This window comes from Wyeomyia smithii, chromosome 2 (assembly GCF_029784165.1).
Source record: "Wyeomyia smithii strain HCP4-BCI-WySm-NY-G18 chromosome 2, ASM2978416v1, whole genome shotgun sequence".
Classification (NCBI taxonomy): domain Eukaryota; kingdom Metazoa; phylum Arthropoda; class Insecta; order Diptera; family Culicidae; genus Wyeomyia; species Wyeomyia smithii.
Genome location: NC_073695.1, coordinates 123736595 through 123848563, shown reverse-complemented (window position 1 = coordinate 123848563; position 111969 = coordinate 123736595). Strand labels below are relative to the sequence as shown.

Sequence of the window (111969 nt, the reverse complement as noted above, 5' to 3'; positions counted from 1 at the left end):
AAATTAACTAAACTTCCGGTTTCTGGGAAACAGCCGAAAGTGACAAAATAAGGAACACGAAAAGTGCATGGGAGCGAAAAAATAACACCATCGCCTTTTTCCCATATAACTGTGTCCCAGTCTAATGGACATATGAAATGGAAACGAGACAAAATGACGATGGCGTTAATGACCAAAACAAATAAAATTTAAGCTATCCCTATTACAGTCATCCCAGTATTATGGGCCAACCAGTATTATGGGCCAATACACCTTGTATTGGTTTCTAACGTATGTCAAAAGCTTGTAATAGTCAAATTTTAGTTTGGTGAACGTTGTTCACGTTCACTAAGCTTAAATTTGACCATTAAAAGTTATTGAAATATGTTGAAAACCAACACAAAGTGAAGACTGGCCAATAATATTGGTTGGCCCATAATACAAAGATGACTGTAACAACACTGAAAATATTTCATTTCAAGCTGCAAAGTGTAGTCCGGAAAAAGTGTAACTACACCGCAAAAACCAATTCGGCATAAAAGTCGTCGATGTTAGTGCATAAGCATGATTGACCGCCCGCGGTTGCTACTCCGTTATTGCCAGATCAGCTGTAATTACACAGAGAACCAACAGATGATGCTTGGGACCAACATGCATCCTCAATGTGTAAAAAAGTAGGAGGGTGGTATTCAAGACACGACCGCATGACGTTGATTACCGTATTCTTAAAAAAAAAATATTCCATTGAAGCAAATAGTAGAGGGAATTGCAACGCTTGTTTTACAAAACTTCTGTAACAAAATTTCGAGGCTCCAAAAGGTACCAGTTTCCGATTATTCTCGTCCAGAATTCCAGCCATTTTAGTATTTTGCAGTAGCCATTTATTACTAACAGCCACCAGCATTGTCTTTCCTCCTTTCAGCTGCTAACACCTAGCGCTGTCGTGAAATTAACATTAACATAAACATGCATTTTTGCAAGGTTTTTTTCCGCTAGCAACAGCAATTGTAAAACATAAAATTCAACTAACCGCTTCTATTATAAAACTGCGAGGCACCAAAAGGTGCCAGTTGCCGATTTCTTGTTTACTAGTTTCCGTCCAGAATTCCAGCCATTTTAGTATTTTGCAGTAGCCACCAGCATCACGGGTCAAACCGGCACGAGATGACCGGTACTATTTTGTTTTTCCTCCTTTTAGCTGCTAACACCGAGCGTCCGTATGTACCCGGTACGGTTTAATAATGAAACTGATGGGGTGAAATGTTCGAACGATACGTTTTATACCAAGGCTTCGTCAGATAATTAGAAAGAGGGAGGGGCTACATAGGTGATGGAATGGTAGAGACAAATGTTTCTTGACAGCTGCGCCGGCCGCTGTCATAATATTAACACCAACATTGTTGTTTTCTGGTTAATCTACTAAAAGCCACCAGCATAGCGGGTGAAACCGGCACGAGATGACCGGTACTATTTTGTCTTTCCTCCTTTCAGCTGCTAACACCTAGCGCTGTCGTGAAATTAACATCAACATAAACATGCATTTTTGCAAGGTTTTTTTTCCGCTAGCAACAGCAACTGTAAAATATAAAATTCAACTAACCGCTTCTATTATAAAACTGCGAGGCACCAAAAGGTGCCAGTTCCGATTTCTTGTTTACTGGTTTCCGTCCAGAATTCCAGCCATTTTAGTATTTTGCAGTAGCCACCAGCATCACGGGTCAAACCGGCACGAGATGACCGGTACTATTTTGTTTTTCCTCCTTTTAGCTGCTAACACCGAGCGTCCGTATGTATCCGGTACGGTTTAATAATGAAACTGATGGGTGAAATGTTCGAACGATACGTTTTATACCAAGGCTTCGTCAGATAATTTGAAAGAGGGAGGGGCTACATAGGTGATGGAATGGTAGAGACAAATGTTTCTTGAAAGCTGCGCCGGCCGCTGTCATAATATTAACACCAACACAAACCTGCATTTTTGCAAGGTTTTTTCCGCTAGCAGCAGCATTTGGTAAAACAGAAAAAATTCAATTTGCCGCTTCTGTAACAAAATTTCGAGGCACCAAAAGGTGCCAGTTGCCGATTACATTGTTGTTTTCTGGTTAATCTACTAAAAGCCACCAGCATAACGGGTGAAACCGGCACGAGATGACCGGTACTATTTTGTCTTTCCTCCTTTCAGCTGCTAACACCTAGCGCTGTCGTGAAATTAACATCAACATAAACATGCATTTTTGCAAGGTTTTTTTTTCCGCTAGCAACAGCAATTGTAAAACATAAAATTCAACTAACCGCTTCTATTATAAAACTGAGAGGCACCAAAAGGTGCCAGTTGCCGATTTCTTGTTTACTGGTTTCCGTCCAGAATTCCAGCCATTTTAGTATTTTGCAGTAGCCACCAGCATCACGGGTCAAACCGGCACGAGATGACCGGTACTATTTTGTTTTTCCTCCTTTTAGCTGCTAACACCGAGCGTCCGTATGTACCCGGTACGGTTTAATAATGAAACTGATGGGGTGAAATGTTCGAACGATACGTTTTATACCAAGGCTTCGTCAGATAAATAGAAAGAGGGAGGGGCTACATAGATGATGGAATGGTAGAGACAAATGTTTCTTGAAAGCTGCGCCGGCCGCTGTCATAATATTAACACCAACACAAACATCCATTTTTGCAAGGTTTTTTCCGCTAGCAGCAGCATTTGGTAAAACAGAAAATTCAATTTGCCGCTTCTGTAACAAAATTTCGAGGCACCAAAAGGTGCCAGTTGCCGATTACATTGTTGTTTTCTGGTTAATCTACTGAAAGCCGCCAGCATAACGGGTAAAACCGGCACGAGATGACCGGTACTATTTTGTCTTTCCTCCTTTCAGCTGCTAACACCTAGCGCTGTCGTGAAATTAACATCAACATAAACATGCATTTTTGCAAGGTTTTTTTTCCGCTAGCAACAGCAATTGTAAAACATAAAATTCAACTAACCGCTTCTATTATAAAACTGCGAGGCACCAAAAGGTGCCAGTTGCCGATTTCTTGTTTACTGGTTTCCGTCCAGAATTCCAGCCATTTTAGTATTTTGCAGTAGCCACCAGCATCACGGGTCAAACCGGCACGAGATGACCGGTACTATTTTGTTTTTCCTCCTTTTAGCTGCTAACACCGAGCGTCCGTATGTACCCGGTACGGTTTAATAATGAAACTGATGGGGTGAAATTTTCGAACGATACGTTTTATACCAAGGCTTCGTCAGATAAATAGAAAGAGGGAGGGGCTACATAGATGATGGAATGGTAGAGACAAATGTTTCTTGAAAGCTGCGCTGGCCGCTGTCATAATATTAACACCAACACAAACATGCATTTTTGCAAGGTTTTTTCCGCTAGAAGCAGCATTTGGTAAAACAGAAAATTCAATTAGCCGCTTCTGTACCAAAATTTCGAGGCACCAAAAGGTGCCAGTTGCCGATTATAGTTTCCTGGTTAGTCCGTCCAGAATTCCAGCCATTTAAGTGTTTTGCAGTAGCCATTGACTACTAAAGCCACCAGCATTACGGGTGAAACCGGCACGAGATGACCGGGACTATTTTGTATTTCCTCCTTTCAGCTGCTATCACCTAGCGTCCGCATGTCACTGGTGCGGTTTTGGAATCAGAATGATGGGGCGCCGGCCGCTGTCGTAAAATTAACACCAACAAAAAGATGCATATTTGCAAGGTTTTTTCCGCTAGCAGCAGCATAAACATCGGAAACAGAAAGTGACAACAACAATAACAACAAAGTCAGATCGATTGTATCCGTTAGTGTCGACTGTGCTTGGGAAGAGAGGTAGTGATTGGCTGCGCGGTATGATTAAGACAATCGATATTAATTACCAATTTTTCAATAGTGTATCTCAAACAATAGTTTGTTTTTGTTACATAAATTTAACCGTAAAAGAATTTCTGATAGATTGATGCCAAAACCTCGAAAACCTGATTATAGATGACTGCAAAATAAGCGCTCAAAACCTGACCACTTTTCTCTGGTTTTCCCTGGTTGAATTACTAGATTTTCAAATTCAGGGGCCTAACTTCGATATAGACGTTAGTCAACGTCAAAACTGGTGAACTTAATCTTTGTATTAGGCAATACCAGCGCCGGCCACATCCGAATGCAGGTCAAAAAAAGGGATTAGTATGGGAAAATGTTGACGTGATACTCGCTTATTGGAAGCCGAGAACACCTCTGCACTTCCACGAGAAATCACTGGGATGTTGGAGAAAGGGCAAGGTACACAGCAGGGTCCATTTTGGTAAACGTTGCGCTGGTTTCGAGTGTCGGGTTCTTTAGAATAAGTATCGCGCAAACGGTTTGGTTATGCCTATGCCAGTGAAACAAACGCCGACTAGCACAGCGCAACGCTACTCTCTCCGCTCTCCAGGTAGTGCCGTTCTCTTCGATCACACCACCATGGCCTCCATTTTCGTACGTTAATAATGAATTGCTAGTTAGCGTGACGCACGAAGTAGGCACTCACACTCACGCAACTTAACTGGCCATACAATTTTCAATTTGATTTCGTGGATAAATTATAACTCTTACACAAGGAACACTGTGTTTTTCACAAAACCTTCACTTTTCTCACTTAGACAAATCATCACAGATCACAACTTTACACTTTTTAACAAGTTTGGCCCCTCAATTCACTTTTTTTCCCTTGTAGAAGACTGAACCACTGCGACCATTGTTTGATCTATTGTGGTATCAATCAATTCACTTATAAATCAATGTCTTTAACGGATAGCTTTCGGGGCACGTATTATCAGTTAGCCGTGTTCAGCTAATCCCAAAAACATCTAAGTGTTTATCTAGTAAAAGACTTAGTCAAAAAAACCCTCCTACCTCAGAAAAATCCGGAATGACCGTCAAAGAGGACAATTTCAAATATTGATTTTAGAGCGTCTCGACTTTTTTCTAAAGCCCTTCTTGCTGGTTTACCTTACGCGGATTTTTGAATTATCGTGTTTTTTACGCGGATTTTTGAATTAACGCGGTTTTTTACGCGGATTTTTGAATTAACGCGGTTTTTTTACGCGGTGTTTTTTACGAGGTATGTATCCCCCGTATAAAAAAACCTGACTGTACAACATGTGAAATTCGACGCAGTGTTTGTGAATTGAATTTTTAGTACAACTCGCCGAGAACGATCAATTTGTAGGGTAAGCAACGGCTTAAGCAGAGGCGCCGATTTTAATCAGTCGAAGAAAACGGGCCTCAAACTTCCGCATTTTGATCAATAAGGACGGTTTCAATGACGAGAACGAAAACTCTGACTAACTAGTTGTCCTACGAACATATAAAATATCGTCCAACATGAAAAAATCTTTTAAAAACATCTTTTGAAAAACATCAATCAAAATTGCAGCCATTTAGGCACCACTACTGAAAAAAACAGATGAAGGACAGATGCAATCTGTCTAAAATAGGTTCGGGGTGAATGAAATAGTGTCCCTCGATTTGAAACTTTGATTACTGTTAAAGTTTGTTAAACCAGTCTTACAATTTGAAAACAAGTGCTGACAGAGAGATAGGTAGTAAACAAATAGATACGCTTATGTTTGTTTTTCACCGTACACATTTCGAGTATATCGTCTGAATACACAGGAGGCTTTATAAGCTGCTTAAAATAGGTTCCTTATCCTACATCATCAAGTTGCAATGATGTTGAGGCCATATATGCTGTTCAAAGCAATTGATTTGAGGCAGTCTTTCGGCTATGTTTCTTTCCGTAACTTTTGATTAAGAAAATGATCACATTATTATATATTGCTTGTGAGTTTGAGAGACAACTCGTTCGTATGAAACTAGTGTTGTTCAAATCAGTCATTTGATCTTTGAAATAATAAAACACTATTTATTTTTATAAAGATTAAGGTGAAATTCCCATTGCAATATTTCGCAAAGAACACTGAAGAATGCACTATGAAGCGTTGCAGAAGATTGCTTGACAACTTAGGGTATGCTCCATTGTTTTTGATTTTACTTCTGAGACTTCAAGCGTTTCTCACTTCGCGTTCTGACTTCTGCTAGAGGCATATTTGCCTTCTGCTTTGGAGCATATTGGCCTTTGGTCCAGTGTTATGAAAATGACTGCAAGACAATGACAGCAAATTTTCAACTGATCCGGCTCTCATTGTATTGCACAGCTCTCTCTGCTCCCCACACGTTCGGTAAACAGTCCGACAGCAATTGACGACAGCACACATGCAACTCCATACGGGCTGTTATTTTTCATCTCCTTATGTCTGTTGGTATTTCCAAGCTGTCGTAAATGACAGCCTATAATCTTCCGTCATCCTTCAACACGAATCCGAGCGGGATGTCAGGTGATTATCATTCACGACAGTAAGGCCGATGGAAGAATGAAAGAGAGATGGTGCGGAGCACGTTTTTTCTTACGTGGGGAACAATATCAACAATGAAAACGGTTTGCTTTGTATTCAATATGCCACATGCCTGTGAAAAAAAAGAAACGAAAAAATGCAAGTCGATGACAGCCGCAGCCGATCAGCAGGCTGTCAACAGGAACAGGACATCCTCAAAATGAGCAAACTAGGCTGTCATGTCCGAACGAACAAAGTACATGCGCAAGAATGAGCTGTAATACGCAACACAAGACAGGTTCTTTGCCTTGTGTAAGCTGTAGCTGTATGTGAGCTCTCATGAACAGCTCATGCATGAGGCTGTTAGGGTGAAGAGAGAGAAAAGTCGTCAGTATAGTGTCGCTCTCCAGTCATTTTCCTAAGCTTGCTTTGGTCTGGTTGTTTGGAGCATAGTGATCTTTATTCTGGTGCGTCTTTACCACGAGCTTGTTTGGCAGCAATGGAAATTTTGATCAAAAATAGCATTGAAATCGAGTATTTTAGAATATGCTTCGCCATAAACATACATTATGTAGATCCTACAATCATCGTACACGTTCAATGTCGCTTAAAAATGATTGGAAGCGATGTAAATGCTTAAGAGCCAGTACGCGAGAGGCGAAATCACCTATCTGAGGGACGTTGTATCGATGTTCTCCGATTGAGCTGAAAATTTCAGCGTTTGTTTGTCTCTTCAAGGTAGGAAGTTTTACAAAATATAATTTTTTTTCATTGAGGCTAAGTGGGTTAAAACAAACCTTAAACATGTTATGTCCAAAAACGGTCAAATGCTAAAAAGTTCTAGACTGTTGCCAGACTTGATGGATTTTTCTAAAAAATTGTGTTATTATTCTACAATTAGAGTACTTCAAAACGCATGGTAACAGTATACGGCAAAGAGGTAATATGACGAAAAAAATGTATTTTTCTTTTCGAAATTGTCAATTTTCAGGGTCATCGTACTCTTCTCAACATCGCTAGAAAAAATACCTGAATATAACGTTTTGTAGAGCTCAAGGTTAGACTTGATTTGAATCTGATGCCGAAAATTTAGATTATTACTCTAGTTCAATAAGTATCTAAGGGCAAGATGACAAAAGTGACAAATAAATTTACATGATGAAAAAAATTGTTTTCCTGGAAAATACTTGGCGATTTTCGGGGTGTTGTTTTCTCTACAGAAAAAGGTCCAGGACCCAAATGTAGCATTTTATAAAACAACTGAAGAGCTTTTATTTGATATAGAATCCAGATGCATAATTTGGAAACTGACTAAAAAGACTTAAGTTTTTCTTCACTTTTTCACTAAGTTTCAAGAAAAGCATCGCACAACACAGTAAAAAAATTACATTTGTTTAAATGCACATAAATTGAGCATTGGAAACCATGTTATATTCCGTTTTATTCACATGCATGGTAAATGAACATAGTTAATTTGTATGCATATTTATATTCAAAACTTTAAGGTTATATCACTTAACGTACAAATTTACATGGTTCAAAACGATGCTGTGCATGATTAACGGTGTGAAATTGTATATGTTTTTCACTTTATGTGCTAGAAACCGTTATGTGTTTTCATTTGTACCTAGTTGTAAGTTTCATTTTTCGGTACTGTGAAGGTAAAAGAAATCATCGTTGATTTTTGAACCACTTTATTTCAGAAAGTGTCACTCTGAGCGCCACAAAAAAAAACATATACATGTGTAGGTAATATTTAAATTAAAAGTTCTATAATTTTGAAAACCATGAGGCAACTAGAACTCTTATTTTACACTAAGATTGTGTAAATCAGTTTTGTCATTTCTGAGAAATGGTAGTGAAATCGCGGAGCGTTACACATATTGAAAATACTCAATTCGTCGTACTAAGTTGTCGTACTAAGTCTCATTCAAACTTATTATTTGTAAAAATAGATTTACATGAACGCTTCGATCTAATAAAGGACTCTTTGGGTTCTAAAATATTGATTTTGTAATTGAAGTATAAAATATGAAAATTGACGTAATGTTAGTGCTTAAGAAATAGCGAAATAAAAGAAATCGCTCTTAATTCCGGACAATTTAATCGCGAGCGATACCGGGAACGTTCAAATAGTACGATACCACATTTAAATCATGTTGAGGCCACCTATATTGATCAAAGCAGGAATAGTTTTAAATAGTCTTTGAATTTCTTTTCTTTCTAAAACTTTTGATCCACTTATCAACTTGTTATGAAGTTTGTTATTTGTTAGTTTGAGAGATGACTCGTTCATATGACACTAGTTATGTTCAAATACGTCGTGTAATACTTGAGATAATAAGTTAAGTTAAGGATAAGTTTTCCAAGAAGGGCGGCCATAAATATTGTTTTCCTATGTCTTGAGTTCAAAACATCAATCTAAGTGTATTTTTCGATGCTGAATTCAAAAATCACATCTATTTTGATGTATTTTCCATAGGTGCGTGGTCAAAGGTCATCTGACAGTACTGTTATATTTACCAACTTTGTCTTTACTATTTTTCCTTAACTATGCAATATCTCAAAACTTCCATTGTTTATTTCATGAGCCTTTACATATAAGAGAAATGTGTTTCTCGATGTGTATTTAAAAATTTAGGAAATGTTTTATTCACAACATTCAATTTATATGGCACAATACATATTAAGGAAATTACAATGAACAAAATAATATAATTCACAAAATGTCATAAAATGTAATCAGGTCAAAATCTTTCCGCGTTCATTTTAGGCTGACCACAAAAAAGAACTATTCTCTCCTGTATAGTGTTTTCATAGTTCGATAATAAAAGATCTGCTCTGCCTAATTCAACTATGTGGCATATCTTTTTATGTAGCTGCTCTTTGTCTTTTAGATAATTTCCAGTGAACTTATAACCGGATGCAAATGTAACGTATTCGAGCTTTCTATTGATCTAGCTTCGAGTTATAATAATCCCATAGCGATGAGTGTATAAATTCTAAAACATTTTCTAATGAATCCTACCAGACTTCGCAGCTCAAATTTTAAAGAAAGGCATTTTGGAAAATGTATATCTAAGCAAGAAACTTAGAAATATGTTGACGTAAAACGATGTTCGTCGAAAAAAGGTTGCGAAATATTATCGCAAAAGAAAACACTCAAAAACAAATATAAAACGAAGAAGACACCCTAAAAATGACCAATTTGAATTCACTTCTCACAAACCAGTCGGCAGTTCTCGGCAGCCAAATTGTGTTTTGGACATATAAACGATACCTAATGAACATTTTGATGACCTGCACTTACGTAAATCCGCTTAAGAACATTGTTGAATTGACTCATGAAAATACATTGGTGATATCTATTTATATTAAAATGTACCTATTTTACTGTTGGCTCAGTCGTTAACAACACAATAAAACATTCTTCAAACCATTAGAAACGTGACGTAATTGAGGGGGTGGGATCAAGGAAATTGTAACAGTTTGTGACAACACGGCCCAAACAGCTCTAGTTGAGCTGGTGGCCGACCAAATGTAAACAAATAAGAATAAGTTTGTGACAAGGGGGAGAGGGGAAGTTATTTTTTTCCAAATTTTGCGTGACCTCATTAATTGATGGTCCTTTAGTAACTCTGAGCAATTGATGAGTAGTGGAATGCCCATGGCGTAATCCAAACTGTTCATCTGCAAATATAAAATTTTCATTGATGTGTGGCATCATCTCGTAAGAATAATTCTCTCAAACAGTTTACTTATCGAAAAAAGCAAACTGCTTGGTCGATAGCTTGAAACCTCAGCCGGATTTTTATCCGGCTTTAGAATTGGAGCAATTTTTGCATCTTCCATAATATCCATAAAATTCCATAAAATATGCATTTTTGAAACAACAATTGAAAATTTTTACTAAACATTCTACTGTGTTCTCAGGAAGATGTTTGACTAACATGTTAAAGATTCCATCGTCACCAGGTGCTTTCATATATTTGAAATTAAACTTACTATGAGTTGTGATATATTTTATTCTTGTATCAATTATTAAAACCAAAATGAACATATGGCAGTAACATACACGGTTCGAATGAATCTATGTAGAAAGACATTAATATTGACAGCTCTCCGCTTCAATTATAAAAATAGTTTACTTCCGAATAAATGCTACTATTCTAAACCAAGTATTTGAAGGAGAATCTTATAGATGCGATATTACAGTTGTTTACACTAAATTTAAGGAGCTTTCCGGCATAGTTGTTATTATTGTGATGGTTGCATAAGTCAATTGTTGTAATCAGTATATGAATACACTGTTCTCCGCCAACGATTGTCTGCGCTGCTGATGGATGAAATTCGACCCTGCAAATATTTGTAGGCTTTTGGCAGGTTTCGACCATCAAAACTATTTCCCGCACTTCAAACAAGCTTAGCTTTTTATCGTTGTTGAATAGATATGTGAAAGGTTTATATATTGATTGCTTGCACAAGTAATGTACGTAGTTGTGTATGACTATGAATATCTGTAACGAGTCACTTTACGACGGTGTTGTGGTGTTCCTGGTGAGCTTAACAGTATATAAAGTAATACACGGTGTTGATGTGCCCGTTGTTTTCAAAAAATATAGATAATACATAAAATGAAACATAATATGAGCACACCAAAAATAAAACAAGTTTACACTACACACCCCTAAAATCTACAAATCATGGAAAATCAGACAAACAAAAAAATTGATTTTACTGGCTTTGACATTAATTGAATTGGATTGAAGATTTCAAACGGTTTTGTGCCTTGCATTTTAATTTGGACCGGTTGATTTAAATTTTGCATCTGAAAGGTATTGTTAGTACTTTCAGCCAAATCTCATATTGTGAATATTATGTTTTTGAACATTGGATCATGTATTTTTGGATAACCTTTGAACCTGAATATTTTGAATTTTTATAGTTTTTTTTTCAAATTGGTCAAAATATTTCTGAAATAATAGAGATTTGTATTTTCACATTGTTTTACCGTTTTGAAGTAACCTTTGAACAGTCTTAAACTTTGAACACTACACATATAAACAGTAAATCATTAAAAATAGTAGTAGGTCATTAGAGTTAGTAAATTAGTATGATAACATCGCTTCGTTCATTGGACTGTCCTTCAGTCAGTGGTGTTTATCTTTTGACTGTAGGATCATTTACAGAAAATCAGTAGCCGTTGAAAAAAGTAACAGTCAGTATGTAGACGTTCTCAACTTCTCTTTTTACCTACTCCTTAAGATGCACGTAGGACAAACTTTTTCTAATTATTAGTATTTGCCATGCAGATGCATATCGTCATAAAAAGAAATATGATTATACAACTACAAATATGTAGGGTAGCGAACGGCTTCCGCAGTGTTTTTTTTTTCGGCAGGTTTTTTCCATAAGATTGCTGCAGCAAACCTGCCGAAGTAAACCACTGCCGAAGCCGTTCGCTACCCTATGTTATTATTTTAGAACGCAACTAAATTTACTAGTGAATGATCGGGAGGAAAACCACAAAATTTTTATTCGCATTGTTTTACACATTATCATTACACATTATCGTCGGTTGCTTGAAATCTGAAGAAAAACAATCAGTAGGGTGTACCCATCCCCGATACGACGACGAGGTTGACATAGAACTACTTAAGGCTGGACGTTGTATTACTTTCATGTGATAAATTCGACGCAAACTGCACTTTTAAACCATTCGTAGAACAATTAACCCTATTACCGAATGAGTTAAGTTTTGGCCACATGTTCTCGGGAATTTCAAACCACTATTCACTTGCTGCTAACGGGGGAACAGGTCAAGCATACCGTGTAAGGAAACAAAGACAACAGTTGGTTGAAAATTAAAGGTAATTGAACGCCACAAGGGAACTTTTTCAATAAATTAGGATGCGATTTAATCAATTACCTATTTCATTGAAAATAAAAAAATCAAGGAAAGCGCTTTCCTTCTCAAATAGCTAAATTATTCGCTGAAGGGTACGTTCACCGATGTGATCATTTTTTTTTTTCAATAATAACGACCAGAGAATCACCGTAATATATCTTTTTTTTCCTCAGAAAATGTAGTTTCGCCTAAATGTGTTGCTAGCACATACGTAAATGCTCTAATCTTATCTGAAATGTGAAATGTTGATGGATACGATTACTCATTAACAGTTTACTACGAGTATGCATCCAATGTTTACCCTGTGAGTGGGATTTCACCTGAATGGATAATTCTTACTTGAGGCAGGAAAAAGCATACGTCATGTTACAGAAGCTGTTGTTCCTATACACAGAAGATGATCATGCTAGTTTCTACATTGACACGATAAAATGGGGACTTTTAAACAACTATCTTTTTGGGCATAAAATTCTTAATTGCCAGAGAAATAAACAACATATGTATGTTAATCAAAGATTTCGATAATTCGCGTGATTTTATGTTCACGCGACCGATAGCAAACAAAAATTGTAGAAAACATGTAAATGAACCACTAAAATCCAAAAGATATAAACACTCAAAGGTATTGATGAGTAATGCATACATGGTTTTCATTAATATTGTGTATGTGCACTCTTTGGTTTATTACTTTATGTATTATGTCATTTAAAAACATTCAACTATAATCTAGGTTGTCCTGTGTTAAAAACTAGCACGATTGAAACAAGCACGTTTATCGAAGCTATGCCTAAAGTGTACTGATCAAGTAATACCAAATGGAAGAATGAGGAAGAGAGCAGCAGCAGTGTTGTATATGTTATCAACTGGCCTTGTATTGAATTATTATAACATACCTAGCTGTAGTCATTGCTGGAGAATTACTTGGGGTTATACAAGATACCAAATGATTTGCGTTGAGGTTGCTTTACAGATATCTTGTAGACAGTGTAGACAATGGCTGTGAAGAAGTTACCTGCAAAAAAATCCCACAGGCGTAAGGACGCCTTCAACATTTATTTTGTTAGTGTTGTAAACAACAAACAATTTACTAACGTTTATTTTTTTTTCTTTGAAGGCACACTACGCAGAGTGAAACATAAACTACACCCGCCAATGCCTGCCAGGAAGGGGCTATTAGCGCCCCAAAATACTTTTCTGGATACAATAGCAACACGCTTTGACGGAACACGTGAGTAGATAACTTTAATGCATACCTTGACAGTGCGATATACACTATCAACTCGAGAGTAGTTGACATGAAATATCATATTTGTTCTCGTAATCGATTGAATTTTGATGTTAATTTTATCATGCTTGTCAGATGTTCCATTTCGCGGTTCACAACTGTTTATAATGTATCATTGCTTAAGGTGAAACAATGTTGCAGCCAAAAATGGGTGACTTTGATCCACCACTTCGAGTTTTCAGATGCACAAGACTCGGAAATAGATATGCGTTCCCTGTGAAAACGCTTTTTTATGTTTGCTTCACCACAGTAAACATAAAATAGCGTTTCTACAATGTACGCATTGACTATTACCGAGTCCTGTCCCTTTGAAAATCCGAAGTAGTGGCTCGAAGATGGCCATTTGTGGCTTCAACACCGTTTCGCCTTAAGTTCACTATTTGTCTGCTTCGAAGGGATATCTTCTTGCACATAAACAATGATAATCGCAAATTTCGGTTCGATGAGCGCGACAAAGCTAAATAAGTTAACTTCCATGCATAATGTGGTAATTAAATTTTTTATAGTGGCCTTAACCCTTAGGGCCATTCGCCATTTGAGGACAGAAGGTGTGACTTAGACTTAGAACAAATTTACCTTATCCAGACGGAAACCCACAATCTCCGATGTTTTCGGCATGGTGGTATGGCAAATTAAACTACTGCAAAGGTAATTTCTTTTAAGAATAATATCGTGTCTCCCTCTGCTATTGTGTCCTCGATCAACCCCACACAACAGCCCCCCCCCCACCCTCGTGGGAGTTATTTTTGTAACTGAGAGATTGTCTCTCGCACACACGGAAAATTATCTTTGATCGACTGATTTTGATTGGCTAAAACATCATGCCGGAAAAATCTCAAATTGCAGGTTCGAGTCTTGTTGGAATTAGGAAATTTTTTACTACTCCTCGTTCATTTTTTGCATCCTCGTAAAATTCATACATTTCCTACTTTACTAAACCTAAACCTGTAGTCTTTAGACAAAAAATGAAATTCGTTCGTAAACTAAGCCTTCATGCATAAGCCCGAAATCTGAGAAAAATACCAGAGTAGTCACACAAAAAAACAGCATAGGAATAGATGAACGTAATTTCATCGGAAGCTAACAAACGAAACTTGAAAAATGTTATTGGGCTCCAAAATACAAAGTGAGCTTGAAAATGATGTTGGGCGGGCATTTATTAGTAACAGCGATGCAAAGCTGAATTAAAAAATAATTCAAAGGTTGTGCCTGAGACACAATCGCATAACTTAGATGCTAAATTGAACTTTGATAATAACTCATTCTCATTAGTTTAAACAAGTTGTTTTTATTGTTAATAAAGAATTGTACAAATAGTAATCAAGATAGATTGTCTAGATTTTATTCCTTCAAGATAGGTAGCTCTGTAGGGGAGTGTTTAGGTTCGAACAAACAGTTTTTTGATTTTTGTTTAATATAACAAAAACAATCCACCGGTGTACAACTAGTACAACTCGTTTTTCGGGAGAATGTCAAAACAAACTCATGAATTTTGGAGGCAAATAATCACATATATTGGTGTACACACACATGAATTCTTCTCCCATTCATGTTAACTCTACAAAGCTTTTATGCAGGACATCCTATCTTCATTTTATGAGTAAAAAAACATTACTTTTGTACTAGAACATCTGAAATTAGAACGCTATGAAATTATTCATTTTTTTCTGTGTGGACTCATCACTGCGACCAGAGATTAGATCTATCATAATATTGCCCAGGTGTTTTCTGTATTCTGCACTCCATATTATTGGCAGTACCACTATTGAAGTAAGTGATACGCTTTTCATTCATATCCGTGCTTGTGTGTAAGTCTTAGCTTTCCGTTTCAAGCCCACTGCTCTACTATACCGAGCCTCTGTCCATCCTGATTATATCGCCTAGTTCCAATTCCCTGGAGAGAACTCTCATACGTTATAATAGGGACTTATTTTTGTTAGAAGTAGAGTCAACAGGGGTACTGTAGAGTTCAGCTTAAAGAAAGGGTATGTGGTGGAGAGCCTGAGAACAAACCCATGCTAAAGTCCTTTGAAAGTAAATGGCCTGATTCTACTAAGATTCGAACCCGTGACCACTCGCTTACCAAAGCAGACTCTGTAACCTTGCGGCTACGGAGCTCCCCTAAATTAATCATGGAAATAACAATCAATTGGCCTCGTAGTATTGAAAGCTTTTACTCCAAATAAATGTGGATAAATGCAATTCAAGAAAGTTAGTCAAAGTCAATTACTCTTGTCAACGCTTAGGGCCGGATTTGGGTGTAAGGGGCCCCTTTTTTCTACCAACATATAGGTAAGAATATTACGAATTGTGAAATGTCTTCAAGCTTCGCAAAAAATATCGTACAATGTCTTCCCACCCGAGATGCCAGTGAAACCGCCCAGGAGGCTTTAATGATTACCGGTGAACTGGAAGATGACGAGCAAAAAAACTTATGCAGATAAGCCTCCATGACTAGCACTTAGGGGCCCCTCGAGTCAAAGGGGCCAGAGGTATTTGCCCCCATTGCGCCCCGTAAATCCGGGCCTGTCTTGCATATCTAAGAAATTTGGCTTTAAAGTTTATGGCGGTTTCGTCTTTTTTTGCATGCAGCAAAAAAGTTTTTCCAATTTTAATTTTGACTGCTTTGAGGGTTTAGTTAACACTCATGTTAGGTACATTTTCTCGAGAAAACGAAACTTTAAAGCCTTTAGTCAATTGAAATTCGAGCAATCGATTTCTATTGCCACCCTAATGTGCATACATGAATCCACTTCTATATACTGGCACAACAAGCAAAAATTAGTTATCAAATAAAAAGAACAATTAAGCAAAGATCATCAACTTGGCTAAGCCTTCCGAAAGCAATTGAAAAAACCCAAGTTGTTGAGAATTTGAGACATTGTAAGCCCTTACAGAACAAATTAAATTTTTACGAGTTTAAATGTACGTTTTAGGATTCATGTTTTTTTTTTAAATTCTTAAGTGCAATTTTGCGTTTTAGACTGACACCATTAGGATTTAAGAAAATAGACAGTCTTTACTTGTGTCAAAGCTGGTAAGACGAAAACTAATAATGTTCTGTGAGGGCTTACGAATATTTTAGATTTTGTAATTTTATTACTTCTTTCGCGATGTCTTGCTCAAAAATTGTAGAATTCCCTGAAGAAGGTGCAATATACATCGAAACGTCGGATGAAGGAGCAATACTAGTAGTTTTATTGCCAGAAAGACTGCGAGGCCGAAAAAACACCCACGGATTTGAGATGTTGTTAAAAAAAGTTGTTAGAATGATTTTAAACAAACAGTGTTTGCTTACACAAACATAGCTCTGAGCATATATAGTTTTTCTTACTAAAAAATCTGTTTTTTTACTAAAAAATCTGAAAAACGCGGAATAGCAACATGCTTTATGTATACACATTATATTTTTATTTGCAGACTCTAATTTCGTTCTTGGCAATGCACAGGTTAGTGGATATCCAATTGTATACTGTTCTGATGGGTTTGTGGAGCTTTCTGGATTTTCGCGAGCGCAAATTATGCAAAAAGGTAATTTTGACGCGTTTTTTATTGTTGCATGAAGAATAGTAATATTATTTAGTGATGAAATAATATTTTTGCATAATGTAGTAATAATCTTATTTTAATGCATTTTCAGGCTGTGCTTGTCGGTTTCTCTATGGCCCGGAGACGAAGGAAGAACATAAAAACCAAATTGAAAGCAGTCTCGATGGAAAAAATGAGCTGAAGTTGGAAGTGATATTCTATAAAAAGAATGGTAAGTTTATTTATATACATTATGCACGATGCACCCATAATATCCGACCCAAAAGCCAGTCACTAGAAGATTGGCGGTGTGCTTCATAATATTATCCACTTATCCTAGTAGCAATCCTTATTCATCGTCACGGTGCGCGATTCTTGCTAGCACGGGACACTGACTGCGGATGGGGGTATAAACATAAATAAAGCTTTTTATTTCCAGCAGTTTTGTATGAGTGTAAATGGTAAAAAAAATAATATTTCCTGAGAGAAAAGTTATTTCATACGCGTTTAAATTTGTGCATCAAGCAATATTTCTACACTCAGACTTTATACATTTTAGAGGTGACAATACATTTATTTTGAATCTAAACGGCATAGAAGTATTCATTACACAGCAAGTTTCGAATTAAACGGCAATGGATAATGGCTGTTTTGTCACTTTATAAATGAATAGCTGTTCTACGTCCGTGTCATTATGAACTAAACATCTAACTTTATATGAACATGACAATCACCTAGTGTGTCGTTAAGTAAAAATCTTTATTACACGTGTGATAAATGATTATATATGGTTTACCTATATGTTTCTTATTGAATGACCGGAGAAATTAAAAAATCATTTGTAAATCACATCGTACTCGCTGGTTTTAATGGCATATTGAAAGTTCTCAGATGATAGCTGCGGATTGATGTTATTGTACGGTCAGATTTTTTTTTTCACGCGGGGTAAACATACCTCTTAAAAAACCCGAATTGATCCACCTAGCGGTGAGACCCAGCCTTCCTCATTCGAACTTATTGTTTGTAAAAATAAATTTACACCAACTTAAAAAAATACACCTTGATCATTACTGCTGGATGAATGATTGATTTTAAACAACAAATTTTTGGTAGCCAACAGCACAACTACTAAGGCGGGGGCTTAGCTTAGGTTCGACGCCTAGGTTCGTATCCCAACGCCGACATAGGTATCGATGGTTGTGAGGTGGCGTGATCCACTCACAACCGACCAAACTGGTCTAGATTCAATCCTAGCCGATACCGGGAGATTTTCTGATGCGAAAAATCTCTAGGATCACGCCTTCCATCGCATGAGGAAGTAAAGCTGTTGGCGCCGGTCTGTTAATCAACGGGTCGTTAGTTAGGCTCCTGGGCGGAGTCACCTCCCGGGCGTCGGTGATTGAAACAACAGCAGTGGCGGAACTAGACCGACGGAAAACAAGCGAGAGTAAAAAAAGTTCAACTATACCGAACATTTAAAATATAACATTCACACACATATGAACATATATCAACACATATACATGCAAATAACAATAAATTCTTTCAAATATATGATGCGATTTTGTTTTTGATCGTGGTATAATCGATTTGTACTCATATACTGCTTATAAATATTTAGATTGTTTATTTCAACTTTAGTCAGTCGATTTCAAATAATATATAATTAAATTGGTCCAAATACATTAATTTGAATGATCTTAGCAATGAAAATAAAATACGCAGTTGATATTACTGATTGTTTCTAAGGGGCATCCAATAAATGGCCAAATACCATTCAATATGGATTCTTGAAACCTGGATTATACCCAGTGGCCAGAATCCGACCTCAAACCCCATTTTTAATCCAGATGAACACTTCTGGTTGTTTGATAGTCATAATCTGGGTATTCTGATGGCGAAGATGGCGACAGTTTCCGATCAACATCCTAAAGTGACAAATTTCATACAATACGATATGGGAAAGCGGTATGATACCCTTACCTTACCAAACAGTCCCAAGCCGTGGTGTGGCCTTTGCTGTACGTAAGAGTCGTCTCCATTCCACTCGGTCCATGGCTGCAGTTCGCCAGCTCTGCAGTCTGCGTAGGGTCCGCAGGTCGTCTTCCACCTGATCGATCCACCTTGCCCGCTGTGCACCTCTCCGTCTCGTCCCTGACGGATTGGTTTCAAGAACCATCTTTACCGGGCTGTCGTCTGACATCCTAACAACATGCCCAGCTCACCGCAACCTGCCTATCTTAGCGGTGTGGACGATAGATGGCTCCCCAAGCAGCTTCTGCAGTTCGTGGTTCATTCGCATTCTCCACACTCCGTTTTCCATCTGCAGTCCACCGAAGATGGTACGCAACACCTTCCGCTCGAAGACCGCAAGGGCGCGTTGGTCCTCCACAAGCATAGTCCATGTCTCATGCCCGTAGAGGACTACCGGTCTGATCAGCGTCTTGTAGATGGTTAACTTGGTGCGGCGACGAATTCTACTCGATCGGAGCGTCCTCCGGAGACCAAAGTATGCACGATTTCCTGCCATAATGCGCCGTTGAATTTCTCTGCTAGTATCGTTGTCGGCAGTTACCAGTGAGCCCAGATACACGAACTCATCAACCACCTCGATTTCATCACCACCAATTTGAACTCGAGGTGGGAGGTTAGCACTGTCCTCTCGTGAACCCCTTCCTTTCATGTACTTCGTCTTCGATGCATTGATGACCAGTCCAATCCGTTTGGCTTCAGCCTTTAGTCCGATGTACGTATCCGCCATCTTCACAAAGGTCCGAGCCACAATGTCAATATCGTCGGCGAAACCAAACAGTTGAACCGACTTTTGGAATATCGTGCCACTCGTGTTAATCCCCGCTCTTCTAATGACACCTTCCAGGGCAATGTTAAACAGTAGCCACGAGAGATCATCACCTTGCCTTAGACCTCTTCGGGTTTCGAAGGGGCTCGAGAGTGCCCCCGAAACTCGAACTACACACATCACTCGATCCATCGTCGCTTTGACCAACCGCGTCAGTTTGTCCGGAAATCCGTAGTCGTGCATAATTTGCCATAGCTTGTCCCGATCGATTGTGTCGTACGCCGATTTAAAATCGATGAACAAATGATGTGTGGGCACGTTATATTCGCGGCATTTCTGCATAACCTGCCAAACCGCGAATATCTGATCCGTGGTGGCGCGGGCACCCATATATCCCGCCTGGCAGTGTCCCACGAACTGCTTCGCAAATGGTGATAGTCGACGGCAAAGTATTTGGGAGAGTACCTTGCAGGCGGCGTTCAACAGAGTGATTGCCCGGTAATTGCAGCACTCCAGTTTGTCACCCTTTTTGTAGATGGGACACACAATACCCTCCATCCACTCCTCCGCTACTCGTTCTTCCTCCCAAACCTTGACAATGACCCAGTGCACGTCTCTAGCCAGTGTTTCTCCACCGTATTTCAATAGCTCGCTGGGAAGTTGGTCCATTCCAGCAGCTTTATTGTTTTTCAGCCGACCAATCTCCTCCTCCACCTCCAGAAGATCGGGGGCTGGAATTTTGATGTCTTCTGCTCGTGCACCAAGATTAATTGCCATACCGTTCTCGCGCTCTACTGCATCGCCGTTTAGATGCTCGTCGAAGTGCTGCCTCCACCTTTCGATCACCTCACACTCGTCTGTTAGGAGGTTGCCGTCCAAGCTCCTGCACATATCGGCTTGCGGCACAAAGCCTTTGCGGGAGCTGTTCAGCTTCTCGTAGAACTTCCGAGTGTCGTTAGCTTGGTACAGCTCTTCCATCGCTACGCGATCTCGGTCCTCTTGCTGGCGCTTTTTCCTTCGGAGGACTGAGTTTTGGCTGTTCCGTGCCTGTCGGTATCGTTCCACGTTCGCTCTCTTACGGTGTTGCAGCATTCTCGCCAGTGCTGCATTCTTCTCCTCGACTAACCGTTTGCATTCGCCGTCAAACCAGTCATTTCTATGAATCGGGGCCCTTGTACCTAGTAGCGCTACAGCAGTGCTACCTATGGCGGATTGGATGCTTCTCCAGCCATCTTCAAAGGTAGCTGCGCCAAGCTGCTCTTCCGTAGGTAGCACTGCCTCCAGCTGCTGCGGGTATTCCTGTGCAGCCTCGGCGTCCCGCAGTTGCTCAATATTTGGTCGCGGCGTTCGACTTCGGCGGCTGTTATACACCGTCGATAGTTCTGAGCGCATGCACACAGCTACTAGAAAGTGGTCCGAATCTATATTCGCACTGCGGTAGGTGCGAACGTTGTTGATGTCTGAGAAAAGCCTGCCGTCGATTAAAACGTGGTCGATTTGGTTCTCTGCCTGTTGTTCGGGTGATCTCCAGGTGGATTTGTGGATACCTTTGCGGGGGAAGAAGGTACTTCGGACTACCATACCACGGGAGGCCGCAAAGTTTACGCACCGATGGCCGTTATCATTAGACACGGCATGCAGGCTATCTGGTCCGATTACCGGTCTGTACATTGCCTCCCGTCCTACCTTAGCATTCAAGTCCCCAATAACGATCTTCACGTCCCGTCGCGAGCAACTATCATAGACCTGCTTCAGCTGCGCGTAGAACGCTTCCTTCTCGTCGTCGGGTCTTCCTTCATGTGGGCAGTGCACGTTAATGATGCTGTAGTTGAATAACCGGCCCTTTATCCTCAACTTGCACATCCTTGCGTTGATCGGCTGCCACCCTATCACGCGTTGGCGCATCTTACCCAGTACTATGAAGCCGGTTCCCAGTTCGCTGGTGCTACCACAACTCTTGTAGAAAGTAGCCGCCCGGTGCCCGCTTTTCCATACCTTCTGTCCTGTCCAACAAAGTTCCTGCAGCGCTATGACTTCGAAGTTGCGTGGATGTAGCTCGTCATAAATTATCCTGTCGCATCCTGGAAAGCAGAGCGATTTGCAGTTCCATGTCCCAAGTTTCCAATCGTAGTCCTTATTTCGTTGCCTAGGTCCATGCCGATTGTTCCGATCCGTATTATCTCTTACGTTGTTTGTAACATGTTGTTTTCTGGGGCGGCTCGTTGGGCCTTCCCCAACCCCCTGTCTCGCCGGGGGACCATCGTGTCAGCTCTGTTTAGAGTCCCACGCTGCCACCAGGACGTTGATCAGCCGCTTCTAACATGGAGATCAGACGCTGTTTTGAGCCGCACCATCTTGGTGAACAGACGCTGGGGTCGGCGAAGCATTTCCTCCACCGCCGGAATATGGTTAACGCGCCAATGATCGCGTCGCACCTCCTCACTTAGCTATTGTCGGATGACAACATTTCCCAGGCAACACCAACCAGTTGTATCCATGTTTCAACCGGCAGTCTAGTGTAATCATATGACTCGTGGAGGTGTGAGATAGGAACTTGTGAGGGCCGAAGCTATGTTTGACGCTCCTTCCAGGTTGTCAACTCACCATTTGATGCCCGCGGTATGATACCCTGAGGCCAGAAATCATCTTCAGACGCCATTTTAAATTTCTAGACAGTAGCTTCTGGTTTCTGGAAACCAGTCTAAAAGGGACAAACATTACCCCATGTGAGTTTTTCAGTACATACCCGGAATGATGCTCAGAGGCCAGGAATCAACTATGTACATACTTCATTTTGAAATCCGAATTTGCGACTTCCGGTTTCTGGAAAACAACCTTCAATTGCTACATGATTTTGTCAACCAGTGTTATAATAAAATAAAATGGGTACCAATAAAGCAACTAAACCTTCAATTTAAACCTAGATTATTGAAATCAGTCCAGCCATCTTTGGCAAAACGAGTGGATTTCAAAAGTTTTCTGAACACGTTTCTTTTCATAACCTTTAAACTACATGTTAAATCATTATAAAATTCGTCAGTTAGGGGTTTTGAAGACAGTCCGTTCATTTGATACCTGTTTTGTTCAAAGCGGTTGTGTAGTTTCTGAGATAATGGAGTTTCATAACTTTTACGTTTTGATACATAACAGACAAAGTTACAGTCCGATTATAACAAAATTCAATAGGATCTTATCAGGCAACTAGACCTTTCTATTGCAACTTATTTCGTGAAAATCGGTTCATCCATCTCCGAAGAAAGTTCACCGTTCATCGTTCACTCGCCGTTCAAGCAGTCTCAGAAACGTATTTCTTTTCATAGCCTGATTTCACATTATTATACATAACGGACAAAGTTAAAGTCCAATGACAATAAAATTCAAACAGGCCTTATGGAGCAACAATACCTTCCATATGACACTAATTTTGTGAAAATCGGTCCAGTCATCTCTGAGAAAAGTGAGTGAGTTTAAACAGTCTTTGAAACACCCCCCTGACGATAATATGACAAACCTGACGATAAAAGAACAGATACTCTATACACTGGGGTCTTTTTCCACGCAATTGATTGTACCGCGTTTAAAAGATTAGATCACATTTACTTATGATAAACTTTTTTTGATGCCGCGTACAAATAATCTTTCAAATCACGTAAACACAATCCGTTTTATTGTTACCAAAACGCGTTTTGAAAAACGCTCGCAAATAACCCACGTAAAAAAAGATCCCAGTGTATACACTGCCGTTCTACGCATATTTGTCCCATGTTCCAAATCATGCAAACGAGAAAAACGATGTTAAAGTTTTACAATGCTTTTACGCATTGCGCCAATGTGACAAATGCAGTCATAGGTTTTTAAGCAGTTTTACCTTGCAATAGACTGTTTTCAATAAATCTAGTTGAATGTTCTGCGGTTTAACACTCTTTTCCATAAAAATACCCACTGGGACAATAATGCCGAGAAATTCGTCTTCCGAAAGGTAATTTCTAGGCATATCAGTCTCATCTCGTGCATTCGATGTTTCCCAATACAAAGTTCGTTTTGGGGATACAAGCCTGTTTAATTTTTCACGAAAATGATCACGCTAATCGTGTTGTCTTTATAAGCAGTTGATGATAGTCGAGATGAAAGTTTAGTTAATTGAATAAGTATCAGATGACTTACAATTACAAAGGGGAATTGTTTTTTCAGATTGCCCATATTTGAACGTTGTTAGGCTTTCACCATTTTGGCTACACACAAAAGACAGTTCTTATAACTTTCAATTAGTATGAATCTCATGCGTTTATCTTCTCATGCTCGAAAAGGAAAGGCATTCAGTTTACAAACCAGCACACAAGGTTTAGGTAATCCGAACAAAGATATGAACGTACCGCATTTAAATAATCAAGCAAAGTGATTTTCGGTACCGAATTTCTGACACCCGCAATGCAGCCAAACGTTTTCTTGCTCTGTAGCACTTCCCAAGTTGTAAATATGGGATTAGTGGGATCGATTAAAATGGAAAAAATCTAGTGGGACAAATATGTGTAAAAAAACATCGATGAGACAAACAGATTTGGTATGGTTTTCAAGACTTTCGGAACAAACTAACATTGTTAGTTTAAAAATTTTTCAAAAATATACATAAAATAGACTCATTAGTGATAAAAAGCGAAAATCGACCAAAAATTAACATGGGACAACTATGCGTAGAACGGCAGTACAGTACACTATAAAAAATCGACATGGTACTGCGAAGTGGATTCCGCCTACATTACGTGGAGCACGCTTGCGGTTTAGTCAAAGCACAAAATCAAGAGTTTTACATTGCGGTTTGCTATGTCATGCATACCGGTATTAATCTCTTAACACTCAGATTATAATGCCAAAACAAGTCAAACTATCATGGATTCCATTGAAAATCGATTGTCATTCAGGTGTAAAGAGCATTTGGTATAAGGGTGAGAGATATTTTCAGGGTATACACAGCAATTCCATGTAAAAAAGTCCTACCCGTATTTTTTTTTGCTCCAAACGACAAATTTTTAAACTCGTGTTTTCTTGATTGGCCCTTAGGGTGACACTTTCTGTCACCATTCCACTGATTTTGAATCTTTTCGCGGGGGCGTACATGTATCAGCAGGTGGAATCTTTGAAAAATTGTTTTTCAAGATCGTTTACCTTTATGAAAATGTTATCTATGTACGAGTTGTAAAAACAGACGATCCGTGCTTTATCAAGATGGTAAAAAAATAGTTTGAAATTTGTTAGAAGAACAAATTCGAAAGTTGTTAGAAGAACAAATTCGTAGTTGTAAAAAAGGCGCATGTGGGAAATAAATGTTTCAAAAACAGCTACACTCAGCTATCTGTTGACTTGGAGCATTTCTGATTTCAATTACTTTAGTAATTGCTATTTGCAGTCAAAATGTATAGTTTACTAAAAAAATACGAATTTCAAAAATTCTTCTCAGTAATTAAAAAAAAGTGTCTACTATCTTGTGGAAAGTTTTAAAAGTTAATGACATCAATTTCAAGAGGATATTTCAGACTTTTGCATTGTTCGGATAATTTTGGACCAGCAAAGTATGCCTGTTATTAATTGGGCGCAGTTTTAATATCCATAAAGTTGCAGTAGATTCTATCTATGCTACTAAGCAAGGTTATTATTTTAATCGGGAACAGGTATTTTCAACTTCATGAACTAAACACCATGCCGGATACATTGGAGATTGCGGGTTCGGGTCCCGTCTGGATAGGGAACCTGTATATTAGAGAAATGACAAGACACTCACCGTTAAGGCAACTGTCAACATCAAAACGGGCGATCTGTATAATTTTGCATTGCCGTTATCCGTTTTGATGTTGACAGTTGCCTTAACGGTGAGTGTCTCGGCGTCTCTCTGGTGTATAGGCTGACTACGTCTGGACGAGGGAAATTTTTTCTAAGTCTATATCACATCCTCCGCTCGTGTTTATTATTAGCATCCTCGAAAAAATCACATACATTGCCTACTTTATAAATTTATATTTTCAACTGTTTCACTGCCTAACTATACAACACTGTGAGACATAATTGAACTAATTACTCTTTTCATCGTGAATACTTTTGCAGGTACGCCGTTTTGGTGTTTGCTGGATATCGTACCTATCAAAAATGAGAAACGAGAGGTTGTGTTATTTCTTGCCTCCCATAAGGACGTTACTACTGCGAAAATGTCCGAAATGTCGATGTCGGACGAGTGCGATAGTGGTAAGTGGATATATGTAGATTTTATGTATTTTTTGTGACATTCAATTGCTTGCCTTTGCAATATGATTGCTTTGATAGATAGTCATTGAGTAGTTTTCCACAATATTAAAACACTCTTTTCGTTCTTAAGTTTCAACTGCTAGATTTGCATCACCGGATGCGTAAATTTGACAAAACTTGTTTTTAAATTAGTCATCCCATCTTCCATTAGAATTCGCATAGAAATCTTACCAAAATTTTCCGCTCCGGATGTCACCCAGTCACGCTACGCCACTGTTAACGCATATATAAAATAAGTTGAATCGCTTCTATATTCAACTCAACACCTTTATTTATCTCATTTGGTCTTGTTTGTCCAATTTACCGTCGATTTTTTCTATTGTTTCGAAATAAAAGCTTTTTTTAATCAAGGGGGGAGGGAGGTATGTTTTGTAATGAATTAATTATTTACTAATATTTATTAAGAATTTATATTGTGTGTTCTGCTACAAAAAGCGACAAAGCAACACTATTACATACATTTTAAATTTTTTATTGTATTAATTGATTATTATTTGCTATCGCAGGTAAGTGAATTAGAATAAAACTGCTAACTTGCTGCCTATAAAGTGAGCTAATCGTTATAATTGAAGATTGCAACGATTTTTGTTGGAACTTATTGATCATTCGGTTTGACAAATTTTCTAATATTCCCAGATTACTAAGCCTACGTAGTTTATTCGTGCTAAGCCAGGGAGGACGCTTCAATATCATTTTCAAAAGTTTATTCTGAATCCTTTGAAGCATTTTTTGCTGGTTGTACAACAACTTGTCCCGATGGGGACTGAATATAGCTTCGCTGGTCTAAATATTTGATTGTTAGTCTAGAACTTCTGTTGACAAGAGGATATAAGTATTTTATATATTTGTTGCACTTTGTTTGGATATTTTCAATGTACTTCTCCTGGAAAGATTCTTATCATAAATTAGCCTGAAGCATTCAACTTGATCAGACCAATTCCAGATTGCACAGTTCATCTTAACAACGTGATTACTAAAGGGGTTGAGAAACAAAACTATTGGTTTATGAGGAAAAATAATTAATTGTGTTTTTGATGCTTTAGGAGAAATCTTCCATTCCTGCAAGTACGATGAAAATATATCATAGACATTTTTTTTGCAGCCGACTGCATTAGACACAAAGGCTTTTTCCTTTTACGGAAATGCTTGTATGGTCACATAACAGAGATTTCTCACATACTGGTGGTAAATGATGAAGATCATAAGTAAAAATATTATGTAAGATTGGGCCCAAGATAATTCCTTGTGGTACACCAGCTATAACAAGCAATCTATCAGATTTACCATTTAAGTAGTTAACCTGATGAGTGCGGTCAGTTAAATAATTTTGTATCATTTTGTGATATCAATAGGAGAACAGAAATGAGCAGCTCTCTAGTGGAAATGCCGCTCCCTGCCGCTGTAGTTCTCGAGCAAGCAAATCAGCCCGTGCCGGATCATTGAGAGATCGGACGTTCCAAGTACCCAATTATTTCCAATCGTTTACCTTAATCTTTTCTGTGTTCGTAGCCCAGGTCTTTGCCGATTGATCCGTTCCGTATTTCTAAATTCGTTAGTGATTTAAGATTGGGCGATCTTCAGGGAAATATAGATCTTCAGGATTGATTCAGCTTAGAGGTCCCATGATTGATCCATCTAAAAAATCTGAGCTGGAGGATCGATTTCTATTGAATCGATTTTTTGAAGCACTTTTTTTGTCGCTGTGAAATTTACCGAACCAAGCACCTTTTTTTATAAAATAAGCTTTGGTATCAACACCAGTGTACGTGAGAAAGAATAATCTATTATTCATGAATAATCCAAATCACTCTATGGCCGAGAATAATCTTGCATGGAATAATGGAATATGACCTCGGTCTTAATATTCATTGGTTTGTAATCCAGATCAAGAGGTAATGATTAACAGAAGTAGTTGGGGGAATTAGTATTACGGCGCGAGAGGTGAAATTCGTCACTGTTGTATTAGAGAATACGAGTGAAACTGGTGACAGCTGAGTCGAACAGTCCAAAATCCAACCGACTCACCATCTGCAATATCAAAATTGGTCAGGCGACTCGTTACTCGCCTCGTTTTCTGTAAAAAGCCCCTATATATTTTTTTGGAACTTGGTTCGACTGTTGCATTATAGGCAGGAATGGAATGGACTATATGGAGGCATGATGATGTCGTAACCGCATGCAACCATTCAAAAGCCGATAAGATAACATTAGCCGGAAACGACACACGATACCTGACCTGACCAGAAACGGTACACGATAGCTTGAGCTTGAGCTTGAACGACCCAGGACTATGCTATCGCTGTCAAATCTTTTATATTTGCTGCGTACCTAACATCTCAACGGTCTGCGGTTCCCTTAACAGATACGAAAAACGTCCAGTAAAAATTCCATTTAACTTGAAATGGTTGCCGGAAGCACTCTTCACTCTCACATTAGAAAGGGATAGTATGATGTCATCCCCTTGGAACGACCGCAAAAGACCAGAAACAGTACACGATACCTTACTTACGATAATTACTAAAATTCGCATCTAGATAAAGTTCTGCACGCTGAAATATAAATAAGATTTTCAAAAGATCGAAAAAATCGAATCGAAAATTAAGCAATCTTTTCGATTGCTTAAAACTTAAAAATCGATTAAAAAAAACGAGAACTGAGGCGGAAAAGATCGATTTTTTGTAGATCGATTCAAGATCGACCAATCCTAGTCGCGATACCTACATCCTGCTGATGGGGCTGCCATCTTAGGTGTAGCTGGCGGGATTCAGCATTCCATAATTCCGCCGCCCGCTTCGGGTCAGACGCTGTTGTACGCCGCCCCTATGGGGATACAGCAGCGTACGACCCCCTTCCCAGTCAGCATACGACCATAGTTTCCACCGGGGGTTGGTTACTAGGGTGGGACAAAAAATAAATGTTAGCTCCCATGCACTTTTCGTGTTTCTTATGGGTCCCATAACAACTGTGTAACTTTTCAGATCGATCGGTGAAACGCCCGATTTTTAAAGTTTTCATACGGTTTTATATGGGAAAATCCACTTTTTCAATATTTATTCTCTAGAGATGTCCTGTTGGCTGTTAAAAATATATCAATACATGATATTTGTAGGAAATTTTCCTGGGAAAAACTCTTCTGAACACCGTAAGGCGCTACGATGCTTGTAGAAACAGCTATTCACCCCAAACTAATTGAATGTCTGACGGACAGCTCACCTTTGAAATTTTCCAGCGACACTGCTACAGCATGCTGCTATTGCAAACTTGCTTAAGTATGAGAAATAACTTCGCGTGGAATTAATTTTCAAAGTGAGTTTTTGCTCATAGTATCTTCGGGGAAGCCTCCAAGTTAAATTTAAGCGATATCATTTCTTATCACATGGTTGAATTTGCAACAGCAGCATGCTGCAGCAGTATTGCTAGTAAAATTGAATGGTGAGCCGTTAGTCAGAAATTCAATCAGTTGAAGGTGAATATCTTTTTTCACAAGCCAGGTAGCGCCTTGCGGTCTTCAGAAGAGTTTTTCCCAGGAAAATTTCCTATAAATATCATGTATTGATATATTTTTAGGAGCCAACTGGACATCTCTATAGAAAAAGTTTTGAAAAAGTGGTTTTTCCCATATAAAATCGTATGCAAGCTTTAAAAATCGGATGCAAATCGGGCGTTTCACCGATCGATCTGAAAAGTTGCACAGTTGTTATAGGACCCTTAAGGAACACGAAAAGTGCATGGGAGCGAAAAAATAACACCATCGCTTTTTTCCCATATAACCGTGTCCCAGTCTATTGGTTACCTGATCTCCGCTAAGGTTACTCGTATTCCGGTCGGCACTACGTGGAGGTTGGGATACGAGTTGCTGGATAGAGGTGAATGGCCACATTAGGGTCTCAATTTACACGTGTCCAGCCATTTGCCAACCGGTATCGCTTTCTAATTATCTTTATTTTCCTATCAATCGTAGTGCTATTTTTTTCTCTGTACTCCGCACCACATATTATTGGCAGCACCTGCCACTGTCGAATTAAGTGATACGCTTATCAGAGTTTTACCCTTCCGTTTCAAGCTTATTACTCTACTATACCGAGCCCCTTTCATGCAACCAATTACAATACCTGGAGAGAGACTTCAGCTAACGTTCCTCTTTGGTCAAGTTACAGTTTATGTCAAGAGGAAGGAGTTTCATCGAAACCTCGTTCTCCCTGCCAATCCGTGTCACAATCACAATTCCCTAAAGAAGCTGTTAATGCTAAACCTCTAGTCAGTTTTATTATAGGTAGGAACTATATTTTGTCAAGAGGAAGGAGTCTTATCGAAACCTCGGTTTTCCAGCCAATATAGCGCCATAGTTACAACAGGGGTACTGTAGAATTCAACTTGAAGGAAGAGTATGTGATGGGGAGCCAAATGATTCTACTAAAATTCGAACCCACGATCACCTGCTTTTCAAAGCGGATTCTGTAACCTTGCGGCTACGGAGTTTCCCTGTAGTGCAATTTAACTATCCCATTCAATTTCTTAGTTTTTTTTATTTGAATATCTTGACTATAAACAGTTGTCTTAAATTTTTGACGAAATTCGAATCACCAACCTTATCAAAATCACATAAAATATGCAACAAAGAAAAAAGATATGTTTTAAAACTATTGTTTCAAATTCAATTCACTCTCAGAAATTTTCTAAGTCCCAAAACTTCTTTTTTTTTCAAAGAAGTATCTCGGAGTATATCGGAGTTGCATGCATTTTTAAGATATTTGGCAGTAAAGAAATGATTGAGTTTTTTCATGAATCTAAAAAGGCAAACTATGACCACTGAATGAAGCCCGACGGAGCTCAAATTTTTTTTGAGATGACAAAACTTCTCAGCACTGTACTGCCGTGAAACGCATATCAGTCCCTGAGAAATCATTGAACGGAGAAAACAATAATAGAAAAACTGAAATGTTTAATTCGATAAAATAAGATCCACTTCCAATATTTTTATGTTTCTTCTAAAATTAATGGATTTTGATGTTTTTAATACTTCTGTTTCATAAAAAGTCAAATCATGACAATTACAATGGAACAAATTATAGTGGGACTGATATGCGATTATTTTGTACTACAGTATGTCCAGTCTTTATGACCATTGTGACTGAATCAGTTTTATGTTGTACACAGTTATCAAAGTTGTCCGTTTTCCTTTGAGTGAATCATTTTGAAAGTATGAGAATATTGCTTTATTTAACATTTACAAAGAAAAATAAAATGTTGTGTAAAAAAGCATTCAAACTTTGAATACAAACGTTATCGTTTATAATATCCATTATAGGACTGGTATGCGATTGCTTTTCAGATGGTACAAACAGACTTGACATTTTTTGAAAATTTCACATTTTATTTATTTTGAAAAGCATTGACGATTCTAACCGCTGATGGTCATAACTCAAATTCGACGAAAATTCAGATGGGACTGATATACGTTTCACGGCAGTATAGCCTTTTGAAATTTGACGATCAAATTTTTCCCATACATTCCATTGGTACCCTGCTGAGTAGTATATTTATCGTAGCACTTATCACATTTTGTAGTTATTATAGTGATTGACTTTAGATCCACTTCGCTCCTTTAAGTAGATAGTTGAAGAGAAAAGGGTATTCCATGAGCCTAATGTTGTTAAAACTATATCAACTTCAACTTGCTACCTGTTTTTTCCATCAAAAAAGGCATCTGCGTCACAGCTTTTTTAAATCGGGTTAAATACTATGAAAAAAAAAATTGGTTTCATTACTAGTGACTCCGTTGCTTTGCAAAAGCATCCATAAATTCGACACATGTTTCTTCTGCATCTCGATGTGTTTTTTAATCAAATCATTCTTTCCTACATTCTTGTACCAACGGTAATTTTAGCTGCTTTATTGGGAGCTCGATTTCGATCCGCTGAAACCTCTTTGCTTGCAGACGATGGGGCAGAGGATGAGAGTTTGGAAATTCCACCGGGAGTAAACATGGGCCGCAGGCGTTCGCGCGCGGTGCTGTATCAACTTTCGGGTCATTACAAACCGGAAAAAATGAAGACTAAAATCAAACTTAATAGTGTAAGTATAAAGATGCATATAACTGTATTTGTTGGAATTGATGATTAGTGTAGGAGAATGTCGTCAATTTTGCATATATTTTCAGATTTTGTCTCTAAAAACAAACGAAACAAAAAAATATCAATTTAAAAGTGAATATATTTTAAGGTATGCTTTTTGAGTAAAATGAGTTTCTGATCTGGAGAACAGTTCAAAGTTGGTGACATTTTCTTTAATAAAAATTTAGTTCCATTGTGTAGTTTTTGACATGAAATCTTTGTATTATTTCATATTTAAATTTTTCTTCTTTTTTATTAGAATATATTACATTCTAGCGAAGCCCCGCTACCTGAGTATAAAACGCAAGCCTTGAAAAAATCACGCTTTATTCTATCGCACTACGGGATGTTTAAGGGATGTTGGGACTGGATGATTTTAGTGGCCACTTTTTACGTAGCCGTCGCCGTACCTTACAACGCTGCTTTCGTTAAAACTGATCGTCTTACTATGGCATCTGACGTAATTGTTGAAGCTTTATTTATTGTTGGTGAGTATTTCGCAGGAAGAGAAAGGAAAACAGTGATTTCTTCTGTAGATTTAATTCCTATTAAAGCCTGTGTTCGATAAATGTATCGAGAAATCGAATGTGTGATCATACTGAAAAACTGTGTTAACAGGGTATTTATTCCGGTTATAACTATAATTGTGCAGAATTTAACAGAATTTGAATAGCCCCATACATTTGCCAAATGATAGGCCTATTCCCATGGGTCTTCTACGCAAGGCGGAAAATCAAAAGGCGGAATCACGAAGGACAGAATCACGAAAAGCAGGATTACGCAAGGCAGAATATTTCATAAGGCACAATAACGAATGGCAGAATCACAACGAGCACGAATAGCAGAATCACAAAATGGCAGATTCGATTTTGGTTATGTTGTCTACTAATATTGTGTCATCTATTTTCTTCAACAACACACACTCTATTGTCCAAGTGTATGCTGTCCTTACTCGCTACCGCCGTTCGGACTTAACAAAGGAAAAGAAAACCTCTTTGAATAATCCCAGAAAACCAGTAGATCAGTCGTTTGTATGCGAGACAACGCTTTGTGCCGCCTTGGTTCCTTGCCCTCGATTATGCGTCTTCGCCGCATGAATTGTGTCATGTTAATTATACCCAACAAGCCGTTGAGACTAGTGTAAGTTATACCTTACAGCGAAAAATTACTTGCCGCGATGCCGAGAGAGTCTTGAGGACCTAAGCTAAACCAGTTTGCACGTTTCGGATCTAATAATTAGGCTTGATTTGCACCTCCCATCAAAACTGGTCATTGCTAGCGACCAGTTATTAAGTCTGGTGGTCAAATAATAATAAATAATAAATGTAGAGTAGCAGCTTTGATACCGTGATCAGGATTCGCACCAATTTGCCATCACGCACTTGGCTGTCGTGAGTCAGGTTTTGCTTCCAGTGTTTCTGCCTTTCGTGCCCTGCGAAATTCTGCCTTTCATGTTGAAATATTCTGCCTTGTGTGTACGGTAAAAGAGTTCTGCATTTATGATCCTGCCGTTCATGGTTCTGCCTTTCATGGTTCTGCCTTTCGTGTTTCTGTCTTCTGTGGCGAACCCATTCCCATAGCGCAGACTTAAAAACAAGGATGTAAGTACATGGTAATTGTTTACCCAAAATAATTCATCGTGTCATTTGTAGTCTTATGCCAAGCCTACGTTTGTGCACTCAAGCAGCCAAAATCTTGCTCGACCATCGGCAAATCAATGGATTTTGCAATTTTTTTGTTTTCCATTTCACTAATTGTAGCCTTTGAGTTCACGCATTTTCTATATCAATTGAAAATAATGCGTTTTCTGAGCAAACCGCAATTTTGAAAAAAATGTTTATCGTTGTCCTTCAATTTTTTAATGAAGAATAAAAAGCTGTTCGAAATGTCTTAAATGATAGTTCACCCATGTACCGTAGGGTGGCAAATAGATGTATGGGAAAAATGACATCATCAAATTTAAAGAACTGACCATGTACATTTTGTTTATTTGCCCAAAATAACCTACACCTGTGTTAAACTTCAGCTTAATCAGACATGATTCAGGGGTGCCTCAAAGTGTTTAAAACTTTTGAGTTTTGAGCGACGAAAATGGATATCCCTAATAAAAAAAGTAGAAAGGTGGTATTCAAGACAATTGTTTGACAATAAATCGATAAAACTCATGCTAGGTTAGCTTCAGCCCAGCATATAACCTCACGCATTTAAAAAAATACGTTTATTTCAATTACTCAAAATAGCGAGAGCTCAATTACATGTTTTTCGGTAGTTGTTATCAAGATTTTGGTGAGTGACAGGAAAATATATTTACTTCTTTAATTGTGATTTAATGCATTTCTATTTGTTTTGTTATTTTTCCCGATAGTAACAAGTTTGTTTCTTTCTCTGTGTGCGAGAAATAAAATCAAAACCGCGCACCGAGAAACAAAAACGAAAATTTAATGAATGCTTATTAAGAAAACTTTCAACTCTTTTTACCAATAATTTATGATACTCAAAAAACCTGTTTTGATCTAAATGAAATTTATAGTAAATAAGTGTTGATCATTCACCGGCAGTAATTTTTCCTCGATGAATAAAGACTGGATGAAAAAGTTGAAATCGCTGCTAAAAAATCAAATTTACAACTGGGTTCGAGAAGGCGTTTTAATATTTTAAATGATGATAAAAATCTTTGATAAACACCCGCTATAGTTATCCGCACACATGCTATAGCTTTCTATACACACTTTAAAACTATCCATACACACGCAGAAGTTTTCCATGCACACGCTATTCCTATCCATACATCCGCTACAATCATCCATACACATGCATAAGCTATCCAAACATGTGCTATAACTACCCATACATACACACACGCTATAACTATCCGTACACACGCTAAAGATATACACGCAATAGCTATAGTATGCTACACATGCTATATCTTACACACGCTATAGCTAGCCATACACACGCAACAGCTATAGCTATCGATACACATCTCGGGCAGGAGAGCATAACAAAATCATAACTCATCAATAACATATTTTAACATATGAGGACTTATCGTGTTATTCGAACATTTCAAACATGCATATGAAAAAATCATAAAATTTTGATATCATATCCAGCTATGCCTTTAATGAGATATTTGAGTTGATTTTACAATATCTCAATAAATGTAAGTTTTTAAGTGAAAGTTGTTCGTTATTGATTATTTGTTCAGTTATGCATTCAGTATTCAATAAGTTGAAAATATCTGAATCGGTCATTTTCGTGATTTTTCATGCGAATTTTTGGTTTGTTATTGAAAAATCAAGCTTTTTTGTTCATATAGTCTTGGAGGAACAAAATTGTGGTATTATTTTTGGTTATTTTACCTACTATGTAAACCATATTAAGATCAAAATGAGGTGTATTTCCAATATCTGGTTGTGATATTATAATGATATTTTCTCCTGCTCGGGATGGGTTAGCTATATGGCGATAGCTTTCCTAGTGGCGGTGCTGCCTCGTGCAGTTTCTGGTTGTATTCACCCAACGATATCTGAATTGGATTACCGCTGGTGGGGTCCAACTCAAATCGAAGGGGAGTCGAACTGAATGAAGAAATGCAGCTGCCCATTACCTCCACCGCTGCTGCCTTTTTCCACCGCTGGTACCTGCTGCAGCTCACTTTCGCCACTAGAATCCGCCACCGCTGCTACTGCTAACCGCTGCCAATTATTCAAGACCGTTCTAGTGGCCTTCTTCTTGTTAACTTATGCTGGTATGAGCTGACGCAGGTTCTTATATAGTCCAAAGCAAAAAGCCATCAGCCAGCAAAGGAGAAGCGAGCGAGTGGTTGATTGAACGTGCACGACTTTCAACGCAACTTTTAACTAGTTTAGTATTGAAAACATATTTTAATTACTATATAACAATCATGCGCAATATTTCGCCTATTAATCCAGCCATTGGTGTTCAAAATCTGTTCAGTGGTAGGAATGAAAGAAGCACTTAAAAACGGTGTTGAAACACCTGTTGCAGCTACCGAAAGCAAGCTCGTTATTGGTTGAAGGATGCGAGACTGAACTAAAAATAGTGATTCTCAACTCAACATTTTACTGGTTTACTATGGGAAATATATGCCAATTATTAAATCACAAGTTTGGTGCAACCTTCGTCATTCGATCAAGACATTGGTGATCAAATTCGTTCAGAGGTAATCACATAATATGCTCTAGAAAAGTGTACATTTTCATAATCCTTTGCACAGTAACACGCAACACCGTAATGTTATACTTTTGCTTGTCTGCTATCTGCCTCCATCCGCCACATACAGAATAACTGTATATTTTTCCAAACGCAACTGATAAAAAAAGAATTCGATTGTCTTCCAAAACACAAAACTGTACGTGTTAAGGCCTAAGCAGAATGGATACGTTACGGCTGCGTTTGCGGCAATTTGACAGTTAGCCCATACATTTTCTGTCAAATTAATGTCAACGCAACGCAAACGTATCCATTGTATTTGGGCCTTCAGGTATGATGCTGCTTGTGCGAGAGCTCTATCGGACCGGCTCACGATGCGTTGAATGTATGGGACAGCCATTCTAGTTTCTTTTTTCAATTGTTGTAACACGAAAAATGTTTAGTACTGATGAGAGCTACTATTTGCATAATTGGCGAATGTCAAATACGTAATCGCAAAAATGTCTCAAACGCCATTTTTTGTACATAGGCATAAAATGATAATTTTCCAAGAATATTATCAATTAAGAGATAAAAGGCATGAAAAGCATATTCAAATAATTTATGGGCGATTAAAAAGTGACCTACACGCCATCACAATTAGTTTTTATTATTATTTTTATTTAATACCCTTTTAGTTATGATTTTATACGGTTTACTGTTGCAAAACATTTAGACATCATTAATCCAGGAATTTTTTAAGTGTTTTACACATAAATTACGTGTTATACATAAAAATAAGAGACATATGTACGATAAACTGCTCACTCTTGGTTCCAGAGGTATCATTCGAAAACGCGGATTCCAGTTGAAAGAGCAAATTTGAGCAATGGGAATCGATTCCAAAGTTTGAAGAATATTCTAAATAAGGTGAAAACAGTGAAATTCAGAGAGGTACTTTGGAGTACTTGTTTTGACGATTGATTTTAAATCCAAAGTGTCTTTTTTCTTCAAGCATAAAGGAACATAACCAAGAAGCCTTTAACTTCCAAATGCGCTACGTTGTGTCTCAATAGTAACATGTAAAATGTAGTAGTTACATGCCTCTATCGTATCGTTTAATTTGAAAACTATGAGAATTTTTCAAAAATAACGTATCTTTTGAATAGTTGAAACCACTTCACAGTAGATGCGTTTCATAATCGTTTGGGTGAACTTACGAGGTTAATAATATCATTACAGTACGTCTCAAACATGTATAAAACATATCAGCATATAGAATTGGTTCAATAAGAAATCCACTTTCTTGATTTTGGTCTATGGAACGTTGCACTGTGCGGCTCCGTCGGCTGCCAACATGAAATGAAATAATATTTTGTGAATTCGCATTACGAACCAGAGACAGGAAGAAACTTGAAATAAAGGCGGAGTTTTACAACATAGCTCTAAAAAAATATCAGGAACAGAAAGCGACCTCGAGTAAAACAACAACAACAACAAATCGTTTACAAAGTCAGATCGGTTGTAACCGTTAGTGTCGACTGTGCTCGTAAAGAGAGGTGGTGATTGGTTGCTCGGTATGATTTAGACAATCGAAGTTATTTATCAATTTTTCAAAAGTGTATCTCAAAAAATAGGTTTATTTTGTTACATAAATTTAACCGTAGAAGAATTTCTGATCGGTTGATGCCGAAACCTCGAAATTCTGAAAAGAAAATGACTAATATATAAGCGCTCAAAACCTGACTACTACTCAGGTTTTTATTCTTCATTTAAACATTTTTTAAAAATCACATTCTGCTCAGAAAATTACACTCTTTCAGCTGATATGTTAAAATCAGAAAACCGAGTGAAACTTTAGGACCCAATTATCATTATAGGCACTGAGGGCACGAAGAAGTAGCTCGGGAGATAGACAAATCTTTATAAACGATTCACATTTGAATTTTTTCAAACTAACATTTGGATGTTACGATATTTCGCATACACAGTATTTACGGAAATCCTTTTTATGAAATGTGTCCTAAAATAAAAATAGTAACCTTAATATTTCGTGCATCACATATTGCTGACCAATTCAATGTAATAAAGGAAACGTTTTTAATAGACCTTTTATTGATCTGAAGCTAAAGCTTTGTACAAGCAAGCATACTAGAGATGTCAATTTGTTTTGATATTAGTTTTATTTAACCTCGACTCATTTTTTAAAAGGGCTTATTTAAAAAGGTATCAATGACTACAAATATTTTTAGAGCCAGAACAATTTGCTTGAGTAGTGTGACATCTCCGGCAAAGTTGTACAGGGTGACAACGTTAAAGTGATACACTTCATTTATGTCATAAAACTCAAACCAGTTTTTATCTCTCTTCGGAATCGATTTCAATAACATCTATAAGTAGTAAAATTACAATGTACAAAGCCCGCAAATGCTTTTCGAAGTCATTACTATCTACACTTTTTACAACTTTCTACAACTTTTCCTGAGCGGGGGCCTAGTGTGGTTGGTAACGTCTCCGCCAACCACGCTCGACGCCTGGGTTCGAATCCCACCGCGGATATAGTTGTCGATGGTTGTGAGGTGGCGTGATCCACTCACAACCAACCCAACTGGTCTAGATTCAATCCTAGCCGGCACCGGGAGATTTTCTGAGGCGAAAAATCTCTGGGATCACGCCTTAGTTAGGGTCCTGGGTGAAGTCGCCTCCCTGGGGGTCGGTGATTATTGGCACAACAACAGTGGCGGAACTATACCGACGGAAAATAAGCGATAATAAAAAAAAAATACAACTTTTCTTAATACAACTTTACTTGGTTCAACTTTGTTTGATAAATCAAACAAACCGTTTTGGCTCAGATAAAAATATTACTGTTTTTGAAAATTGTAACTTTTTTCCTCCTTCTTCACGATCAAACAACCAAAAATGTTTAGCTTACCTTGTGCAGTTAAAAAAGATTAAAATAAATGAATTTTCGAGATAATTCATTTTTAATTTGTTTGATATATATTTTCCCGCACTTTTTTTTCACGGTGTAGATTTTTTCGTAGAGACAAAATTATAATCTAAAACTTCGCCGAAGATGTCAAACCGATCAAACAAACCGTTCTGGTTATAAAATTACTTGTGAATGACAACTGAAAATATATAATATAATTGTCATTCTAGTACAATTCCTATCCTGTGATACTCGTAGAGATGTAGTGGAACCCGCAGTCTCTGAACAGAACGAGCATCACAATCCTGTTATTGATGAGTTGTAAAAGTATTGTGAACCAGGGAAAATTGCACAATGAGAATGTAATGCTAGTTCCAAGCACCATTCATCTGGTTCATTTTGCAATTTTGCTGGTTCGACCAATCACGGAGTGCAACTTCGGGCAGTCTACCTAAGCAAAGTTAAGCTGCCTATCATTACCACCCACCGTGATGTGGCGAACGAGCAGATATGAACAACCACTGGACTCCTTTACTTGTTAGGAATCTTGAAGCTTGCCGGTACTTTTGTTCACGGCTATCTGTTCGTAGAGTTGTCGAAGTACCTTTGCTGCTCCTCGTTGATCAGAACAAATCTCATTAAAATCAGAAAGTATATAATGTCTCTAGTTCACGATTTACTAGTAAATAGCAAACCTTATCAGCATATATATTTCTCAATCCAATTAGTTGTTTAATCCCATCTCATTTCTCCGTTCTAGATATTTTAGTAAATTTTCGCACGACGTATGTATCGCGCAAGGGAGAGGTTGTATCAGATTCTAAAAGTATATCTGTTAACTATCTAAAAGGTTGGTTCGTGGTTGATCTGCTGGCGGCCCTGCCGTTTGATCATCTATACGCGAGTAATGTTATTAGTGGAGAGGTAAGTACATTATAAAATGAGTCTCCTTGTAGCGTCTGTATTAAATTATTTTATTATGCAAATCTTTCCGTACGTCCATTCAAAGCATAAGAATGTAACACCATCTATTCTAAGCAAATCGTTTGCTACAAAAACCCTTGTTTGGAAATGCAACCGCTACCCTGCACATAATTAGAATCCGTAACACTCGGGACGGTGATACTAATTACGGTTTTTTTTTCTTTCCCGTTCTGTTTCCCTTTGAAAATATGTTTATTAAATTCATGTATAGGAATCTCACATTCATTTAGTAAAATTAACACGATTGCTAAGGCTGGCACGATTGCTTCAAAAGATGGACAGATATTCGCAATACACGGCTATGATTTTAACGCTGCTGATGCTATGCTTCTCTTTAGTTGCACACTGGCTAGCTTGCATTTGGTATGTGATAGCAGAAAAAGAAAGACTCGTTAATGACGTTGACTGGGATATTGGTAAGTGAATCATTGCCTGTAGTAAAGGGGAGCCGGCTTGTCAGGCCGAGATTAATTTCTCTCACCATTAAATTAACTGTTTCCATTAGTTTATCCGATCATTGACACCCTCAAAATAAATTATTCAATGCCTGTCTACCTCTAGCTCTTTGCGATTGACGGATTTTACACCACAGTCCGTCTATGGCACTGATAGCAATTTTTGAGAATTCAATGAAACTTTGTGGTTATGTAGACCTTATTGAAACTAAGCACTTTGCACTCATTTTTGAAAATTAATTCCGGAAGACATTTGTAAAGGGCTGAAGTTTTTTTAATTACCTAGGGGTTTCATGGAAATTATTTGCTGTTTTTCAAATTAAATTGTAGATCCTGCACTTGGAAAAATATCTTTTAAGCCATAAAACGATTTTCCTATAAACGGAAATTTCATATCTCCTGAGTTTTTTTTTCAGAAAAAAATAACACCTTAAGACAAAAGAAAGGAAATGCAAAAAATTTCCTGTATCCTAATAATAGGGGACGGGACACGAGGCATATGGACGCTAGGCATATGGATGTTAGGCATAGTATGCTAGGCATACAGACGCGAGGCATAATGGGTGCGAGGCATAATGGATACGAGGCATACTGCCAAAAGGCATAACGGACGCGAGGCCGAATGGACGCGAGGCCGAATGTACGCGAGGCCGAATGGACGCGAGGCCGAATGGACCCAAGGCCGAATGGACGCAAGGCCGAATGGACGCAAGGCCGAATGGACGCAAGGCCGAATGGACGCGAGGCCGAATGCGATGTTGTACGATCGCATGAGATCCAATAATGTAGTTCAGGTGTTATTATATTCCTACAGAGTTTAAGTTGGGTAGATAACTTACTTGAGAAATCATGCGGCGAAGACGCATAATCGAGGGCAAGGAAACGAGGCGGCACTAAGCCGCCGTGGTTTCCGCAGTCCGAGCCGGCCGCCGACCCGCCGTCGGAAGCGGCGGCCTCTCGCATCCAAACGACTGATCTACTGGTTTGCTAGGTCTACTCAAACAGAGTTTTCTTCCCTTAATTAAGTCCGAACGAGCGGTAGCGAGTAAGGACAGCATTCGCTCGAACAGCGAGTCGGCCGAAGGCCGCGAGTGTATTGCTTTCTAAATGACACTTCGAAGCGAAATACATGTTATCGAATGCTGTGTAGATGATGACGACAATAACATATTCCACATCACTTCCCCTTGGCCTTGTGTCCTTTCGGCCTTGTATCCATTCGGCCTCGCGTCCATTCGGCCTCGCGTCCATTCGGCCTCGCGTCCATTCGGCCTCGCGTCCATTCGGCCTCGCGTCCATTCGGCCTCGCGTCCATTCGGCCTCGCGTCTATTCGGCCTCGCGTCCATATGCCTCGTGTCCGTATGCCTGCCGTCCATTATGCCTAGCGTACTATGCCTCGCGTCCGTATGCCTCGCGTCTATATGCCTAACGGGGTGTCATCCTAATAATAAACTTAATATCCCAAAACACACTTAGAGATAATCTTGTTTTTTTTTTTTCTACGAAAACTACACAATGCGAGCTGAACATTGAAGGTTAACTGAAGGTTAATTTATAAAAAATATATTATTTTAAATATTTTTGTACAGTGTAATTTTTTTTGAAGGACGAAACTAACTTTGATGATAACACTATACCATTTTGCCTCTGAAATCATTTTTAAAGTTGTAGATAATAATTTTGTGCACAAAAAAAACAAAAAAACACATAACTTGTTCTGGTGAATTTCAACTTTTTTATGTCTCCAAGTTCAGTTAACTGTCAATGTTTAGCTAAAAACTTTCAAAAGTGGATTTATTTTCAGTTAAAAGATTTTTAATAATATGTCCTATTCCTGAATGTTGTTTTGTCTCACGGCGTGTTTTTTCTGGAAGCACAAAATTACTGCCTACAACTTTGCTGCAAACATCATTCCAATCACTAAAAAGAACATTCTGGCTTCAAAATTGTTTGCTTTCTTAGAAAATTTTCACTCTTTTTTCTCATTTCTCCATGATGTTCAACTAACTTTTTGTAGTTTTCATGCAAAAAAGAGATTTTTATAAAACAAGCTCCTTGTGATAATTACTTTTAGTTTTTCTTTCTTTTTCTTTCATCCATAACATTGCTGAAGATCCTCTTTGTTGCCGATGAAGATGGAATCGGTTAACCGAAACATGTTCCGGTCATATAATGGTGATGATCAAAGCAGTGTGCTTGGAACTGCCATGCCCCTAATTACTTGGGTGGTCATACTGAGTGTCTATGTCGTCATAGGCCACATGCGGACTTGTCTTGATTATGTTATGGATACTCCCGTATTATTGAACCAAAATCTCTAATAGCTTGAAATCCGGAAACAAGTCCATAGGTGGTCATATCTAGTGTTCGATTTTAGCAGCAATAAATAGGGCAGCAATATAAGGGTCTTTATATGCATAGTAGAATATTACAACTAGTTACGTGCCACATTGTGGAATTTTACTTTTGATAAGTCATGATTTGATTTTTTTTTTTCTTAATTTAGCTACACGTAGTGTGTGCCAATAGAGTACAGGAGCTGAAATATGGATAAAGTTTGATGCGTTATTTTATGCTATTGTCATTGGATGTTATTGAAATTTGTTATGCATATTAGACAAAAAAGCGATGGTGTAATATTTTCACTCCCATGCACTTTTCGTGTTCCTTATGGGTCCTATAACATTTGTGTAACTTTTCAGATCTATCGGTGAAACGCCCGATTTACGCCCGATTTTTAAAGCTTTCATACGCATTTATATGGGAAAATCCACTTTTTCAAAACTTTTTCTATAGAGATGTCCAGTTGGCTCCTAAAAATATATCAATACATGATATTTATAGGAAATTTTCCTGGGAAAAACTCTTCTGAAGACCGCAAGGCATTACCTGGCTTGTGAAAAAAGATATTCACCTTCAACTGATTGAATATCTGACGAACGGCTCACCATTGAATTTTACTAGCAATACTGCTGCAGCATGCTGCTGTTGCAAATTCAACCATGTGATGAGAAATGATATCGCTTAAATTTATATTGGAGGCTTCCCCGAAGATACTATGAGCAAAAATCACACTTTGAAAATTAATTCCACGCGAAATTATTTCTCATACTTAAGCAAGTTTGCAATAGCAGCATGCTGTAGCAGTGTTGCTGGAAAAATTCAATGATGAGCCGTCCGTCAGACATTCAATCAGTTTGGGGTGAATAGCTGTTTCTACAAGCATCGTAGCGCCTTTCGGTCTTCAGAAGAGTTTTTTCCAAAAAAAAAATTCCTACAAATATCATGTATTGATATTTTTTTAAGAGCCAACTTGACATCTCTAGAGAATAAGTATTGAAAAAGGTACACGAAAAGTGCATGGGAGCTAACATTAATTTTTTGTCCCACCCTAATGCATATATGCACATAAAAAAAGAAAAAAGAGATGCCAAAAGTTTCCACTTTCATCCTTGTCCCTCCATCAAACGTTGTTTGACTCGAAAATTACCGCAATGTTAATTTTTTTTTTCATTTTGAAACGGACCAAAACCTAAAAAAATGGTTTTAGTGCTCAAATCGATATTGATGTGGTCATAGAAAAAAGTTATTCCAAACTTGAGACAAGTTTGTTGCTATCGCGCACATTTGGTTTCAAAATTGTCCATGCACGTTTTTGCCTTTCTCCCAGAAAGGTATAGCAATCACTTGCAAAACCGAAAGTATAAAAGTACTCCAAAGGGTCTTACTTACCTTACCAATCAGACGAGAGCCGTGGTGGCTCGTGCTGTATCAAGAATTTGTCGCCATGTTGCTCGGTTTTGGGCTGTGTTTCGCCAGTTCCCCAGGCGTCTCATTACCCGCAAGTCTCCTTCGACCTGATCGAGCCATCGTGCACGCTGCGCCTTTCTATTTCTGGTGTCGGTAGGGTTGCTGAGGAGAAGTGATTTCACAGGGTTGTCGTTCGGCATCCTTACGACGTGACCGGCCCACCGCAACCTATTGACTTTCGCCAGGTTTCTCCAAGCAGCGCGTGCAGTTCGTCGTTCATGCGCCGTCGCCATACTCCGTCGTCCGTCTGTACTCCACCGTAGATAGTCCGCAGCACCTTCCGTTCGAAAACTCCAAGAGCGTCCTCCGCGAGAAGCGTTGTTGTCTCGATCCCGTAGAGGACTACCGGTCTTATCAGGGTTTTGTACAGCGTCAACTTCGTGCGTCATCGCACTCGACTCGATCGAAGTGTCTTCCGAAGCGAAAAGTAGGCACGATTCCCTGCCTGGATGCGTCTCTGGATCTCATTGCTGGTGTTACTATCGGCGGTCACCAGTGGCTCCAAATACACGAACTCATCGACCACCTCAAGCTCATCACCGTCTACAGAGACTTGAGTTGGGAGGCTGATGTTGTTCACCTTGTCTCAACCCTCTGCGCGATTCAAGGGGACTCGAGAGTATCCCCGAAACACGCACGTAGCACATCACTTGCGCCATGGTGGCTCTGATCAATCGAGTCAGTTTATCCGGAAATCCGTTGTCGTGCATGATATGCCATAGCTGTTCTCGATCGACTGTATCATAGGCCGCCGTTAAGTCAATGAAGATGTGATGTGTGGGCACGTTGTACTCGCGACATTTCTGTATGATCTGTCGGATTGAGAAGATCTGGTCCGTGGTGGCACGGGCTCCCGTGAAACCCACTTGGTACTGACCCACGAACCTCCTGGTTAAAGGTGATAGATGACGAAACAGGATCTGAGAGAGTATTTTGTAGGCGGCATTGATAAGCGAGATACCACGGTAGTTTCGGCACTCCAGCTTGTCGCCCTTCTTGTAGATGGGATAGACGACTCCCTCCATCCGCTCGTCTGGCAGTTTTTCCTCCTCCCAAATCCTGGAAATGACCCAGTGCAGCGCTCAAGCCAGCGCCCCTCTTCCATGTTTCAAGAGCTCGCTCGGCAGTCCGTCTTTGCCTGCGGCTTTATTGTTTTTCAGCTTCCCGATCTCACAAAGAACTTCGTGAATATCGGGGGCTGGTACTTGGTCATCCGCTGCTGGTGCTCCTAGGTCAGTTCCTGCTCCGCTTCTGTTTACTGTTTCGCCATTCAGGTGTCCATCGAAGTACTCCTTCCACCTGTCGACCACCTCGCTGGCATCCGTGAGAAGGTTCCCATCCGCGTCGTTGCACATGTCGGCTTGCGGCACATAGCCTCTGCGGGACTGGTTTACCTTATCATAGAATTCCCGCGTTTCACTGGCACGGTACAGCTGCTCTAGCTCCTCATGTTCACGATCCTCTTGCTGGCGCTTCTTTCGTCTGAGAATCGTGGTCATATCGTTCCGTGCCCGTTTGTAATTGGCCTTGTTCTCTCTCGTTGACCTGCCCAGGTATATCGCCCAGGTCCGGTTCTTCTCATTCACCGCTGCCTCGCACTCCCCGTCATACCAGTCGTTTCTGCTACTCGGTGCTTCCACTCCTAGTGTTGCTGTTGCGGTCTTCCCGATAGCTGTGCGAATGCTGCACCAGCCGTCTTCGAGAGGCAATGCGCCAGGCCCTCCGCTGTGGGTAGCACCGCTTCAAGCTGTTGCGCGTATTCCTCCGCAGCCTGGGAGTTCCGGAGCTGCTTAATGTTGAGCCGCGAGGTTCGGCGGTGTTGCGCGTGGTATACGGTCGACAGTTTTGAGCGCAATGATACCGCAACTAGGTAGTGGTCCGAGCCAATATCCGCACCGCGATAGGTACGTACGTTTGTAATGTCTGAGAAGAAGCGGCCGTTGATGAGAACATGGTCAATTTGATTTGCTGTACGTTGATCAGGTGTTCTCCAGGTGATTTTGTGGATGTCCTTACGGGGAAAGAAGGTACTTCGGACTACCAGTCCTCGGGAAGCTGCGAAGTTTACGCATCGCTGGCCGTTGTCGTTCGTCACGGTGTGCAGGCTGTGCGGGCCGATCACCGGGTTGTACATTTCTTCCCTACCGATCTGCGCGTTCATGTCCCCGATGACGATCTTGATGTCTCTACGCGAGCAGCTATCGTAGAGTTTCTCTAGCAATGCGTAGAACTCTTCTTTCTCTACATCGGGTCTTCTTTCGTGAGGGCAGTACTCATTGAGGATAGTGTAGTTGTAGAACCGGCCTTTTATTCTCAACAAACACATCCTGTCGCTGATCGCTTGCCACTTGATCACACGACTCTGCATCCTGCCCAGCACTATGAAGCCGGTACCCAGCTCATTGGTTGTGCCGCCGCTCTGGTAGTACTGTGCCCTGCGGCCACAAATCCTCCGTACCTTCTCTTCTTTCCGGCAAAGCTCCTGGAGCGCAACGACGTCGAAGGGGTTCTAGCTGATCCAGTAGAATCCGGTCGCCAACCGGGGCTTTCAACGATCTACAGTTCCATGTACCGAGCTTCCAATCGTCGTCCTTATTTCGTCGCTTAGGTCGTTGCCAATTGTTCCGGTCCGTATTCAATTCTTGATTGTTCGTAGTATTTTAATGTTTCGGCATTCTGCCTTACTAGGGCTGCGGATGCCTAGTCTCGCGACGGGGCTGCCGTCTTGGTTGTAGCTGGCGAGACGCCGCATTTCATAATTCCGCTCCGGATTAGACGCTGTTTGAGCTGCCCCTAACATGAGGAACAGACGCTCGGACAAGCTGCCCTCCTAGGAGAGCAGCTCCCACTTCCCTGTCAGCATACGACCAAGTTCCCACCAGTTCACCGATCTTCCCTTGGTTGCTCGTATCCCAGTCGGAACCACGTGGAGGTAGGGATAGGAGTTGCTGGGCATTATGCTTTGGACTAGAGATGGTCGGGTTTGATGATTTTCAAACCCATACCCGACCCGAACCCGAATTTTTTTTTCGGTCGAAACCCGAGCCCGACCCGAACCCGAAATTTTTTTATTTGTTCAAACCCGAACCCTTCCCGAACCCGAAAATTTTATTTCTATGAAACCCGAACCCGAAATTGTGGAACCCGAACCCGACCCGAACCCGAGATTTAATAAATTTTATAGTCGGGTCTCGGGTTTTCATACCCAAACCCGATCTTAACCCGAAATTTTCAAACCCGAACCCGACCCGAGCCCGAAAGCCCAAACTCCAAAGGGTCGAATAGCATATATCTCTCGACTCAGCTCGACGAGCTGAGCATTTTCTGTATGTGTGTGTGTGTGTATGTGGAGTTTTTATTCTCACTCACTTTTCTCTTGGCTGAGCCGATTTTCATGAAATTAATTGCAAATGAAAGGTCTTGTTGTCCCATAAAACCCTATTCAATTTTATTGTAATCGGATTTTTAGTTTAAAGGTTGTGAATAAAAAAACATCATTATCTCTAAACCACACAACCGATTTTAACAATATTGGTTTCAAATGAACGGGCTATCGAAAAAACCCTTAACTTTTGAATTTTATAAAGATTAAACTTGTGGTTCAAATGTTATGAAAAGAAACGTGTGAAGACTGCTTATTCTCACTCATGTTTTTTCAGAGATGGCTGAACCGATTTTCATAAAATTAGTGTCAAATGGAAGGTCTAGTTACCGCATAAGACCATATTGATTTGTTTTGCAATCGTACTATTACTTTACCTGTTATGTTTAAAATTGTGAAATCCAGCTATGAAAAGGAACATATTTCGAAGACTACTTGAACTCACTCACTTTTCTTAGAGGTGGCTGACCCGATTTCCAAAATTAGTGTAAATTGATAAGTCTAGTTGCCTCATAACACCCTGTTGAATTTCACTGTAATCGAACTATAACTTCGTCTGTAATGTACCGAAATGTGAAAATCACGAAACTTCATTATCTCAGAAACTACACAACCGATCTGATCAATATTATTATCAGATGAGCAGGCTAGTTAAGAGTTAACTGATGAACTATGATTGAACACGTGGTTTCAAAGTTTGGCTGCTCTATACGTTCCGATTTCATTTGATTTTAATCGAACTTAAGCAACCGTTATGTATAAAATTGTTAATAAAACAACGAAAGTCTATTATCTCAAAGATTACATGACTTATTTGAACATAACTAGTGTCATACGAACGAGTCATCACTCAAACTTACAAATAACAAACTTCATAACAATTTGATACGTGGCTCAAAAGTTATGGAAAGAAAAGAAATTCAAAGACTATTGAAAACTATACTTGCTTTGGTCGATATATGCGGCCTCAACATAATTCAAATGTGGTATCGTACTATTTGAACGTTACAAATTCATTGATTCCTTGCGATGTGTTTAAAGTCTGCAAATGCACGACGAATCGACCATAGAACATGATCAAATAACAAATCGTTTGAAATGATTGGTTTTATCGAAAAGACAACATCCTCGACTTTTGGCTTCTGTACATCGCCTTAATTCTGAATACATTCATATTGGGTGGTATTCGGTCATTTTCAGCAGATTTTCTGGCATCAATCTGACACCGGAAATACCCATATTGGGAGGTATTTAGTTATTTTGATTGTTTCCAGATACTAAAAGTGGTCGTCTTTAAATTCAAAATGGTGTCCAGGGTCAATGTTTGGTTTCTATGCATCATCTCGATTACGAAAATATCCATAATGAGTATTATTCGGTCATTTTTGACTGTTTCCTAGAAGCTGCTATTTAGCAATTCAAAATGGTGCCTGAGGTCAATTGTTAGCTCATTGCATCATTCTGGTTCCAGAGATATTCATATTGCATGGTATTTGATTATTTCAGACTGTTTTTCACAAACCGGAAGTCGTCGTCTTGGATTTCAAAATGGTATTTAAGATAATTTCTGGCCTCTGAACGTCATTCTGGTTGAAGAAACATCCATATTGGGTGTTATTTGATAATTTTCGGCTGTTTCTCAGGAACCGAAAGCCGCCAAAATGGGGTCTGTGGTCGATTTCAGCTGCTGTGTATCATTATAGATCCGGAGATACTCATGTTAGACGGAAATCGGCCATTTTTGGCTGTTTTCCAGAAACCAGAAGTTACCATCCTACAATTCATAATGGTGTCTGAGATCAATTTTTAGCTTCTCGCAACATTCTGGTTGCGGAGATACTCATATTGGGTGGTATTTGGCCGTTTGCCGCTGTTTTTCCGAAACAGGAAGTCGCCATTTTGGATTTAATAATGGCATTTGGAGACAATTTCTGAGTTTTGAACGTCATACTGGTTTAAGAAACACTTATATTGGGTGGTATTTGGTTATTTTCAACTGTTTTTCAGAAACCGGAAGTCGCCATCTTGGAATTCAAAATGGTATCTGTGGTCAATTTGAGCTCCTGTGTATCATTCTAGATCCGGATATTATTATATTGAATGGAAATCGACCATTTTTGTTTTCCAGAAACCAGAAGTTGCCATCTTACAATCCAAAATGTTGCCTGAGTTCGATTATGGAACTACCACTAAAACATTCACCTGCCAAATATGGTTCCATTTAGTTGATTAGTTCGCAAGATGTGCAGAAATTTGTACAGAAACATGTCGTTTCCAGAAGTGGGAAGGGCGTCGAACCATTATGGACATATTTGTTAGGTACCTCTACAAACATTCACATAATAAATTTGGTTGTATTTTACTGATTGGTTCTAGAGCTGTGCGAAAGTTGTGTTTCATTTGTATGGGACCTCTCCCTTATAGAAAAGGGAGGGGTGTCAAACTATTATGCACATATTTGTTACCTCTAAAAACATTCTCCTGCCAAATTTGGTTCCATTTAGTTGATTAGGATATGGATCAGACAGAACGGACTGCATTTTTATATGTATATCACAACATCTTTTTTTAGAACCTAAAGAGTGAATATACATTTATTGGATTGAAGCGTTCATGTAAATCTATTTTTACAAATAATAAGTTTGAATGAGAAAGGCTGGGTCTGACCACTAGGTAGATTAATTTAGGTTTTCGATTTAGGCTTACTCAAACCCGAGCACTTTCTGTATTCACTTCGTCCGATTAAAGTCCGGTCTAAGATTTCGGCTGAAAGGAATTTTGATTTATATTCGTTTATTTATTTACTGGTCTTCGATAGTATCGTACAGACAGTCCTTAAAATTCGCTTATTCTAGATTTAAAAGTAGTCCTATTCACATCTAAGTCATAATAATCAGATACAACATTAAATACACGACAACACGTATCAATTGGATTGTTCTGGCCAAACAAAGTGCGATGCATAGGAAGTCTGAAGAAATCCGTTTTTAAAGTACCTATTTAAGATTTTTTTTGGTAAAATTCAACTTCATTATTCAAGGTAGTTGTCTTGAAGAACGATTTCTGTTGTATGATTTATCTTTGGCTACGAAATAGCCTTCTAATTCAGAAATCACGGCGTGTAGGGTAAAAAAAAACTTTATTTGAAAAAAAAAGGGCATCGCCAAATTCTTCACCATTTGAAAATACAGTCAGGTTTTTTTACGCGGTTTTTTATACGCGGTTTTTTTACGAGGTTTTTTACGCGGATTTTTGAATTTACGCGGTTTTTTTACGCGGATTTTTGAATTAACGCGGTTTTTCTTACGCGGATTTTTGAATAAACGCGGTTTTTTTACGCGATACCGCGCTAATTCAAAAAAAAATTCACGAATTTCCGAATTAACGTGGGTTGGAACCAGAAACGTTTAAGTGTTTATCTACTAAAAGACTTAGTCCAAAAAATATTCTCCGCCCACCGAAAGATCCGGAATGACCGTCAAAGAGGACAATTTTAAATACTGGTTCTAAAGCGTCTCGGGTTTTTTCTAAAGCCCTTCTTGCTGGACTAATCTACGCGGATTTAAAAAAAACGTGGTTTTTTTACGCGGATTTTCGAATTAACGCGGTTTTTTTACGCGGATTTTCGAATTAACGCGGTTTTTTTCACGCGGTTTTTTTAACGAGGTACGTATCCCCCGCATAAAAATAACCTGACTGTATAGCTTTTTACCTTTCATTTGGGACCCTCCGGGAAATCATCCATCGCGGGCTCTCGAACAACATTTTTTTCTTTGAAAACTATTCTGACAGCAGAGCGTCGAGAATAGTACGGTGCTACAAATGAAAAAAAAAATGCGTGAACTTTTGAAGTGACGTAGTGAAGGTTGTATGTTTAGTCGAGTGTAACTTTCACTCGTACTAGAAATTTTCCAAACACCAAATTTAGGAAATTATGAAGTTATGGTCAAAATGCTAACTTTTTTACCTCAGGGCATAAAAATTATTTTTAGTTCAGTTATTTTTCAACCAATTTTGAATGTTTCAGTCGCTTCGAAACGGGGAAAGATAGAGTTTCCAAAATATATACAGGTGTTTCATACTTTTCCACGCAAGATTTCAACTTAACTTGAAATTTGTCAGTAGTTTCTGTAAGAAAAGTGCTACAAGTACACTAGCAGTTTGAAACTATATACCATTGCGATATAAAATAGAAGCTGTTTTATGTAAATCGGCTGATAATCCGCTGAGTTATATGTTTTTAAAGGAAATCAGAATTTTTGACTTTCATCGAGCAATAATATTTGGGCTGTTTTTTTCATGGTGCTACAAATGGAAGAAAATGCAAAAATTTCTGATGCCACCCAGTGAAGATTGTAACACATTATAGAGCATTTAATGTATATAAAAATGTGTGGAAATTTGTGAACAAAGGTAACCAAATTCAGGAAAATAAACAATATATTTATTTTAAAACTACTCATTACATGTAGGTGAAATTTATAGATATATCTATATATTTTGAAAGCCCTATTTTTCGCCTCTCCAAAACGGTTAAAATATAAAGAATTGATGGAAAAATTATAGAGTTGAAAAAAAAAAACAGGTGAACCACGGTCCAAAAGCGGGGTTTTGACAATAGCTTCAATTTCAAATTTTGGAAAAGTTACACTCGACTAAACATACAACCTTAACTACGTCACTTCAAATGTCCTTGCATTTTTATTTTATTTGTAGCACCGTACTATCCCCCCGGTAGTTAGACGGTCTGCTGTCAGAATACTATTTTAAGAAAAAAAAGTTGTTCGAAAGCCCACGATGGATGATTTTCCGGAGGGTCCCAAATGAAAGGTAAAAAGCTATAGAGTTCTCCAGGCGCGTTTGTATTAGTGCGATGTATTCGATTTTTCTTTGTTAGCTGTAAGAATTTTTTGTCACCTGTGAGAACTGTCATCTAAAAAAGAGAATAAAAAACTACCGAGTTTGATTCACACTCTCACAAATTTCAATATACAGTGTAAAGCGGGCCGTGTCGTAGTGTTCGTGTGTTTTCGCTTGGAGAACTCTATATTTTCAAATGGTGAAGATTTTGGCGATGCCCATTTTATTTTCAAATAAAGTTCTTCTCCATACACGACGTGAAATTATTTCATCATCAATGCTGGAAGAGTATTAACTTGATGAATATACCTATTATACGTATAAGTGTAATGATGGTAATGATAGTTCCTGTATGTACAGAATTTAGTAAAACGCTTACAAATCGTTGATTCTTTTGCAGTGTCTGGAGATAATTTGTCATGCCTATTATGTATTCTTGTATCACCATCTCGTGAACAGTACTGGGCAATTCAGCCGAACTATAATAACGTGTAAAGTGTGTTTTATTGAATGAGCCTCTTGGCAATCTCGGAAATGATAAAAATTATCGAAATTTCCAATTAATGCTTAAACATTATTATTTCCTATGGCTCCATGCTAAAATATTGGTTTGTTGTTTAAAACTTTTTACAAAACTAGTACTATTGAAATAGCTTAGTTAATGAAATATTTCATAGACCGTAAATAATCAACAAGTAATTGAAATTTCAGTAGTTCTTTGTGCCACTATAAACCATTTTTTGCCTTTGTGCATTTTATTTCATTCAAGGCTGGATTCATACTTTGGCGGAGCGATTAAAGATTCCAGTGACGAACGTAACACAGGGTGAAGCGTATATTACTGCCTTGTACTTCACATTCACCAGTCTGACATCGGTTGGTTTCGGCAACGTGTCACCCACAACTATCACCGAGAAAATATTTAGCATCGTTATGATGCTAATTGGTGGTGAGTATTACTACATTGCAGGTTACAACGAATTCAGAGGATCTGAAGCGTTTTAAGCATTAGAACCATAAACTCAATAATTAACTTTTGACGAGGGAAAACGTTTTTATTTTCGAATTACTGGGATACACTCTGTAAAAGTCCCCGCTCATACTTCTACATCGATTTGGCCACATTTATCTTTATACGATATTTTTTTAAACATACAATGTAACCAGTTGGCAAACAAATGACGGACTTGTTGTTAATTTTGAGAATAGTAAACCCCCCAAAATAAATTCGATAACGTAACAAACCAAAAAGCAACTCAACAATCCGATATGCTGTTCAGTTTCAGGAGCTTGAGCCCGATGTTTCTAATCTCCAAATTATCTATGTCAGTTTTCGCTCGCGTCGTTGTAATATGAGTAGCCGATTCTTTTTTTAACTCTGCTTGTTTTACAATTTATCAAATTTATTGGACAATCTTTTGAAAAATTTACATGGCAAATTTTCTGGCCGTTCCATCAATCCAATTGCCATTGATTAGTTTTCTTCCATGTTTTATTTAAGTTTCAACAGAATATAATTCATATAGAATAAACAAAACTGTAGTCCCACGTCAGGAATATGGACGTTAGTTAGAATAAGTGCAACATTGACGACGTTTCCACAACAGATTACCGAAATAGGAAATAGATGATGGATTTTCTCTTCTTCGTTTCTTTTTAGCTCTAATGCATGCTGTGGTATTTGGAAACGTGACAGCTATTATACAAAGGATGTATTCACGACGTTCCCTTTACCAGAGCAAGTGGCGTGATTTAAAAGATTTCATCGCGTTGCATCAGGTGAGTGTGCCATTTTCGCGCATATTACAGATGTTGTTTGTGAACCTAGGGATAAGGGAGGCGTACTGCAGTATCAAGCAACGAGAAGAAATTTTTATGTGTTCCACTTGGTTCCTTTTCATATGCATCGCATCCTTACATTTCGTAGATGCCGAAAGAGTTGAAACAGCGTATGCAGGACTATTTTCAAACGATGTGGTCACTGAATCATGGAATCGATATATACGAGGTAAACATACATGTATATTAGATGTAGAAAATATGATTTGTAATAATGGTTTTTCTTGTGGTGCACTAGATTTTGAAGGAATTTCCAGAGGAGTTAAGAGGTGATATCTCGATGCATCTACACCGAGAGATTTTGCAACTACCGATATTCGAATCGGCGTCGCAAGTATGTAAATATAAAGTTCTCGTTTTGTCGTGAAGTAATAGATAGATGTTTCCGTAAAATGTAGCCATCTTATACCTACTGGCATTGTAAAATTGTTAATTTGTCGCCGAAACGAAGTTTTGGCCCTATTTAGATATTTTTTTTTGTGTGGAATTCGAACAGTGGAGGTCTGGAAATAACTTTTTGATGATAGAAGATATTCGCTGAATTTTCTAATGTCGATTTCTTTTGTTTTTTTTTTGCGGTGACATCAAAATGCAACGCGAAATGTCAAAGCGAAAACGGAAATGACAAACTCATATTTGAGCAGTTGTCCAAAAAATTTGGAAACACGTTAACAGACGCTAAAGCTCTAAGTTGTATTAGGATCAAATTATACGCGAAATAGTTTTGGCATCTCTGACTCTGGCACTAGAGCATATGAATGTTAGTGCTGTTAAGTAATAAAACTCCAAACAATATAAAGAAAAACATGTACCAAGATTAATATTTTTTATTGTCATCAGGCCCGGATTTGAGGGGGGGGGGAGCAAAGGGGGCAAATGCCGCGGGCCTCCCGATTCAAGGGGCCCCCCTAATCCTGGGGCGACCTTTTTTTTTTGTTCGTCACCTTCCAGAACGTTACCTCTAAATATTTTAAGAAAAGAGGGCCTCACTGACAAATTTGCCCCGGGCCTCCCAGCGTCTAAATCCGGCCCTGATTGTCATTTTTTATTTGGCTGTAAGTTGACACAGATGTTCTTATGGGCTACAGGCGATATTTTGTGCGATTAGTAGTTCTTTTTTGAATCACGACTGATATTTGAAAATGTGTTGTGGTATAATGGTATTGAAGATTTCAAATACTTTTAGAACCAGAACGTTTTGTTTGATCGGTGTGACATCTTTTTCATTTTTTTATTCGCCAAGTTCCAAGTATAAATGGTTAGTTAACATTGTGTTGTTTTCGTAGAAAAAAATCAGATTTTTGAAAAGTGTTAGATATTTGTTTGTTTGTTTGTTCATTGTCCAGTAGCGTAAGATAATACATCTTCTTAAAAATGTACTACCTTCGTTTACACCACGAGTATGAACTAATTATGGAAACTTAAAACTTGTTATTATCTCACTCTTAACTTATTCGACATATCTTAATTTAACTTATTCAAATATTTATTATAATATTTGAGCAAAATCATTTCAAATCGCCTGGAAATACGCGAAAAATTTAATCGACCATTTTTGATTTGAATGAAACTTTGCACACGTATTTGGCTTAGCAAACTGAGCATTTTTCACAGGTGGAGAGATTTTTTACACCCATGAGCTACATTATAAAAGGGCGTATGCCTTTTGGCATAGGTTTTATTCGAAGCATTGTAGCTCAGAAACCGTTGGTTGTATAGAAAAACTGTCTGAGAATGAGTTGTAGGGAATTAAAAATGCACCATAAAAAATATACACTGTACAAAAAAAAAATTGTCTTGTCTTTTCTTGAGAACCGTTCGCCCAATCATTTTGTTGTGAAGGAATGAATTGTATATTTTTGATCAAGCATTCCAATGAACATATGGTTTTTGCTGGAGAACCACGGACAAATTAAGAAAAACGGGTATTTTCCTAAATATTAATAATTTTTCGAGCTTAAATTAAAAATAACTCGAAAACCGATGCCTTTAGAATGTTAACTACCACGAGCTTTTTGGTTCAAAATGACTCTCTGCATCTTTTGAAATCATCAGAATACAAATATTTTGAAAAATGTTTAAATTAGAATTTTTATAAAAAAATTAATCTACCATAAAAAATTAATTTTCATTTCTCCATCCTGGACTTTCTTTTAAAAGTTGCGTATTACCGTCAAGTTTCTTTAATAGAAAAATAAAAAAAAAATCAACTCTTTTTTTTGCCTTTCTCCTAGAAAGGTATAGCAATCACTTGCAAAACCGAAAGTATAAAAGTGCTCCAAAGGGCCGAATGGCATATATCACTCGACTCAGCTCGACGAGCTGAGCATTTTCTGTATGTGTGTGTGTGTGTGTGTGTGTGTGTGTATGTATGTGCAGATTTTTATTCTCACTCACTTTTCTCAGAGATGGCTGGACCGATTTTCATGAAATTAATTGCAAATGAAAGGTATTGTTGCCCCATAAGACCCTATTGAATTTTATTGTAATCGGATTTTTAGTTTGAAGGTTATGTTTAAAAATGTGAAAATCACGAAACATCAATATCTCAGAAACTACACAACCGATTTGAACAAAATTGGTCTCTAAGGAACGGGCTACCTAGAAAACCCTTAAGTTTTGAATTTCATGAAGATTGAACTTGTGGTTCAAAAGTTATGAAAAGAAACGTGTTCTGAAGACTGTTTAATCTCACCCATGTTTCTCAGAGATGGCTGTACCGATTTTCATAAAATCAGTGTCAAATGGAAGGTCCAGTTGCCCCATGAGACCCTATTGATTTGTTTTGCAATCGGACTATTACTTTGCCTGTTATGTTTAAAAATGTGAAATCCAGCTATGCATAGGAACATATTCCGAAGACTACTTGGACTCACTCACTTTTCTCAGAGATGGCCGACCCGATTTCCACAAAATTAGTATCAAATGAATGGTCTAGCTGCCTCATAAGACCCTGTTGAATTTTACTGTAATCGAACTGTAACTTCATCTGTAATGTGATTATTATTATCAGATGAGCAGGCTAGGTAAGGGTTAACTGATGAATTATGATTGAACACATGGTTTCAAAGTTCGGCTGCCCTACACGTTCCCATTTCATTTGATTATAATCGAACTTAAGCAACCGTTATGTATTAAATTGTTAATAAAATAACGAAAGTCTATTATCTCAAGTATTACACGATTTTTTTGAACATAACTAGTGTCATACGAACGAGTCATCTCTCAAACTTACAAATAACAAACTTCATAACAATTTGATATGTGGCTCAAAAGTTATGGAAAGAAGAGAAATTCAAAGACTATTTAAAACTATACCTGCTTTGATCTATATATGTGGCCTCAACATAATTTAAATGTGGTGTCGTACTATTTGAACGTTCCAAGTTCATTGATTCCTTGCGATTTGTTTGAAGTCTGCAAATGCACGACGGATCGGCCATAGGATATGATCAAAGTCAAATAACAAATCGTTTGAAATGATTGGTTTTATCGAAATGACAACATCCTCGTCTTTTGGCTTCTGTACATCGCCTTGATTCTGAATATATTCATATTGGGTGGTATTCTGTCATTATCAGCAGACTTTCTGGCATCAACCTTACACCGGAAATACCCTTATTGGGAGGTATTTTTGGTTGTTTTCCAGAAACTAAAAGTGGTCGTCTTCAAATTCAAAATAGTGTCCAGGGTCAATGTTTGGTTTCTATGCATCATCACGTTTACGGAAATATCCATATTGAGTATTATTCGGTCATTTCCGACTGTTGCCTATAAGTTGCCATTTAGCAATTCAAAATGGTGCCTGAGGTCAATTGTTAGCTCCTTGCATCATTCTGGTTCCAGAGATACTCATATTGGATAGTATTTGTTTATTTTAGGCTGTTTTTCACAAACCGGATTTTGAACGGCATACTGGTTAAAGAAAAACTCATATTGGGTGGTATTTGGTCATTTTCTGCTGTTTTCAGAAACCGGAAGTTGCCATCTTAAAATCCAAAATGTTGTCTGAGGTCGATTATGGAACATATTTGTTACCACTAAAAACATTCACCTGCCAATATGGTTCCATTTAGTTGATTAGTTTGCGAGATGTGCAGAAATTTGTGCAGAAACATGTACTTCCAGAAGAGGGAGGGGCGCCAAACCATTATGGACATATTTGTTACCTCTAAAAACATTCGTCAGACATTCAATCAGTTTGGGGTGAATAGCTGTTTCCACAAGCATCGTAGCGCCTTACGGTCTTCAGAAGAGTTTTTCCCAGGAAAATTTCCTACAAATATCATGTATCGATTTATTTTTAGGACCCAACTGGGAATTTATAGAGAATAAGTATTGAAAAAGTGAATTTTCCCATATAAAATCGTATGGAAACTTTAAAAATCGGGCGCAAATCGGGCGTTTCACCGATTGATCTGAAAAGTTACACAGTTGTTATGAGACCCATAAGGAACACGAAAAGTGCATGGGAGCTAACATTTATTTTTTGTCCCACCCTAATGAACATATTTGTTACCACTAAAAACATTTACCTGCCAAGTTTTGTTCCATTTGGTTGATTAGTTCTCGAGATGTGCACAAATTTGTGTTTCATCCAACTATTATGGACATATTAGTTACCCCTCAAAACATCCACATGCCAAATTCGGTTTCATTTGCTTGGTTTGTTCTTGAGTTGTGCAGAAATTTATGTTTCATTTGTATGGGACCCCTCCCTTCCAGAAGAGGGAGGGGTCTCAAACTATCATAGGAACCTTTATCGGGACCAGAAACCCCTACATACAAATTTTCACGTCGATCGGTTCGGTAGTTTTCAGGCCTATATGGATCAGACAGACAGACAGACTTGACTGCATTTTTATATGTAAAGATTACAACATCAATATTTTAGAACCTAAAGAGTGAATATACATTCATTGGATTGAAGCGTTCATGTAAATCTATTTTTACAAATAAAAAATTGAATGAGAAAGGCTGGGTCTGACCGCTAAGTGGATTAATTTAGGTTTTTAAATTGAAATTTAATGTTTATTTTTAATTTTTTCGGTCAAAAAAAACTTTTAGAATGTAACTCATGGGTGTAAAAAATCTCTCCATCTGTGGAAAATGCTCAGTTTGCTAAGCCAAATACGTGTGCAAAGTTTCATTCAAATCAAAAATGGTCGATATTCGACCATAGGTCATTTGGCGCGATCTTGCTCATTTGTGAGTTTTTTTTATTGTTTTTTTTTTCTATCTTACGGTGTAAAGTAAGGTCGTTTTTTACGCGGGTTGCTTTTCTCCATTACTCAAAATTTCCATATTGTCTAGTGGTCAGAATATCCGGCTCTCTCCCTTACTCAAAAACGGTACAAGATATCAACCTCATTTCAATCGTGCATTTCCTTTCAGGCCAAGAGTAATCATATATCCGTTTTCAAAAAATTCACAATATTTGGCGTAAATACTAAAAATTAAACTCAAAAAAGTCTTTTTTTATGCGGTCCCATACAAGTTTGGAAAGCATCCCTCGCGTAAAAAAGACCTTAGTATATATTTTTTCCAAAAGGTCGAAATTAATGTCAGCAACTTTGCCGAAGACATTTTTCACACCGATCAAACCAAGCATTCTGGCTCTTATTTGTAACCTGCAGTGCCATCGGAATATATATAGTTTGCTTGTCTTTCAGTAACGCGCACGACAAACGAAAGTTACTCAAATTGCCTTTTTCCCAAGAAAACTCTGAAGCTGAGGTACACTAAAGTTTGTTATTTTTTTGTGGGTAGCAACGCAAACACTGCTGTTCTGACCTTTGCTTTTAATCCTCCACTCACCTCCTCTCGCCTGGTATGCAGAAAGTGCAAGGAAATTAAAGCTAACTGCGTCTTAACTAATGTTCGGCACACGTGTTAAATTAGCACATGGCTATAGGTTCTGATGCATCAGTGCATCGACAAAAACCGCCAAAAACGTAATAAAGAGTAGAAAGCAGTTTTAAGATATAAGAAAGACATAGTATCAAAGATATCAAGCATGTAAATGAAATCTAAAGTTACCCAAACCACTGTCAGTTGATTATGAACGTTACTTTATAGTTACATGTCCAATAAGTTCTGTAATGTCATGGCATTGCCATCAAAATTCGGTTGTCAAGTTATGGAATAAGGTAGTACCTGTTTTAATTCATTGAGGATAGACTATGAAAAAGTCAAGAACATGATGGGGATTATGATCCTTTTGCTCGAGAAAATAAGCAGTTTGGATTTTTTTAAGTGTGTAGTGTAAGTGTATTTATAAAAATTGATGAAAACCGGGTGTAACTCGGCAAAGCTATTTTATGCAAAACACCATATCGAGTTTCAAGTTAAGCTTATGGCGCGTGACAAGCCGCACTTGAGAACTATCCAACTTTCTTTCTCAAAGCTCTAACAAAATTTACAAAAAAAGTTTTAAATAAAGACAGAGCAATATGATTTTTTTTCATATTTTTAAAAATAGGAAAGACATCTAACCTACACAAGGCATACTGCACATATTGTACCCCAAATTTATTTTTTAAGTATACTACGACGTTCAAGATGTACGGAGAAGGGATAATTTATTTGTGATACGTGAAAATTTTAGCTGTTACAAAAAAATAAGTGTATAAGATAAACCCATTCCCGACGGGTGACATTCCAACTTTGATTCAAGTTCAATAATTATACTAGAAAATTTTCTCGATGAAATTATTCAGTAAGGTTAGAGAACAGATTGATCTTCAATATGCAATAGAGTTTGTGTTAATTGTGTATATAGTTGATGAGTAATAAGAGTTTGAAGTACATTTTTTGAGGTAAAAACTGATATCTCTCCGCCGGGATCAGGTTAAGCTATTGGTCATTATTTTTAAACATCATGTACTATTTTGATTTAAGATATTTTTGAACATCGACATGAAATTTTCAAAGTTTTAAAAATTAAACATAGGTTTATCTACTATCCTGCAAATGCGCTACAGTAAGCCAACTTTTTTTCATTTCTTATCAAATAATATTTGTTTGTTTATGTAGAAGGAGATGAAAACAAAGAAGTAGACAAAGGTGGTGGTGATGGGATGAGGATTGTTATGTTGTTACGCAACACTAGAAAAGGTTTCTGTGATGGAACGCAGATGACAGATGTTTCATGCGCGTCATTTATCATGTGTGAAGTTATATCGGGGTGTTAGAGAGGGATTTGAACTACCCATCAATGACAGTACTTCGTTATTCCAAGCTTTGCTATTGTTAATAACAAATTGCAGAGACAAACTTTTGCATGTGTCAATATATTTTTTTGAGTAATCCAGTATTTTTTCGTGAGCAATGGTTTTTGTAAATTGTTTTTTTCAATCACATTCATTTTTAGTTATTTGTAAGTTTAGTTTGAATATAACATATGTGACATCAAACAATTGAGAAAATCAACTATTATTCAAGTTATGAAATTAAAAAAAATTTTTTTGAAAACAGTTTTTCGAAAATAATCAAAGAATAGAGAAAAAGTCTTTAGATATTGGAGAAAACAGCTGTGCAGATTCGTTTTCGAGTAAGCAATCAATCCACGCGTTTTCATGATCTACTGAACAAAGGATTTATCGCAATTTAGATAATTAATTAAGTGTTAAACCAGTGCTGGCCATCTGCATCGAATTGTCGATAGTATCATAGTTCAGTGATGGCATGAACTCGTGCAAAGTTGAACTGAGTAACACTTTTCCAGATTAGAATCCAACTTGAGTCTGCTTCCTCTCGATGGTTTGAGTTTTTTTGCACCGCACACTCTGATCGATTGAGTTTAAATGCGTGCATTGCATGCAGTGCACGATGTATCCAATGGTGCAGGCGATGATGTGACGTGATGAGTTTTGTTTTTAGATCGAATTTATGCTTTCATAGGTCAATGCAACAAATTGTTGCAGCAGACGCGACGCGAATTTCATCGCAATTCGATTTTTATGCAATTGTTGTTGTGCAGAATTCAAACTCAAATCTAACTCAAGTGTAATGCACTGTTAGTAGGGTTTACGGGCAAACCGAAAATAAAAGTGCAAGCAAGTTTTAAAACTCACTTGGATACGAGTGCAAAGTCACACTGCCTACTCTGTCATAGTTACATCTTGAACTTCATTTCGATATTTCAAAAAAATAATTCAACATGTTAGATTAAATACCAACTTTCAATAGTCCAAAATGAATTTGAAAGTGGCTAGCCACTACGGGCCAACTAGTTTTTATATAGAAGAGCAAAACCTTGGTGCTACATTCTGATTCGATTTCCTGTTCATTGTATGCAGACTTCGCAGCCAACTGTTTAGTGTACAGGGTAATTGCGAGGCTAGCGCTGCAATCCTACTGACAATTACTGTCAAATCATTATATCAAGAAAACTAGCATCTGGATCGATCCCATACAAATTACACGCGTCAAATCAAACAGTGCACTCCATATATTAAAGTTGGGAGCTTGTTATGAAAGTAATGGTAATTGCATCGATGCAAAGACATTGTGTGCGTATGTGGTGATCCTATCTGTGTCTGTTCCACCTAGCAATACTCAGAGGGAGAGATATGCGAAAAGAGTGTTGTGAGCCAAAGAATGCTCCAAAGTTGCTTCATCACAGTGATTTTTAACTGGTGGTTCACAAACCCTTTGTATGGTCTACAGAATAATTATAGAAGTATATAAAATTAAACATAAACATAAGATTTAACACCTTCACGGTTTTTGTGATGTACTCTATTATTCCCCAGGACTTCCACCATCATTTATACGAGCAGAATAAAAAAGTTAGTAAACATTGCGCTTTGAGAAGAGATCTGGCACCTCTGATATGTGAAACGCAGTTGCCAAATCAGCGGATTTTTTCATCGCTTATCTCTCCCTCTGAGAATCTCTAGTTCCACCTTTACTCAAAAGACTGCGCTGCCAGAACTGTCGCTGAATTCCAGGCAGAGTCCCCAGTCTTCTTGATATGATGATTTTGCTCACAGTGCCTCTCGAGCCGAGACTCGAACCTACAAAGTCAGGCTTTTTAGACCAGCATCGTAACTCGAGAGTAGCTGGAAAATCTGCCATTTTCACATAAACCTTTTTCAAAAATTAGTCGTGGTTCAAAAAAAACCTAAAGCACAAAAAGACACCTTAAGCCCATAGAAACTGAGCAAAGTTCAGCTAAATCAAAAATGACGATTTAGAAAATATTAAAATTGGGGCATTTTTTATGAAATTGCTCAATTATTCTCATTTTTTTCGGTTATAATTACATCTAGCATGAGTCTGACTTAGAGAATGTGTTATATAGAGATACGCAAAGAGAAAAGCACTAAATATGGTAACCCTTCACTGATATCTCTTGGAGTCTCGGTTTAACGGTTCACTTGAGTTTTTAGCCTCACTCTCTGCGCATCTGTTTAGAACATGGTCTGTAGTCTGTCTATGTATTACAACTAGTTGACATGTTTGTTTCAAACCAGATTATGTTTCCCACAGGGCTGCTTGAAGCTTCTATCACTGCATATCAAGGCTAATTTTTGTGCTCCGGGTGAATATTTAATTCACAAAGGTGATGCATTAAGCTATATATACTATATTTGTAATGGATCCATGGAGGTGATGCAGAACAATATGGTTGTCGCCATTTTAGGTAACAAAATGGATTTTTCGATAAATTCGTGTTCTTGGAAATTAAACTTAACTTCTTAATTAATTTAGGAAAAGGTGATTTAGTTGGTTGTGATATAAGTGTCCACTTACTGCATAGCAGTCAGGGGAATTCCGGCAATCCAGGCTCACAAGACGCTATTGTGAAAAGCAGTGGAGATGTTAAGGTTAGTTTCTTTGTGACGCTCAACTAGTGAGCAAATAGTTTGAACTCTCTTATTTTTTTATTGTTGAATAGGCTCTTACATATTGTGATTTGAAAAGTATCCATATGAATGGACTGGTAGACGTTTTGCGGCTTTATCCGGAGTACCAACAAGAGTTTGCTAACGACATTCAGCATGATCTTACTTATAACCTGCGTGAGGGATATGAAGCGGAAGAGGAAACGGATAATAATACCCCATGCCTTGCGTTGCCGTCCATTAGCGAAGACGATGAAAATCAATCGGACGTGGAATCGAACACGACATCTCCGTTAAATACATCGCTGAGCAAATCACCCGCACATAACACAACAGCTAGTCCGCGACACGCGAAACTTGTGCACAGGTAATCATACAAGATAGTCAAATTTTTGTTTAGCAAGCAGATTCTGTTAGAATTTTTGGAAAATCTAAATCTTAGACCTATACGCTTATCGTTTGCGTTAAAAAATGGACTTTTTCGGAAGGTGATGAAAAAACTAAGACAGATAATTGAGTTTGATAAGTTTCCCATCAATGGGAATTATTTGCAAAAATAAATATACGCCCTTGCGAGCGGCCTTCCGGGAGTTAACCGGAACATTCACCATGGCGGTCGAAAACATGCGCGTAGGCATGTTTTCAAGCTCTTTCTTTGTTTTATTCATTAATTCCCCCTAAGTTTTCGCGACAAAATTGTTGGAGCAGATTCTACGCTTCAGTTTGCCCAAAAATTCTCGATGGGACGCAGCTGGGGGATATTGGGCGGGTTCCCCAACTTTGGTACCACATCGTTATTCAACCGTTCCATTTCTTCCAACGATCGCTTCAAGTAGTGGGCCGACACCAGATCTGGCCAGAATACAGCGTCTTCCCCCTTATGGTATTTCTTGATGAACGACGCAAATTCTGGCATGCAATTTGTACTATGAATGTCCCGTTCATGGCCATTCCGGAGCGGAAGAAGACCGAATTTGACATCCCCTTCTTGCTGATTGTCAGCCACAGCAGCACCTTATTGGGAAACTTGGTGTCACCTCGTGGGGGAATCAAAATACGAAGTGCCCTGCCAGTCGTTGCCATCCAGGGTAAGATAGGTCGCGTCGTCCGTCACGATTCGGCGGAAAAAAACTGAAACGTGGAAACATGAAAATCTGTGGTAGTTAGCAATTACATCCCAAAATTTCGTATTATCTCTGAAAAGGTTCTTTAGTTGTCGTGTACATCTCAAATGATTTTAATAATAAAATGGTTTTCGCTAGTTTTAAGCTGCAAAATGATAAACGAAAAACAAATAAGATATTGTTTTCAATATTACAGTCGTAACAAATCGTTGGTGGCTCTGAGAGAACGTGTCGAGCGTCAACGATCAGTGCAGGCTGCTATTAATCCTATAACCGAGAGCAATAACTCTATTGAGGGACTGAACCTGGAGCTTCGCAGCAAAGAAAAAACTCATCCAGCAAGGGCTTCGGTTGAACGGTTAGATACACAGGTTACCTCGTTACACAATGATGTAGCAGCGCTTAGTATAGAGGTGAGTATCTGAAATTCATTACATAACATGATAATTTACAAATATAGTGTCATTGCTCATAGGTTCGGAATGCAATTCAGGCTCTTCAGGAAATGACCTATTCTACTATAAATTCCCAATTCGATTTAGGACACTTTCCGCCCGCACGATCGATACCTAACTTACAGAACGGTGCTATGGGTATTTTGCGAGATACGAATGGGGCATTAGCACGCAGTAGTTCTCATCCGCCAGAGATGTGGTGCAGAGAAATGAATGCCTTCGGTGAAGCTATACCTAGTCCCAATGGAACTGAAACTTTCTCCGAACATATGTATCGGCGGAAATCGATAATGTCTCAGAAATATTCAGAGGAGATGTCTTGTTCAACGCAGACTGAAAATGTGATTGATTTTGAAACATTAGAAAAAGTAGTTTTAACGCATCCCCATTTAGTGCTAAAAATTTTAGGTATCAATACTGTGTTTAACAATGACACTGATGTGAAACTTTACCCATTGAATACCATCTCGGAGTTGGCAAGTTCGAGAGAGACAATCGCACCAAAGGTGCAAAGCACAAACAATCATAACAATAAAACAAACACCAATGTATCTAAACAAGGTAACGACAGCGACTCATTAAACACTCGTAACAATTCTATTGACTTAAGTGCGGATTCCGACAGAATTATCAACAATAATAACAATAATAACATATCTTCTCTAACACCACTTAACACAGAGACTTTACCACTGTTGATACCAGACTCAGACGTCAGTTTAGGGCTCACGGGTGGAACTTGTTGTTCTATACTAATAGATGAAAATGTTAACATGTTGAAGCAATCAGTTGGCAATCACGTTTTGCGTCGACAAGAACGAGTTCCAGTCAAAAACCGTTTTTCAGCTGGAGATGTCGACACGCTTGAGAAAGGGCTGAAAAATCTTCCATCCTCGCGCTCCCTTGGTGGTAGCTGAGAAACAATTCAGTCCCAATCAGTTACATACGAGTATTATGAGTGAACAATAGGTTCAATATTCATAGAGTGAAGCATTAGATTACTATTTAGTGAGAACACTCTTCCTAATAATAATTTGTAGCATTATGTGTATTTCATTTTTCGGATCGATTTTCGAGTGACAATCAGGTGTTTCATATGAAAAAAAAAAACCGAAAGAATCAACGATTTTAACGTCATTTGTAATTGAATATTGAGTTTTTATCATAAGCTGCTCCAGTTTCTCTTGAAATATTCAACAGTGTTAAATTTTCCAATGAGCCCTTACAATCGACGGTGGTACTGATATCCATAACTAGAGTATTTTGCACCACTCTCATGCATCTCTTTTACTATTACTTATACTCAAGACATCGACTTTGTTTTGCCGAGCTCACAAACAAGTTAGTTTTTTATATAAAGTCTTGTGATGTGTACATTGGAAACTTCTCCATTGCCTAATCTTGAGTTATGAAAACTTTCGCTGAATGATATGCAACATGTAGCATAAAATTGTAGTATATTTGTTATTTTAATTGATTTACTTTTAAATAAACAAACGTAAATAATGCTAGTAATTGTGTAGTAAATTCATTGGAGTAATAATTCAGTTATATTCTCAGTTTTAGAAAACGTTACCCTGTGTGTTAGCAATCGTATCATAAAAATAAAACCCTGTTTAATTCTTTTAATGATGAAAAAGATTTTTATTATTCTATCTGTGATAAATTGTTCAATAATCGAGAACATCTTCCTAGTTTACTTAACTCGAATCAGCCCAATGATGCCATATGGCATTACTTGACACATTGAACATTTCTAAAAAATGAAATTTAATTACATTTCCGTCGTTTGGCAATACTTTTATGAACACCAATAGATGCCGCTTGACAGAGAAAATCACATCTTAGTTTAGTTTTGTACATAAACGCAGTAGCTATTTGAAGTTGAATAAAGTACAATATTCACGGGGAATTCTGTGCTGGTACGGGTTAATGAAAATAGTGCGGTTCATGCAATTGAAAAAAACATGATGTTAACGCTGGACCACATAAAGCCAGTTTCATCTTTGGAACCTAACTCTTTTCTTTTGTTACCCTGGTTAACGCAGAGCGCAAACTGAAAAAAAGGATATTGCTTTTCATCCATTCCTGTGAGTTTAGGTGCAAGATAAAGTGCGTCAAAAGACCGCAGAGTTATCGTGCACATCCCAGGGGTTCGCAGGTTTCGTCTCTTCTACGTTTGCTTATAATAAAACTTCATATAAGTCTCTGAAGGTTTTACGCATTTTCGAACTGGCTAAAGTCACAACAATTCACAGGAACAGCTAAAAAGCTATAATATTTAATTCATTCATTCAGCGAAAAAAAAAATCCTAGAGATCGAACCGGAAAATTAATCGCTTTTCAATCACTCTTGTGAATTTTTATGCTTCTTCAGCGTCTTCAGTCTCTTCAGCGACTTGAATAAAATTTTCCCGTAAGCAGACGGTTAGAAGCGAGGAAACTGGCGAGCAACTGTTCTGCGGCCTTTTGAAGTACTTCTATCTTTGCTTGGGGCATCAAAATTCACATGACACCTATAATCTATTATTTTTCAGTTTGAGCTTAAGGGCATTTTTGTCGACCAGTGTAACTGATGAAGAATTCTAAGATTTAATAATTGTTTTAGATATTGAAACTGTAACGAATAGAAATATTCGGTCTTCAACCAAATACGAAAAAGCAAGATTCAGTGAGCTAATGATTCGGCCGAATATTTGACTACCTAAAAAGCAAAGCAAAGCCTTGGTGCTACATTCCGATTCGGAACTTGACCTTCTGTTTACTATACACAGACTTCGCAGCCAACCGTTAAGTGTACAGGACAATTGCGGGGCTAGCGCTACGATCCTACTGACACTAACAGTCTCTCCCGAGTCGAGACTCGAACCTACGACGACCGGCTTGTGAGGCCAGCATCGTACCTCGAGACCAGATGGGGGATTTGACTACCTATTCGTTAAAAAATGGACATTGTGGTAAAATTTGTAATATATGTAGTAGAATAATTTTTAAATACTTTTATGAATGCATTTTAATTAAATAATGATAATATTCATATTCTTGTTTTGATGTTTTAAAGAATACCAGAAAACATATCAACAACATCTGGAGTTGAGATTTCAGCATTTGTCAGTTGAACTAGTTGAGTTTGTTAGCGAGGCTGTTTCCCAAAACCCAGAAGTCAGTAGTTCGAATTCCAAAATAGTTTCTTGTATTGGTTTTCGGTCTCTGGACATCATCTCGATAACGGAAATGCCCGTACTAAGTAGTATTCGGTCATTTTTTACCGTTTTCCACAAAACGGAAGCTGCCACATTTAATTTAAAAAAAAAATACAAAATTCTATCCACACGAGATACAAATAATATTTTGATACGATTTTGTATTTTCCCATATGGTTTTAATAACAAAATAAAATCGGAATGAGTTATAATAACAAATCTTGAAATGAAGTTTTTCTGAAACAATTCTAAAGAATTATTCTTCTCTATCAAAACTTGCTGTTTCTAACAATGGTTGTTATAATACTGTCCTATATGATATTACATTTCGTAAGAAAACTGATACGTTAGTAACAAAGTTTGATATGGTTTTAATACTAGTAGAATTATTTTTGTTATAATTTCTGTTATTTTAACACCCAACGGGATCAAGTTGAAAACACAAGTTGAAATGTTTTCCTCGTAACAAACTAACAGCTTCTGTTACATTTTCGTTTTTTCTTTCTGATCGGGTTGGGTATCATTCCAATTCCGAAAATGCTCATGTTAGCTGGAGAAGCGACAAAAAAATATTCACAAAAACTGTGAGTTGCTTACATAAATTGTTTCGAATGATTCGAATGTTTTTTTTTATCCTGAATGTGGTTAGAGTTATCGTTTAATATTATCGTTTATATTATTAATTTTTTGACACGTAAGAAACTCGGCAAGCAGCAGTGCACTACACATCATACTTCAACTCTACTTTATTATAAACAAAATCATTCTTAAAAGTAAGTATCTTACATACAAACAAAATTATTTTTATTGTCCTTTGCTTTTACAAAACCATCAAGTAAAAAACGAAACTTGATAGCAGAAAGCCAGAACCATTTGTTCTATTTGAGGCCCCAAACAGCAAAAAAGTAGGTTGTCCCATATAAATATTCATATAAATTTGAAATGCAATGCGCCAAGCGGAGACAAAGCCAATCGACTTCAGGTAAGTTTAGGCCCCAAAAGGAACCAAAAAAACTTGGTTATGGAAAATCGATAACTTTGCCTCACCCTAATAAACATCGTTTTGTTAATTTCAAACCTTTTGTTGTATGGGAAAAAAAATTATTTTCGAATTTTGTTTAGCGGAAAAGCTCAAAAGTTTCGTCGTCTCGAATAAAATCTTCATGTAAAGTTTCAGCTCAATCGAATTTCGGGAAGTCGTGCCTCAAAGCGATGAAAGTTTCATTTTTTTGACCGATGAAAAAAGGACGTGGAATGTTCGATATCATTCTTTTCTTTATTGGTCAAAAAAGTGAAATTTTACCGGTTTGACGCACGACTTCCCAAAGACCAATTGAGCAAAAACTTTGCATGTGGACTTCTTTCATGATAAACACAACCATATGATGATCTATGTAATAATAAGTTAGCAATTAGCGAAAGTTTCGCTGATATGAGTTTAGCGTTTAGCGAACTAAATTCTCCAGATAGCAATTAGCGTCGCTAAATTTCAGATGGCGGGGCTCACCGGCGTGTACCGGCGTCAGTGACATTAGAATGGCATGTCATCCAAGGTCCAAATTCCAGCTGACTCGCCATCTGCAATACCAAAATTGGTCAGACGAGTAACCCGCCGCTCGCTTCGTCTTCTGTAATAGAGACCATATTTTCTCTTTTCTGCACACGAGTTTAATTGGATGTTTGCTCGATTGGAATGATATACGAACAGAAAAATCTTAGTCCAATTTTGACTGTGTCGCCACTCTAGTAATATAGGCACTCTAAGTATAATTTACATCCCAAGTAACAGGAGTATAATTCAACAAAACACGGGCAACTATTTCAATCACATTGACATTTTGTGATAGTCAGAGCCAGATGCCAGATTGTGGGGGCTCGAAGCCCGAGTCTTGTGTGGGGACCTCAAAATAAAACAACAGTTTTTTTTTATCGTACGTATTTAAGGTGAATCGGGACGTGGTCGCGATCAACTCGAATTTTGCAATCTAATTTTTTCTTGATTTATGAAGACTACGTACATGAAACTTTGATCAATTGTTTTCACAACTGTTGCATGCCTGAAGTAGCAATTTGAGAGCTGTTTATTTAGTGGAAGCCGAATTTTTTACGATCAAAATACAGAAGTAAAAAGAACTCTAACATCAAAATTGTATAGGAAAAGGCCACAATCCCGTTTCACCTTAAACCCGTTATTTGTTTCTAAAAGCTTTACAAAAACTGTCAGGAATTTTTAGGATATCTTCTTATAAGGAATCTCCGCGGAAACCTTATCCCTTATATAATCAATCCTCAATTTCTGCAGTCAACCGTATTCGCAACTTAGCAATGCCCAATTTGACAACTGTTCACTTTTCATAGTCGTACGCTCCCTTTTTTTATTCTAGTTTATACCTATTCGAAAAAGACCTTTCTCAGTTGCGTTCAAGGTCGTTAGATCTAAATGACCACGCAATGCAATAGAATAGTTTTTTTTTGCAGAATAAGGTGGCAGCAATTTGTACAGATAACGCAAACACAAATTTCGAGGCCTCTTCAGGAGTTTCGAGTATTTAAGCATTTTTTTTAAAGGGGGGATGTTTTGTGATGAATTAATTATTCACTAATATTTATTCAGAATTTTCATTGAGTGTTCTGCCACAAACGGTGACATATCAACCCTATTATATATATTATAAGCTTTACTTCATTAATAGATTGTGATTGCTTCCGCAATTAAGTGAATATAATTGTAGGAAAATTGTAAACCTACTTGTCAAGAAAAAAAGGAATTTAAAATTAAACCTTAATGTAATCTTAAACCTATCTTACTGACTATAAAGTGAGCTAATCGTTGTAATTGAGGATTGCAACGATTTTTGTCTGAACTTATTGATAATTTGGTTTGACATATTTTCTAATGTTTCCACATTAGTAAGCCTGTGTAGTTCATTCGTGCTAAACCAGCGAGGACGCTTCAATATCATTTTCAGGAGTTTGTTCTGAATCCTTTGAAGCATCTTCTTTCTGGTTGTACAACAACTTGTCCAGATGGGGACTGCATACAACATTGCTGGTCTGAATATTTGTTTGTAAATCAACAGTTTATTCTTGAGACAAAGTCTAGAATTTCTGTTGATAAGAGGATAAAAACATATATTATAATATTTATTTATTGCACTTTGTTTGGATATTTTCAATGTGCTTCACTATGGTCGGAACCGTGTAATTTCACGACAAAAATCTGTAAGTCGGAACCCATAGATGCTAGAGATTTCTTGTCTTCTAGATAGTTACTTTACTAAGAGGAATCTATCTTTTGGTATGACTGGTTACTAGGGTGGTCCAATTGTACTCAAATTAAAAATTATAACTTTTTTATCTAACAATAATTTATTTTCAACGAGCATTGGAAACTATTTATTGACATCAAAATAAGCGCTTTTTAGTGCCCCAAAAGTCACTCGAACGAATTTTCCAAATAAAAATCGAGTTGGAATAACTAGATAGTTTTGAATGGTAGGTTAGCAAATTTTTGTGTGAAAACTTCAAGTTTTTAAATGCATTTTAACCCTAAAAGGAACAAAAGTTGACTAATTCTTCAAAATGGATTTTGAAGGTGAAACTATGTACTTTCATCCTAAACGTGTTGTTGTTGCATATATGTGCAAACAAGGGAGTAGGGTGCCCCTAGAAAGTGTCATTTTAGAACGAAAAAATACCTGTAATTTTTTTCTCTGAAAGGTTAGCAATTATCTATTAGGGTCAAAATATGCAGTTTTTTACGTACTAAAAGTCACTCGACCACCGCTTTAAAATCCGAATGAAGCTGAAAAAACTAGAGCAATAATAGTGTTTTTTTAGACCCACCCCGAATGAATATGTAAAAATTGTCCTAGAACAGTGAAAAAAAAATAGATCAATAATTTTTTTAACAAAGTTTCATGAAATTAAATTAGCTACAATTTTGTGGAAGACAATATTGCTCTATGCCATAAGATAAAAAAGTTATAATTTTTATTTTGAGTACAATAGGACCACCCTAGTAACCAGTCATACCAAAACATAGATTCCTCTTAGTAGAGTAACTTTCTAGAAGACAAGAAATATCTAGCATCTATGGTTTCCGACTTACAGATTTTTGTCGTGAAATTTCACGATTCCAACCATAGTGTGCTCCTTGAAGGTAAGATTTTTATCATAAACTAGCTGACCCGGCAAACTTCGTCCCGCCTATTTTAGTGTTCAATTTAATAATTTTAAACATTTCAAATTCATTCATTCCTTGCGATTGGATTATATCGTTTAAAAATGATTGGTTTTATCGGAATGACAACATCCTCGACTTTTGGCTTTTGTACATGACCTCTATTCGGGACATATATTGGGTGCACTTCAGTTATTATCGTTGTTTTCCAGAAACTGAAAGTGGTCATCTTCTAATTCAAAATGGTGGTCAATGCTGCTCTACATCATTTCGATTACGGATATATCCATATGTAGTAGTATTCGGTTATTTTCGACTGTTTCCCAGAAGTTGCCATTTTTCAATTCAGACTGTTGTCTAAGGTCAATTTATAGCTCCTTGCATCATTCAGCATCCGGTGATACTCATATTGGGTGGTATTTGGTCCTTTGCCACTGGTTTTCAGGAACCGTAAGTCGCCATCTTGGATTCAAAAATGGCATTTGGAGACAATTTCTGGCCCCTTAGCGTCATTCTGGTTTAAGAAACACCCATATTGTGTGTTATTTGGTCATTTTCGGCTGTTTTCCAGACACCGGATGTCACCATCTTCGAATTCAAAATGGTGTCTGTGGTCGATTCTAGCTACTGTGTATTATTCTGGTTCCGAAGATACTCATATTGTATGGAAATCGGCCATTTTTGGCTGTTTTTTAGAAACCGGAAGTTGCCATCTTACAATCAATAATGGTGTCTGAGGTCCATTTTCAGCTTCATTATCGTTCCAGAGATACTCGTATTGGATGGTATTTGGTCACTTTAGGCTATTTTCCGGACACCGAAAGTCGCCATCTTACAATTCAAAATGTTAATTGAGGTCGATTTGTGGCTTCAGTGCATCATAACAATCCCGGAAATACCCATATTGGGTGATATTTGGTCATTTGCCACTGTTTTTCAGAAACCGTAAGTCGCCATCTTGGATTTAAAATTGGCATTAGGAAACAATTTTTGGCCTCTGAGCGTCAATCTGGTTGAAGAAACACTCATATTGGGTGGTATTTGGTCATTTTCGGCTGTTTTCCAGACACCGGAAGTCGCCATCTTACAACTCAAAATGTTGTTTGAGGTCAACTTGTGGCTTCAGTGCATCATAACAATCCAGGAAATACCCATATTGGGTGGTATTTGGTCATTTTCGGCTGTTTTTCAAAAACCGTAAGTCGCCATCTTGGATTTCAAAATGGCATTCGTAAACAATTTCTGTCCTCTGAGCGTTAATCTGGTTAAAGGAACACTCATATTGGGTGGTATTTGGTCATTTTCGGCTGTTTTCCAGACACCGGAAGTCGCCCTCTTACAGTTCAAAATGTTGTCTGAGGTTGATAGGTCGATTTGTGGCTTCAGTGTATCATAACAATTCCAGAAATACGCATATTGAGGGGTGTTTGGTCATTTGCCGCTGTTTTTCAGAAACCGTAAGTCGCCATCTTGGATTTCAAAATGGCATTTGGGAACAATTTTCGGCCTTCCTGCGTCAATCTCGTTAAAGAAACGCTCATATTGAGTGGTATTTGATCATTTTCGGCTGTTTTCCAGACACCGGAAGTCGCCATCTTACAATTCAAAATGTTGTCTGAGGTCGATTTGTGGCTTCAGTGCATCATTACAATTCCGGAAATACCCATGTTGGGTGGTATTTGGTCATTTGCCGCTATTTTTCAGAAACGGAAAGTCGCCATCTTGAATTTCGAAATGGTATTTGGAGACATGCCAGAAGAAGGAAGGGTGTCGAAACATTATGGACATGTTTGTTACACCTAAAAACATTCACCTGCCAAAATTGGTTATATTCGCTTGATTGGTTCTCGAGCTGTGCGTAATTTGAGTTTCATTTGCATGGGACCCCTCCCTTATAGAAGAGAGAGGGGTGTCAAACCTTTATGGATATATTTGTTATCCCTAAAAACAATCACCTGCCAAATTTGGTTCCATTTAGTTGGTTAGTCCTCGAGATAAGCAGAAATTTGTGTTTCATTTGTTATGAACCCCTCCCTCACAGAAGAGGGAGGGGAGTCGAACCACTATGGGCATACTTGTTACCTCTAAAAACATTCACATACCAAATTTGGTTGTATTTGGTTGATTGGTTCTCGAGCTGTGCGAAATTCGTTTTTCATTTGTATGGGACCCCTCCCTTGTAGAAGAGGGAGGGGTGTCAAACCATTATGGATATATTTGTTACCCCTAAAAACATACACCTACCAAATTTAGTTCTATGTACTTGGTTAGTTCTCGAGATGTGCACAAATTTGTGTTTCATTTGTATGGGACCCCTCCCTTCCAGAATAGGGAAGGGTGTCGAATCAACATGGACATCTTTGCTACTCCTAAAAACATCCACATGCCAAATTAGGTTCCATTTGCTTGGTTAGTTTTCGAGATGTGCAGAAATTTGTGTTTTATTTGTATGGGACCCCTCCCTTGCAGAAAAGGGAGGGGTCTCGAACTATCTTAGTCACCTTTCCTGGCTCCTAAAACCCCTATATACAAAATTTCACACCGATCGGTTCGGTAGTATCCAAGCCTATATGAAACAGACAGACAGACAGAGCTGCATTTTATATGTTTAGATAGATTAGTTGACCAATTTAAGATTGCACCATTCAGCTTAACAACATTATTATTGGGGGGTTTGAGAAAAGAAACTCTTGGTTTATGAGGAAAAATAAATAATTGTGTTTTTGATGCATTGGGAGAAATCTTCCACTTCTGCAAATATGAAGGAAATATATCAAGACTTTTTTGCAGCCTACTGCATATGACACGAAGGTTTTTCCTTTACGGAAATGGTTGTATCGTCACAAAACAGAGATTTCTCACATCCTGGTGGTAAATCAGGAAGATCAGAAGTAAAAATATTATATAAGACTGGGCCCAAGCCCCTTGTGTTACACTAGCTCTAACAATCAATCTATCAGATTTACTATTCCAATAGTTAACCTGAAGAGTGCGATCTGATAATTAGCTTTGTATCATTTTTGTGATGAAAAGAGGAAAACGGGAATTGGGCATTTTACTATCAAACTTTTATGCCAAACACTGTCGAATGCTTTTTCTATGTCTAGAAGAGCAGCTCCAGTGGAATAACCTTCAAATTTATTAGTACGAATCATATTAGCTACTCTAAGTAACTGAAGAGTAGTCGAATGCCCATGGCGGAATCCAAACTGCTCATTTGCAAAAATTGAATTCTCATTGATATGTGTCATCATTCCATTAAGAATCATTCTTTCAAAAAGTTTGCTTATAGAAGAAAGTAAACTAATTGGACGATAACTTGATGCTTCAACTGAATTATTTTTTGGATTTTTTTTAGGTTCTAAAATTGGAGTAACTGGCATTTTTCCATTTTAGGTAAAATATGCTAATTCAAAGCATCTGTGCTTCCGGGAAGTCTTTTGAGGAGGATATAAAAAATCCCATCATCTCCTGGTGCTATCATGTTTTCAAAGTTCTTGATAATAGTTCGTATTTCATTCAAATTTGTTTCCAGTATCTTTTCAGAAAAAAAATTCTAGAGTGGTGAACTGATCATACTTTTGTAATACTTCATTTTCAATAGGACTCATTACGTTCAAATTGAAATTATGCACACTCTCGAACTGCTGAGCAAGTTTTTGAGTTCTTTGTTCATTCGTAAGAAATATGTGGTCACCATGTTTGAGGACCGGAATGGGCTTTGAAGGTTTCTCAAGAACCTTCGAAAGCTTCCAGAAATGTTTGGAATATGGTTTTTGTTGTTAGCACTATAAATCTCGGTTAAATGATGTCAGGGTTTCTAGATTCGGTGTTTTAGTTTACTGAACTCGGAAATTTTTGGTTTTGCGGATTGAGAAACACTAACGGTTTCTGATTTCTCAGTAATTTTCTTACTGAACAACGGTAATCTAAATTGTTTTCAGCTTGTTTGGTATTTTGCTTTAGCGAGAAAACATTACGCTGTTAAGTGTGTAAATGCGCATAAGCTCGATAATCCTGCTTCTGTTTACGTCGCAGAATTAGCAGCAATTCAGTACACCCTAGGGATAATCGAAAAAATGCGCACGGACCATTATTTCATCTTTACGGACAGTCTCAGTTCCATTGAAGCTCTCCGATCGATGAAAGATGATAAGCACTCTCCGTATTTCCTGGGGAAAATACGGGAACATCTGAGTGCTTTATCCGAAAAATCTACTCAGATTACCTTAGCGTGATTCCCTTCTCACTGCTCGATACCGGGTAATGAGAAAGCAGACTTTTTGGCTAAGGTGGGCGCAACAAACGGTGATATTTATGAAAGACCAATTGCCTTTAATGAATTTTTCGCATTTGTACGTCAGAATACGATCATCAGTTGGCAAAATTCTTGGACCAGACGGGAATTGGGAAGGTGGTTACATTCCATAATCCCCAAGGTATCGACGAACCCGTTGGTCAAAAAGTTGGATGTAGGTCGGGATACCATTTGTGTGATGTCTCGGCTTATGTTCAATCACTATAGATTTGGGCTCGGGGAAAGTGGTATCTGTACCTGTGGTGAAGGTTATCACGACATAGAGCACGTTGTTTGGTCATGCCCTGTACACCGTGACGCCAGGTCTAGACTAATAGTTTCCCTTCAGGCCGAGGGTAGACAGCCGGCTGTTCCTGTTCGTGATGTCATGGCGAGCCGTGACCTATCCTACATGTCCCTTATATACGTTTTCCTGAAATCCATCCACGCCCCAGTTTAGTCCTATCCCCTTCCGACTACATCCAACCAAACGACAAGAATACGTTAAGACTCCGGATCCGAAAACAGCAATCAGACCCACACGATACTCTCAAGGCCCGAGGTAGACAACCCAATATGCCAGATCGTAATATCTTGGCCCAGCAGCGGAACAAATTTAATGTGCTGCTTACCTATGGCAATGGAAAACCATCAAACAACAAACCAGTGCTTTTAATGCAAAACATTCTAGCTTTAAGTTAGATTTAGTTTCAGCTCGTAGTCGGCAGCGAGGATAAAAAATTTGCTTTTAGTTATTAAGATACTTTAGAAAGTAAGCTACCAGCGCCAATTACCGTTGTTCTCCTTGGAGAGCTGCTTGCCTGAGCGTCTGTTCCCCAGGTCAGGGGCGGCTTAAACAGCGACTGATCCGGAGCGGACGGCTGAACTATGAAATGCGGTGTCACGCCAGCTACACCCAAGACGGCAGCCCCGTCGCGAGACTAGGCATCGCAGCCCTAGTAAGGCAGCATGCTGAAAATAAACATACTACGAACAATCCAGAGAATGATACGAATCGGAACAATCGGTACAGACCTAGGCAAACGAAAAAGGACAACGATTGGAAACTTGGTACTTGGATTGTTAGGACTCTGCTCGAACCGGCACGCGTGGGCATCTTGGCCAGAGAGCTACGGAAGGCAAAAGTGGAGCTAGCAGCCATACAAGAGGTGCGTTGGCCTAAAACCGGGGAACGTGAATTCCGGGCGGTCGATCCGACCGCGGGCACTTCTTTCAAGTATCACATCTACTACAGTGGCGGCGATAGAGCGGAACGGGGCGTCGGTTTCGTACTACTTGGAAACCAAATGAAGCGTGTTATTTGGTGGAGGCCTATTAATGACCGTCTATGCATATTGAGGATCAAGGGCAGATTCTTCAATTACAGCCTTATCAACGTGTACGCGCCGACAAACGATAAAACCGATGACGTATAGGAGGAGTTCTATGAGCTCCTCGAGAAAACGTATGTAGAGTGCCCACAACACGATATAAATATCGTCATCGGAGATACGAACGCACAAGTCGGACGAGAGGAGTTCTTTCGTCCCGTTATTGGTAGGGAAAGCCTTCACTCTACCACCAACGACAACGGCTTGAGGCTAGTGAACTTCGCCGCGGCCAGGGGAATGGCCATCTGTAGCAACCATTTTGCACGTATGAATATTCGGAAGCACACCTGGAGACACCCCAATGGAGAGGCCTGCTCCTAGATCGACCACATGCTGATCGACGGCCGGCGCTTTTCAGACGTCATAGATGTGCGGTCTTAAATCGAGATCGGCGAGGAAGATACATCTGGACATCCAGAGGTTATCAGCGGAAGGAGTTGCTGCAGAGTATACTCAGAAAGTTGATAGATGGATCGGTGGACCAGCTGGAGTGGACCTGAACGAGCAGTGGAAGCACATCCATGATGCGGTCAGCGAAACAGCGCGAGAAGTGATAGGCATGACAACGGGAACCACGCGTAGTGGGTGGTTCGATGCTGAGTGCATAGAGGTGACGGAGGAGAAGAATCGAGCCTACGCCAACACATTAGTAGCAGCTAATCGTGTAATGCGTCAAATGCGGGAGAAATACCGGGAGGCAAGAGCTGCCGAAAAGAGGCTTCATCGCCGTAAGAAACGTGAGCACTACGATCGCGTCCTCGCGGAGGCGGAGAATTGCTTCACCAGGCACGTTACGGGGAACTTCTATAGAACGATCAACGGAATCAGGAACCGGACCGTGCCAGTACCTGCCATGTGCAATGACAGGGAGGGGAACCTGATTACCGATAAATCGCAGGTGACCAGGCGTTGGAAGCAACATTTCGAAGTGATGTTGAACGGCGAGGAAGGAAGGAGAGTCGTCGAGGGGAACAGGATAGAAATTGGGGAGGACGGACAAGCTGTGGACCCACCAACATTGGACGAGGTGAAGAATGCTTGCAAAGAGCTAAAAAACAACAAAGCCGCTGGGAAGGACGGCTTACCGGCCGAACTTTTCAAAGTTGGGAGCGAGCGGCTGTGTAGTGTAATTCACCAGATTATCCTAAGGGTATGGTCTGAGGAACAACTACCTACGGACTGGTTGGAAGGACTCATATGCCCTATCTACAAGAAGGGACATAGACTCGAGTGTAGTTATTATCGAGGCATAACCCTCCTCAATTCCGCTTACAAAATTCTCTCCCGTATCCTGTTCCAGCGACTGAGGCCGTTGCAGGAAGCCTTCGTTGGAGAATACCAATGCGGTTTTCGAGTGGGGCGATCTACAACGGACCAGATGTTCACCTTGAGACAGATCCTCGACAAGTTTCGAGAACACAACCTGCAGACACATCATCTGTTTATAGACTTTCGAGCGGCGTACGATACAGTGAAACACTACGAGCTGTGGCAAATAATGCTAGAACATGGTTTCCCAACTAAACTGATTAAACTGATACGTGCGACGCTCGACGGTTTCACATCATGCGTCAGGACAGCGGACGAATTTTCGGACGCGTTTGTGGCGTTAGATGGTCTCAAGCAAGGTGACGGGTTCTCGAACTTGCTGTTCAACATAGCTTTGGAAGGTGCGATACGAAGGGCAGGTGCGCAGAGGAGCGGCACCATCATCACTAAGTCTCACATGCTTCTGGGCTTTGCGGACGACATTGATATAATTGGTGTCAACCGTAGAGCAGTTGAGGAGGCCTTTACGGCTCTCAAAAGGGAAGCTGCGAGAATTGGACTCACCATAAACACTGCCAAAACGAAGTACATAGTGGCTGGCAGAGAGCGTGGTAGTTCTACGGGTGTTGGTGCTGCGGTGGAGATGGATGGGGATACTTTCGAAGTGGTCGACGAATTTATTTATCTTGGTACTCTCGTGACATGTGACAACGAGGTGAGCCGCGAGGTGAAGAGACGGATTGCGGCGGCGAATAGGGCTTATTACGGTTTGCGTAGCCAGCTTAGGTCCCGTAGCCTACAGATCCGTACGAAATTTGTGCTCTATAGGACTCTGATCCTCCCGGTGGCGCTCTACGGACATGAATCGTGGACGTGGGAGGAGGCCGATCGACGAGCGCTTGGGGTCTTCGAGCGTAGAATTCTGCGATCAATACTCGGAGGCAAACTAGAGAACGGGGTGTGGCGCAGGCGCATGAATCACGAGCTGTACGAAGTATACAAACACGCTGATATTGTCTAGCTGTTGCAGGTTACAGTGCGCTGGCCATGTAGCACGGATGGCGGATGAGCGACCGGCAAAGATAATATTTAGTAGAGAACCGGATAGAGGCCGGCGACTTCGAGGCAGACCGCGCACGTGCTGGATGTGTGCTATCGACGAGGATGCCAGAGCAGCGGGTGTAGGGGGAGACTGGAGAGTAGCAGCCCAAGACCGAGTTTTGTGGAGACGTATTCTGGATTCGGCATAGGATCTTAATGATCAGTCGCCATAAACGTAAAAAGTAAGTAAGTAATAATTGGCGCCGTTAAACATTAAATTGTATTTGTGCCGTGTCGAATAAATTATAGATGAAGAAAAAAAAGTGTGTAAATGCCGTTTTGACATAAACTCTTTTCACAAATTAGTCGTGATTCAAAAATGTTACCAATAAACTTAAATGACATCTTCAGACTTCAGATCTGTGCAAAGTATTGGGCAAATTAAAAATGACAATTGAAAAAAAATAATTTAAATTGGTATAGTTTTATAAAAATGTTCTGTCGTTTATACACTTAACTTAAATGGTCATATATACATACACAAATTGTCCAAAAGCGTATTACTAAGATGATATCTCGTTATGCTGAAGGCAAAAGGTGCAAAACTATATGTTTGACTGCAATGCTTAACGCTCGTTCTTCAAATTGTGACGAATTAAACAAGTAACTCTTCCACCATTTTGTAGGACTAACCTGAAGCTTCAAAATGGCGGAGGGTGTAAACTTCCGGGTCCTCCTTTTCTCCAATCGGCAGTAGAAAATAGGGTAAATTATTATTAAAATTATATATGTATATATAATATATATATATATATATATATATATATATATATATATATATATATATATATATATATATATATATATATATATATATATATATATATATATATATATATATATATATATATATATATATATATATATATATATATATATATATATATATATATATATATATGTGTATATATATATCTTTGAACCAAAAGGAATTTTAGCATAGTATCTTCAGAAATTTTTAAAACATGATTCTCTAGAACATTGTTATATAGAGACGCGATTATATATTAACTCGATTATATACGATTCGATTAAATATAATTTTGGACTCGATTATATATAGCTCCAAAAAAAATGTTTGTCCAAACATGACTTATTTAGAGCTAATATGTCGTGAGAAAATATCCATGAAATACGTAACGCTTGATGGGAAGGGGAAAAAATAAAAGAAATACTATTTTGAAATTTTTGAAGTTTTTAAAAAAATAAAAATAAAAATACCTTAATGTAATACCTAAATAATTGAAAAATAAAAAATTAAATATTAAAAAATAAATTAAATTTTTTTTTGATCAAAGTTTTTCTTTACGTTTGACTGCAATTACATCAGGAATAACTATATCATGAAAAAAATCCACATGCAAAGTTTCTGCTCAATTGGTCTTTGGAAAGTCGTGCGTCAAAGGGGTTAAAATTTCACTTTTTTGACCAGAAAAACAATGATATCGAACATTTCACGTCCTATTTTTAATCGTTTAAAAAAATTAAACTTTTATCGCTTTGAGACACGACTTCCCGAAATCCGAGCTTTTCCGCTAAACAAAATTCGAGGGTTTGGTTTTGTTAAAGCAAGGGACAACAAAAATAATTTTGTTTGTATGTAAAATACCTACTTTTAAGAATGTTTTTATTTTTATAATAAAGGAGAGCCGAAGTATGACGTGTAGTGCACTGCTGCTTGCAGAATTTCTTGCGTGTCAAAAAATTAATGCCGATAATCTTGAACGATAACTCGAACCACATTCAGGATAAAAAGACATTCAAATTATTCGAAACAATTTATGTATGCAACTCACAGTTTTTGTAAATATTTTTTGTCGCTTCTCCAGCTAATATGAGCATTTTCGGAATTGTAATGATACCCAACCCGATCAGAAAAAAAACGAAAATGTAACAAAAGCTGTTAGTTTGTTACGAGGAAAATATTTCAACTTGTGTTTTCAACTTGATCCCGTTGGGTAACAGAAATTATAACAAAAATAATTCTACTAGTATCAAAATCATATCAAACTTTGTTACTAACGTATCAGTTTTCTAACGAAATGTTATAGCATATAGAACAGTACAAAAACAACCATTGTTAGAAACAGCAAGTTTTGATAGACGAATTATTCTTTAGAATTGTTTCAGAACAACTTCATTTCAAGATTTGTTATTGTAATGTTCTTTACAATAAGAGTTGTTGGCTAGCAACGTCCTTGAAACAGTGGAATCAACAGCAGAGTTGCCAATAAAATTTTCAATTTAACTGGAAAAAGGCTGAAGAAAAAACTGGAAAAAACTGGATTCCAAATGAATTTGTAAAAAAGCTATAAAATGATTTTAAGAGAGCTTTTTTGTTATGGAGACTAAATCCAGTGTCAGTTTCGAATACAGCAACTAACGAAATAACTCTTCGCACAAAATTACTCATTTTAATCAGAACTGTTTTGTTTCGGGCCTACATTTTTTTTAAATTATGGACTGGAAAATTTCCTCTAACAGCAGCAAAATTTAAAATTACGCAATCGATCTACCTCAAAATTAAGAAAATAGAGCTTTTTCTTTTACTTTTATCTTCAACAAAAGTATTGACGCGGCAGTTTCTTCCGTTACATCAGTGAAGTTTAAATTTCAATTATTTCTGACTTCGCTATCTTTTGGTATCTAATTCTACTAACAATTTTTTACCTGCTACGCCACAGAAAATAAATAGAAGATTTTTTTCACGGTATGATAAATTTGTTTGGTTTTATCTCAACCATGTCATGCAGTCTTTAATTAGATCGTGTTTCGTGCGAGAAGATAGAATACTGAAAAAGCTGTTAGAAATTGTCAAAATAATATATCAATCTACAAAACTTACGTTTTAAAAATATTTCCGGAAACCAATCGGAGCTTGAGTGAATAAAAAACTGGATAAAACTGGCAAATATCTGAAAAAACTGGAAGATTTTGGGAATAAACTGTTTGACTGGATCACTTGAAAAAAACTGGAGGAATCCAGTTTAAACTGGAACATTGGCAACCCTGATCAACAGTATGAACACATTCCGCGTGAGAGAAATAAATTACAAAATGAATCGTACAGAAAACGTGTATTAAGTAGGGATGAGCGATACTTGTATCGATACCACCGGTATCGATACATGGAGCCGAAGTATCGAGTATTTTGGCATCGATGCTCGTTGCTAGCGATGAGTAGCGGTATCGATACTTTGCCAACGATACTTTGAAACGATACCGATACCACCAATGCCTTCTATTGGGGATAGGCGATACCAGTATCGATACCAACGGTATCGATGCTTTGGCCGAAAGCATCGAGTATTTTGGCATCGATACTTTCTATACCGATACCACGATACTTGGTATCGCTTTGTGCAAAAGTATTCGAGTACTCAGGTATCGATACTTCAGACACTATCGCCCATCCCTAGTATTAAATGGTACAACAGTGAAGGAATCGTTTCTCTTCTGTAGCAATGATGTCAGCGTTTCACCAACACTCCTCCTCGCTGAGACACTGCTGGCCCTTAGTTTAATCTTCTCTTCACTCAGCCCATGTTGTCCGAAAATTGCAACATTTTCTTTGGCCCTAACGGCTTCGTTAAAATATCCGCCACCATCTCATCAGTAGAGCAATATTTTAATTCGATGACACCTTTAGCACACAAATCTTTTGCGTGATAGAGCTTCGTATCTATATGTTTGCGCCTTTTGTTTTGCCGATCAAGCGATACGAAATCTAAACAACTGCGATTATCTTCGTACATAAGTGTTACATGATCCTGCATCTCGCCGAGTTCACTGAGCAGCCTACGTAGCCAAACTGCTTCTTGTGCTGCTTCGGATAGCGCTATATATTCTGCTTCCATCGTTGATGTCGACACGCAATTCTGTTTTCGACTAGCCCAGCTTACTGTCGCGTTACCAATCCTGAGCAAAAAACCGCTGGTGGATTTTCTGTCCACTCTGTCGCCGGCCCAATCGGCGTCACAGAAACCGATTAGTGTCAGATTGTTCTCCGACGCATCTCCCAGACGCAATTCATAGTCTTCTGTTCCAATCAAATATCTTACGACGCGTTTGAACTCAAGCCAATCACGCTGCGATGGGTTATTAGTTCGCCGACTCAATATTGAAACTGCGGCAGGTGACATAGCTGATATAGCGGTCTCGTCATGGTTGTTACATAAAGCAGTGCCCCAACCAGACTTCGGTATCGATCGTTGTCTTTCATCGGTTTACCATCTTGAGTGTTAAAGTAACCAGTATCTAATGGTACATTTGATTTTTTAGCGTCCATTAACCCGAAACGTTCGGCTATTTCACGAATAAATGCCTTTTGATTAAGAGAATAAATCCCTTCCGCATCCTTTGTAACTTTAATGCCGAGAAATTGATGCACATCCCCCAGCGACAAAATTTCGCACTTCTTACGATTTTTTTCTTCGATACTTGTGATTCGATGTGCGTCTCTACAGACTACGAGTATATCATCTACATAAATAAGTAAATAAATCCACTCATCATTTGCTAGCTTCATCGTAAACAGACAAGCATCCGATACAGATTGTTGGAATCCCAGCTTTAGCAGTAATGCCTTGACCGTTGTATTCCATACTCTTGCTGCTTGTTTGAGCCCGTACGAACTACGGTTAAGCTTGCATACAAGTTCCTACTTTCCGCCTACAGCATAACCCGGAGGTTGTTGAATGAAAATCTCTTCCTCTAGAGTTCCAATACCTATCTGATTTTTCTCGTCGATGTGTCGTACATGTAAATTCTTTTGACCTGCAACTGTTAACAGCACCCTTAATGTAGATTGCATGGCAACCGACGCATAAACATCGCCGAAATCCATACCATATCTTTGGTTGAAACCCTGAGCTACAAGCCTTGCCTTGTAGCGGGCAACATAACCAGATGTATCCTTCTTCTGCTTGAAGACCCATTTGGATCCGATTGCCTTACGCCCAGGAGGCAACTGTACAAGTGTCCAAGTATTACTTGACATAAGCGACTTATACTCGTCATTCATTGCTTGTATCCAGTTCTCTTTATTTGCACATTGAATAGCTTCTTGATAGTTCTGTGGCTCTTGTTCATTCACCTTAGCTATACCCACAATGTAGTCGTCAAATCTGCGTGGCAATGTGCCAACACATTGACGCTGTACGCGCCTTTGTTTCAGCTCGTCATTCTCTCCATGGTGTAACTCTTCGATATCGAAAAATTCAAGATTCGAATCATCACCGTCCGAAAAACATGCACACGGTTCCTCTGTATCACTCAGTGAATCACAATCGCCCACAAACGACTCAAGCTCAACTTGGTTTCGTTCTGCTTCGCATTTCGTCGTCGAGATTCTCTAATCTTGTAGACAGCTACCAAGTTCGAGAAACTTAGCATTTCGACTGACAATAATTCTGTTGGTTTGTTCATTCAAAAACCTGTATGCTTTCGAGCCACACGCATAACCAACGAAAATTAGCTTTTCCGCTTTGCTATCCAGTTTCGTCCGTTTGGAATCTGGAATATGTACGAAAGCTTGACATCCGAAGATTCTGAGATGACTAACGTCTGGTTGCTTACCTCTCCACAACTCAAACGGAGTCCTTTTCAATGATCGTGACGGAGCCGATTTTGTATGTAAGCAGCTGTCGCTATCGCTTATCCCCAATATTGCTTTTCCAATCCAGCATCTAGCAGCATACACACCGCCATTTCTTGCAAATATCTGTTGCGACGCTCCGCCACACCATTCTGCTGAGGTGCATATCCGGCCGTCAATTGCATCTCTATTCCTTCATCGGAGTAAAATTTCTAAAGGTCCTTATTCACAAATTCCCCGCCTCGGTCCGAGCGAATTATTTGTGGCTTTCTGCCGAATTGATTTTCCATCAATCTCACGAAATCTTTGATGCATTTTTTGGTCTCACTTTTATTTGTTAGCAAATACAGCACTACATATCTGCTAAAGTCGTCAATTAGTGTTAAAAAATATTTGTTTCCACCAGGGGTCACGTTTTCCATGGGCCCACACAAATCGGTGTGTATGAGCTCCAACGGGCGGGTTGTTTTCTTTATTGACTGTTGCGGGTACGGCAGCTTTGCCATTTTCCCTTCAAGACATTACTCACAAACTACTTTTGCGCCACAGTCCACTACTTTTATCCCGGTTATCAAACTTTCCTTCTTAATACGATCAAGCACAGCTGGGTCACGGTGGCCCAACCTACGATGCCACGTATGCTGGCAATTCATTGTATGCCTATGACTAGCAGCGGTCAAAACACGCCCCGCTTCCGTCAGATAATACAAATCCCCGCGCCTGTTCCCTGAAACCGCAACACATCCAGACGCATCACGAATCTCAACACTGTTACGCATGAATGTTACAGTATACCCCTGGTCAGCTATCTTGCTCACTGACAACAAGCTACTGTCCAGTTTTGGTACAAACAACACCTTTTCGAGTTGTATATCCACTGTCTTTCCACTACTGTCAACACTTTTAATTATTCCGCTACCATGGCCACTCGATTTAGCACTATTTCCATCTGCCATCACTACAGATACACCTGAAACCTGCTTTAATTTACCGAAAAAATCTTCCCGACTTGTCATGTGACAAGAGGCACCACTATCGAGTGTCCACAACTGGCCAGGTTCTGAAGCAACACACGCAGCCTGTTCTTCGATCACCGTAAAACATACTGCTCCTTTATCTGCACTCGTCGCATGCTTCGCTTTTTCATGCTGACCGTTGGGAGCTGGTTTTGATCCAGAAGCACCACCATCGTTGTGCTTACCCTTATCAGCTTGCCATTTACGACAATCCTTTTTAAAATGTCCTGGTTTCCCACAGTAAAAACATGTTTTCGGTTTTACCTTCTGTGTTTTTAGCACTTTTTCATCCCCAGTTGATTTTTCGTGCCGATCCAAACGTTTTTAATACTCCTGCAACAGTTTTGAACGAATTGATTCTATTGTCACCTCTTCGTCACGTAGAGCTTCCAGCGCAGATGCGAGGTAATGGTACGAATCTGGCAAACTTCTTAGTACCATTGCAATCTTGAGCTTTTCAGCTAACTCGAGACCAGCATCCTCTAGTCGTCCGAACAAAACATCCAGTTCCAGCATGTGTTTTTCAACGTCTCCGGATTTTGCCACTTTGGATTCACACAAACGATTCAACAGCGATAGTTGTGACGTCGTAGTTGCTTTTTCATGGTACGACTTGAGTACATCCCAGACATCTCTAGCGCTGCCACAATCCTTGATCAGCGAATATTGACTCTGGTCGATGCATAAACCAATCGTAGCACGAGCCTTTTTATCGGCTTTCGTCCAAGCATCTGTAACGGGTTCCGGTTTCGCATCTTCCACGACGTGCCAAAGTTCTTCCCGTGTGAGAAACATCTTCATCTGGAACTTCCATGTCGCATAATTGCTATTCCTAAGTTTAGCAATTGGAAATTTTCCCGGATCCGCCATAACCTCAAACTGACGCCGCGGTGAAAAAATTTAATTTCACTTAAATAACCGACCGTATCACTTGTTCTCCACTGGGCCCATAACCTGTTGGCTAGCAATGTCCCTGAAACAGTGGAATCAACAGTATGAACACATTCCGCATAAGAGAAATAAAATACAAAATGAATCGTACAGAAAACGTGTATTAAGTTTTATTTGATAATCCAAAGTAAATGGTACACCAGTGAAGGTATCGTTTCTCTTCTGTAGCAGTAATGTCAGCGTTTCACCAACAAGAGTAACTATATATTACAACTTACCAGTTCGGTGGTTACAATGATAATGAAAAGAATTTTTCAATTTGTTGTCTTCGTATCATAGCACAGTGGTCTAAACTCGAAAAATCGTGATCGTTTTAGATTTGACTGTGAAATATTGATTTTATGTACCCAGTGTCTTCAGCAAGTTTATTCCATATAACAAGGCCTTTCTTTTGGCGTTCTCGGTTTATTGATCAATCCCCCTAGTAGTAAGATATAAAAACTATTTTTTTTTTATTTTCAAAATACCAGATTGCTTTCTTCAGCTAAGTTGTAGGAAAATCTATAAGAAAAAGAATTGCTGAAGACTGTTATCTTCTATCTGTACGTCTGATATGACGAAATAGAGTTTTACGAGGAACACTCTAAAAAGTTCGTTTTTCGTCCATAACTTTTCCTGTAATCGTCGGAACAATTAAAGATGTTTTAAGATTTTGTTCAATCTGCCAAACCTCGCATTTTTGTAGAATATATTGGTTTGATATTATTTGTTGTTAAGATATTTCTAGTTTTTTCTGAAAATAACCACCAGCAAACCAGACTGTATGCATTTGAAAGTTTGTCAAAAGAACTGCATTACTCAAAAGAGTTCAGCTGTTTCAAATTGTATCCAACCGAGTACTGAATGAAAGGAAAACACCCCTCAAAATTAGTTTTTTGTCCATAACTTTTTTTGTAATCGTCGAAACATTTCAAGATGTTCTAAGATTTTGTTCATTCTGCTAAACCTTACATTTTTGTAGAATATATTGGTTTGATATTTTCATTTGTTGTAGAGATATTTCTAGTTTTTTGTTGAAAATAGCCATATTTCGAGTCCATATTTCCCCGGAGCTATCGTGTTGATAGAATTTTGTAAATTTTTAGTTATGCTCTTCTGATCGGGAAAGGCCTGTAATTGACCTTAGACCTGAAGTTAAATGTGGCACCTTCCGTTTTCTGTAAAATGGAGAAAAAAATGACCGAATACTACTTACTACCAAATATCTTAAAATAACGATATAGTTCACTCTCGAATTTCCCATATATTCCCGTGAAGACAGACAGGGAACACCCCCTCTTGTGGTGAAAAAGGTAACTAAGCTCATTGCACAGTGGTACAGTAAGGCAATTGAGGCGGACATAAGCTTTTCGTTGCGATTTTGGTTTGCGGTTTAAAGCCATAGCTTTTGTAAAAAGTTGTTTCTTATACATAGTCCTCTATTTATGTGCGAATGAAAATTAGGATGGTCCTAAAATCAACGAATTAAAAACAAACTAACTTGTTTTTATTTGCATAAATAATTGTAAACATTCTTTGGCAAATTTGTAGACCAACTAATTCTAAGTAACTTTAAAAAAAAACTTTTTTGTAGACATGAAATTTGGTTTCCAAAAACAGTCTTTTTGCTCTATTTTTTCAATTCAAATTTAAAAACAAAGTTTTCTTCGGTAACTTTAATCAAAAATACGCCAATTTTGACGAAAAAACATTGTCGATATATTGTACAGATGAAGAGTTTTCACTATTTCTATTTTAAAAATAGGCCCTTTTGATATATTGATGGCTCCGTTTAGGGCAAACATAAATAATATTTTTTAGTATCATTTGAAAGAACAAATATTGTGAAGAAATACCGAAAGTTGCTTAAAATTAGTTGATCCACAACTGTGCCGATGAATGTATACATTTATTTATGCAAATAAAAAGTTAGTTTTTTCATTTAGTCGATTTCAGGACCACCCTAATTTTCATTTGCACATAAAAATAAACTAAATATAAGAAACAAGTTCTTAGAAAAAAATTTTACTCTAAAACCACAAAATCGCATCGAAAAACTCATGTCCGCCTACATTGCCTTACTGTACCACTGTGCATTGTTGTTGAATTTCTGTGGGTGTGTGACATTCTCACACACGAAACTGAATTTACTCAATTTTAGATTTAGTTGACTCAATTTCATACCTTCACAGAAAAAAATATGTTGCAGATTTCGTGCATATTTTGTTTGCATGTAAAACTAACGCCATTCCGGGAGTCAAATATTGATAATATAATACATGTAGCTTATCGAGGCACGAAGAAGAAATATTCAAATAATTAGGCCACGACGTGTAAATGGTAAACTAATCCCAAGTTGCTATATACGTGGTTCCCTCTGTAACTTCACTAGCTCAGATCCATCATGGGAAGCAACTACGAAATGTGCGGCCTTGACGGCTCAAGCTCAATAATCAGGCCACGAAGTGTACAATTAAATGAATATTTCAATTACCTCGTGAAAAGATAGAAGGAGAAACCGCACGATGGTTGTCAATAGTCGTATATGGTTGTTGTGCAACTTTTAGCTTAGATAACACTTGAATGTTCTATCAAGTTAACAATTTAAGTATTGATACATATAATGTTGTAATTGGTTTAAAAGCTTTATTATATTATGCATAAAAGATATTCAACAAAACAAACGTAATTAGTGATAACAACTGTTATGCAAAAACTATTATTTAATGTTTAGTTTTCTTCGTTTTGAAAGTATTTTTTTGTTTTTTTTTTATCCCTCCGAATTTTTTGCTCTCGAGTTCTAATCTTCGTATTTATCACTTGCAGCTTTGGTTTAACCAGCATATTTATGTATTTACTATCTGACCCGCAAACTTCGTCCCGCCTATTTTTGTGTTTAATTTAATAATTTTCAACATTCCAAATTCATTGATTTCTTGCGATTTGTTTATATCGTTTAAAATTATTGGTTTTATCGGAATGACAACATCCTCGACTTTTGCCTTTAGTACATCACCTCTATTCCGAAAACACCCATATTGGTGGTATGTGTATTTGGGGTTGGTGGGTGGTATTCAGTTATTTTCGTTGTTTTCCAGAAACTGAAAGTGGTCATCTTCGAATTCAAGATGGTGTCCAGGGTCAATGCTTGGCTTCTATACATTATTTCGATTACGGAAATATTTATATGCAGTAGTATTCGGCTGTTTCCCAGAAGTTGCCATCTTACAATTCAAAATGGTGTCTGAGGTCAATTTTTAGCTCCATGCATCATTCTGGTTAAAGAAACACTCATATTGGGTGGTGTTTGGTCCCTTTCGGCTATTTTACAGAAACCGGTAGTCACCACCCTGGATTTTAAAATGGCATTTGGAGACAATTTCTGGCTCCTGAGCGTCATTCTGGTAGAAACACCAATAATAGGTGTTAGGTGTTGGTTTTCGGCTGTTTTACAGAAACCGGAAGCCACCATCTTAGAATTCAAAATGGTGTCTGTGGTCGATTCTAGCTCCTGTGTATCATTCCGTTATCGAAGCATCTCATATTGGATGGAAATCGGCCGGTTGAAGAAATACCCATACAACAATATCGCACGCTCAGCCTAGGGGCTAATAGCGGTCTCGATTAACAAGATTAGTTGAGAGAATTCGTTATCGATATTGTTTTTGGCTCATTTTGTATGTGTAGGATAAGTACAACAATACACCGTGCCCCAGTGCTGAGTCGAGAAAATTTCCAGCTCGGAAAGATCCTCGACTCGATCGGGAATCGAACCCGATATCACAACCGTGTGGGAGAGCTAGCCGACCGACATCGCTAAGCACAGAGCCACGGGGACCACAGAAAATACCAAGAAATACCCATATTGGGTGGTATTTGGTCATTTTCGGCAGTTTCCCATTCACCAGAAGTCGTTATTTTACAATTGGGTTGTTTAGCTATTTCAGTTTTTTATATCATCTGAAAATTCTGCATTTCCTGAGTAAAACGTGATTTTAAAAATTTTTCTATCGTTGTCCTTCGCTTTTTGAAGCAAGATTTAAAACTGCTCGAAATCTGCTCGATATCGCTACGAAGACAATTCGCCCATATACCGACTGTCATTGTAGCGATTTGGAGCGAATTTTAATTCTTCTTTTTTAAAATCGAAGGATAATGATATAAGGTTTTAAAAAATCACGTTTTGCTCAGAAAATTACACTCTTTCAGATGATATATAAAAATCGGAAATCTTTGAATAGCTAACAACCCAATTCATAATGTTATCTGAGGTCGATTTGTAGCTTCAGTGCATCATAACAATCCCGGAAATACCCATAATGAGTGTTATTTGGTCTTTTGCCACTGTTGTTTAGGAACCGGAAGTCGCCATATTGGATTTCAAAATGGCATTTGGAGACAATTTCTGGCCTCTGAGCATCATTCTGGTTAAAGAAACACCCATATTTGGTTGTTTTTGGGTAATTTTCGGCAGTTTTCCAGTCACCAAAAGTCGCCATTTTACTACTCAAAATGTTGTCTGAGGTCGATTTGTGGTTTCAGTGCATCATCACGATTTCGGAAATACCCATATTGGGTGGTATTTGGTCATATCTCACTGTTTCTCAGAAACCGGAAGTCGTCATCTTGGATTTTAAAATGGTATTCAGAGACAATTTCTGGCCTCTGAGCGTCATTCTTGTTAGAAAACATCCATATTAGGTGGTATTTGGTCATTTTCGTCTCTTTTCCAATCACTGGAAGTCACCATCTTACAATTCAAAATGTTGTCTGAGGTCGATTTGTGGCTTGAGTGCATCATAACAATCGCGGAAATACCCATATTTGGTCATTTGTCGCTATTTTTCAGAAACCGGAGCCGCCATCTTGGATTTCAAACTGGCATTTGGAGACAATTTCTGGCCTCTGAGCGTCATTCTGGTTAAAAAAACGCCCATATTAGGTGGTATTTGGTCATTTTCGGCAGTTTTCCAGTCACCGGAAGTCGCCGTTTTACAACTCAAAATATTGTCGGAGGTCGACAAACGTACAAACCGTGGAACACCACCTATCGATTGCCTCATACATAGGCGAACTTTATTATTATAAAATATTCGGCCGAGTCCACTTCACAATAATATATGCATTTTTTTTTCAGTGTACCCATTAGGGTAACATTATTGTCAAAAGTTACTCTTTTTCGCATGTCGTGTAGAACAAAATCGGAAGTGGCGCACCTAGCGGTCGAAAAGGTGACTAACGCTTCTGTCATTTTCAATTTGTCTTCATAATTTCACGTAAGTGAACTATATTGGTATTTGATATATTTGTCACTACGTACTTAGTAAAATAGAAAAAAACAAATATTTTGAAATTTTTGAAGTTTTTTAAAAATAATAAAAATAAAAATACCTCAATGAAAATACCTGAATAATTAAAAGTAAAAAATAAAAATTAAAATAAAATTAGTTGTTTTTAAATTTGAAATTTAAATTTTTTCAAATTTAAATAAAAAAAAAGTCTCGTTAGAAAACTTGTTTGAATTGAAACCAGTCTTGGCATACTCATCGTGAGTAACAAAGATGCTCATATAATTTGCAGAGAACACCGAAGCGTGTTGAAAAAAAAACGTTGATTATTTTTTTCGCACGTTGGTAGCAAATGCACACTGTGTAAAGAAAACAAAATACGCAACTAGTGATGGGAAATATCGCCCAAAACAGACATCGATAACAATTGATAATTCCGGGGCTTTTATCGATATTATCGATAAGTATCGATAATTTGCCAGCTAACGTTTGCGGTAAAAAAATTTTTTTTTCAGATGGTGAAAAAAAAGTATTTCAGATGGTGATGAAAAAAAAATATGACAGATAATTGAGTTGGATAAATCTCCCATGGAAGGAAGGAACATTCGCCATGGCGGACGAAAACATGCGTTTAGCCATGTTTTTGAGCTCTTTATCCGTTTTTTTATTAATTCTTCCTCCGTTTACGCGACAAAATTGTTGGAGTAGATCTTGCGCTTCAAGTTTGCCCAGAAATTCTCGATGGGAAGCAGGTGAGGGACATTGGGCGGATTCGCCGACTTCGGTACCACATCGATATTCAGCCACGCCATCTCCTCCAACGATCGCTTCGAGTAGTTGGCCGACGTCAAATCTGGCCAGAACACCGTGTCTTCGCGCTTATGGTATTTCTTGATGAACGACGCAACTCCTGTCAGGCACTTCGTACTATAAATTTCCCCGTTCACGGCCAGCCCGGAGCGAAAGAAGAGCAACTTTGACATCCCTTTCTCGCTGATTGTCAGCCACAGCCGCACCTTCTTGGGGAACTTGGTCTGTGAAATAAACTTTACCTCGGTGCTCACTTCCTTCGTGGGGGAGGTAAAATACAAAGAGCCCTGCTAGTCATTGCCATCCAGGGTAAGATAGGTCTAGTCGTCCAATACCACTGCCACGTCGCGATTCGCCGGGAAAATCGACTTGACCATCTTATTCAACCGCTGTCGCTGCGTCATTGCCTGCAGCTCCGAGACCAGTGGACGGGACTGCCGCTTCCTGCATGTATGTCCATGTGCTCCTGATACTTTTTCACTGTTCTAGAGCATGCACGAACCTCTCGGCCAAGTGCACGCAGCGATTTAGCCCCTTTTCCCTCGGTCTTCCTCTTCAGCATCCTTTGAAGCTTTTTGTCGCTCAGGGTCGTTGGCCGTTCGGAACCGGGCTTTCTTTCGATGCTCTGATCGTTGTCCAATAGAGTCAAGATGTTGTAGATGCCAGAACCGGCATACCCGGCGTCCACAAAGTGCCGCACGATGTCCGTTTTTGACGCGGCGGGGTACCGTTCTTTGAACGCGCACACTTCTGAACGGAGTAGCTTCACTTTTTTCGCCCTCACAGTTAGAGTTTGACTGATAGAGCTGTCAATTTTTTTTTTGATAACTCATGGGTTACAATGATTGATGATGCATGAGTAGTTTCGTCAGTGCGATTGAAGGTAAACCCATGAAAAGTCGGCAATTTTTGACCATTTTTTTACCGCAAACGTTATTTGATAAATGGATCCGTTTGCGTTGCGTTGACGTCAATGTGACAGTAAGGCTACGACATACTGAGGCGTCAAATGAAGCGAAGCGTTGAGCGTTTGAGAAGCGGAATAAACAGAAGCGTTGGGTGAAGCTTCCTATGTGTTGTCATATTCCTAGATTCCAGTAGCGGTTTTGTTTGAAGGAAATATGAATTCGTCCAATGAAGATTTTTTTGCTTCTTCAAGCACGTTTTTAGTAAACATAGAGATTTTTTTATGAAATAAAATAATATTACTGAAGTGAGTTGCGCTACAGACGTAGTAAAAAATATAAGAAATTATTCTAAATTTTGAACCCGTTGACCCTGAGCAACGTTCAACTAGTTTATAATATCTGTTAGGATTTGAATAACCCATGTAAGCACAGCTAGTTACTCAGCGGCTTGCATTTTCGCGACCAAAGAAGTTCAGCATGCTAGATTTCTGGCCATTCAAATCAAAACTCAACAATATCAGATTTAAGACCAAATAAAGCAAATATTAAGTACCTGGCGATATCAGGTTTAGTCTGAACATGGATTTACTGCACAACCCTCTTCCAAACATTTTAACATTTTCTAAACGAAAATGTATTTTATTTGCTTTTTTCAATTACCAAACCAAAACAAAGCAAATATAAAGCACATAACATAAGCAAATATGGTATTACCGCGTACATATACGCGCGTCAAAACACTACTCGTTCTGTTTCGCCGCCTCTATCGACACGTCCTTGCCGCTCCAGTATGACCGGTTTGAGCGTTTCATATAGATGTTCGAAGAAGTAGCTCAGACGCTTTTTGCTTCGCTTCATTTGACGCCTCAGTATGTCATTAGTCTAAATGTATGCGCTAACTGTCAAATTGCCGCAAACGCACCCGCAACGTATCCATTGTGTTAAGGCCTTGAATGACAAATTTACGACACTGCGAATGAAAATTCAAACAACCGGACGAGTTAAACAGTTTGTTTTGGAAAGTCTTCGGGTTTTACGCCGGGAGTGCTTTCTACGGAGTAGTTTCAATCCGAAGTTCATTTTGAAGGTTGTATAATAAGGGAAATAATTGAAGCAGGCAAAATTCTGTCAATTTTTAAATGGCCAAAACTTCACGAAAAATGAATCAATTCTGACAAAGCAGGTTTCATTTTACTGGAAAACTGTCCTAGTTTCCTTAAATTACTTGAGAACTGGACGTGACCAAGGGTCACTGAAAATGTTTCGGATTTCCGAAGTGTGTGCCAAAGTGTACATTTTTGCAACGCGTAGAACTTTTTCGACATTCTGTTTCACTTAGGTTTATATGTTGTCAATAAATCAGAATTTATTTCGGGTTCATTGGTAGCCAAAGATTGAAAATTCGCCAAGGAATCAACGAGGTATGAGTTTATTAAGTATGGGTGTTGACTCTGGCGGTTTTTTCCCTGTTGGGTACTAATTTTTTTTGAGCTTGCAGCACTCTAGCAGAATTCAACCCATGCGCGCAAGTGGTGTGACGACGATCGAGAGACTTTTACAGTTCATCAAAGTAGGCGCAAGAAAATTCCACAGATCAACACAGGACTGTTTTTCTCCACCCTGGTCCCTGGCAGTGCTGGGGTCCGTTGCTCTCTCTCTCTTTCTTGCGCTGCCTTGCCTTGTCTGGCCTGGCCAATCTATCTTGCACACACGCTCGTGGTGCCGTGGATGGGATGCTGGATGCGTCGCGCCCGGGCACAAAGGCAGGCTGAGCGATGTCTTTAAAAGCCGATATCCATTCAGCAGACAATAAGTAATCGCCTTTATTAGCTCTTTCACGATGATAATCGCAGTTCACAAATTGAATTTCAGGTGGTATCAGATCCGATTACGGGCAGGCAGCACCGCAGGACGGTCGCTCGTGGTCCAGCACCACCAGCAGCAGCAGCAGTACCAGCAGCGACGGTCATCGTCGTCGTCCGTTGCGTTTGGTTTGATGATGGTGAGATGCACTTACGCGCCATCCATTGGGTTGATCAGTGCTGCATTTGCTGCTGCTGCAGGCTGACTGGATCGGAGCTTTTTGCTGCAGGTTAACGAGAATGAATAAATGTGATATGGAAACAATCTTCCAAATTTCAAATTAAATCGATCGAACCGGCGGTTTTTTCCCTGTTGGGTACTAATTTTTTTTGAGCTTGCAGCACTCTAGCAGAATTCAATCGAACATTGTGAGTGTGTAGGTCTTATTAAACCAAGCAACTTTGCAATCTTGCGTTTGAAACGTTATCTGGATTAACATTTAAAAAGATCAGATTATTTTCACGCGGATTTTCTCTAAAAGGTTATTTATGCAGATTTTCAAATTAACGTGGTTTTCTACGCGAATTTTTGAATTAAAGCGGTTTTTCAAGCGGATTTCTGAATTAACATGGTTTTTTCACGAGGCATCCCCCGCGCAAGAAAACCTAACTGTATTTAAAAAAAAAGGAGTTTAAGATCCTACTCTGAGAAAAATTTAATTTTAAAAACAAAAAATGATTTTAGAAATTATCGGTGATCTCTGATTTTTTTCAATGAAGTATTTTAGATAGACAATTTAGCTGCCTAAAACGTTCTATGCGTTGCAAAAATGTACACTTTGACACACACTTTTGAAATCCGAAACATTTTAGGTGTAGGTTGGTCACACCAAGTACCCAAGTAATACTAATATAATACTGTTTTCCAGTGAAATGAAACCGGTTATCAAAATTGATTCATTTTTCGTAAAGTTCTGGCCATTTAAAATTCGAGTGAATTTAATTAATCTCAATTATTTTGTCTACCCCCTGTATAAATCCGGATTTTTTTTTTTTTGGCGCAACAATTTCGTTGATTTGGATTTTTTTTTGGAACTAAAAATTGTTTGTTGGGTAACAGATACTTTAAACTTAAACAGTTCCAAGCTAAACTAAAGAATTACCAGAGAATTACCAATAGACTGCCGCTATGAATGTCTATCATATTATGAGAGTTGGCAAGCCAAAGAAAATGCATTTTATTACAATTTCGTATCATTGCTTTTTATGAGATGGTGCAAAAAGTTTGGATATTTTTTTAAAGTTCTCCAGTACTAAGCTGTCGAATTCATCTGTTCTTAGGAAACTAAAAACTATAAATACCTTTTTAGTAACCATTATTTCTCAAAAACTCAGTGACACCCGGGGCGAACCTTTACACCACCCCAACAATGCTAAATCTTGTCGAATAGCAGCAACCAACTAATACCTAGCGGCAAAAGTAACTCCTGGGGTAGGGTAGGTGAGGTCTTCTTCTTTTGGGTCTCCTCCAGTAACCAGCCGCACTGACTTGTGCTCACCCTTATATTATCGATAATTATCGTTAACGTCAAAAAATTAACGATAATATCGGTGTCCAGCATTTATCGATATTATCGATAAGTATCGATAAGTTTCCCATCACTATACGCAACATCAGAAAGCTTGTATTGTGAAGAGTAAGCGCATAAAGCTATCGCAGAGAGACTTTCTCGATTGCAACTGTTTAAATTATCTATATTTATTACTCGCACATTTATTACTCATTAATAAGGGCACTACAGGTCGGACTCGATTATCCGGAACATTAAAAAAATTTTCATTCCGGTAATCGAGTTTTCCGGATAATCGAATCACACAAAAAATACTGAAATTTTGCGATTAACGAACATAAAATAAATATTTCTTTTCTTTATTTTACTTGTATGATGCAGTGGCGTAACCAGAAGTTACTTCTGAGGCGAAAGGGGGTAAAATCTTAAGAAGCAAAATAATAAATTGGACATTGATTATTTTCACTCACTTCGAGCATGTCCCAAACATGCCGGAAGTGACTCAAATGGTAACAAAAATGCCAGAAGGGATGGTAAAGGCAAAATTTCGGAATAAAAATTGAAAACAGACACCAAAAAAATAAAATTCCGGATAATCGAGTCTAAAATTCCGGATAATCGAATTCCGGATAATCGAGTTTCCGGATAATCGAGTCTCCGGATAATCGAGTCCGACCTGTATTATGAAAATTCTAGCTGGTTGAAAATTTATTTAATTATTATTTTTAGATAATATGCTGCTTCACTTCTGGCTAAGTTCAATACCCGCCCCTAGGTCCAGATGCGCTGCGGTTGTATAAATGTGTCGCTGAACGAATATGTCAGTCATTTCGGTCATTTCAATCAAACTTGGAAAAACTGTGCAGAGTTTCAACCAAAACAAAAATTGTCGATCAAAATCGTTTCTCTGTGTTGCTTGTAATTGCACTAGGGTTACCACCGGACATGAATATCTTATCCAAAGATTTTCCGAATTGTCAAAAGAAAAGAAAACTATTGATATTCCATCAAACTGCATTTACACCAACATAATATAGCAATAAAAATACATAAATATGTCTTTTGGTAAAATCCTCTAAATTACTGCCAAAATTTTTAAAATATGGCGAGAAACCGATTAATCTGGGGTTCACTCTTTTCATTAGTCTAAAAAAAAAGGATCTCAAACGCCTGAATTTTGATTTTTGTTGACAATTTCAATGATAGAAAGGAAAGCTCTTCACGCTCGTAAATAATAACTCATGAACTGAGCAACTCTGACTCAGTTTTGAACGATGTTCGTAGACGTCAAAAAATGAGTAGAAGTCCTTTTTGATTTTGAGTAACTTTGACTCACTTTTTGGGTTCCCTTCATATAACTTTTTTCTGAGTAACGTCGCATATAACGACGTCCATTTTGAAAGATGATTACGATGTGCTTCAGTTTGTGACATATGTTTTTTAATTGTGTGCGCCTCAGAAGACATTATAACTGTTTTCTTTTATTACAAGGTAATTATTGCTGAACATGTGGTGTCGTTTATTGGCCGTGGCGGATTTCTAGCCAGTAATGAAACTGAACTGTACCCAAAAAATGAGTAATGTCGTACTCAAATTTTGAGTAATAATGACTTATTTTAAAGACGCCTAGTGTTACTCAGTTTTGAGTATTTGTGGAGTTACTCAATTTAAGAGTTGTTCCACTTTTCACGAAAATGCGTCAAATGTTACTCATTTCAGAGTTATTAGTTACGAGCGTGTTATTAACTAGCTGTCCTTCGAATATATGAAATACTGTTTATCGCAAAAAAATCTCTGAATAAACGTCAGTCGAAAAAAATCAAACAAAATAGTAACCATTTTTTGGGTGATGAAAAACTCCGCAAAACTGATGCGAACTGATCAAAATGTTAAAACAGGAAATTTAAAGGGGCTGAAACAGTCTTCTTCGATTGAGAATTTTAATTACTCATTGTGAAAGTTTGCAAGACTATGTTTATATTTAACCTTACACATTTCGAATATTTCGTCTCAATGCACAGGAGGCTGCATCAGCTGCTTTAAATTTGTTCCTTACCCTACTTTTCTGAATTTTCGAGCTGTTAAAATATCAGCAATTAAAATAAATCGTCCAAATTGATTGCTATATTTTCGTAAAGCACTTTGTACGTATGCCGTTTTGAAAAAAGATATAAAATAATTCCACTAGCTCATTCTGTGCCGAACACGCATCAGTACTGGACGTGTTTGGTGATCGGTCCGATAGAGTATAAAACAAAAGACGTGTGAACAAGTGTTGGCATTGTTTGCCTGGTCGAGTGATATAAATCCGGGTTCAAGGTCGTGCCTTTGTGCAACTGTTTCGCATCGTGACTGCCAGCTGGTGCGTAAGCCGATTTGGCTGCTGGCTGGATTGTGCTACAGCAGTGGACGAGACACAAACGAGGAAAAAGAAGAAGCCATCAGTGTCAGCGAGTTGTATCGCTGTGTGGAGTGATCTCACACCTGGCTCGCTGCTGGTGGCTGTTTGGTGCTGCTGTATTGGTGCTGCTGGCTGTAACGGCTGCTACTTCCAACGATCGGACAACCAACCTTACTGGAAGGGAGAAATAAAAAGGTACGTGTTCTTGTCAGCGCTAGTGCGCTAGACTTAGCGCGATGGATGTAGATCCCTCGCCTCCCGCGCCACCATCCCCGAACCCCTCTGACCCTGACCCTTCTGTTACCCCCTCCCCTGTTCATTCTTCAGTCCCCCCTCGCCCCAGGCTTTACCCAGACGGAGCCCAGGGCAGCTATACTGTTTATTTTCGGCCAAAGGCAGGACCGAAATCGAAAAAGTTGAACCTCTTGCAGATTTCTAAAGACCTGACGAAGGAGTACAAGGGCGTGACCGAAATTTCCAAGGTCCGGCCTAACAAGCTCCGTGTCGTGGTCGGTAACCTGAAAGAGGCCAACGATATAGCTTGCTCTGAGCTCTTCACACGCGAGTATCGCGTTTACATACCCGCACGAGACGTGGAGATCGACGGTGTCATAACCGATTCGAGTCTGTCCGTCGAGTGTATACTGCAAAGTGCCAAAGGGTGCTTTAAGAACAAAACGTGTCCCGAAGTAAAGGTGCTCGACTGCAAGCAATTGCGGTCAGCATCGATCATCGGTGGCAAAACAGTATACACTCCGTCAGACTCGTTTCGAGTTACGTTCGCCGGGTCTGCACTACCAAGCCACGTCTCGATCCACCGGGTTCGTCTCCCTGTGAGGCTCTACGTGCCCCGCGTCATGAACTGCCTGAATTGCAAGCAGTTAGGCCATACAGCCGCCTACTGCTGCAATAAGGCACGTTGTGGCAAGTGTGGGGAGTCTCATGCGGAAGATTCTTGCAGTGTTAACGCTGAAAAGTGTATTCACTGCGGAGAAAATCTGCATGAGCTCTCGACATGTGCGGTGTACATGCAGCGCAGGGATAAAATAAAACGGTCTCTCAAAGAGCGTTCAAAGCGTTCCTACGCTGACATGCTGAAGAAGACCGTTACCACTTCTCCCGTTACTTCGAACCCCTTCGATCTGTTGTCCTCTGATGAAACCGATTCTGACGATTCACCAGCGGGAGCATCTTACGCCAATCCTGGGGAGTCTAGAAAGAGGAAAAATATTTCCTCTCCTAAACTTCCCAGAAAAGGTCCTAAGATTTCTCAAAGTGAAATGAAAGTTACAAACAAACCAAACAGTGCTGCGGAAAAACCGAAGCAAACTCCTCCTGGGCTGGCAAATTTAAAGTCCCAGAAGGAGTTCCCAGCACTGCCAGGAACATCTAAAACCCCAGTTGCTCCTTTTACACTCCCAGTTGATGAATCAAACTCTGGATTAGTGAAATTTTCTGACATTGTGGACTGGATTTTTGAAACTTTCAATGTACCCGATCCAATTAAAATTTTTCTTACAGCATTCCTCCCAACAGTTAGATCATTTTTGAAGCAGTTGACTGCCCAATGGCCTCTCCTTGCAGCGATTGTATCCTTCGATGCCTAATTCAACTGCGTATATGAAGGATTCTATCTCTGTCTTACAGTGGAATTGTAGAAGTATTTTACCAAGAATTGATTCGTTTAAAGTTTTGATAAATAAAAACAAATGCGATGCATTTTCCCTTTGTGAAACTTGGCTTACTTCAAATATTGATCTCAACTTCCATGATTTTAATATTATTCGCCTTGATCGAGACACCCCATATGGAGGAGTACTTTTAGGGATTAAAAAGTGCTATTCTTTCTATCGTATTAACCTCCCCTCGATTCCAGGCATCGAAGTTGTCGCATGTCAAATGACAATACAAGGTAAAGAGCTTTGTATTGCCTCAATATATATTCCCCCCAGAGCACAGGTTGGGCAACGGCTGCTCTTTGATTTAATAGAACTTCTTCCCTCGCCACGTTTGATTTTGGGAGACTTCAACTCTCATGGCGTGGCTTGGGGTTCCCCATACAATGATAACCGCTTCTCTTTAATCTATAACCTTTGCGATGACTTCGACATGACTATTTTAAACAACGGTGAAATGACACGTATCCCGAAACCTCCAGCGCGCCCAAGCGCTTTGGATCTATCCTTATGTTCGACGTCGCTACGGTTGGATTGCACATGGAAGGTAATCCTCGATCCTCACGGTAGCGACCATCTGCCTATTCTTATTTCAATTACTAACGGGTCAACTCGCATGCGACCAATTGACATTCCGTATGACCTCACACGAAATGTCGATTGGAAGTTATACGAGGAAATGATTTCAAAAGCGGTCGAGTCGATTCAACATCATTCACCACTTGAAGAATACAACCTCCTCGCGGGCTTGATTCTCGACGCCGCGTTGCGAGCCCAAACGAAGAAATATCCCGGCTTAACGATCAAAGAACGGCCTCCCACTCCGTGGTGGGACCAAGAGTGCTCCGATGTCTACACGCAAAGATCCGACGCGTTTTTGGCCTTCCAGAAAGGAGGTATACCTGGCGACTATTTACGGTATTCGGAACTTGATACCAAGCTTAAAAGTTTGGCTAAGGCAAAGAAACGCGGATATTGGCGTCGGTTCGTGAACAAGACGTCGAGGGAGACATCGATGAGCACTCTTTGGAACACAGCCCGAAGAATGCGGAATCGCGTAACGGTCAACGAAAGCGAGGAGTCTTCAAGTAGGTGGATATTTGATTTTGCCAGGAAAGTATGTCCGGACTCTGTTCCTGAGCAAAATATTGTTCGCGATGCGTCTCCGGGCCACGACGCGATAGAATCACCTTTTACGATGGCAGAATTTTCAGTTGCCCTCCTGTCCTGTAACAATAACGCGCCTGGATTAGATAGAATCAAATTCAACTTGTTGAAGAATCTACCCGGCAATGCCAAGAGGCGCTTGTTGAACTTGTTCAATAAGTTCCTGGAGCAAAACATTGTACCGCAGGATTGGAGGCAAGTGAAGGTGATCGCCATCCAAAAACCAGGGAAACCAGCTTCTAATCACAACTCTTATAGGCCGATTGCAATGCTATCCTGTATCCGGAAATTGATGGAAAAAATGATACTCCGTCGTTTAGACCACTGGGTCGAATCAAATGGTCTACTATCAGAAACTCAATTTGGCTTCCGCCGTGCCAAAGGGACGAATGATTGTCTTGCGTTGCTTTCAACAGATATTCAGCTGGCGTATGCTCGTAAAGAACAAATGGCGTCTGCGTTCTTGGACATTAAGGGGGCTTTTGATTCCGTTTCTATTGACATTCTTTCGGGTAAACTTCACCGACAAGGATTTTCTCCAATTTTGAACAATTTTTTGCACAATTTGTTGTCCGAAAAGCACATGCATTTTACGCATGGCGATTTGGCAACTTTTCGCATTAGCTACATGGGTCTTCCCCAGGGCTCATGTTTAAGCCCCCTTCTTTACAACTTTTATGTAAATGACATCGACGAATGTCTGGCAAATTCATGCACGATAAGACAACTTGCAGACGACAGTGTAATCTCTGTTACAGGAGCCAAAGCTGCCGATTTGCAAGGACCATTGCAAGATACCTTGGACAATTTGTCTGCTTGGGCTTTACAGCTAGGTATCGAATTTTCTCCGGAGAAGACTGAGATAGTAGTTTTTTCTAGGAAGCATGAACCTGCTCAGCTCCAAACACAATTAATGGGTAAAACGATTTCTCAGGTTTTGGTACACAAATATCTTAGTGTCTGGTTCGACTCTAAAGGCACCTGGGGTTGTCACGTGAGGTATCTGATGAAAAAATGTCAACAAAGAGTGAATTTTCTTCGTACAATAACCGGACAATGGTGGGGAGCCCATCCAGGAGACCTCATAAGGATTAACCAAACAACGATATTGTCTGTTATTGAATACGGGTGTTTCTGCTTCCGCTCCGCAGCAAACACACATTTGATCAAACTGGAGCGAATACAATATCGTTGTTTGCGTATCGCCTTAGGTTGCATGCAGTCGACCCATACGATGAGTTTGGAGGTTTTAGCTGGAGTACTACCATTGAAAAACCGCTTCTGGAGCCTGTCTTCTCGTATTCTAATCAAATGTGAGGTCTTGAACCGTCCCGTGATTGAAAATTTTGAAAGGTTAATCGAACTTAATTCTCAAACCCGTTTTATGACATTGTATTTCAATCACATGTCCCAAAATATTAACCCTTCTTCGAATATTCCAAATCGTGTCGACTTATCAAATACTTCTGATTCTACTGTGTTTTTCGATACATCCATGATAGAAGAAACTCGTGGAATCCCGGATCATTTACGCGTGCAGCAGATCCCTAAAATTTTTTCCAATAAATATCGAAACATCAACTGCGACAATATGTACTACACTGACGGATCACTTCTTGATGGGTCCACTGGCTTCGGTATCTTCAATAACAATTTAACCGTCTCCCATAAGCTCGATAATCCTGCTTCTGTTTACGTCGCAGAATTAGCTGCAATTCAGTACACCCTAGGGATTATCGAAAAAATGCCCACGGACCATTATTTCATCTTTACGGACAGTCTCAGTTCCATTGAGGCTCTCCGATCGATGAAAGATGTTAAGCACTCTCCGTATTTCCTGGGGAAAATACGGGAACATCTGAGTGCTTTATCCGAAAAATCTACTCAGATTACCTTAGCGTGGGTCCCTTCTCACTGCTCGATACCGGGTAATGAGAAAGCGGACTCTTTGGCTAAGGTGGGCGCAACAAACGGTGATATTTATGAAAGACCAATTGCCTTTAATGAATTTTTCGCACTTGTACGTCAGAATACGATCATCAGTTGGCAAAATGCTTGGACCAGAGGGGAATTGGAAAGGTGGTTACATTCCATAATCCCCAAAGTATCGACGAACCCGTGGTTCAAGGGGTTGGATGTAGGTCGGGATTTCATTTGCGTGATGTCCCGGCTTATGTCCAATCACTATAGATTTGACGCGCTCCTCCGTCGTGTTGGGCTCGGGGAAAGTGGTATCTGTGCCTGTGGTGAAGGTTATCACGACATAGAGCATGTGGTTTGGTCATGCCCTGTACACCGTGACGCCAGGTCTAAATTAATAGCTTCCCTGCAGGCCGAGGGTAGACAGCCGGCTATTCCTGTTCGTGATGTCTTGGCGAGCCGTGACCTATCCTACATGTCCCTTATATACGTTTTCCTGAAATCCATCCACGCCCCAGTCTAGTCCCGTTCCCCTCCGTCTACACCCAACAAAACGACAAGAACACGTTTGAACCTTAAGCACAAAACCAGCAACCAGACCCCGCACAATAGAACCAGGACCCAAGGACTACGAGCCTCTGTCCCAACTCACGACATCGTGGCTCAGCAGAACGAATCCATACATGCCATTCGACGATTATCAGACGACCATTGAACAACAAAACACTGATTGGAAATCCCATGCTAGTTTTAAGTTAGACTTAATTTCAGCTCGTAGTCGGCAGCGAGGATAAAAAATTTGCTTTAGTTTTTAAGTCATCAGATATAATTGGCGCCGTTAAACATTAAATTGTATTTGTGCCGTGTCAAATAAATGTTATGTGAAGAAAAAAAAAAAAATTCCACTAGCTCGAAGAAAACTCGCATTTGCATTCTTTTTAAGATTTTGAAGTAGAATACTTCTCTCAGGAAGTTCGGCTACATAGGGATGTGAAATGAAAATCTAAAACCGAAAAAAGTGAAAAGTATGTCCAATTTCAAATACTAATAAATCGGTTAGCATTCGATGGATTTCCTTCATTCTTGCAGCGATAGATTGGAAAATCTTCTAAGATTCTTCCCAAATGAAGATAATTGTAATTTTATTATTCAAACGTACAATAGTTTATAAAATAGTCAAGCCTTTCAAAACGAAAATCCGACCTCTGATTGGTCGTTATATGATTGCTTCCCAAGCACGGTCGACAGAATCATATACTTTGCAATTGAAAATATGCTATTTGGCCTATATAAGAGCCTGTTCCAGCCGAAGCCGCTCATAATAGTTCTAGACAGCAACAACAGCAGTCATACCTTAGCAGCAGCAGTAGCAGTGCAGTGGATACCAGCGATAGCGGATAGGTGCCACAGCTGTGGCGTAGCAATGGGTAGCGCACTAGTTGCAGCGGATCTCAGCATCGATAGCAGCTGGGCCAGCTGATGCAGGGACAGCGGATACCAATAGCAGTGTATAGCGGCCACAAGTGTGGCATGGCTACGAATAGCGTAGCAGTTGCAGCGGGTATATCTGACCATGAAGCATTTATGCAATAATTGAATGAAAATTGCAATTGCAGCAATCGGCCTTTTTCAACGCTACTAAATGTTTTTGGAAGTGCATAATGAATGGTTATTAATAAACTGCAATTGAGGTTTGAGGCTGCTGCAAATGCACAGCAGTTTGATGCTTATTACGGTTTGTATAAATTTGGGTGCTTTTATATGCATAATGTATAAAATTTTTGAAATTTTTGTCTTGTTTTTAAATTGAATTTACTCAAATTTAAAAAATAACATCTTTTTGAAAATTCCTCTATTTATAGAGTCAAGCATGCCCTTTAAAATGAGACCAAGAGAAATTTTTTATGTTTGATGATGAAAAATATTGATAACTTTGAGTAGAATTGAGATTTACAAAGTCAGCATTGCAAATTGTTTCTCTTAAAAAGCTCTAAAAGTCGTTCAAAAACAGTTTTGAGATGAAACTTGAAATAAAAAAGTTATAGCGCAACATGTGTTTTTTCAATATAAATCGGTTGTTTTCAAAGATAGAGAAAACCTTTTTTTTACAAAGTTACTCAAAATTAATGGAGCTATAATATTGTAGAACAAATTTTGCTTCTATCTACAAAGATAAACAAGTTAGATACTTGATTTCATCGATAATGTTGGTCACTCTAATTTATTATAATTTTTCAATAAGCGCTTTATCATATGTAACAACTTTGTAGAAGAAAGGTTTTCTCTAAAATGTTACTAGAGAGCTCTCGACCCAAATTTCCCCTTAAATTTGGTTTCTGGACCATTGTGGAATGGTATAACTGGAAATAATTTGGCCACACCTATTCTTCCAGTAATATCATTCCACAACGTTCGAAAAATTTATGTCAGAGCGGATATCGCACGCTATCTGACCATGAAGCATTTATGCAATAATTGAATGAAAATTGCAATTATAGCAATCGGCCTTTTTAAGGCTACTAAATGTATTTGGAAGAGCATGATGATGGTTATTAATAAACTGCAACTGAGATTTGATGCTGTTGCAAATGCACAGCAGTGTGATGTTTATTACGAATTGTTGATAATGTGCTTAACAAGCGGCATATACGAAACAAATACGATTTCAAAATGATTGACACGCAAGCAGCCGGGTTATCTTGCTTGTAGAAGTATTCTACTTCAACCTTGCGGTCGTGGCTTTGCACACAACCCTCCTGTGATTTTTTTTTTTAGGTTTGGTTCAGGTGAGATGTTAAAGTACTTAAAATTTAATTTACCACATAACTGCTAGTTTTTCTTATAAAACAGCAACCAGAAACATTGTGCCAGCGCAAATTACGTTCTTATTGGTCTTTAACGAGCTATTCGCAATTTTTAATCCAATGTTAAGTTTCAATTTGCCTGATCATTAGCAACAATGTTGTAAATATATAAATATATGATAAACGATATAAATTTCTCTAAACTTTCTTCAATTCTAAGATAAGGCCTCTCGATTCACAAAATATTTACCAAATCTAAGCTGAATTCATCTTGTTAGGTATATATAAAACATTATTGCTGTGAAATCAAATGCTGCCAATCCTATTGATGTTGATGGTATATTCGAAAAAACCATCTGTATTCGGCAGAACGCGGAGTTTTCAAGTTTAAGGCCGAACATTACACTATTACAGCACGATAGTTTTGTTAATATCGAAGCATTTATAATTGCCAATATCACAGAGCGGTTGCAATTTTTTTGTTAGATTTGTACCACTTAGTTTTGTTTTTCTTCTGGTTATCAGTTATCCCTTCATCTGTTTTACGGTTTTCGGGTGACGGTAGAGTAAATTTGAACCATTTTCGTTTCTTGTGCTCGTTCGGGAGCGCAGTGCCAGGTATGCTTGGAAACACTAGCGAACTGAAATGCATAAGAGAGTTACATGTGTTTACTAAATCACAATCAAAACAAAACCTTTTAGTTGATTGCCGTGAAGTTATATCTTGTGCTGGAACAACGGTTACAAGCTCTTTTGATTGTTTCTCGGGTATTGATTCCGTGGCTAGCGATAGCGACGGCTCATAAGTACTTGTTATGGAAGCAGCTACTGTTAGGGAATCTACTGATTTCGATTCTTTCCTGGAACGACATAGAAATAAGTAGCTTGCTTTTTATAGAAAACACAAAATTTACTTAATCTCCGACATCGACGGTTCTTTTTTTGCTTTTATCGCATCTTCTAACTTGTCCCAGAAGTTGTACAATTTATTAGACCGCTCGTAATCTAATGTAAAATAAAACTGCAGATTCGGTGGTAGCAACAGCCGTTTGTAAACACATGGAATAATTTTACGTTTTTTCTGCTCTATTTGCAATGCTTGTGCAAATGTAACAAAAAACTCATTGAGCGGACTGCTAAGAAACTCCTTCGAAATAACAATCACCAACCGACGGCATCGTTCAGATATTAACCGAATAATTGCTTCATGCTCAAAACTTATACCTGCTAAGAGATCTCGATCTTTCACACAAACCTGAAAAACAATATTACTTATTGTGAACTATTTCTTCGAATTCTGTTGTAATATATACCTTCAAATGTCGCTCTTCTAGTCGTTCTATCATTTTTGTGGCAAATTCCACATCTGCATCAGCGAACAGTACAAATGCATCATAAATTTGTTTTTTACTGCGTGTGTCATCGATTGTAATAATGTCTTCATCCAATCCTAAATAATCATCTATATTGTTTTCCTCTTCTAATTTCAATTTACTCTTTTTACACAATGTTTTATGACGTTCAGTCAAAAATAACATGGCGTCATCGACTAAAAACAGGAAGAAATAAGACTTTTGTTTGGAATAAATATGGATATCCCTTACCAAGGTATTTGTTGCTACTATCCAGTACATCCCACCGGTCAATGAAACCAAGTACATTTTGCAGTTCTTTCAAATTAGCCGAAAGTTTAATGCTGTCTGACATTTGTTGCCACAGTTGAAGCACCCGTTTTGTAGGATTAGCGTTATTCTCCAGTTCAGATATATAATGATTTTCTAACCCGATAGCTTGAAACATACCTCTCCAATCACGCCAATATCCTTCTTCTGATTTGAAAATCTTTTTGCGATTTAGCAGCGCTGACAATAATTGATATGTTGGTTGTCGTAAAGCACTCAAAGGAACTTCGTTAAAATCTACTGTATAGGGAACTGTGTTCTCCGTTGGATTCTGAATTGCACGATTTATCATATTGAACCTGATTTTTCTGTGAAACTTTCAAAGAACTGTAACTTTAACGATAAACGATGATGTCACACCACTGCGTACAATTCCGCAAAACCTTATATCTTATCAAACGCATTAGTTCACCAACATAAAATCAAAGAAAAACAATATCACAGATTCCAGATGTTGACATTAGAGATGTTAACCTTCCATGTAGAAAATTAGATCTCGTTAGCTTTCAGCCTGTTAAACTTGTAGCTATTAAACACTAGTGTCAATTTACCTATCAAAATCCTACCTACCTTAATTTTTGAAATGTTTCATTTTGATAGGCAAAGAATTCGGGTAGGTAAGATCCAGTTGGGTGAATTCGCCTACCCAATTTCTACCTACCAAAAATGAAATATTTCGCCTGAATGAAATGTTTCGCGAAATAATTCAACGGAAAGCAGCACATACAATAACCAGTGGCCGGAATAAGAAACATACGAGATAAGAAGGCTTGCCCCACAGTTTTATACATGGTCCACCCTATCGTGAATTGTGAAACTCTCCCCAACCCA

At 38.6% G+C, this 111969-nt stretch overlaps 3 protein-coding genes across 5 annotated transcripts; 1 reads left to right on the top strand and 2 right to left on the bottom strand.

The window, feature by feature from the left end:
- The first annotated feature begins 13363 nt into the window (after window positions 1-13363).
- Window positions 13364-67638, top strand: LOC129721037 (potassium voltage-gated channel subfamily H member 8). 3 transcript variants are annotated; one of them, XM_055673086.1, is made up of 17 exons: window positions 13364-13477; window positions 16955-17065; window positions 17175-17294; window positions 25959-26096; window positions 32095-32231; window positions 32529-32757; window positions 40123-40286; window positions 40558-40762; window positions 53624-53803; window positions 54515-54633; window positions 54782-54862; window positions 54932-55027; window positions 64189-64342; window positions 64411-64526; window positions 64598-64911; window positions 65865-66081; window positions 66144-67638. In XM_055673086.1, the coding sequence occupies exons 1-17, from the start codon at window positions 13402-13404 to the stop codon at window positions 67038-67040; spliced, it is 3354 nt and encodes a 1117-aa protein (XP_055529061.1). In that variant the 5' UTR covers window positions 13364-13401; the 3' UTR covers window positions 67041-67638. The 3 variants fall into 3 exon arrangements, with proteins under 3 accessions (XP_055529061.1, XP_055529058.1, XP_055529062.1); XM_055673083.1 differs by having other exon boundaries at window positions 32044-32231; XM_055673087.1 differs by lacking the exons at window positions 40123-40286; window positions 40558-40762 and having other exon boundaries at window positions 32044-32231.
- A 17465-nt stretch (window positions 67639-85103) lies between these two features.
- On the bottom strand, window positions 85104-85709 carry LOC129719859 (uncharacterized). The gene has a single exon (XM_055671275.1). The coding sequence runs from the start codon at window positions 85707-85709 to the stop codon at window positions 85104-85106; it is 606 nt and encodes a 201-aa protein (XP_055527250.1).
- A 23510-nt stretch (window positions 85710-109219) lies between these two features.
- On the bottom strand, window positions 109220-111678 carry LOC129724923 (myeloid differentiation primary response protein MyD88). Its single transcript, XM_055680207.1, has 5 exons — window positions 111061-111678; window positions 110770-111005; window positions 110371-110711; window positions 110152-110316; window positions 109220-110097 (listed from the first exon to the last, which is right to left on the bottom strand). Exons 1-5 carry the CDS (start codon window positions 111428-111430, stop codon window positions 109914-109916), a joined length of 1296 nt encoding a protein of 431 aa, XP_055536182.1. The 5' UTR covers window positions 111431-111678; the 3' UTR covers window positions 109220-109913.
- Between the last annotated feature and the right edge of the window lie 291 nt (window positions 111679-111969).

Coding starts and splice junctions, on each gene's coding strand:
- LOC129719859 (XM_055671275.1), bottom strand. CDS start 85,709: ATGTCACCTGCCGCAGTTTCAATATTGAGTCGGCGAACTAATAACCCA.
- LOC129721037 (XM_055673083.1), top strand. CDS start 13,402: ATGCCTGCCAGGAAGGGGCTATTAGCGCCCCAAAATACTTTTCTGGAT. Junction 17,295..25,958: donor GATATTCTATAAAAAGAATG/GTAAGTTTATTT, acceptor ATACTTTTGCAG/GTACGCCGTTTTGGTGTTTG. Junction 54,863..54,931: donor ATGGAATCGATATATACGAG/GTAAACATACAT, acceptor GTGGTGCACTAG/ATTTTGAAGGAATTTCCAGA.
- LOC129724923 (XM_055680207.1), bottom strand. CDS start 111,430: ATGATAAATCGTGCAATTCAGAATCCAACGGAGAACACAGTTCCCTAT. Junction 111,006..111,060: donor TAGTAGCAACAAATACCTTG/GTAAGGGATATC, acceptor TCCTGTTTTTAG/TCGATGACGCCATGTTATTT. Junction 110,317..110,370: donor CCGTCGATGTCGGAGATTAA/GTAAATTTTGTG, acceptor ATGTCGTTCCAG/GAAAGAATCGAAATCAGTAG.